General features: G+C 38.3%; 1 protein-coding gene across 7 annotated transcripts; it reads right to left on the bottom strand.

Moving 5' to 3' along the window:
* Positions 1-19955: 19955 nt before the first annotated feature.
* On the bottom strand, positions 19956-105867 carry LOC105464856 (regulator of microtubule dynamics 2). Of its 7 annotated transcripts, none has more exons than XM_071076540.1 (13): positions 105488-105867; positions 101185-101652; positions 97397-97442; positions 71499-71653; positions 60401-60575; positions 59294-59396; positions 54780-54840; positions 46541-46616; positions 45192-45269; positions 38843-38941; positions 32298-32351; positions 32125-32205; positions 24676-25038 (listed from the first exon to the last, which is right to left on the bottom strand). In XM_071076540.1, exons 2-13 carry the CDS (start codon positions 101634-101636, stop codon positions 24985-24987), a joined length of 1434 nt encoding a protein of 477 aa, XP_070932641.1. In that variant the 5' UTR covers positions 101637-101652; positions 105488-105867; the 3' UTR covers positions 24676-24984. The 7 variants fall into 7 exon arrangements, with proteins under 7 accessions (XP_024643469.1, XP_070932641.1, XP_070932640.1 ...); XM_071076539.1 differs by lacking the exon at positions 105488-105867 and adding an exon at positions 103590-103776; XM_024787701.2 differs by lacking the exons at positions 24676-25038; positions 71499-71653; positions 97397-97442; positions 101185-101652; positions 105488-105867 and adding exons at positions 19956-20163; positions 80237-81205; positions 82149-82630.
* Positions 105868-135495: the final 29628 nt, after the last annotated feature.

Genomic DNA, 135495 nt, shown 5'->3' with positions numbered 1-135495 from the left:
AAAACCATCTGACAAAATCCAACACCCATTCATGGTAAAAATTCTCAGCAAAAACTCTCAGTAAAAAGGAGGAATTTTCTCATCTTGATAAAGAAGATCTACAAAAGGCCTACAGTTAACATCATAGTTAATGGGAAGAAACTGGGTACTTTCTCCCCAAGATTGGGAACAAAGCATATATGTCTCCTCTCACCAGTCTTATTCAACACCATACTGGAAGTCCTACTTAGTACAATACATCCTAAATAAATAAATAAATAAATAAATACACAAATGAGGAAAGAAGAAATAAAACTGCCTTTGTAGATGACACTTCTGACTCAAATGCATCATGGACATAAATATAAAATTTGAAGCCACAAAACTCTAAAAGAAAACAGGAAAAACCAAGGAGGAAAAGATGCTAAGAAGTAGTGGGAGAGGAGGACAGGTAGTAGACACAGTGTGCATTTGTCAGACACTGTGCTGGGTACCTTAGTGTTTATTGTCTCATTTAATTCTTATAGCAAGGCCTGATCCTTGACATCCCGGGTCAGATGGTGAAACTGGAGAAGTCAGTCTATGTAGAAAACCCCCCAAAATGGACCCAAATCTCCTTCAACTAATAAACAATTATAGCAGGATACAAGGTTAATATACAAAAGTCAATTGCTTTCCTATATACTTGTAATAAACAATTGGAATTTGAAATTAAAAACACAATAGCATCCCAACAGCACAAAAATGAAATGCCTAGGTAAAAATCTAACAAAATATGTACACAATCTATATGTGCAAAAGTACAAAACTCTGATGAAAGAAATAAATCTAAATAAATGAAGAGATATCCCATGTTCATGGATTAAAAGACTCAATAGTGTTAAGATGTTAATTTTTCCTAACTTGACCTATAGATTTAATAAAATTCCAGTCCAAATCTAGGCAAACTATTTTTAGATAATGCCACTTTGATTCTAAAGTTTATATGGAAAGGCCAAAGACCCAGAATAGACAATACAATACTGAATAATGATGTTAAAAACTAAAATTACCTGACTTCAGGACTGTCTTAGTGTGTTTGGCTATTATAACAAAATACCTTAGACTAACTAGTATGTTTGTAAACAACATAAACTTATTGTGTACAGTTCTGGAGGCTGGGAAGTCCAAGATCAATGTACCAGCAGATTTGGTGTCTGGTGAGGACTTGCTCTGCTTTATAGATGGCACCTTCTTGTTGTGTCCTTACATGATGGAAGGGACAAGGGAGCTTGCTTTTATAAGGGCACTAATCCTATTCATGAGAGTAGAACCCTCATGACTTAATCACTCTCCAAAGGCCCCACTTCTTAATACTATCATTAAGTTCCAGCATGTGAATTTAAGGGGGATGCCAACATTCAGACCATAGCAAAAACTAACTAAACAGCTATAAAGTTATAAAGACAGCATGGTATTGATAAAAGAATAGACACATAAATCAATGGAAGAGGCAAGAAAGTTTAGAAATAGACACACAAATAGAGTCAACTGATCTTTGACAAATAGTAAAAGGCAATTCAATAAAGACCAGCCTTTTAACAAGTAGTACTGGAAAATTTGGATGTCCATATGAAAAATAATAATAATGATGAATCTAGACACAGGCCTTGACTCAAAATGCATCATGGACCTAAATGTAAAATTCAAAACTATACAACTTCTAGAAGAAAACAGGAGAAAACCAAAGAGAAGGAGATGCTAAAAAGTAGTAGGAAGGGGCAGGTAGGGTACACAGTATGCATTTGTCAGACACTGTCCTGGGTACCTTCGTGTTCATTGTTTCATCTAATCCTTATAGCACGGTCTGATTCTTGACATCCTGGGTCAGATGGTGGCACTGGAAAAGTTAGGTTCATGGGAGGGCAGGGCCAGCCTGGCACCATTCCCTGCTGTCCCTTCTGACCCCATGTGCACCTTCACTCCCTTCAGGGAGCCCATTTTACAGCCTCAGACACTGGGTGATTTTCTGGCAAGGGAGTGAAAGAAATCTTCCTTCTTCTGTTCCCAAACCTAATTTATCTCCAAGTGGAGTCAGGGCCTTCTACTTAATGACATGAGTGAAAAGGCAGAAAAACGACAAAATCAGGGTGAGGGTGAATGTTCCCATCAAAGCAGAAATGATATATCAGAACCTTTCATATTTTCCCAGAGAAGTAGGGGTTGTAGATAGCGGCAACGATGCTGCTTAAATAAAAGAAGGGTCAGCAACTTCTGAGCAATGGGAAAATGGAGTGCCTGGGAGTGCCCAAGAAAAACTGAAAGGACTGTGTGTTAGCTTCCATCCGAGGCTGATCTATGGACTTTGGGATCAGCCAGGTGTGAGTTAGAATCCCATTTCTGTGACTCACCGGTTGAGTGAAATTAGGCAAGTTCTTTATCCTCTCTGAGCCATAGTTTTCTCATTTGTAAAATAAGGACAATCCCAAATGACTAACTGATGTTAGGATAATCATATGGATTAGGATAATCCATATGATTATCATTAAAATTATATGAATATATAATCTTAATCCATGAACATTTAATCTGGTGTGTGTGTGCATAGCACCTGCCTTTCAAACTGTTGCTCAAAAAGTAGTATTTTCATTGTCACTTGCAAAGCTCAAATAAAAACTGAGCAGAAGGGAACTCCCTTCTCTGTTTGGCTACCAGGCGGTGTACCTCTAAGGGAACCACTAGCCTGGCCCTCTGAGTGCTGAAAGGGGCGAAACCTATCAGTGTACGGATGGGATAGGAGATGCCAAGAAACGACCCGGTGATCCTCCCCAGGATCAGGTCTGGCCAGCCCAAAGTGTCTCTGTCCTTACTAATGCCAGAACACTTGTCAGTCTCAACCCTGTGGGCTGTGAGAAGCACCCAGTGTAATCAACCCACCTTCCATTCTGATTCCAAAAGGCTTTTACTGGGTTCCTGCCATGTGGCGGGTTTTATTCTAGATGCTGTGAATAGAGGTTGATGATGCGTGGTTGGTTTGGCGCTAGCACAGCTCAGCAACATAAAAGAGTGCAAACCACGCCTTCAAAAGCTGAGGCTTTAGCTCCAGGCGCAGCTGGCTCGGCAGCGGGGGTTGCAGGCAGCGGTAACCGGGCCTGAACCGTGCTTGAGACAGTTCAGAGTTTCCCAGAAAACAGCTTGCTCAATACGGGGTATCAGTTTTCCTCCTGGCACTTTACCTCTTGTACCGAGATAACTGAATTAGTAACACAGAACTCAGCTTATTCTATTGTTGGGGAATCCCAGAAACACCCCAAGGGAGAGAAAGACAAAGTGGAGACTCGCAGTCGGCGTCCGCCCTCGCTTGACCACGTCCCCCTTGAGTCCGGGGGACGCTGCACTCCCTCCAGGAGAGGATGCTGCGTCTAAGTGTAAGAGCCTCCAGTGGAAAGTCCCTGAAGCCCTCCCCCGGGCTTGAGATTTTTGCTGGCTGAAATGGAGCCTGGAAGCTCTTTTCTGTGGTTTAGATGGGGAAGGAATGGGGGAAAGAAACGGTTCGGGAAAGGGGAGAATGGAGGTGAGAACAGGGAAGGAAGGTCGCAGGAGCCCCGGACGTCAGGCTTGCAAGCCAAGTAAGCACATACCAGGCCCCAGAGGCTTTTGCAGGCTACAGAACACCGAGTTTCGAGAGAATCACGTTTATCTTCTCTTAAAAATTCTCATTCTGAACGATCTGGATGTGACTCAGCTCACGCAGTCGCTAGCTGTGGCACCGTGTGAGCTACTCAACCTTAGGAAGCTTGCCTTTCATCATCAGTAAAATGGGCATCATGACCTTGTGGAGTGGATTAAAAGAGCCGAAGTGCATAAAGCTCACGCAGTATCTTTTATAAGCAGTTTGTGGGTTTCCTTCCTTGAATTTCTTTCAAGCTCCCAATAGCCAATGGGAAGCTGAACACACTTTCACACTAAAAAAGGGAATTCAGGGAAGTATCACCAGGTTCTGAACTATGTTTTAAGACTCAAGTCAAAAACCGAAACTGAGTCACCACCTAATATGTGTGCAGCACGTGTTAGGGGCAGTTTGCTATGTGATGACTTGAATGACAGCTTCTCTCTCCTGGGACTTTCATAAAATTCCTTTGGTGTTGCCACACACTTCTGGGATTCTCCACAGTGAGCCCATTGCTGAGCCTGTTTCTGCAGCTGTTTATGAAACAAGCAGAATCTAGGGGAATAGTCAGCAAGCCTTCACCAAGTTCTTTTATGTGGGCAGCTTTTGTGGTGCGGCCAGGGTATGAGGATAAAGAGCAACTTGGAAAAGTCTGGGGAGAATTTAAGTAGCTAGAAGAATCTCTGCCCTCAGGGAGGAAAGCTGAGAAATCGTTTCCATATTTATGTGTCAATTGCTTTGTGTCCATTTATTTGATCTTCCTTACAAAATTTTGCATAGTAGAAAATTTTATCCTCATTTTGCAGATGAGGAAACTGAAGCTTAGAGAGCTTAGGTCACTTACCCAAGTTCATCCAGGTCATAAAGTGTCAGGTCTGGATTTAAATCAGGTTAGGAGTCCAGTACCTTTTTCTTGTTTATATCATGCTGCCTTTCCCTAGAAGCCAAAATTTCTAGAAATGGACTGCAGTGACAAAGCAGCCCATTTTCCCATGCTCTTTGCTCTTGATCCCTACCTACTCTTTTCCCAGAAATAGACGATAAAGCCACCGGGATACCTGAGACAGCCTTGGTCATCTTTGTACCGTAGCCAGCACAGTGGATTTTTGCCTAGTTACCTTCCCATCCGATTTTAGAAGAAAGAACACTATACTTGCCAGCTCAGTACAGCATATCTCGTGCTCTGTTTTCTCCCCAGCAGGAACCCGAGGGTCTGTCTCTTTATGTGTTATCATCAGACTGGTAAAGAGTTACCTGTGTCAGCAAAGAAGAAAAGAGCTTTGATATGAGTTCAGCACGTAAGAAAGTCTTCACTGCTGTCATGCCCTGGCTTGAGCTCTGTCTTTCATCAGGTTCCCCATGACCCACCACTGCCTGCCAAGATGAATGTAAATGAAGCCGAAGTCTCACAGGGTAAATTCAGCTTCCCAAGACCTGCAGTTGGACAGGGTGGCAAGGAGATGATGATAATTCCATGGTTCCCAGCTTAATTTCTCTTGGGGAAGTGTATGTGGACTCTTGCTAGATCTACATAGTCCACATCATGCAGGACTCCTGTGAACATAAAAGGCAACAACAGTGATGTGAGTGCACGTTACAAACAAGGCTCAACTCAAAGCTAACAATTCTTCTTTATTAGGATACCACTGATCAGAGGTGCAAAGTGTACTCACATTTGTCATTTCACGTCATTCTTATGTAAATCCTGTAGCTGGGCACAGCAGGAAGAAGTATTTTCATCATGGGCACTTGGCTTGCTCGAGATTACACAGAGCCATGCCTCTGGTTTCCTGGTGCGGTGCTCCTGCAGGTGACGGATGCTCCTGGGTGACCTATCATGGATCTCTCTGAGATGAGATCTTCATGATTCTATATCATAGGCATCTCTTTATCTTCAAGTTGGGCAACATCAACAAGGTTCCCATGAGTATGTGCCCAGTGAGGCCATTCTGTTCCTCTCATCTTTTTATTTTTCTACTTGTCCTTGTTTTTCCTGAGATTTTATTTCCTTCCTAGCTGGCATACCTTTCCCTGCTGTAGTATTCAGACCTAAATAGTGTGTGCACCTATTACCTCTGCAGAGTAATTACTGTTTGGTACCATGGTAGAGTTACTGTGTCCAGATACAGTTGTGAATGCTTGGAATGTAACATTAGGAAAGACAGAATTATTGCTTGTAAGTGGATTTGTGGACATCATGGTGCTATGAGAAAACTGAGTTGAAGATGCTCCTGCATCTTGCTGGTTAAACTAGATATAAACCAGTTGCTTAATAATTCACAGCCTATCCCATCTGTTTCCCACCCTCCTTATCTTCCAGGGACTCATTTAGTGAATAACTCATTTTACATGCCCCTTTTATCATACACATTTTTATGTGTATTAGGATGTATTTATGGACTTTATATTCTATTTCACTGATTTGTCTATTTATTCATGATATTTCTTGGAGTATGATAGCCTTACGTATTTTTTCTTATCTGGTAGGTATTGTTGCCCCTCATTGCTTGACTTTTTTCAGTATTTTCACAATTACTCTTATTTGTTTGATTTTCCATTTGAACCTTAGAACATAAAAAGAATCTTGTTGGTATTTGTATTGGAATTATATCAAATTTGTAGGTTAATTGAAGGATATTGGATAATTTGAGGATGCTGTCTTCCTAATCAAAATGTAGTGTGTCTTTTTATTTGTTCAAACCCTTGGGGTTCCTTCAATTTCTGCTTGCCTATCAGACATGATTCTTATGTTTATTCCTAGATATTTGATCTTGTTTTATTGTTAGGGTAAATGAGGCATTACCTTCTAGTACACCTTCTAACTGGCTGTCATCTGTATTTGTCATGGCTATTGACTTCTATATATCAATTCTTTTACTGTTGAAGAACATTTTGTAGTTAGTTCTTTCAGGTTTTTCACACATGTGAGTTTATCTGCCAACATAAATGATACTTACCATACTCTGTTAATGTATTACTTTCAAATATTCTAATTTGTCTTTTCTAATTAGAGCTGGTATCTCTAGAATATTCAATAATAGTAGTGACAGTGTCATTTTTCCTGTCCTTACTTCAGCATAAATGCTTCTAAATACTTTGTTAGTAGGCATGATGATCTCAGATAAAAAGCTTTTTTTTTTTTTTAATAATAAAACAGTATTCCTTTATTTCTACTTCAGGAAATTTTAAAATCAAGAAAACATTCTTGCCCTTTAAAATATTTTATATTTGTATATGTTTTATGGTGAACATTTTAGTAGGATATTAATATGTATAATTTATAAATAAATAAATAGATATAAATATATTAGGGGATGCCAATTTTTAAAACTGATTCAAGCATAAAATAAAGTTTGGAGACCATGGGTTTAGAGGATTATAATAAATTTTTAAAATTAAAATATCATTGTTTACCACATAGAATTTAATCCTTTTTGATAATGCTGAAGATACTTTAGGATCTCTAATGCTTTAGGATCAGCATTAGGGATATTGTTTATCTTATCAGTTGGTTGAAGGTTGGTTAACTAAGGATAAGTCACTGGAAGTTCACTTGCTCGCCTCTGAAAAAGTCTGATCTTTATGGCCCTCTGAATGTCTTCCTCTATGCCAGACAGTTCCAATAAAACATCTGTAACTAGGCTCCCCTAGCCCTCCTGATCTCCCCATCATGCAGGAACCTAATATGTCCAAGATAGTGGTAGAGGGTGAGCCTATGTGGCCTGGGCCAAGCCTCTCTGGATCATCCTCACACAAGCTGAGTGTCATGGCTGAAGGAGTGTCTTCTTCTCAGCAGAAGTGGGGTAAGAGCTGATACATCTACAGGCAGAGCAGTCAAAGGGTGGGAAGAAACCTGACCTCCTAAAGACCCACTGCCTTGCCTCAGCACAGTGGTGACTTCCTGTCGAGGACACTGCTAGAAGTCTTTCTGAGTAGATGATTCTGAAAAGTAAAGAAACACTAATATTCTTTGTAGTTACAAAAAAAGGAAAAGCTAGCTGGAGGGATAAACATCAACAGATTCTTTTTATGGGATGTCTGGCTTTCTGCAAATTTTTACTGAACCAAGACATGTGTTCTTGGTAGATTAATACATGCAGTGCAAAAACTCAAAACAATATGCTAATATATTCCGTAAAGATAATTCCCAGGCTAACTGTGGTTTGTTTTGCATTGTCAACAAGAGCAGGAGGTTGGGGGAGGAATCTCATGAACTCCTGAACCTGGAAATTTTGGATTCCCATGAAATGACTGATCTGAAATCTAGATCTCAAATTCTTTCTCTCTCTTAATTATATAGTGAATATTGCAAATTCAATTCAACTTTAAAAGTATTTATTGAGCCCTATGAAAACACAGAAGCAATATCAGATGTAGTCTTTTAATCTATGTGGAAAATGAATATGTGTCCATATGGAGTAGATAACAATTCAAAAAATATAGAATTGGATAACAATGTAAGAAACATAGATGGTGTTGGCCGGGTGCGGTGGCTCAAGCCTGTAATCCCAGCACTTTGGGAGGCCGAGACGGGCGGATCACGAGGTCAGGAGATCAAGACCAGCCTGGCTAACACGGTGAAACCCCGTCTCTACCAAAAAAGACAAAAAACTAGCCGGGCGAGGTGGCGTGCGCCTGTAGTCCCAGCTACCCGGGAGGCTGAGGCAGGAGAATGGTGGGAACCCGGGAGGCGGAGCTTGCAGTGAGCTGAGATCCGGCCACTGCACTCCAGCCTGGGTGACAGAGCGAGACTCCGTCTCAAAAAAAAAAAAAAAAAAAAAAAAAAGAAACATAGATGGTGTTGTGAAAGGTCAGAGAACTCATGACTGATTGTTGGGATTTTATCACTAGGAGTTTCTTTAAGTACAGCAGAGCAAGAGAGGAAGAAAGACACAAGACTTTCATCCCTCTTCCATCAACAATGTTCTCAGACTACAGGCTCAATCTACAGGGGGTTTCTGAAGGTTGGTTTTGATGATCTCACCATGGAATGGGAAAGAAAGGAGAGCTACTTTTAACCAGTTTATGTACTGCCAGTGTTAATGCAAGAAAGAGAAAGTAAAAATCTGCTAGTAACTAACAAGGGTGCTTTTGGCTGCAGAATTATCAAATGTGGTGTCACTGAAGCCAAATGAGCACATGAAAGGATGCTTGACATCACTGGTCAGGGAAGTATGAATAAACCACAGTGAGATATTATTACATGTCTGTTAGAATGGCTAAAATTAAAGACTAAGACTGGCCATCACAAGTGTTGACGAGAACATGGAGCAACTGAAACTCTTTCACTGAGAATGTAAAATGGTACAGCAGTTTGGCAGTTTATTATAAAGCTAATGTATACTTACCATGTGACACAACAATGCCACTTTGGGGTTTTTATGTCCCTCTTCCCTCACCTTTGACCCAAAATAAAAACATGTCTGCCAAAAGAATTGTATGTGATTTTTTTTTTTTAATTTTTTGAGATGGAGTCTCGCTCTGTTGCCCAGGCAGGAGTGCAGTGGCGTGATCTTGGCTCACTGCAACCTCTGCCTCCTGGGTTCAAGCGATTCTCCCACCTCAGTTTCCTGAGTAGCTGGGATTACAAGCACCCACCATCATGCCTGGCTAGTATTTGTATTTTTGTAGAGATGGGGTTTCACCATGTTGGCCAGGCTGGTCTTGAACTCCTGACGTCAGGTGATCCGCCTCCCTCGGCCCACCAAAGTGCTGGGATTACAGGCATGAGCCACTGTGCCCAGCCTGTATGTGAATGCTCATTTCAACTTTATTCATGATGTCAAACTGTAAACAACCCCAAATAGGTGAATTTATAATCAAACTATGGCACATTCAAGCTATGCAATACTACTGAGCAACAAAATGGAATGAACTATTGATATATGCAATATCATAGATGAATCTCAGAAATGTTCACCAAATGAAGACGGACTTAAAAGAGTGCATGCTGTATGATTCCATTAATATGGTATTGTAAAAAAATTAATCTATAGTGACAGAAAGCAGATGTGTGGTTGCCTGAGGCTGGGGTGCAGGTAGGTGGGACAGCGAGTGGGAAGGAAGCCAAGGGAAGTTTTTGGAGTGATGTTCATGCTCTATATCTTGGTTGTGGTAGGGGTTACACTGGTGGGAAAATTTGTTAAAACCCATCGAACTGTACAATTAAAATTTGTGCATTTTACTGTATGTAATTTACACCTCAAAAAAGTTAATGTAAAAAGAAAATGAGGCACTCTTTCTATGAATGGGTTTTAGGGACAGGTAAACCAGTGAGAGAGAGAACATTCACTTTTGTTTTCTTTTTTAGAAGACTGAGGCTGAGTCACAGGCAGGGGCACTGTTGTGCACAATCTGCTTTGTTGCATGATTCTTTTGAGACCTGACTCAATTTATGGGCTCCTTCCTTGAGCAGAAAACTTAAGTTGGGGTCTCACTATTGTGTCCTGGGAGCGTTAGGTCACTACATTCCTCATGGGCTCCGGGCATCCCGAGGAAGCGTCTGCTCAGGAAGCATGCTTAGCCTTGAAACCGAGAAGGGAGGTCAAAAGAGGATGCGCAGCTATTGCTTCCGCACCTCCAGTAAGTTCTTTGCTGTGTAAAGAAGCCAGGTGTTGATAATAGTCATTAATGGCTGGGCGTGGTGGCTCACACCTGTAATCCCAGCACTTTGGGAGGCCGAGGCAGGCAGATCACGAGGTCAGGGGTTCGAGACCAGCCTGACCAACATGGTGAAACCCCATCTCTACTAAAAATACAAAAATTAGCCGGGGATAGTCACGTGCGCCTGTAATCCCAGCTACTCAGGAGGCTGAGGCAGGAGAATCGCTTGAACCCGGGAGGCAGAAGTTGTAGTGAGCAGAGATTGCACCCCTGCATTCCAGCCTGGGTGACAGACTGAGACTCTGTCTCAAAAAAAAAAAAAAAAAAAAAAAAAGTCGCTAATACTTAGTTGAGTGAGTGTAGGAAAATCCAGATGAACTTTCCTCTCACCCACAGATTTCTCTGGACAGTTCAGGGAGACAAATGGAAGAGTTCAAGTTTGGGGGAGGGGATTTGCAATGGTTAGGTAGATCATAGTCTCAACTACTTTATGAAATGTAAATTACAGTTCTGTAGAAGTGAAAATTCACATCATTACATCAAAATAAAAAAGGAAACAAAGCACTGGTCGGGGAGGCTGGGAGGTGGGAAAGGGACCTGTACTTTCAGCTACTTGGGAGGCTGAGGTGGGAGGATCACCTGAGCCAGGAGTTCAAGGCTGCAGTGAGCTATGATTGCATCTGTGAATGGCCACTGCACTCCAGCCTGGGCAACATGGCAAGAGCCCATGTCTAAAAAAACCAAAGTATGACTATGAGCAACCCTCGTGTGGAGAATTGGTTAGTATCCTATGCAAATAAGGGTTTCTTAAGTAGTACAGGGCACCTTACTAGGCCATTCCCATGAATTTATCTCATTTAGAAACCAAACTTCCTATCCAAGGCCCATCTTAAATTACTGTTTTCCTTTCCAATGAACCATTTTTTCTCCCTATGGCCAATTAAACAAATTTCAAGAAGTCTTTTTTTTTTTTTTTTTTTTTTTTTTTAGAAGTCTATCTTTTTTAGCTGCCCTAAGCACTTTTTAGAAAAATGAAAACAAAGGAAAAGGAAACAATCAAGAAGTCCCTAAGGACACTAAATTTTAAGTAATTTAAGGCATTGTATGGCTCTGAATGTGGTTATTTCCTTGCTGTGCAGGCTAGAGCTAGAAGTCAGTCACCTGGGCTTAGTTTTCACTATTGTAGGAACAAGGTGTGTGACCTTCGGCAAATCTAACCTCTGTACCACTTTTCTCCATGGTCAAATGATGGTGATATCATTTTCTTAACCTATCTTAGTGAGCAAAAAGGTTTCATTGAAATACTAGATGTGGTAACAGTTTGAAAAATTAAATGTTTAATAAAAATCCATGTAAAGCCAGCTTTTTACAATTAAAACTTTTAACATGTTATAAACATAATAAATGTGCTTTCACTGTATGGACTGGATCTCTAAAGCAATAAACATCATCAGTCATCTTTTACTTTTCCAATACTCTTAACAGGTTGTTAAGAATGATCCTCTGTGACTGCACTAAATCTTTTTTAAGTTTCATACTGAGGTGTTGCAGAAGTTACTTTATTATTAAAATGACAGACTGGGAACTGAAGCCTAGAAATGGGATAAGAATTATAATTTCAAGACAAAAGAAAGTAACTGGGTCACAGAAATGATACAATGATTAATCTTCGTATGTGGTCTGTACTCCATCCAATGAAGGGTGTAACAGTAAAAAATAAAGTAGAATGTACAGAGATCTGTAATGTTTTTGGGGGGAGTAAAAGAGTGTCATGAATTTGGTCTAAGGCTGGCACTGACATTGTCACAGACTCATTGTCTGATATGGCTTGGCTATGTCCCCACCCAAATCTCATCTGGAATTGCAGCTCCCATAATTCCCATGTGTTGCGGGAGGGACCTGGCGGGAGATAATTGAATCATGGGGGTGGTTTCCCCCATACTCTTCTCATGGTAGTGAATAAGTCTCATGAGATCTCATGGTTTTAAAGGGGAAACCCCTTTCGCTTGGCTCTCATTCTCTCTTGCCTGCCACCATATAAGGCGTGCCTTTTGCCTTCCACCTTCTGCCATGATTGTGAGGCCCCGCCAGCCATGTGGAACTGTGAGTCCATTAAACTTCTTTTTCTTTATAAATTACCTAGTATCACGTATGTCTTTATCAGCAGCATGAAAATGGACGAACACACTGTCTCTTGTGCCTGATCTGCTAGGCTTCCCCACTTCCTGCCCTCCCCTCCCCTCCACTCTCCCTGCTCCCTAGTCCTCCTCTCCCTCTTTCTCTACTCTCTCCTTGTCACATCAAAGCTGAGGGTAGAAATTACTTTTAGTTTTTTGTTTTTTAATGAAACTTAGGAACACGTGACATGTTTTTCTTCTACTTGAGTTGTTTAATTTGGTTTAACAAATGTTAATTGAGCACAGGCTGGCAGGCAGGAGATACAAAGGTAAATAATACAAGGTCCTTGTCCTCACCTTACTGAAGATCTTAGGGCAGGTCAAGCTAAATGAAGACACAAAAAAGTGCTCCATGGCTTTGAGGTGGGTGAGAGCACAGCTGGCCATGTGGATCAGAAGGTTTTGTGGCAAAACATCCATCCCTTGGGCCAGGCCTTGAGTGGGAAGGGAGATTTCCATGAGTGGGCATGGGGGAAGGTGGCCCCAAAGGTAGAATAAAAACCAAGCAAAGGGTAGAAGAGCCACAGGTGGGTTTTAAGCAGCACTCAATCCCGTGTGCCTGGAATGCAGACAGTGTGTGTGTGCAGTCGGGGGTGCTGGAGATCTGCTAGAAAGGCAGACTGGGTGGGAGCGTGGGGAACGCAAAAGGCCTGCTGAGAACTTCAGTCTTTATACTGTAGGCATTGTGGAAGAAGATGGGAAAATATTGCTGTTAGTCTGCTCTTACTCACAGGACTTTATTTGCATGGATATATGCCCACTCAGTCTCCTGTTCTTTGCTTCCCTGCCCCACATAAAAACCGCTGCAGCCTCAGGAAAGTGGTTTGAGAGAGCCATGGCAGATTTGGCTGTGAGGATGGTCAGGAGGCAGTTTCCAACCTCCACATCAGCTGGCTCTAGTTACAGATTGTTTCTGGGGGCCTGTATTAAGCTTCAGACCCTAACTTTGACCCCCAAGAAGAAGGATATAAAAAGGGGCTTGCTTGGATCCCTGCTCTGAGCCCACAATGACTAAGGCTCTTATTGGGACCCACCCACGACTGGAGGTGAGATGGGGGTAGGAACGGGAGGTGCAGAGGCTGGGCAGAGCTGGATCAGGGGCTGCAGCACAGCCATCTGCACCCAGCTCAATGGGCTCGAAGGGCTGAAGTTCTTGGAAGACTCACCCTGGGGAGAAGGGCTGCTGAGGAAGTTGCTGCATGCCATTACTCGCAACAAGTGAAGCTGAGAGGAGCTTTTCTAAATGATCCATAATAAGAAAGAAAAATGTCAATTAGTTGTGTTAGTGGAAAAACCAATATTTCATCCCCTATCCTTTCAATAGAAAATGACATTAAAAATCAATGCCATATGATGAAGCAAACAAAGAGTATGTAAAAGAAAGCATTCTAGATGTACCATGCAGTTAATAATAAAATGTTATTTTTCTGGATGTGATAATTGTGGTATTTGTCAGCTTTGAAAATTTTATAATTTGTCATGACGTCTTTTGCATTCTAAATAGTCACTCTCATACTTAATTTTGTGTTTGTAATTTTGTATTCTTTTTCTTAAGATTCTCCAAATTGTGTAAGCTTCAGGGTCCCTGAGATTTGGATTAGCCTCTGGATAGTCCCCATAATTTTAGCTCAATAAATGTTTGATTAATTACAATTGCAAAGTACACTGAGCTCCGAGGACTGAAGAACACAAGGGAAATAAAATGCATTTCAAACAAAGAGACAAAATAAATAAATGAATTAGTGGCTTGGCTGGGAAGTCACTATCGTTATAACTGGGATGTTTTAAAGATCAGGACAGTCAATGTTGGGCTCCAGATGAATTCCACAACCTACATGGTGGGGCCAGTCTGTCTGAGAGTGGCAGTCCAATTAGGGCTTAGCTATTAATGCCACAGTTATGTGACATTAACAATTTCCAATGGCATTTCCACATGCGATTTTCAGCAGATTATTTTCCCAATTAGATTTCCCAGTTTTAAATTAGGTGGGCTGTGTAAACATAAATTATTCAAGAAGGAGGAAAAGTATAATTTAACTCTCCCCATGCAATCTTATTTGCCAAAGCACAAGGTTACTATTGAAAAATGGACAAACAAAAATTGTCTCAGAGCTCTAACCAAAGTCTAGGTTATTTAATAAGTAATTCCATAGTACGAGTGTGTCAATTTGCTTTATCGAGTGGAAGCATTTGAAACATTATAAAAACTTGTTTAAAAAAGAAATGTAATACTTTCCAGTTTTTTTTAATCTATAAAATAATGGTTTATAGGACTGGAAAGTGTGGTGAGGAGCAGATTTTTAAAATATCACAATGCTACAAAGTTACAAGTTTCAAGAGTTACAACTTCTGGCTTTCAAAATCTGAAACAGGGACACAATATAAAAAGAATGGTTTTCAAGATATTGGACAGCAAGAAAGAAAGTACAGCCACCCCGAGAGATGGGTAACAAACAAGATGAACGTTCTAATTGTCTCAGCTTACTGCTTCAAGAGAGCATCCAGGCCCGTGTATGGAGCAGGAACACGAAAGGAGTCCTGAAGTCTCCTCGTGCTGAGGAGACACAGGGCTGAGGCTATGGAGAGACCAAAGCAGGTAGAGGGCTTGAAAGACACTTGATGTAATTCATCTTTAAAGAATACGCATGCTGTTTCAGTGTACATGGAATGTTTACCAAAATAGAACATATTCTGGGCCACAGAACAAGTCTCAACAAATCTGAACAGATTCAAGTCATCCAAACTGCTGACCATGATGGCATTAAATTAGAAATCAATTAAAGAAAGATACGGCCGGGCGCGGTGGCTCAAGCCTGTAATCCCAGCACTTTGGGAGGCCGAGACGGGTGGATCACAAGGTCAGGAGATCGAGACCATCCTGGCTAACACGGTGAAACCCCGTCTCTACTAAAAAAATACAAAAAAACTAGCCGGGCGAGGTGGCGGGCGCCTGTAGTCCCAGCTACTCGGGAGGCTGAGGCAGGAGAATGGCGTGAACCCGGGAGGCGGAGCTTGCAGTGAGCCGAGATCCCACCACTGCACTCCAGCCTGGGCGACAGAGCAAGACTCCGTCTCGAAAAAAAAAAAAAAAAGAAAGATACCTAAAAAAAAAAAAAAAAAAAAAAACCGGCTGGGAACTAAACAGACTTTTAAATAACCCATGAATGAAAGAAAAAAGTAAAATAGAAATTAGAAATTTTTTTTTTTATTGAATGAACATGAAAACATATCAAAATTTGTAGGATACTGCTAAGGTGGTACTTAGAAATTTATAGCACTAAATGCTTACAGTAGAAAGGAAGTGGACTAGGGATAGCATTAGGAGAAATACCTAATGTAGATGATGGGTTGATGGGTATAGCAAACCACCATGGCACATGTATACCTATGTAACAAACCTGCACATTCTGCACATGTATCCCAGAGCTTAAAGTATAATTTAACAAAAAAGAGAAAAGAAGTAAAGTCTTACATCAATGACTTCAGCTCCCACATTAAGATACTAGAAGCGTAAATAAAACCCTAAGTAAGGAGAAGGAAGAAAATGTTAAAGTTGAGAGTGGAAATCAATGAAATAGAAAATAGAAAAAGAGAAAAATCAATGAAACCAAAAGTTGTTTCTTTGAGAAGCTCAACAACATTGATAAACTTCCAGCCATTGGTTATAATGTTACCTGTAGGGTTTTTGTTGGAAGAAACATATACAAAACAGGAAATAGGGAAAACGAAAATTATGAATATTAAGAATGAAAGAGGTGGCATCACTACATATTTTATAGATAATAAAAGAATAAGGGAATATTATTAAATTTGTGCCAATACATTTGACAACTTAAATGAAATAGAAAAATAGACAAATTCTTTGAATGATACAAACTACCAAAGATCACTCCAGAAGAAAGATAATCTAAATAGCCCTGTATCTCTTAAAAGAATTGAAGTTGAAATTGTACTTGAAAACTTCCCCCAACAAAGAAAACTCCAAGTTCAGATGGGTTCATGAGTGAATTCCACTAAATATTTAAGGGAGAAACAATATCAATTCTACAAAAAGTTTTCAAGGAAAATGAAGATGGGGGGATACTTTTCAACTCATTCCCTGAAACCAGTATTACTCTGATACCAAAACCAGAAAAAGACTTTACAAGAAAACTACAAACCAATTTAAAATAAAATTTTAGCAAATCCACTGATACAATAAAAAGAAAACATGTTAGGACTAAGTTAATTTTATCCCAGGAATGCAAGGCTGTCTTAATATTTAAAAATTCAATCAAATATAATTCATCATATAAACTAAAACAGTAAAACCATATGATCATCTCAACGAACACAAGTTTGACAAAATTCAGTATTAATTCCATAAAAAAACTCAGCAAAATAAGAACAAAAGAGAGTTTCTCAACCAGAAAAAGGGTATCTACAAAAAAAACCTACAGGTAACATTATGATCAATGGCAAAAAATGGCATGCTTTCCCCTCAGATCAGAAATAAAATAAGAACGTTTGCCCTCTTATATTCAATGGTGTATTGAAAGTTCTAGTCTGTACAATAAGGCAAAAACAAAACAAAACCTTCAGATTAGAAAGAAGTAAAACTGTCTTTATTCACAACTAATATAATCACAGTTGTAGAAAATCTAATGGAATCTACAAAAAAGCTACCAGAAATAATAAGTGAGTTTAAAGAGGCTGCAACATGCAAGATCAGTTTACACTATTGAATTTCTATATACAATAAAAAATCAGAAATTGAAATTGAAAATATAATATATAATAGCATCAAAATATGAAATACTTAGGAATAAGTTTGACAAAAATGTGAAAGACCTGTACATTGAAAATTGCAAAATATTGCTGAAAGGAACTAAAGACCTAAATATATTAAGAGGTACACTATATTCATGGGTTGAAAGACTTAAAATTGATGTCAATTTAAATTGATCAATGTAATACCAATAAAAAAAATCACAGCCACTTTTTTCTTGATGGAAATTTAAAAAACTAATTCTAAAATTCATATGGAAATGCAAATAACCTAGAGCAGTCAAAACAAAACAAAAGCAAAGTTGGAGGAGTAACACTACCTGGTTTCAAATCTATAAAGCTACATTAATCAACATGGTGTGGTATTGGTGTTGAGATCAATAAATAGATCAATGGAACAAAATAGAAATTCCAGAAACAGACCCATGCATATATGGAAAGCTGATTTTGAGAAAGGTACAAAGCCAAGTCTATGGAGAAACAATAGTCTTTTCAACAGATTTGGAGGCAAAACTTCATTAGATATGTTATAGAGTATTAGATAGATGGCAAGTTTGTAAATGTAAATGCTGAAATAATTAGATATTCAAATCACAAATGAACTTCAAGCCACACTCCAGACTATATACAAAAACCAAAACATCTCAATTTAAATAATGGGCAAAATATTTGAAGAGATACTTCACCAAAGAAGATACACAAATGACAAATAAATGCATGAGAAAATGCTCAACATCATTTGTCATTAGAGAAATACAAATTAAAACCCCTATCAGATATAATACACGCCTAGTGCAGTAGCTAAAATTAAAAACACTGACCCTACCAAGTGTTGTTAAGAAAGTCAAGCAAGCGGAACTCTCAGGCACTGTTGGTGAGAATGTAAAATGGTAAAACCACTTTGGAAAACAGTTTGACTGTTTTTTATAACGGTAGATATAACATCTACCATACTTCCTACTTCTGGGTATTTTATCCAAGAGAAATGAAAGTATATGTACATTCAAAGACATTTATATGAATTTTCATAGATGATTTGTTTGTTATAATCAAATACTGGAAACAGGCCAAATGTCCTATCAATAGAGGAGTGGAGAAAAAACTATGGTATATTTCTGTTATAAAATACTACTCAGAAATGAAAAGAAATGAATTATCAGTACCTGTTACCACATAGATGAATCCTAAAATAATTATGCTGAGTGAAAGAAGTCAGACAAAAGGGTATATAACACATAGTTCTACTTAAATAAAATACTAGACAATGTAATCTATAATGACAGAAAGCAGATGAGTCGTTATTTGGAATGCGGGTACAGAGAGAGACGCAAGAGGGAAAGATTAGCAATGGGCATGAAGAAATATTTGAAGTGATGAAAATGTTTGTTACCTTAACTGTGGTGATGGTTTTGTGGGTGTACACATGTCAAAATTTATTAAATTATACACTTTAAATACATGCAGTTTTTTGTATGTCAATTGTATCTCAATATTTTTTAAAACTCAACCTTATGATTTGGCTTCAAGTATCTAAAGCAAAATATAGGTTGAGGGGCTTCAAAATCACAGTACTTCAAGTATTAACTTTACTTGGCTCTAAAATGTATCTTGTCTTTGTGAAATCAACTATTCTTGTTAATTTCCCAATCAACAGGCCACAGAGTCCATAACCAAAGCTTTCTCAACACACTCAGTTCAAGTAGATCAAGTCATTAAAAACAGGCTTCACTACCTTATCTTGTGGAGGAGGGGAAGGAAAAGGTGGGTATTTGAAAAAAATTTAAGATACAAAATACATAAATACATTGTTGGGAATTTATGATGCAAAACTAGAAAATGTCTATCAATATTCAAAATATGAGATTTTTCTTTACCTTTACTCCCTTTTTCTTCTTTCTTTACTGCCCTCTACTTTTTAAAATTCTTTTTTCCCTTTCCCTTGTTTCCTTTTTTACCTTCTGTCTTTCCACTCTTTCACTTCCCACAACTCAATTCTCCCATTTGCTGGCAGGATTGTACAGTGGCTGACCGCAGCATGGACTCTGGAGCAGTCCGCCCCAGTCCAAATCTTTTGCTCACGGGGTTAGACATGGTAATACCCTGTGCTTTAGCTCCCCTATCTTAAATGGGGTAATATCAAATGTTTCTTCCTCATAGGTTGCTGTGAGGTTCAAATGTGTTAATATAGGAAAAACACTTGGAATAGGTACTCACCAGGTAAGTGTTAGCATTTTACAGCCTCCATTCTACATCAGATACACTGGACTCCAATCAATTAGATATAAACAGTCCTGGACTCAAAGAAAGCAGAAGTGAGATTCCAAGGGCTGGAACTCAGTCCTGGCTTGGTCACTACAGTTGTCTGACCCCAACCCTGTTACTTACACATCAACGCTTAAACCATTTATTGGTAAAATGAGTTTAGTGTAAAAGCTAACCCCATTCAGCTTGTACCACTGCTTTTTGAAATTCAAAAGTCTAAAAATATTATCAAATGAAAAGCCTTTTGATAACTTTTAGGCACAAATGAGAAGTGGCATGGATTTTCATATTACAATGAAGGCCATTTGTTATTTAGTAAGAAAGATAACATCGCAATTACATGGACATCACTAAAATTTTAGTGGACCACTAAGTTACCTCTTTAATGTTTTATGAGAATTTGCAACATACAGTTTGATTCTTATCTTCTGAAATCAAACATATTCAAAGTTTGGGTCAGAACTCCCCCTTTCCAAAGTTGTACACGAAGTCTCTTGAGAAGTTAGCAGTTTGGGTACCTCATCTGTGAGCGGCAGGTGTACCATCAGCTTGGACTTCGTGATCCAGCAGGAACAATCCTCATTTCAGGAACACTCTGCAGCTATTCTGTCTTCTCTGAGGTCAAGCAGCATGAGTGGTGAGTGAAGTAACCATAGAAAACCAGAGTCCCCATGGCTCACTTTGCATGAAATTCCTTGGAGTAAGTGTAATATTCTACATATAATCCTGTCATTCAAGAAAATCACTCAGTTTTTAGAAAGTAGGGGTATTTAATATAGAAACCATTTTTACTTGGCCTCATTACAGATAACTTCTTTATTTTGGTTTGTTTCCTCATCTTTATCTACACAGTACCTTTTATATATCTGTTGTGAGTAACTAAGACTCGACTAACGAGTCGAAATAAGCCATGTTTAAGTACCAACTCTTTCCACTTGTTAAGAAAGGTCTTTGGCAAGTTATTTACTCCAAGCCTCAATTATGTCATTACCTATATGGAAAGACCACCACCTCCCTCATTGGATTGGATTGAGGATTAAATTGACAAAATAGGCCGGGCGCGGTGGCTTATGCCTGTGATCCCAGCACTTTGGGAGGCTGAGGCGGGCGGATCACAAGGTCAGGAGATCGAGACCACCCTGGCTAATACAGTGAAACCCCGTCTCTACTAAAAATACAAAAAATTAGCCGGGCGTGGTGGCGGACGCCTGTAGTCCCAGCTACTCAGGAGACTGAGGCAGGAGAATGGGGTGAACCCAGGAGGTGGAGGTTGCAGTGAGCCGAGATTGCGCCACTGCACTCCAGCCTGGGCGACAGAGCCAGACTTTGTCTCAAAATAAAATAAAATAAAATAAAATATAATAACTAAATAAATAAATTGACAAAATATCCTATGTATCCTCTATAGCAGGGGTCCCTAACCCTCGGGCCACAGGCTGGTAGTGGTACTGGTAACTGGCTTGTGGCCTGTTAAGAACTGGGCCTCACAGCAGGAGATGAGCAGTGGGCAAGTGAGCAAAGCTTCATCTGTATTTACAGCTGCCCGCCATTGCTCATATTACCACCTGAGCGCCTCCTCCTGTCAGATCAGTGGTGGTATTAGTAGGGCGAATCCTACTGTGAACTGTGCATGTGAGGGATGTACGTTGCACACTCCTTATGAGAATCAATGCCTGATAGGTCTGCCACTGTCTCCCATCACCCCCGGATGGGACCATCTAGTTGCAGGAAAACAAGTTCAGGGCTTCCACTGGTTCTACATTATGGCGGGTTGTATAATTATTTCATTATATATTACACTGTAATAATAATAGAAATAAAGTGCACACTAAATATAATGTACTTGAATCATTCCGAAACCATCCCCCTATCCCCGGGTCCAGGGAAAAATTGTCTTCCACGAAAATGGCCCCTGGTGCCAAAAAGGTTGGGGACCACTGCTCTATAGCACACCCTTCTAGGTTATCAGATTCTAGTCCTGTTCACGGTTTTTGAGCTATTTAGCAATTACTTCCAATGTTTTTAATTTTAAAAAATTATTTTTAAATAAAAAAAAAATTTTTTTGAAACAGAGTTTCACTCTGTCACCCAGAGTGTAGTGGAGAGTGGAGTGGAGGGGCGCAATTACAGCTCATCCCAGCCTTGACCTCCTGGGTTGAAGTAATCCTCCCACCTCAGCCACCCGAGTAGCTGTAAATACAGGCATGCACCACCACGCTCAGCTAATTTTTGTAGAGATGGGATTTCACCATGTTGCCCAGGCTTGTCTTGAACTCCTGAGCTCAACTGATCCTCCAGCCTCAGCCTCCCAAACATAATTTCTCTGATTATATATGGCTTTATAAGGAATACAGATATGACAGTATGACTCTGGAAGGGGGCATACAGCAGGGAGTTAATGCTCTTTTGAAGGGTTATTACCATAATGAGGAGGGGAATTCCCTCTGTTAATACCCATTTGTAGAAATGGCCACATGTGTCAGAAACTCCTAATTCTCTAAAGAGTGAATTATGAGTACTGCATTTCTATTGGGTCAAGCCTATATCCAGAAATAACTACGCTGATTACCCAGTCAATGGACATCAACTTGTCCATTGAAGACACATTATGAGAAACAAGAATTTTATTAAAATATAATAAATGAACACTGATTAGATCTTATGTCAGGTTCCAATTATGAGTCCTAAATCCCACTGTTACCCACCAGGAGTGTTTCTTGATAGTCCTCATAATTCATAAAGGAAGTGTTTGTACCACTCTGCCGGAATGAGTTGCTCCCACAAAACCTACAACATAGTTGATTCTATGTCATTTGCTCCTAGCTGGATTCACCTTTCTATACTTACATATTCCTTTAGCTGTTTAGAGAGCCAGAGGTATCCATAGCCTCTCAGCATATCCATGACAGAACCAGCAAGACTCTTGCCCTATCTAGCCATGAGTTTCAACATCAGACCAATTGTCAGAGGAAAGTGGGTGAGAACCAGCTGGACTGATTCAGTATCTTGATTGACCATTATAGAAGATGGGGCTAGGGGTTTGCTTAATTTACCTACTAACCAGAATGTCTACATCAGGGCTTTTTTTGAGTTTATAAATGTGTGTGTGTGTGTGTGTGCATGTGCGTGCACACCCATGTATTTGGGACAGTAAACAGAAAATCCAAGTTTTTACTCTGATTTCCAAGATTAGGCTGATTAAGAGGTAGCAGGGAATCTTTATAGCTCACTGCTAAGTTCAACCTAAAAAATCATTTTATTTATTATTAAAAACTGGGAAATATAGGAAATAAAATAAGCTTCACAGAAACATATACTACTACTATTTTAGTGTATTCCCTACCAGATGCTCTTCTGTGCTTATTTTTATACTGTTGAGATCCTATTGTTACCTGGTGGGGTGTGGGGACAGTCCTTGCTCCCAGAGCTCTCAAGATGGTGGCAGGCCACTTTCAAAATGGCGGCAGGCCACTTCCAAGATGGTGGCAAGCCTCGCGTTCTCTGACCTGGGGTTCTTGGCCTCACAGATTCCAAGGAATGGAATCTTGGGCTATGCAGTGAGTATTATAGCTCTATTAGAAGCCCTGGGTCATGGAACAGAACCATGGAACCCAGTGACTAGTGTTCAGCTCGATTAGGATGAACCCAGGCACTTAGCTGTGCAGGAACAATAGCAAGCCTTTAGCCCAATGGGGAGTGGCAATGGGTGCCTCACTGGATCAGCATAGCGGACACTCTGCTGGATCCGGAGGGACAGAAGTCAGCGGCGGGTCTGTGACGGCGGCAAACAGCAGTGGTGGACGGCGACCGAAAGCTCAGCTCGAGCGGTAACAAAGCACGGACCAGAAGAGTGCAGTTGCAAGATTTAATAGTGAAATAGAGTGAAAACAGAGCGCCATATAAGGGGAGGGGACCCAAAGGGGGTTGCCTGCTGGCTCGAAGGCCTGGGTTTATATCCTGATCCTTGTCCCTCCCGCTGTGCTCTCAGGCAATAGATGATTGCCTATTTCTTTACCTCCTGTTTTTGCCTAGTTAGCATTTTAGTGAGCTCTCTGATTGGTCGGGTGTGGGCTAAGTTGCAAGCCCCCTGTTTAAAGGTGGATACGGCCACCTTCCCAGCTAGGCTTAGGGATTCTTAGTCGGCCTAGGAAATCCAGCTAGTCCTGTCTCTCACTACGTATGTACTATTTTTGACTTATACTTGCACTTAAGATATTCTGTGCAGTTGCCTATATCATTTTTGTAATTTTTAATGTCAAAATGTTATTCAATTGTAGTTATATTTCAACGTGGCTGCTTTCTTACTGTTGGACATAGTGTTATGCTGTTATGAACATTTGTGAATCAGTCACTGCACTTTACTCTTTATGATTATTTCCATGACTAAAGATTTAATACTTTTCAAAAGCTGTCAATAAATTTTACCAAAGGTTTGTGCCAAAGTACTTTTAAAATTTCTTTTATATTTTCATATTTGATGTACCCAGGTGACAAAATACTCTCTCACTAACTGTGTATGAGAATGCTCCATCTCATAACAATACTGCCAGTGTTGAATGCTTCCTGAATGAAGAAAATAATCCTTGCTAATGTCAGGCCTCTGAGCCCAAACTAAGACATCGTATCCCCTGTGACCTGCATGTATACGTCCAGATGGCCTGAAGCAAGCAAAGAATCACAAAAGAAGTGAAAGTGGCTGTTTCCTGCCTTAACTGATGACATTTCACCACAAAAGAAGTGAAAATGGCCGGTCCCTGCCTTAACTGATGACATTACCTTGTGAAATTCCTTCTCCTGGCTCATCCTGGCTCAAAAGCTCCCCCACTGAGCACCTTGTGACCCCTACACTTGCCAGCCAGAGAACAATCCCCTTTGACTGTAATCTTCCATTACCTACCCAAATCTGATAAAACAGCCCCACCCACCCCTGCCTCCCTTCGCTGACTCTCTTTTCGGACTCAGCCCGCCTGTCCCCAGGTGAAATAAACAGCCTTGTTGCTCACACAAAGCCTGTTTGGTGGTCTCTTCACTCGGACGCAAATGAAATCTAGTTTGATGGTAAAAGAGTATTTTATTGTAATTTTATTCACATCTTTTGATCACCAGTTACAATACTACATCTGTTTGTTTTTTTCTCTTCTGCCAACAACTTGTTCATGTCCTTTGCTCAGTTTTCCATTTTTCATCCACATTAATGAAATTATTTTGTTTTATGAAGTCTCCATTGAAACAATAAAATACTCATGAAAATTCATTTTATTGGATTTAAATATTTAAAGAAATATTCTGAAGGCTGCAGTTTATTGATAAGAAAAATACAAAGCATACATGTTTATAGATTATGTATTGACATTATAGTATATAGATTCTCCAAATAACATAATTTTGTAGTGCTACTAGTGGAATGCATTCTGCAGAAACATGGCTTTACCTTCAAATCTGAGCACAATACCCTTACATCAAAAATGAAGAAAAGGATAATAAAACTTTGATTCGTTTAAATTTTGGTAGATCACGTCTGATTTGTTGAAGAGTAAATTCGGTTATTTACCTCTTCAAGGAAGTCATTATTTTTTGCATCTCTTTCTGTGCCTCTTTATCCTATAAAGAAAATACAAATACATAAGGAAATTTCATGCATTCATCTTGATACTCTAGTATGCTGAAATAGACTTACATTAACTTGAGGAGATTCCCCAACATGAGAACTTCAAGGTTCACGAAGGTACGTGCAATCACCAAATACTTTCCCTAATTCAGGTCACTGACAGTGTTTTATTATTATTTTTAATAATTTTCTTTTTTTTTATTTTAACAAGTTGCTTTTGTCTTAGTGAGTGTTTTATACAGCATTAATCCTCACATGTCCTGGAGTGTTGCTCTATGAGTAAAGGGTTTATCGTGTTTATTTCACTGAATTCCTTCTCCAGCATGAATTATCTAGTGTTTTCCCAACAGGTTTCTTCCTCCTGGAAAAAACTTGCCACTTTCTTTCCTGTTTTACTCTAAGTTTTTTCTGCATATCAAGGCTTGAGCTTTGCCTGAAGGGTGTAGGGTTTAGCCCTGTGGGAGCTCTCTGGTATCTAAAAGATGGCATCTTTCAGATAGATGGAAACTTGAGTGAGACCGCCTATAAAGGTTAGGGCTGAGGTTGAAGGCTCTTCCAAATGCTGTACATTTATAGGGTTTCTCTCCATGTGCATTGTCTCATTATAAGATGAGATCATTAAATGAAGACTTTCTCACATAGATCATATTCATATGGCTTCTCTCCAGTGTTAATTCACGGTGTTGTTTAAAGGATAAATGGTCACTGAAGGCATTTCCACACTGATTACAGACAGAGTTTCTCTCTTGAGTTCTCTGGTATGAATAAGTTAGCTCTCTGGATGAAGTGTTTCCTACATTCATTACATTTATGGAGTTTCCCTCCAGTGTGAGCTAACACACGTTGAGTCAATGTTGAGCTGTGATAACTTCCTCATACTCATTATATTCAAAGGGCTATTCTCCACTGTAACATCTCTGCCACTGAGGACATAACAGGCTGTTAAAGCCTTGCTCAAGTACCTTCATTTATTCATTTATTTTCCCACATATGAATCTGAAGCCGAGCATTCAGTATAGTCCCTAGTTAACATCTTCCACGTTAGTTACATTCATGTGGTGTATTACTCTCCTTTGCATACAGAAGTTTTCTCCTTTGTAGTAGGTCAGCTGCATAGCTATATGATTAATTTTAAGATTTTCATTATATTTCAAGCACTAAATATATTGGCTATATTTATGCAATTGTCCTCTTATAAGAACTCAGGTTATGGCTTAGGGCTCCGGTTATTCCTTTTCTCCCAGATTTGAACTATCCACACCTTTGAGCTGAGATAGCACACTTTCTCTAGTCTCAAATTAAAGTCATGTGATTGTGCTGCATTCCTAATTTGGCCCTCCCCAGGCCAATTCTGCTGTGGAGGAACACAGTTCACCCTTACAAATCTCAGTGTTGACATGTTGTTAGATCGCTCCTTCCCGTAGATATTCTACATGGAAGTTCTGTCTTTGTTTCTAAGACTTTACTGCCTGGATGCTGGTTTTGAGGATTTTCTCCAGAATCACATGTCTCTGCAGCTTCCTCTGAGATGGGTCTAGCAGGGTCTGCTCTTTCTGAGTAAAATCCAAAGCCATATCCTTAAAGGTCAACATTTCCTTTTTTTTTTTTTTTTTTTTGAGACGGAGTCTCTGTTGCCAGGCTGGAGTGTAGTGGTGCAATCTCGGCCCACTGCAACCTCCCCCTTTCGGGTTCAAGTGATTCCCCTGCCTCAGCCTCCTGAGTAGCTGGGGCTACAGGCACATGCCACCATGCCCAGCTAATTTTTGTATTTTTAGTAGAGACGGGGTTTCACCATGTTGGCCAGGATGGTCTCAATCTCTTGACCTCGTGATCTGCCCACCTCGGCCTCCCAAAGTGCTGGGATTACAGCCGTGAGCCACTGCGCCCAGCCAAGAGTCAACAGTTCCTATGGTTGCAATGTCAAGAACTCAGTCACCACCTGTCTTTCTCTGTAATCTCACCCAAGGGCCATCTGAGCACTAAGCTTCCCAGACAGAGGAAACTTGAGTGAGACCACGATGATACTGAGGTTGGGGTCACCACATTCTGGAGCTCAGAGCTTCTTTCTAACTTTCTAGAAAAAGCCAGGAACCTGTATTTTTAATGAGCCCTCTACTGTCCAAGCAAGTCTTAAATATTTAAACAACTGGGTTTAAATTCTAATTTCCTTAGATTATATATAGCAAAACCTCAGGATGACCTTTCCTGGCCTGTGGCCCAAGTTGTAGTACCAGTTTTATTTTCTCACAAATCTCTGTGCTTTTATTTCCAAAATACTCATCAAATTGTACTGCTATGACTTTTTCAGTGCCTGCCTTTCCCACTACACCACAGAATTCATGATGGCAGAGGTATCTGTTTTTTTCTCTTTGTATCCCAAGCCTCTAGCAGAGAACACCTCTATAATTGTAAAATAACTGAATAAAGATAATCTCCCTCTTTCACCCACACACACACATTCAAAAATATAGATTTATTTCATCTGATAGTGTTGGAAAAATATGGTTTAGAAAACTACATCAATGCTCTCTGTTAAAGACTTTGGATAAATAAGAGACTTATTTACATTGAATTGTCATTATTCTCCTAGCATTTGGGTAATGATTATCACACACCAACTTCATGAGACTGGGTACTGGTTAAGAACAGCTAGTCCCAAACTGATGCTGTATCATCAATTATTTCAAGAAAATAAATAAAAGGGTTCTAAGAATCTTCTTTAGAGTATTTTTAAGATCAATTTAAATAACACAACCAAGACCATTATATATATTGCAAAATCTTAAGAAAAATACATTTTAAATGCAAATGACAAGAAGGTAAGAGTCAAAACAGTAGAAATATGGGGTTGTAAACAGACTTTCTACAAATCATGAAAATGTCCGTTTAGAGAGTGGGAAAAGTCTGTCTATACTATCTATACTATAATAGCCTTATTAATTTTTTTTTTTTTTTTTGAGATGGAGTTTCACTCTTGTTGCCCTGGCTGGAGCGCAATGGCACGATCTCGGCTTACCACAACCTCCGCCTCCCAGGTTCAAGCGATTCTCCTGCCTCAGCCTCCCTAGTAGCTGGGATTATAGGCATGTGCTACCACGCCCAGCTAATTTTGTAATTTTTTTAGTAGAGATGGGGTTTCTCCATGTTGGTCAGGCTGGTCTCAAACTCCCAACCTCAGGTGATCCACCCGCCTCAGCCTCCCAAAGTGCTGGGATTACAGGCGTAAGCCACCGCACCTGGCTGTCTTATTAATTTTTTAGAAAGTACTAGGAATAATTCTCCAGGCATGGATAGCACAAATGAGTTAATTTACAAGAAATAAGTTTCAACAGGAAAGAAATGGGCAAACAAGAATTTCTAGCAAATAAGACAATATTACAGGATTTTGGCAAGTGACTCATTTATTACCCTGAGTAGCATTTCTAAAACAGGAAGGCAGAGTGAATGGATACAAATTCTGTTTTATAAACCTATCCAGAAAACCAATGTCTTAATTCAGATAATCAAATACGATATCGTAACTCAGAAAGAACATTTAAAGCAGAATTAGGATTTTGTTACTAAGAGCAGTTACCAATGAGAATTGTGCTTCTCAACTCATAAAACAGGTTAGAAATACAGCTCAGAACTTAAATCAACAGGCCATTTCAAAGACAACTATACCACTTGCTAAATATAAAGAGCTCTTAACTTTTAGCACTCCCAGAGTGCACTTCTTTTTGTGGTTGGTTTCTGGTAACATTGGATTTACTAGTCTATGAGTCTGTTGGTCTTAGAAAGGTGATTAATGCCATTTCAAAATGTTTCAGCAATTTTAAAATATGGGGTTTTCTTTACCAGCTTAGCACATCTCTTATCATAAAACAAAATTATTACATAATGCTTTTTATATTTGAGCTTTCTCAGTAGGCTCCAAGTTGATGAACTTCAATACTGCCTCCAGGCAAACAATTTTCAGGTTGCCAGTGAAGTCATTATTTCATTCAGCAATCATTCTCACACTGTCTCAGACACATAAATCCCTTTTTTAAAAAAAGAAATGTTTCTCAGGATCTGAGATTACTTTCCTAGGGTCAAGAAAAGTCCACATGAATAATAAAAATACCATCGTTCCAAATTCTGGGAATGTAAAGCTGCTTACACCTATGAATCTGGGCTCTAGAGACCAAATGACTGACACTCCCAATATCAAGTAGCAGTGTGATGAGCTGAGAGTTCCCTAACAGGGGACAAAAGACAGGTCCACAAATGACTACAATGCAAGGAAGAAGCTATAAATGCCACAAGAAAGAAACAAGCATGTTATGAAATTTCACAAGAGAGAGCAAACTGATGGCTAGGTTGTCTTCTTGTAACTAGTGGCATTGCTAGACATTTTGGAAATGAATAAACTTGGTTAGCAAAATCACTAATGGGGTACATTTCAATCTGAAAAAACTTTATAGAGATGGAGGGGTATTACACATAACTCACTTCATACTATTTTCTCATTGAAAAAGAAATGGAAATATTCCTTACATACCTTACTACTTGGAAAAAAATTGCTAAGAATACAAATGGAGACATCACTGAGGGAAAAAAAATGCAATGTGAGAAATATTTGTTCAAACTATTTTGCTTATTACAGAAATACTTCCAATGTCTAGCCTTCTTACATTCATTATGCATCTTCTTTATTATTACTATTGACACTACTATTTTTATTTGTATGATATTAATGTCTTGGTTCTTTCTATGAACACTTACCGAGTGCTTATGATATGCTAGGCAGTATATTCAGGATTAGGGGTGTAGTGATGAATGACACAAACCTGGTTGTTACTCTCATGGAACAATCACATTAATAATGACATAATAACTGTGTGAAATGATAGTAAGGAGAAGCATAGGGGGCTTTCTTGCCAGCAGGTGTCAAGAAAGTCTTTCCTGAAGAAACAGCATTCATGGTGAGGCCTGGAGGACAGGATGGAATAAAGCTAGTGAAAGGAGCAGAGGGTGGGTAGGAGTGTTTCAGGAAGTGGGAACAGTATGTTCTTTTTTTTTTTTTTTTTTTTTGAGACAGAGTCTGGCTCTGTCACCCAGGCTGGAGTGCAGTGGCGCGATCTCGGCTCACTGCAAGCTCCGCCTCCCGGGTTTACGCCATTCTCCTGCCTCAGCCTCCCGAGTAGCTGGGACTACAGGCGCCCGCCACCTCGCCCGGCTAGTTTTTTGTATTTTTTAGTAGAGACGGGGTTTCACCGTGTTAGCCAGGATGGTCTCGATCTCCTGACCTCGTGATCCGCCCGTCTCGGCCTCCCAAAGTGCTGGGATTACAGGCTTGAGCCACCGCGCCCGGCCGGGAACAGTATGTTCTAAGGGTGAAGGGCAGGTTGGGCGGTGGAGGGAAGAACGGGGAACATATGAAGCTTGAGAGACTGTTAGGAGCTGGATCAGAGCCTTGAAGGACATGCTGAAAATTCTGACCCCTATCTTAACAGCAAAGGGAAGTGACATGTTGACGTTTACACTTAATCTGTTGCTTGGGCTGCTACTGGGAGTCAAGAGTGGCCTGGCGGGAGGCAAGGAAGCTGGGAGGCTGGCACACACCAGCTGTGGTCCGGGGAAAGTGGGCACATTCCTTTTGCTCCAGGCAAACAGAGCTTTGCTTTCTTTTGTGCCTCTGTTCAGGACGTGCAATGTACTTGTCCACAACTCCATATTATATAGATCTTTCAAAGTCTGCCTCTGATGCCACCTGGCCTCTTCTAGGTGAAAATAATTTCTCCCTTTTCAAAATTTCCATAACTGAGGATTTGTACTTCTCTTAGTACCTCATGCTTTCTGCTTTGAGCTACAGTTATTTGGACACACACCATATGTTCCCTTCTAGGCTATAGCCTCCTAGGAGGCAACAGGCATGTCTTATTTGTTTATAGTTCAGATCACAATAAATATTGGAACCTGTACTGCTCCAACACAGAAAAAGAGGAGGTGTTTTTTTTTTTTTTTTTTTTTTCTGAGGCATTTCTTTTCTGTTATGATTTAGAGGATGATAATGTTTGGTGGTATGAGAAGAGGAGGAAAATATATACCTATTTTTTTTGTTGTTGTTCCCACACCACCAGTCAACAGCTCATAGGAGCAGACTGAGTTGTTAAGTCTGTGGAATGCTTGAAACTTACAGCATACCCAGAATCCTGAATTACTGAATAAAAGGGCAAGAGACAGGGCAATAGTTTTTTTCATTAATGGCCAGTGTCCAAAAACCAAAAACATGTTATTACGTATTTTTCATCTTTGTCATGGCCTTGGATAGCCATAACTGCTGTGAGTTGGGCACCGAGGATGGCAACCCATGGTCACTCCCCTTGCTGTAGGCTGGGCCACCTGTCTAGCTTGTTTGTTGCCTATATAGTTAATCCTCAGCTCCCCAGAATTATGCTGCGCCACCTCCTTCCCACTGAAGGAATTATGCTTGCTTCACTCCCTGCTGTCTTATATCTAACAAGCATCAGGATGCTTTAACCGCTAGGGCCTCCTGGTGACAGGTTATCTTACAGAGATACAGCAAATTTTAAAACTTCATAGTACATGTAAAATCCAAGTCAAAGGTTTTAGTATGAAAGAAAACTCCATCATAGAAGGAGAGAATAGAAGGGTGGCTGTCAGGGGCTGGGAGGGTGGGAGAAATAAGGAGATATTGGTCTAGGGTACACAGTTTCAGTTATGCAGGATGAATAGGTTCTGGAGATTTAAAGGACAGCAATGTGACTATAGTTAATAATACTATATTGTATATTTGAAATTTGCTAAGACAGTGGATCTCCAATGTTCTCAACAACAAAAAAAGTAACTATGTGAGGTGATGAATGTGTTAATTAGCTTGATTGTGGTAGTCATTTCATAACATATATGTCTATCAAAACATCATGCTGTATATATATAGTTTTTATTTGTCAATTATACTTCAATAAAGCTAGAACAAAAATAAATACATAAAATTGAATAGAGAAAACTACAAACGTATCTAAGGAAGTTATTCATATTTTGAGCTTGAATAGTACTAATAAGACAACAGCACTGTCACTTTCTGGACTTACCTCTTTGGTAACAGTAGGAAGCAATAATGCCAAATTACAGAACTTCAAAGCATTCTGGTTTTCCTCAAGATCAGCATAACACTGGAAATGAGAAATAACCAATATTAAACATAATCATGTTTTTATGTGACGGGTTCAAAGTGATCTTAAAGCAGAACAGTGGTCTTCATTACCTTTGCTAAGTACATGTAATTGGGATTAGAATAACCAGGGCATAGTTCTTCAGCCTGATTTGAGAGAAAAACAGGAGAGAATAAGAGGGCAATATTAAAATAACAATAACCACAAATGAAGAAAATACATTTAAATAAATAAAATATTATGAACCAAACTGCCGTAAGAATTTAGGTTGGTTGTTTCACATTTGAATCACTTGATCAGTTTAAGTATCTTTTGAGTGGAAACATAGCCTTTGCATTTAGCCATTAAAATAAAATTGATTATTACCATGGTCATAAAGCTTACAAAGCAATGAGATACTTTATGGTTTTGAGGTTTCTTTACATAATAATTTTCCTCAGTCTTCTTTCTCTATTCTTTTCAAGAACAAACAACTGGTGATATTCCTAGGACTCCATCCATCCATCCATCCATCCATCCATCCATCCATCCATCCATCCATTGGATCTTGCTCTGTCGCCCAGGCTGGAGTGCAGTGGTGCGATCTCAGCTTACTGCAACCTCCATCTCCTAGGTTCAGGTGATTCTCCTGCCTCAGCCTCCCGAGTAGCTGGGATTATAGGCACCTGCCACCATGCCTGGCTAATTTTTGTATTTTTAATAGAGATGGGGTTTCACCATGTTGGCCAGGCTTGTCTCAAACTCCTGACCTCAGGTGATCCATCCCCCTTGACCTCCCAAAGTGCTGGGATTACAGGCATGAGCCACCACTCCTGGCCTCACTATCTATTTAGAAAATGAGAGTAGAGCATGACTGGTACCCCATGGCAAGCATCTTCCACTAGATTAATATTTGATTTCTTATGATTTCAACATATTCCACAGGAGTTAAATAATATCTGAAGTCCATCAAATCATGGACTTTTAAAGGAAAGACAGATCCTTGAAATAACCAATCCAGGTAGTAGACATGAGTGGGTATTATAAAGGTACTTTTCTATTATCTACTAATCTATGTACCAGTTCCTTTATCTCTGGGAAATAAGAATTATTTCAGGTATGGTATTGTTATCAGACAGCCCTTCTTAGAACCTAGGTCAGTCTTGTTATGTACCAGTTCCTTTACTTTATCTCTGGGAAACAAGAATTCTTTCAGGTGTGGGATTGTTACTAGACAGCTCTTCTTAGAACCTAAGTCAGTCTTGCTTCAGAGTCAGCTTTCGCTCTTTTGAAGGCCCAGGCAAGCAAGCTTACAACCTGGAGTCTCCACCCTAGAGCGGGGTAGAACACAAGAGAAGAGGATGCTTTTAAATATTTACAAAAATATCCTTGTTTCACAAGATACGAACAATCCAGACATTTCCAAAGTTAAAAAGTGAAAATTTCTCCTTCCTAGTTTTATTCTCAACTTCAATCTCATGCCCCAGGGGTAACCACTATCAGCAGTTTGACATGCATCCTACCAGACTCTGCCAAGTATAGGCAAATAAAAAAACAGATATTTGGCTTTTGAAAATGAAACAAAATGGAACCATTTTACATATATGTATAATTTACATATATATAATTCTTGTCAATTATACCTCAGTAAAGCTAGAAAAATACAAATAAATACATAAAACTGAATAAATGTGCACATTGATAGAAAATCTACATATTGGCCCTAGACTTTTTTCCCCATATTACAAACACATTTTCATGTTAGCATAGATACACTTCATCATTTTTAAGAGCTGTATTTCATATTCTGCATGAATCATAATGAAAGGAAGCATTTCCCATTGGACATCTTGATTTATTCTCCATTTTCATTATCGCTACTAATAATCAATGAACATACTTTTTCTCATATGTTTGTGTATATGTGTGTTTATGCCTATAAGGGAGATTCCCAGAAGTTGAATAGCTGAATCAAAATAATATATATATATTTTAAAGAGATACTAATGAAGATAAATCCAAATCAGGGTGCTGAGGAGTGGTCCAACACCTTACGAGGGCACATCCCTTTTAAAAGACATTTTATTCTGCACAGAATCCAAAAGAGAAGGTTCTAGAAGGAGGAGGACAAAAATCTCCTAGGGTAGGGAGCCAGACTCGGTATAAAACTTTAAAATCAGGTAACTTAACAGTGTCTGGGCATGGAATGAAACCTGCTGGAGAGACAGCAAAGCTACCAACAGATTAAAGGAAGTTGTCAATTTCAATCAAGCCAGAGCCTTGACCATCCTATAGTGCCATCCACGGATTCTGGTTCTTCTGCTTCTCTCTTGTCTAATCATCTCCATTTCAAGGCTTCTAGTTTGGTAAGAGAATTTCTTGAGCCATTCTAATAAGAGGGACTTAAGACTGAACTTTATTCAATTATACCTTCTTCTATGCCCGGTAGTTGCCTCAGCTCTGTCCGAATCCCATATTGGGGACAACTTGCCCCAATGTATGCATGTAAAGAGCTTATTTCTTTAGTATTGGCATTCTAATTCTGCATATATACCTTAACACCTATGTTTAGTAAACTAAAGTGATTATAAATAAGAACACCTCTTTTTGTTCTCATGGTTTGAAAAACTGAAGCCCAACAGAACACAGACAGGCAACTAACAACACTGAATTCCTAAGGTAAAACAGATTCTGACCTTTCATAAAAGGCCTTGGATGAATTACAAGGAGCGTAGCATTACTCAAATGCTAATGTTTCAATGTAATGTTCCAATGATGAGGCAGTTTCTAAAGAGGCCCTTAGAACACTCTTTATCATAACACCTGGCAAAGAATATTACACATATTTAATTTGTCTTGGCGATCCAAGTTCCTTGAAGACAGGAACTATGTTGGTCATTTCTGTGTTCCCAGTATTTGATGCCATGTTTGGCACTAGTTATGTGCTTAATAAACACTGTTGAATAAATTAGCTCTTCTTTAAAACATCTTATAAGCTCAAGCAGCAGCCTTATACCATATCAGGACACAGCTGAGAGTTCTGCAGCTGGGGAAGCCACTAGTACAGACTCAGGGATCATATGATTGCAAACAGTAAGTGCAATCAGGGTAGCCTGTCTCCCAACATTGCCACACCTGTCATTTACCACACACACCCATCCTCTGATCCAGTGGTTTCCAGCCATGCCATCAGCTGCCATTGGAATCAATAGCTTTATGATCTTTAAAAACACTGATCAAGATTTAAAAGCACATACCATATGACCCAACAATTCCACCCCTAGGTGCTCACCCAAGAGAAATAAAATATGTTCACACCAAACTTGCATTTGAATGTTCACAGAAGCTTTATTGAAAATAGCATCAAACTAGAAACAACTCAAATGTCTATCGGTAAGTTAACACATAAACAAATTATGGTATAACCATATAATGGAATATTACTCAGCAATGAAAAGGAGCTGCTGATACACTCAATAAAATGAATGAATCTCAAAACAGTATGCTGAGTAAAACAAACCAGATATACACAAAATTACATGTTGTGTGATTCAATTTATATTAAATTTTAGAATGGGCAAAACTAATTTACAGTGATAGAAAGCAGATCAGTGGTTGCCTGGGGCAGGAGATGGGGGAAATTGACAGCAAAGGGACAAAGATAACTCTCTAGGATAATGAAAACGCTATCTTGAAATGGTGGTGGTTACAGTGGTGGTTACATAGGTATATAAGTTTGTCAAACTTCACTGAACTGTACACCTAAAATGGGTACAATTTATTGCTTATAAACTATACTTCAAGATACCCAGAGGTTCTGAAACAATGAGTCTGGGTCATGGCCTGGGCTGCCATTTTGTAAGGTGCCCCAGATGACTGCAATGCACAGCCAAGGTTGAGAACCACTGCCCTAGGGAATCATGGCAGCATTTTGGATGAGGTGGGAAGCATGCTCTAGTTTGAAAGAATTTCCCCAGGGGATTCACAGACGATTCATTTCTACAGGTGTCCAACCCACCTTCCTAGATGCTTTGAGGCTGTGGAGGGCCAATCTTCCCCTTCTATAATAGCAAAACAGTAGTAGCTAACATTGATTTTTAGAAAGAACATTTAACATGTTAGACCCTGGGCCAAGAATATAAAATACATTATTTTTGTAACCATCACAAAAACTGTACAAAGTAGGTATTATTATGGCCATTTCACGGATGAAGAATTTGAGAGTGGGAGAACTAAGGAAATGTGTCCAGGTCATTCAGATAGGAAAGGCTCAGGTCTCAACTTCACTCATCTAACTCTAAACTCAGAGTTCTCAACCTCTACGGGACCCAGCTGGATGGTTCTAGAGATACATTCCTGGCCCCTGTGAATGCTCTTTGGAGGGATGAATTCGGGGCAGGAGTCCTACAGTCTGGGTCCTAACAACACGGCCTGCTGTGTTGTAGGACCTAGGGGGTTGCAGACTCTCCTGGATGTGGGAGCCAGGGTCTGTGCTGTTTCCCTTTCCTCTCCTCCACCTCCCAGATTTCTTAGTTCCACCACAGCCTTAGCCTCAGCACTCCAGACCCCTCAGTCCCCTCAGCTGTTCTAGTAAATATGGCAAGAAGCATTCCCGATGCCTCTTCTCTTTCCTTTGACAAACAACATGGAATGCATTTTGAGACTAAAGTCTAAGTAATGACCTAATGCGGGGCTCCCCAAGATGGTTTGCTGAAGTGTTTAAATTTTAATGAAATTAAAATTCTGTGAGTTTTTGCTGAGGACTACTGGGTGCTAGGCACACTCTAAGCAATTTACTTGTAGGAATGTAGATAATCCTTACAACACCACTGTGAGGTAAGTACTATTATCTCCATGTTATTGATTAAACTAAGAGAGATATTAAGCAATTTGCCCAGTGTTAATCAGCTGGTAAGTGGTAGAGCTGAGATTTAACCAGGTAGTCTGTTTCCAAAATTTGCATTCTTTACCTCAACATTATTGTGCTACTTATCCACTTTTGATTTTATCTGTGTATTATTTCAGGCACATTAGCATCTCAAGAACTTTTCTACAGTGTTCTGAAAACCTGCTCCTCAATTACAACTTTGATATTATGAGGAAATGAGTTTTGAGTACAGATAATATTTTTGCTAGTTAACGTGGCATCTTTTATATAAATATTTTATCTTAAATAGATCATAATCTACATTCTTATACAATTTAAAATGAGGGAACTAATTTTCAGTGGTAGGAAAAAGGTGAAGACATGGGAGTGATACAGTCTTAGCCTTCACTCATATTTAAACCAAATCTTTGATTGCCATTGTGTGAAATGGAACAAATTAAGTTCCTGAGGTCTTGACTCCCTTTTTATAAAACAAAAAAAGGGATAAATTACATAAAAAACAAGAAATGTACAGCCCTTTTCTTTTTTCTTTTTTGAACTCTTTTCTACTGGGCTTGTGCTTGATTTCAGGACACTTACTTTTTCACTTGAGGCAGCCACTGGCCATTGGGGGTGACAGATAGAAAGTGAGAAGAAACCTACTCACCATCTTAGACTACATGATCTACAAATTCCCTCTCAGTTCTACAAAACTGATCCCTGAGGTACAGCACAAATATTAGCATGCACAAGACTTTTATTATTATTATTATTATTATTGAGATAAGGTCATGCTCTTTTGCTCAGGCTGGAGTGCAGTGGTGCGACCATGGCTCACTGCAGCCTTGAACTACTGGGCTCAAGTGATCCTCCTGCCTCAGCCTCCTGAGTAGCTGGGACTGTAGTTATGCCACCATGCCCAGAAAATTTTTTTACTTTTTGTAGAGCTGGGGTGTTGCTATGTTGCCCAGGCTGATCTCAAACTCCTGACCTCAAGCAAACTTCCTACCTCAGCCTCCCAAAGTGTTGGGATTACAGAAGTGAGTCACCGCATGCAGCCTTGTCTGCATTTTTATAAACTTGAAGTAGGTAGGTTGGGAAGGAAAACACATTTAGTAACTATAAAATTTTGAAGTTGGTTCCAGAGAAAGGTAAAGGGATTACTACCCCAACAGGAAGTTGATTATATGGGTGGCTATATTATACATTTACATGTGTGCTCACACACACATATATTACTGCTTAGAGTTGTACAGTACAGCGATTATACATTTTAAGACAGGATTGAGAATACTGATTTGGTCTGATATCCCAAGAATCTTCCAGAGAAATGTCTGCAACTTTAGGAGGTAGCTTTTAAAATAACTCCTCCTTTTGGCACTTTTATTTCTTTAAGATTAAACTGGTTCTGTGTTAGGCTAATCAGGAGTACTGGGACTAAGTCTAACCATCAGGGCGTGACTGTTTCTGCATATGCTCACATGACTCAGAGAGCTGTTCTCGGACTTAGTAGTAAGGGCTGTCATACCTAAACCTTCATTTAAGCTGCTGAGTTATTTTTAAAAAGTAGTTTGTAATTCCTAGAACCTAGGGCATAACTAGCTGTTCTAAGGAGTTTAGACTTAAAACATATTAATAACTTGCATTATGAGGGGCTTAAAACAGAACATGCCAAAACTAGGATTCAAACTGAGGCTCTACATGGAGAAAAGATTTCCTTGACAATGGTAGCAGGGATTGGTGCAGAGGGTAATCAGTCTGACACTAAAATAATGAATAGACAAAATGTACCTTAAGGAAATTGTGTAAAGCTTCTTGCACAGTTGAAGATGGTATCTTTCCAAACAGAGTAGCAGCCATTTTTTTCTCAATCCAGCTCAGTTTTGAGACCTGCAAATACACAACAATATCACTCTTAGAAAGTTGTTCACCTTTTGAATGGATTCTCTCTCCCCAGTTAGATGTGTGTGTGTTATATGTATATACATGTGTGTGTGTACATAGATATAACATATACAAATGTAAATATATATCCATAAATAATATATATTAGAGCTACCACCCTCATGGCATTAATGTTAATATTTTACCTTCCTTTTTCACAATTCTAAGGTACCATGGGGTCCAAAAGCACTGGTTTCAAAACCAACTTGAAATACTTTTGATAAGAAGATTTATGTCGAATCAGAGGAAAAAGGGATGGGGTGGGAAATAATGCCGATCCTGTTTGTTCATCTGATTCTGGATTCTGAGGCAACTATGGTGTATTTCTTCGTACAGCACATAGGGGCTACAAGACTGCCTTTGCTCTCCTTCTGCCTACTCCATGCTGCCAACTGGCCTCCTGACCCAGAAGTAGCATCTCAGAAATATAAATAGAATAGGGATTCTCAAGCCAGAAGGAGTGGGGAATGGGGACCCACCATACATATTTTACAATCCTGAAGATTTTTTAAAGAATCAATAAACACCAAAACGAAATTTCATATTACCATTGATTTTTCGCTTTCTTCTAAAAAGTTTTCCTTTTTCTCCAAATATAAATATTAGATGTTCATTCTAAAAGATTAAGCTGGCTCAAAAATGAAACTTGAGGGTATTGACCCTGTTGATGCTCTGTCCAAACCCATAAAGTATCTTCCTTCTCAGTCCCATCATCTAGATACCTCGGTAGCCAATATCCCTTTTTTTTTTTTTTTTTTGACAATGTCTCACCTCGTTGCTCAGGTTGGAGTGCAGTGGTATGATAATGGCTCACTGCAGCCTCGACCTCCTGGGCTCAACAATCCTCCCACCTCAGCCTCCTGAGTAGTTGGGAATACAGGTGTGCATCACATGCCCAATTAATTTTTTAAAATTTTTTGTAGAGACAGGGTCTTCCTATATTGTCCAGGCTGGTCTTGAACTCCTGGGCTCAAGAGATCCTCTCGCCTCAGCCTCTCAAACTGCTAGGATTACAGGCATAAGCCACCTCACCCAGTTCATTATCCTTTAATTAAAAAATTATTTCCTTATTTTTTGACATAATTTTTCATATTGATATGCTTATTTTTGCTTTGCTTTGAACTTTGTAAAAAGTAATATACTGCTTATTTCCTGTATGACTTACTTTTTCACTTAATGGTATGGTTCTAAGATTTCATCCAGGATAATGACTATGACTGAAGTTCAGTCATTTAAATAACGGAAATATTTCATCATTTCAACAGACATCAGCAATGTTTTTATCCACTCTTTTGTCAATGGACATTTGGGTCTTTTTCATTTTTTTGCTCTTAAGACCAAGGCTGCCATAGCCATTCTTGCACATGCCTTCTGGAGCACATTTGTGAGGCTCTGTGGGTAGGCATGATCACATGGCAGGCAAATATTCAAATTTAAAAGACACTACTCAATGGTTCCCAAGGTAGTCATGCTGATTTATGTTTCCACAGCAATGTAAAAATTCCTGCTGCTCCATATCCTTGCAACACCTCATACTGAGATTTTAAAATTTTTATAAAATGAGTAGGAATCAAATGGCATCTACTTGGGGTTTTTATTATCATTTTCTATAACTTTGTTTTTTAAATTTTTTAGTTTAATTGCATTATGGTCAGAAAAACTGCATGACATCAATTCTTTGAAATACATTAAGATTTGTTTCCCGGCCTCATATATGGTCCATTTTAGTACACATTCTGCATATGCTTGAAAAGATGTCCATTCTCCAATGGTTAGCCACATGGCTTCATAATTATTAGATCAGGCTTGTTAAATGTGAGGCATGTTTTACAAACTAATACTTTTATGTTTTCTTGTTCCATTAATTACCTAAAGGGGTGGGTGAAACTACCAGTATATGGTTGAGCTGTACATTTATCCTTATAATTTGGTCAATTTTTATTTTATAGTTCTGAGGCTGTCATTAGAAGCACACTAGTTTATAAATACTTTCCTTGTGAACTAAACTTTCTATATAGTTATGCTCTTTATCTCTAGATATACTTTTGCCTTAAAATGTATGTGTGTGTGTGTAGCAGTAGTAGTAGTAGTAGTAGTAGCAGTAGTCATCCCCTCTTCTTCATGGAGTATATTCCAGGACCCCCAACAGAAGCCTGAAACCATATATATATATATATGGTTTAGTTTGATTATTATTTATTTGCTTACTATTTGATATAACTTTTCTACATGTTTACTATCTATGTTTATCGGTCATTATGTATTTTTTAAATTGGCTTTATTGAGGTATAATCTACATAAAATCTCCTCCATTAGAAGTGTACAGTTCTATGAGTTTTGATAAATGCATACGATCCTGTAACTGCCACAACAATCAATATATACTACATTTTCATCATCCTAAAAAGTTCTCTCATACCCCTTTGCTGTCAATCTCCTTAACCTGCTCCTAGCCCTAGACAAATACTGATCTGACTATAATTCGCCTTTTCTAGAGTTTCATATCAATGCAATTAGGTAGTCTTTTGTGAGCTTTCTTGGCATAACACTTTGAAGAGTCATGCATGTTGCTATGCTGCTAAAGTTGCTATGAAAATTTATATGCTAGTCTTTGTGTGAGCATATATTTTCATTTCTCTTGGTGAATACTTAGGAATTGATCATATATTCATTATTCACATATTCCCATTGAAACATGTGAGTTTCAATTGCTTTATATCCTTGCTGGTACTTGCTATTGCCATCTTTTAAATTTTAGCCCCTTTAAAAAGTGAATATATAGCAAGCAGTCTTTCTCTGTGGTTTTAATTTGCATTTTTCTAATGACTACTGATGACCAATATCTTTTCATATGCTTGCTTACCACTCACAGACTTTCTTTTGTGAAGTAATTGAAATGTGATCTGGAAAACAGTCAAACATATGTGGAAATACTTCTAGTTTTCATCTTTTCGATTTAATTTTATGGCTATAATAGGTGTTAGACAAAATGCTGTAATTAGCATAGGTAACGTTATAAAGACTGCCTGACATCCTGGAGTAAGAGAAAAGCTGTCAAGTCCTTTTGAAAGTTCTAGCTTGTCCTGTTACATGGCCATAACAAACAGTTTATTTTCAAAAAGCAGGACTGAATTTTGCTTATGCTGTTCATCTATCCCCTGCCAATTCCTCTTATTTTAAAAAACACATTATATGTAGATATTTAATATTCTGTATCCCATATTTCCAAAATCTGAAGTCCTTTTAGGTCCACTGCTGGTTTTTTGTTTTGTTTTGTTTTCTGCTGTCATTGTTGTTCGTTTGTTTCCTTGTATAGTCTATAATTTTTGACTGTGAACTCATCGTTGTTGGGATACTTTCTGTGAAAGTTTTACAAAGTCTGTCTAAAGGTACCTTCTTCTACAGAGGATTGGCATGTGCTTTTGCCATTTCTCTATGGCATGAAGATCAGAGTCCATTTTGAATAAAAATTTCTTTCTTGGGCTTTTAAGCCTAGACAGGTAATGCACATTGAAGTTCCAGAAACTTGTGAGGTTGGTAAATGGCTTTTAAATCTTAGGAGCATTTCCTCTTTTCAGCTCTATCTTCCCAATTGTTACAGCTGAAAATGAATTTTCACTGCTAATAAGCTTCTGCTGAATAAATTTCATTTAAGTTCATCTTTTCCGCCCCCCGGCCATTGTACTTTTTGAGTCCTGTATATTTGTGGCAGTCTTTAAGCGGCTCTCTGCTCTGCTCAGGTCTGTAGTCCCCCAAACCCAACAAAGGTCTGCAGACTAAGCTTTAGGTTACCAACCTTGGTAAACGCCCCTGACTATGAGGTGGTTTCAAGTTGGTTTACCAGTCCTTGGAACTGGTATTCTTGCTTTGTTTCTGGCCTTTGGCTGTTTTATTTTATTTATTTATTTTTCTGTAGGTTCTTATTTTATTTTTATTTTATTTTATTTATTTTTTTTCTGTAGGTTCTTTCACTGACCTGATTAGAAATAGACATACACACTTCAAGCTAACACACACTTTAAGATATTGTGTGTCCAGAAAATTTTGAGTTCTCTATTCTGCATATGCTGGAAACATTCTTTACACATTTGCTCATACGTGCTTTATTACCTTGGCGGAAGCTGATTCCCCCTGATGGAAAGAGTTCCAACTTCCTCTCCCACAATTCATATTCATTACCTATACTTATAATTTGTAGGCAGTAGAGCTTACTAGTTAAGAGCAAAGACTTTAGAAGCAAACTGCCTGGGCCAGGTGCAGTGGTTCATGCCTGTAATCTTAGCACTTTGGGAGGCCAAGGCGGGTGGATCATTTGAGGCCAGGAGTGTGAGACCAGCCTGGCCAACATGGCGAAACTCCATCTCTACTAAAAATACAAAAAAAGACTACCCGGGCATGGTGGCACACACCTGTAATCCCAGCTACTCGGGAGGCTGAGGCAAGAGAATCACTTGAATCCAGTAGGTGGAGGCTGCAGTGAGCCGAGATCATGCCACTGCACTCCAGCCTGGGTGACAGAGCAAGACGTGGTCTCAAAAAAGAAAAAAAAAGAAAAAAAGAAAAGAAAAAGAGAAACAAACTGCCTGTGTTTGAATCCTGTTCTACTTATTATCTACTGCTTATTAGCTGAGTGACTCTGGGCAAATTATTGACCTTATTAATCTTATAGGGTTTTTGAAAAAGTGAGTGAGCTACAATATATAAAATGTTTACAGTCACATAAAATGCTTACAAGAGCCATGTACATGTTAGCCATTATTACTACTGCTTTTCATATTCTTTGATTTTTGTACTTTTTCTCTAGTTTTAGTGAATCAATCATTTAAACAACAAATTCTTGTAGAAGCAGCTTATTTTAAGTGCCAAAAAACTGAACAAGATGCTGAAAGAAAATTATCAAAAAGTGTAAAATGTGGACTCTTTCCTTGAAGAAATAACTCTTTGAGATAACTCTGGATCAACAGAAAATAAACAGTAAGTAAAACATGTGAGTTGTTGGGAGGTAATACAACCTTAGCAAATTAGTAGTGTACTCAACAGTACAATATTTCACAGCATGAAGGCATCATTGTGTATTTTACAGCATTGAGTAGATTATAAAATTTTGAGTGTCATTCTATTATTAGACTTTGCCGTCTTACAACTAGGAAAAAATGAGAAAAACAGATATACCTTTACTCCTTTTTCCTTAACAAAATGTAAGTTTTCTTTGTATGTAACACAATATAAAGAGCATAAATTTTGGAATTAAATTTGAATTTCAATGCTGCCTCTTTCATTGACCAGTTAAATGGACTTTGGGAAGGTTCTTAACATCATGAAGACTCAGATTTTTAATCTTTAAAACTGGTATAATAACAACTGCTTCATAGCAGTGCTTTAAGGATGAAATGCAACAAGAAATATAAAGGACAGAATGCATATTTGGCATAGAGCAGGCGTTCAATAAAAGCAAACTTCTTTCTTCACCTCTAATTCTCTTTCAGCTGCAGTGAAGAAGTTATCTCTTTGCCTACCCTAATTTTATCATTCAAAAATGGCATTGTCCTTTCACAATAATTTTTTTCACATATTCTTAAGATACATTTTCACATTCTGTAATTTTCTATAAACTAATAGTGTCATTTAAGACATGGACCAACTGCTTTTATTTAAGCTATATATGTCGCGTAACCCTTCCAAATTAAGTTCCTTAAAAGCAAGGAGTGTTTTATTCATCTCTGGCCAGTTAGTTAGCACATAATTTGTGCTCAGTATACACTACTGGATGAAAAAAAGTCCTCCTACAGAACCGTGAGTAGTGACCTAGACACAGGGCATGTGTGTGGATGGTTGATCCCAAACTGAGATATCTACAAAGGGAGGGAATGTGACTACTGCAAAAAGAAATGAAAGAGCACGAAAGAAAAAGGTCACATATATATAAAACATGGCATATAACATACAAATATATATAAATTACAAGTTTATAGATTATAAAATACCTAGATTATAGATTTTAAAATTATAATGTATAAATTATAAATTCACATACAATTTTAACATATGTATTATACATTAAAATAAAATTTATATTGCTATTATAATTCTCCCTAAAGTAGGCACTGGGTAAAAATAAAACAATAAGTCATTGAAAATTTATCCTATAATCATACTACATTCAAATAAAGTTTATAAATAAAGGCATTCAACTTACAGTATAACAGTATCTTCCTTTGAGGTAATATAGAAAGGGTTCCTCTGGTAAAAGTTTGATTGCTATATCTAGATGTTCCTGAAAGAAGCATCCAAAGGAAAATCATCTCCCAAGTTTCAGATATTGTTGAATGGAACTACACCACAGCCTCGTAACTCAAAAGTGGTTTTAAAATGTTGTCTCAGTCCTCGCCATCTCTATCATTAATACAATGAAATCTTATGAATAATTAAATTACCAAAATGATTGCTTACAACCAGAACCGGAACTGTGACTAGGATTTAATAAAGCTATGTGTAATTTAAAGCCAAAATACTGTTATAAAATTAGAAAACACCAAAGTCATATGTTTGCCTACCTATGACTTAACTAGTGAATAGTTACTGATTCTGAGGTGAGCTTACAAATATCAAATGACATGGAATAGGGGATAATGACAGAAAAAAATAGAAGAGTTAGATGGGAGAGAAATCTAATCCTTTGGCATTATCAAATGGTTATAGGGAGCTAGAAAATAGGGAAGAAATGTTTACTCATTTCTGTAATTATTGACATTGAGGGTTATGTATTGAGCTATGGAGGCAAATAATACATTATGTGTGTGTGTGGATTACTTACTTTATTTGTCTATCATGGCAAATTTAAATCCTAGATTGGATCCTACTTTTCCGCCACCAAATCAATATGCAGAGATTGTTAACTACTTAGTGCTGGTCACACTCATGCTGTTATTGAGCTTATGACCAAAAGACTTTTTTTTTTTTTTTGAGACAGAGTCTCATTCTGTTGCCCAGGCTGGAATGCAGTGGCATGATCACGGCTCACTACAACCTCCGCCTCCTTGGTTCAAGCAATTCTCCTGCCTCAGCCTCCCAAGTAGTTGGGAATACAGGTGCCCACCACCACACCTGGCTAATTTTTGTATTTTTAGTAGAGATGGGGTTTCACCATGTTGGCCAGGCTGGTCTCGAACTCCTGGCCTCAAGTGATCCACCCGCCTCAGCCTCCCAAAGTGCTGCAATTACAGGTGTGAGCCACTGCACCCACTGGCTAATTCTTAATCTTTGAAAAGGTAATACTCATCTACTCTGTGACTTCTTTCAGAATCTGAACTAATAATAATCTTTAATCACCCAAATAATTCTTTTTGTCATAGCACTATTTAAAGAGTATCATATTTCATTTTCTGATGTTTAAACAAAAAAGCAAATTCCCAGAGCTTAATCTGTTGAATAATCTGGTTTATGTCTGTTGATGGAACATATGGCTACATTAAAACATTTTTATTATTAATAAATACCCTTCCATAAGTCTGGATCTGAAAAGAAATATGAAAAAAAAAGAAATACCTTGAAGAGGTGTCCATAGTTGATTTTGTTTTGTAAACCCTCAAACTCAGATACATAGCCACACAAAACTGCATACCTGAAAAGGATAAAAACAGTGGCCACTGTGTAAATTTTCAATAAAATGCTACCAAAACATAACATTAAAAGAAACTCTAAAACATTCATTCATATTTAACAAGAGTATTCATATAAGGGCCCTAACAATAATAAACACTTGACATTAACATGAGGCTAGTTTTCTCACCTATAACTGGGGATACTAACAATATTTATATGTATATTGTGAGGGTAAAATAAGCTAAAACAGGTAATGTGATTAGAACAGTGCCCAGGACATAGGGAGTTTCAATAAAAGCTACCTGCCACTATCATCATCATCAATATTAAAGTCATGAAGAAATTCTCAGAAAAAGTCTAATCATTTTAAGTATTAAATTAGAAAAAATATAGTCAACAGATTTATAACATTAAAAACAGTTAAAGTCAACTTAAAAAATTCATTCCCTCTTTTAAAAAACTTAAAATTTCATGAGCTCCTTTAATATGAATATGCAAATAAATACCATGATTAAACCAAAATCAAAGGTAATTTTAAAATATGCTTTTTCAAAAGATTTCCCCTTCTCCTTCAACCCTTCCTGGAAACACTGCATTACTAGAATAGTGCATCCCATCGGTCATTTGTTTTCACTGGGAATACAAAATTTACACAAATAATTATTTGACTTTAAGTTGCGTGCAATATTTGTTCTGCAATTTGCTTATTTACTGGAAAAATTGAGGATACGTTGCTTTTCACATTCGGAGTGTTTCTATCTGTACAAAAATCTTTGAAGTATTTCAGAGTGTTTTTGTCTAAGGTAAAATATCCATTTACTTAAATATTTCAAGAGTAGGTATTAATTTTTACTTGCATTATCATAATAACTAAGATGAAAAATATAACTTCAGATGTTATTTATCTCAGTCATTTCTGTGAATACACATAACTTCCAAGTACAAAAAAAGTGAACAATTTTAATTTGGAACAGTAAGACCATTCCCAGACACAAATCCATACCACCTATGCACAACCAATAAAATGGCCACTTTTCAGTTATGACCTTTTTGATCTCTGTTTTCAGTTTCTGTATAATCAGCAGAATCTGCTATAGTAGAAGCAAGGAGGAAGACCATACCAACCTATTAAAAACAACCTCAGAACTTAACTAGATTAGGATACACTACTACTCACAAATTCTAAAATCAGACTGAATTTCATGTACCTCTCTAGGTCCACAATAAATCTTTCCAGAGATTTCAAATTCAAGAAAAGCAGATTGACAAAAAATGACTCTCAAACTGTTTTATAAAAACTATTATTGTTGCCTCAGGCCTATGTTCTTTTATTTAAAAAATTAATAAACTACGTTTTAGAGCACTTTTAGGTTCACAGCAAAACTGAGCAGAAAGTACAGAGGATTCCCATATATCTCCTATCCTAGCCCCCACAACTTCCCCCACTATTATTTATTTATTTAGAGACAAAGTCACGCTCTGTTACCCAGTCTGGAGTGCAGTGGTACGATCTTGGCTCACTGCAACCTCTGCCTCCCAGGTTCAAGCGATTTTCATGCCTTAGCTTCCCAAGTAGCTGGGACTACAGGCATGTGCCACCATGCCTGGATAATTTTTGTATTTTTAGTAGAGATGGGATTTCACCATGTTGACCAGGCTGGTCTCAAACTCCTGACCTCAGGTGATCTGAGGTGATCTGCCCACCTCGGCCTCCCAAAGTGCTGAGATTACAGGCATGAGCCACCATGCCTGGCCAACTTCCCCCACTATTAACATCCCACCTGACAGTGGTACATTTGTTAAAACTGATGAACCTACACTGACACGTCAATATCATCCAAAGTCCATAGTTTACAGTATGGTTTGTACTTGGTGTTTGATATTCTACAGGTTTTGACAAATGTATAATGATATGTGTATACTGTTGTAATGTATTACATAGAAGTTTTACTTCCTGTGAAAATCCTCTGTTTTCTGCTTATTCATCCCTCCCTCCCCGCAACCCCTGGCAACCACTGATCCGTTTACTGTCTCCATAGTTTGGTCTTTTCTAGAATGTCATATAGTTGGAACCATATAGTATATTGCCATTTCAGATTGCCTTCTTTTACTTAGTAATATGTATTTAAGCTTCCTCCATGTCTTTTCATGGCCTTGATAGCTCATTTCTACTTAGCCCCGAATAATATTTCATTGAATGGATATACATAGTTTTATTCATTCGCCTGCTGAATATTTGTTAAGCATTTCTCATAGAGATCTTGTACATACTTTGTTCATTTTCATCTATGTATTTCAATATTTTTGGTGCTCATGTAAATAGTAATATGTTTTTAATTTCAAACTCCACTTCTTCATTGCTGGTATAGAGAAAACTGATTGACTTTTGTACATTAACCTTGAATCCAGCAACCTTGTTATAATTGCTTAATTCCAAGATATTTAAAAAAAATTTTTTTTACAAAGACAATCATGTCATTTGGAAATAATTTTATTTCTTCCCTCCCAATCTGCATACCTTTTATTTCCTTTTCTTGTTATATAGCATTAGCTAGAACTTTCAGTATAATGTTGAAAAGCAGTGGTGAGAGGGACCATCCTTGCCTTGCTCCTGATCTTAGTTTCTTAATGGTTGGAAAGCAAGTTTCTCACCATGAAGCATAATGTTAGCTGTATGTTTCCTGTAAATGTTGCTTTTTTTATCAAGTTGAGGAAATTCCATTCTATTCCTAGTTTGCTGAGAGTTTCTCTCTTTGCATTATGAATGACTGTTAGATTTTGTCCAATGCTTTTTCTGCATCTGTTAAAATAATCATGTGATTTTTTCTGCTTTGGTGTGTTAATGTGATGGATTATAGTAATTGATTTTCAAATGTTGAACTGGCCTTGCATACCAGGAATAAATCTCACTTGGTTATGTAATTCTTTTTACATATTGTTGGATTCAAACTGCTAATATTTTATTGAAGATTTTTGCTTCTATGTTCAGGAGAGATACTGGTCTACTACAGTTTCCTTCTAGTGTCTGATGTTGGTATTAGGGTAATGCTACACTCAAACAATGAGTTAGGAAGTGTACCCTCTACTTCTATCTTATGTAATTGGTATAATTTTCTCCTTAAATATTTGGTAGAATTTACCAATGACCCCGTCTGATCCTGATGCTTTCTGTTTTGGAAAGTTATTAATTATTTATTCCATTTCTTCAACAGAAGTAGGACTATTCAAATTGTTTATTCACTGTGTTATTTTGAAACGGTCTCTGCCATTCTGTTCAATCATTCCTCCCAACGAGTTCCAATTTGGGTAACAATTCTAATCCTTCCAAATTCAACACAACTACCTCCCCAGACTCTCTCTTTTTGTCATGGGCATTATCCTTTTCCAAATTATCTGGACTTAAAACTTTAGGCCACTTTCTATTTAAATATACTTTTAGAATAGCTTTGAATTTACAAAAAAATTCTCATAGTACAATTTCTTTATATGCCACACCTAGTTTTCCCTATTGTTAACATCTTACCTTACTACAGTTCATTTGTCAAAACTGTACCAACATTGATATACAATATTGATACAAAATTGTCACAATGAACCAATATTAATACACTATTAACTAAAATCTATACTTTATTCAAATTTCTATATTTCCCTATTATCCTTAGTCATTTTTGATACCTTTCTCTCCATCCTTCCTTTCATATTTATTTCTATTAAATCATAACTTGTTAGGTATCTTTTTCAACATGTTAAAATCTTTTGAGTTACCGTTGTCATCCATCATATACCCTGTTACTCCTAATTTTGTGTTCTCTGTAACTTTTATAAGCATACTTTCTATCTCTTCCCCCATCAACAAAATTACTGAACACACTGGGGACCAAGATACAGATCTGGCCCTAGAATCACCCCCAGACTGACACTGATCTGTTGAATAACCAAGCCTCAAACTGTTCAGTCAGTATGGGTCAGCTGACTCAAAGCTGGACCACATTTCTACTTGTCCAAAGAATGTTATGAGTGAACTTGCCTCAGTGCTTTACTTCAATCCAGGTATACTGGATCGATTTCCCTAGTCTACTAGCAAAAAAAAAAAAAAAAAATTAATTAATTAAATAAATAAATAACAGAATCATTTCACCTTTTTAGAAAAATCTATGTTGGTTCTCTTTCAACATACACACTTATCTAGAGATGCACAAAACAACCCATCTAACTCTTTGTGCTGGAATGAAAGGCATAGATGCTATGTTCACTGGTCTATAGTGGTAGAATCTATCTTCTGCTATTTTCTGCAAATCAGAACTACTTATGCACATCTCTAGGCTTTTATTTTGCTCTCTCAACATATTCTCTCCAAGTTACTCTGAGTCAAGGGAAAAAAAACTCCATGATTTATAAATACAATTATATGAAATATGTAATTTTCCTTTTTAAATAATCTGCCCTTAGAGTTACATTTTTCATATTTTTTTGGAATCTGCCTCTTTAAAGTTTAAAATATTATCTATCTTTTTATGTATCATAAATTCAAAGGTACCTGGTCACTTTCTCCCAAAGGGTCATTACTCCTTTACTTTCAATCAATTCTACCTATGTTTGTGTGTGTATATGATTTTTAAATACTGTTCATTTAAAATACATAATTTTATGTTTTATTTCTCAAATACACAGGCTGATGGAAATTCTGAAGAAAGTTAATTCACAACACGGTATATTACCTCCATCTAGAGGTCATTCTAACTACACACATTTTGACAAGAACACTGTATTTTCCTTTGCATTGATAGTGAATATATCCTTAATCATTGACTATCATACTGTTTCAACAATTACTAAAACAACTCCATGAATTTCCCTGCAGTATTTCTGATTCAGCACCAATGCCGTTTATACTATGAAAAAGCAGAGGCAGCATACTGTTAACAGAAAAATGACTAGGCATAGAAGAATACAAAACTGGGTTCTAGTTTCTGTTTTTCCACTTATTGTATGGCTCTGATTACTACTCAACACACTCACGCGTGCACGCACACATACACACAGTACCTTGCTTACCCCATCTATAAAGTGAAAACAAGCTGTTCTGTGAATCACATGTTCTAAGACATGCGGATATAATTTGCAAACAGTAGAGCACAACCAATATGTAAGACATTACTTATAATTAAGGTCAGGTTTATTTGGCCAACAAACTGCAAATCCATTGGTCACTTTATTCTCATTCTCTTGATTCCAGAAGTATTAAATATTTTTTGTCAGTACAACAAAAACAACTGAATCTTATAGAAAGCATATACAGCCCTAAAGTTACAAAGCCATTTCACTTAGGAAAAGATAGAGATAAAACTAAGTCACAAAAATGATCTGTATTTTTCAATCATTTCCAAATGATATTAACCCTTTATGAAACTAATTCTTAAAGATTACATCTTTTGTTTCAAACTGAAGGTTTATAAACCATCATATAATGCTGTAAACCACGGTCTGCAAACTCTTGCAGTAGGGCCAGATAGTAAACATTTTAGACTTTGGGGCCAGTCTTTTGCAATTACTCTGCCGCTGTGCAAAAATGCCTATGTGTGGCTGTGATCCAATAAAACTTTATTTACAAAAACAGGCAGTCGATTTCATCTGCAGGCCATAGTTTGTCATTCATGCTGAATGAATGAGAAAACGTCTTATTAACATACTAATAAATTCAGTCTTAATTCAGTTTTAACATAATTAAAGAGAGTCCAGCAGAATAAGATTTCAACATTTTATTATAATTAATTATAAAATCAGACCACCTAAATTTCACCCATTGCTTCTCAAGCCAAAGTTTAAATTTCTTTTTTCATCACCTCAAATATCTACTATTTAAGGAGGACTTTTGCATTCAGTAGGATATAGTATAAGAATTACGATTAAATTGACATTTAAAGTTCTTAAACCTTAATCAACTGATTAGATTTTAATTTTTTAAATTCAAAACTGATACTGAATAAGAAATTAGGTGAAACACAACTGGATCACTACTCTGTGTTTTGATAAGATTTAATATTGGGGTTAAATGCTATGATTATAAACAAGGCATTTGGTTCTCAACAAAAAGTAAAAGAAGATGAACAAAGGAGATGTAACCAGATTAGCGGAAGACAGACTGGGAAAACCAGAGTTCAGCATAATTTATGTTCACAAGATACATTTCAAGGTACTTAATGAAGCCCTCAGAGAAAATTCAACATTGTTCCTCTATAAAAATTTGGAAACCCACACTGATAAATAACCTCAAATTGAGGATTTACACCAAATGCACATTTTTAATGTGATTCTTCGTGGGTACAGATGCATGTAGGAGAGAAGGAAGAGGACAGAGGATGGGAAAGGAAGAGCAATAGAGGAGGGGGAGAAAGAAGAGAAGGAAGAGGAGGGGAGGGAATAGAGGGGCCGGAGGTAAGAGACAGGAAGAGGAGGGGAGGGAACAGAGGGGCGGGAGGTAAGAGACAGGAAGAGGAGGGGAGGAGGAGGAGTTGAGAGTTAAAAGTAGGACTTCAATGTTCTTTCTGCATCCTAATTAGGCTAACCAGTTCCCAAATACCTCCGTTATCAAAGGAGATGAAGAGAGACAGTAGGGCTTGATCACCACAAATTTATTACAGTTACTACTAAAAGTAGAAGAACGAAAGTGCTTTAACATATATGTTAATCTACTAGTGTTATTATGTAAATTAGATTATATAGGTAAACCTGGCTAATATAATAGCCAAGACCCTCTGTTCTAGGGAAATGATCTTAAAAGTCTGTACCAAATTGTTACCTGGAAAATTACCTTTTTCCCTAGAATTTTGGCAGAGGCATCAAGAATACAAAACAATACTTTATCTATTAGGTACTCCAATCCCTAAAGCAAGATTCTCTATTACTCATCCGTGACATACTAAGAAATTATTCCCAGGTTTTGCCAGATTTAGCCCTTCACTCTTCTCCAGGCTACATAAGAGAAGGCAAAGAATTCACCGGAGGGAGGAAGAGACTGGGAGTGAGGATTTCTCCAGGGTTAGGGTGCTGTGGGTTCCACCTTCCACCCTCTCATGACAGAGGGCAGGGGCTAGGCTTGCATGTCATCTAAAACTATGGGAGGGCAGCATCAAAAAATCTATTCATATTTTGGCATGTGTCCCTTTGAGTTTGGACAAATAAAATGTTACCGGATTCCTCCCCAAGGAATTTGAAGTGAGAGTCTGTGAGTGGAGCTCCCCCTGCTGGTGGCAGGTGAAAAAACAGGTCTACTTTGAGAAAATGGTTTGTACTTCAGATTTTGGTGGGAAAAAAATGAGTCTTCTGTGGGACAACTGTGGACCTGTGGAAAGGGAGCCATTTTAAGAGAGATTTTGCCTAAGAGTGCCCCTACATCATATGGATGGGAAATAAAGTAATCGCAAAGAAGGGTGGATTTCTGGAAACTTAGGGCTGAAGAAAGCGTCATACATTTATTATTGTATCTTCCCACTATCTGGGGCACCTGTATTGCTGGAGAGAAAAAGAAACCAAGGAACTATAAATGTAAAAATGCAACTACAAGTAAAATTAAGAATAATAATTAAAAACAATATATTCCTTCTTGTGTTTTATAATTTATAATTTATATTTATAAAATAATGTTTACATAAACATACAAAGGGTCCAAACACAACATAAGAATGATTTTTTTTTTTGCTCTAAGAATATTTACCTATATGAATCTAACTAATTAGATTCTCTTTGTTTGAACTTTTTATATCATAAATGGCTTTTCCTTGATCTGTGGAATTTGTATATTACGACGCATCAATGCATAAGAAATGGTTGACGTGCTTTTCTACATTTCATTTAGAAACATGCTAACATTTTAGCATTTGTGTTCAAACAAAATGTTATGCTGAACTAGATTTAATTATAACATATCATCTTCAAAGCCAGTAGACTTCGTAGATTCATTCAAGAATTTTTTAATGTTTCCCTTAAATATATTTAAAAGATGCATAATAACAATATGTGAATAAACAGAATAAGAACAGTTACTGTGCTATTATATACATTTTTCAGTGACTGTGACTGACAGATTAAACATATGGGTCAATAATATTTTGAAAAATCCATTTAATTTATAAAGAGGCAGGTTAGAATTTAAAAGACTGCATAAAACCTATATACTTACCACAGATGACAATGTCCATTCATGGGTGCTCTATTAATAGCCCTTTCACTTAAAGTTCTTCCTGAAAGATAAGAGTACTTATACTTAGTACCTTCGTGTGAGTTGGTAGGAGGTGGATTATTGAATTAGCTCAATGGTTCACAAAGTATGGTCCCAAGACCAGAAGCATCAGCATCACGTGGCAACTTTGAGAACTTTTCAGCCACATTGGAGATCTACTCCATCACACACTGTGGGGTTGGGGCCCAGTAATCTGTGGTTTAATGAGCCTCCAATGATTCTGATGTATGCTAAGGTCTGACACACACTAGACTAAGCAACTTAACCAAGTGCAAGAAACATCATTTAATTATTGCTTACAAAGCGCAATAGAAATTTTTTGTATTCCATTCAAACAACATTTACTGAGTACCTACTATGTGCCGTACTGTGTCTGGGAATAAAATGTCAAATAAGACAGAGTCCTTGACCTCCAAGGGCTCACTGTTCTGTATGCTGCAGGTATATAAACAAATAAGTTACATGCAAAAATAAAAAAGTAAGAGCAAGATGAAAAAGAGGGCACAGCAGAGTGGGTAACTAACTCTGCCTGAAGGAGTAAGGGAAGGAGTCAGGGAAGCCTGAGAAGTTCTTGCCTAATCATTCACAATAATGAACAGGTTCAGTGACATAAATAATTCCCCCAAATTATTTTACTTAGTTTTAGAGTAATTTTTAACAATGTAATAATTAATTTGGGGCTGGGCGTGGTGGTTCACGCCTGTAATCCTAGCACTTTGGGAGGCCAAGGCAGGTGGATCACCTGAGGTCAGGAGTTCGAGACCAGTCTGGCCAACATGGCGAAACCCTGTCTCTACTAAAAACACAAAAATCAGCTGGGTGTGGTGGTGCAAGCCTGTAATCCCAGTTACTCAGGAGGTTGAGGCAGGAGAATCGCTTGATCCCAGGAGGCAGAGGTTGCAGTGAGCTGAGATCACACCATTGCACTCCAGCCTGGAGGACAGAGCAAGACTCCATCTCAATAATAATAATAATAATAATAATAATAAATAATAATAATAATAATCTGGATACAGGTTTGTTTATGGCTTGGAAAATCAAAATACCTGCAATAAAACAGAACTGTATTCTGAGAATCTTTCTCAAAAGGGGCCATTTTGTTTTATAACTTCTTTTCTCCCTGATCCATTATTATTATTATTATCTTGAAGAGACTATCCAAGGATATGCAAAATGCCTTTCTAAATAAGTGGCCGAGATAATCTTTATAAATACAAATATTTTATTCTGAAACCACGGTTCTATTTGTTAATTTGTTAAGGTGCCATTCTACAGCACTATCCATTAAGAGAAATAGTCCGTGTAGAAATCTATATAAATTTGAAAGAATTAAAAAGTGAAGTGTTTTAATAATAATTAACTGCATTGTGAACAAATATTAAAGAAATTAGCAATTTTAAATGGTTAAAAACATGCTTTTGAATATAAAAAACATTAAAAACTAAATCAATTTTTCAGCTACATTACCAAATGAATAAAACTTTCAGCGTACTAGAAGCCTGAAATAGAGGTGATTCCATCACTCCAAGAATATAAAAAGAAGCTGGGTAGTATACAAACTAGATTCATAGCCTCGCTTATGTAGTCAGGACAAAAGTAAAGCTATTTCCTTTAGATAACTGTATTTTGTCATCTTTATGATGCATTCATATCGATTACTTAATTAGGAAAATTAGAATAATATTTCTTTAAATATAAGATTAATATCATAATACTTCAGAAACATACTGCATAATGATATACTCACTTTGAGTTTTATCAAAGAATTTTGTACTCTCCAGTGATCAAATCTTTCCTAAGCATAACAACCTTAATCATGCTATTATGAGAAGAAATCTCCTGCACTTCTTCCTCCCTCATGCTGAATCCCTACGTTCTTCCACGGCTGGTCTGAGCCCCTGCCTTGCTCTCAGCTCCAATGTACTTGGCTATTACCATTACTAAGCACTTACTCCTTATACACTGAATATAATTGGCTGTCCCTTTATTATCTTTTCCATAGAGTAAGTTCCTTAGTGTTGTGCAGCCTTCATCATATTTATGCCTCTCTTTCTCTCCCTCCTCCCCTTCCCTCCACCCTTCATTTTCACACTGTTCCTTGACAAAATAATTTTGAATATTTATTAAATGGATAAATTAAAGGAATTTTTTAACTTTTATTTCAATATCTGAATGAACACATCTAAGGCTTTTTCTACTCCTTTTTCTTCGGCACTATAAACTCTTCTCTCTTTTTTTTAGATATATTCTATTTCAATCCTATGCTTCATTTTTGCCCCTGAATTCCCTTCAACCTATTTCTTTACGAATTTCACCACCTAAGACATTAACTCAGTTAAACTCCCATTCCATTTAAGAATAGAGATCCAGAGCGATTTTACCTATGGGAAACTGTAACTTCCATAAGAAAGACTTCCCTGCATCAACCTCCATCCTCTGCCATCATATTCTCCTTTCTGCTACATGTGCTCGCAAACAACCTGTTCCCTATCTATCTATCTATCTATCTATCTATCTATCTATCTATGACAGGGTCTTGCTCTGTTACCCACGCTGGAGTGCAGTGGTGAGATCATGGCTCACTGTGGCCTTGATCTCTTGGACTCAACTGATCCTCCCACCTCAGTTGTGTGTTGTTTTTAGTAGAGACAAGGTCTCCCTATGTTGCCCAGGCTGGTCTCAGACTCCTGAGCTCAAGCTATCTGCCCCTCTTGGCCTCCCAAAGTGCTGGGATTACAGGCATGAGCCACTGCATCCAGCCTCTGCACTCTTCTTTAATAAGAGCTTATTTCCATTCGTTTTTGTATATGTATGATTATTTGAATAGTGCTGCCTCCCCTACAAAGCCATAAGCTCCCCTGTAGTCTGAAAACATGTCTATTTTGCTATCCTATTCCTACCTTAGCACATAATACCCAGGGTAGGGCAGGTACTTATGAAAAAAATGTATCTAATATTGATGAATGTTGGAATAGTTTACATAGATACACTTTGATTTTCTCAGTAGATATGAAAATAAATCCCCTTGTTCTCCCTGGTTAAGTTTTTATTCACATTGAAATTAATACATCTCTTCTCTAGAATTCTGTTTTGTATATGGTCTGCAAACTGGATTGCTACAGAAAAACTCTACAAAGCTGATGATGAATATGCAAACAAGAGGGGGAAACCCTCTCATCCTCCTCCCACTGGGGGAAACTAAAGCACAAAGGTCATTTAGCAAATGAATCTCCAAGTGGAAAAATATAATTACAAGGAGTTTAGTAAAACTTTCTACTTGGAAATAAAAATTACAGAGAACTAGCCTGGGTAGAAATCTTTCTTGCTGTGTCTTCCTCTGGCTATCTTTTCTAGAAGAAAAGCCTGGAAAAGAGAAGCCTTCGGAATAAATAAAGAATTCAAAGGATTTTGATGTCAAAGTACTATACTGACATTCAGAGAGATGGCAGGTAGGGGCTTTTGCAAGAACACATTTTGACATTGAGTAAGAGTCAAGGTGAGGCATAAAAATAACAATTTGACATTCTGTCTATTTAGTTGTTGTGATGAAAAATTTTAAAAATACACAAAAAAGTACAGATGACAGAATAATGAACCACCATGTAATCATCGTTCAGCTCAATTATCAAACAGAGTTTTTAACAAGGTTAATCTTGTTTCATCAAGATACATTTGGAAAAACAGTAAAGTCTGCAAGTTTATTCTTTGTGATCCCTGGAGTTCTACATTATAGAAGTAAGATGTGTTACTTTAACTGTGGTTGACAATTGCTGAAGACACTTGTCCTCTGCCTGTTGTTGCTCAAACACTGCCACTACATTTCTTGTCTTTCTATGTTTTATGAAGTTAAAAGATGAAATTTAAGTTTTTTCGGTTACCTATTCTAATATACTCAAATATTTCTGAAGGACATATACTTTAGTCCTAAAATGCCTTTCTGTTCTGAGACTGCACATTTTTTAGTACCATAATATATTAAAATAGATTAAACATATTGGTTTTAGCTAAGATAATTTAGCTTTAATTAAAATTCACTAGTGGTTTACTATAGATCTTTTGTTTACTATACTTTAAGTTCTGGGATACATGTGCAGAACATGCAGGTTTGTTACATAGGGATACACGTGCCATGGTGGTTTTCTGCACCCATCAACCCTACATCTACATTAGGTATTTCTCCTAATGCAATCCTTCCCCTAGCTTCCCACATCCCAAGAGGCCCTGCTATGTGATGTTCCCCTCCCTGTGTCAATGTGTTCTCATTGTTCAACTGCCACTTATGAGTGAGAACATGCAGTGTTTGGTTTTCTGTTCTTGTGTTAGTTTGCTAAGAGTGATGGTTTCCAGCTTCATCCATGTCCCTGCAAAGGACATGAACTCATCCTTTTTTATGGCTGCATGATTTACTATAGATCTTAATTGCTAGTTGAGAATAATCTTTACAAAATGCTTACCAATATTAGCATAATGTTTCTTTTCTTGTGTGTTTGTAGATAGTTCATACATGTCTCCATAAGCACGAGCAAATCGCCACATAAACTCTATTTCATCTCTAAACTGAAAAAAAAAGATGGAGTTGCATGTTAAATTAACTTGGTAACTTGTCTATTCTATTCTTGTTTTCTACTGCAATTTTGAAAAAACTTAGGCAGCTAAACTGGTATTTATAGATTATTGAATCTATGTATATGCATATTTCAGTGTGAAACATTTTTAATCCAAATACTCATGGCTAAGAAATATGACCTAATGTAGTGTTACATTTGGATCTTAAAACCAATTAATATTATCCAGACACTAGCTCCATCTATGCAGAGGAGAGATTTGATAGGCACCAAAATCTAGAAATTCTTCCTGAGCTGTCGTATTCTTTTCTTCTTTTCCTTTCCAAGTTATCTATTATCAATATAATGAGCATCTCAGTTAATATCTGTAAGTTGAAAATGCATATACTCAAAAGAGCAGTCAGTTTTTTTACTTAAATTACCTAAATATAATCCTGGAGATCTATCAGGTTTTAGATAATGTGTTTAGAGTTGCTAAATCCTCAGAGAAATAGAGATTTATTTCTCCATGGGACACTGCAAACTCTTTTAATTTTAATTTTAATTTTTTTTTTAGTGGTGGTGGTGAGAGCTCTGGACAGGCTTTTCTTATTCAGACCCAACATTAAACACTGCAAAATTAACAAATGACCATTGGTAGAAATAGCTTTAAATACCCATAGCTGTCTCAAAATATTTGTTAAATATATAAATTAGTAAAAAAAATAAAATAAAATAAAGGTAAATCTGCATAATTATAGCTCTGGTTCTCATTTTTATGACCTTAGAGTCTAATAAACTTTTACATTTACTTTTATAAATTAAAAAAAAATTTTAGTCATTTTAAATAAAAAATAACATAAATTTAAAACAATTTTAGTCATTTTATAGAGAAATTTTACATCATTTAGCTTGTGGGAAGGAACCATGATACAATTATTGTAGTCATAACTGAATGAGATGGCGGATTAAATAAAAAAATGAAACTATACGAAGTGCTATTGTCATGTCTCTTACCTTTTCTTTGTGGTCACAAAGTAGTTCAAAACTCTCCGACTTGCCAGACTCGCTCATACGTAAATGATCTACCTTCTGAAGAAGGACATCTAAATTTAATTCCTCTACATGTGTGTTAAATGCCTTAGGGACTGGGAAACTCTGTTCTTCTGTGTCAGTATTAGCTGTAATATACCTAAAATCGCAGAAATAATCATCAACTCCTTTGAAAGTTATGTATAACAGCCAGAGCAATCCTTTTAAAATGCAAGTCAAATCATGCCCCTCTTATGCTTGAAACTCTGCAGTGGCACCCACTCTCACTCAGAAAAAGTTCTAGTCCTAACAGAAGTCTACAAGTCCCTGCGCAATTTGCCCTCGATCCCATTACCTCTTTTCTCTCATTTTCTACCACTCTTCTCACTCATTCAAATCCACACAGGTCACCTAGCTGTTCCTTCAATATCCTAAGCATGTGCCTACCTCGGAACCTCCACTTGCCTTTCCCTCTAATGAAATGCTGTTCCCTTAGACAGCCACATAACTCACTCCTTCACGTCTCTGCTCCAATTTCATTTTCTCAATGTGGCCCATCCAGACCACTCTAATACCGCAATCCCCATATTCCCTTCATCTCTAAACTCCCTTATCATGCTTTTTCTTTTCCCCCATAGCATGTATTACCTTCTAACACACTGTGTAATTTACTAATTTACTACATGTGCTGTTTGTCAGTATCCTCCCCAGTAGAATGCAAGCTCCCTGAAGGGTAGATTCATTAATTGATGTATCAAGTGCCTAGAACAGCACTGTTCACTGAATGTTGCTGAATGGATGATATAGAGTTGTAGGAACTCAGCAGGCACTCAAAACTGTGAGTATGTAAACTCACACAAACACATATTTATAGTTCAAGATGATGTTCTAAATTTAAATTTTAACTTGGCTTTTAAAAACTAATACTATTACCCATATTTCATTTTTGCCAGCAAACAATGCAAACAACTTTTTTTTATTAATTCAGACTCTGTTCTAAAAAGGTTTTAAGGAGGTATACAAGGATATATAACATATAAGAGAATAAATTAGAAGTAGTGAAAAAAGAGAAAGGCCAAATGTGAATGAAGTCAATATGAAACACACACAAATTTTAGATAGCTATATCTTTGCTACAAAGGACACAAATGTTCTTCATTTTCTAGCAGGCAATGCAGTTTCACAACTTGCAGCTCCCATTAGATAGAAACAAACAAAAATACTGACAAAGCAAGTTCTTAAATTTCTTTCATATGCCTTATAAAGAAGACGCTGTATGAACTGATCTCCCACTTCTTCAATAACATTCTTTACTAATGGAAACTCTACTCTTCCAATTGCTCAAACCAAAAAACTTGGAATCATCCTTGATGCTTCTTTTTTCTTTCTCTTAAGCAATACCCAGTCTGTTAGCAAATCCTGTTGGTTCTATCTTCAAAATACATCCAGAATCTAGCCACTTCTCCCCACCTCTCCCCACTACCACCTTAGTCTAAGCTTCCATTATCTCATGTGGATTACTGCAATGACACCTTATCACACCTATTTGCTTTAATCCTTGACCCTTATATTCTATTCTCAACACAGTAGTAAGAATAACTCAGATCATGTCACTCCTTTGCTCAAAACCCTCCAACAGATGCCCAAGTCAGAGTGAAAACCTAAGCCCTTTCAGTGGTCTACAAGACCTAACATAATCTGGTCCAAAACCTCTGGCCTTATCTTCTATCACTTTCCTGCTTGCTCACAGCATTCCAGAAACTCTAATTCTTGATATTCCTTGAACATATCAGTCATGTTCCTGCTTTAAACCCTTTGTATTTTCTTTTTCTTCTGGCTGGTATGTTCTCCAGATATTCATATAGTTTACTTCTTTGCATATTTCATATCTTTGTTCAAATGTAATCTTATTATTGCAGATGTTATGATTATTTATATAAAAACAAAAAATCTATAAATTATGATTAATAGGAGAGTTTACCAAATTGGCTGAATATAAGATTAACTTATGAAAGTCAGTTTAATTTCTACATATCAGCAAAAAACTACAAACATAATCACATAAAACATTCCATTTGCAATGACCTCAGAGAATATCAAATGGCTAGGAATAAATCTAACAAAAGACATATGAAAATTTGATGGAGAAAATTATAAAAGCATATTAAAAGATGTTTATAAAATGACCTAAATTCATGGAGAAATATATCATGTTCATGGTTTAGAAGACCTAATATCATAAATATGTGAATTATTTCCAGGTTAATCTATAGATTCAGTGCAATTCAAACTTTATAAGCCTAATAGGAATTTTCATAGAATTAAATAAGATGATTCTAAAAGTTATATGAAAAAGCAAAGAGCCCAGGACAGCCAAAGCACTCTTAAAGAAAGGGAACAAGGGGAGAAAACTTACCCCACCAGATATTAGGACCTACTATGAAGCTATAATAATTAAAGACAGTGTGGTATTGGTACAGGAATAGATGAGTGAATGATGAAACAGAACAGAGCCTAGAAACAGACCCACACGTATACGAAAATGTGGTACATGGGAGAGTTGGCATGTAAGATTAGTAGGAAATTCTGGCATTCAGCTGGGAAAAATGGTTATTTCTATGGAAAAAGATGAAACTGAAACTCTACCTTGTATTTTTAAAAAACATAACTCTGGATAGTATAAGAAAATATTATATATTTTAAAAATCTAGTACAAAATACAGATGAATATATTTTAGTCCTTGGGGTAAGACATATGAAATAGACATTATGGATCATCTATTCAGAATTAAGGGTCGAGAAATAAATTCTTAAAATTATAATCAGTTTATTTTGATAAGAGTGCCAAGACAATTTAGTAGAGGAAACAATACTCTTCAACAAATAGTGCTAGAACAAATGGATAAGCAAATGCAAAAAATGAACTCTCACTTCCTATCATATATAAAAATTAACTCAAAATGTATCAAACCTAAGTGTAAGAGCTAGAACTATAAAATGTTTGACAACATTTCATATGTATACGTTTTCGTTCTCATAAGAAAACACAGGAGCAAATATTTGTGATCTTGGATTAGGCAATGGTTTCTTAGACATGACATCACAAGCACACGTGACCAAAAAAATGTATAAATTGGACTTTATCAAAATGAAAAACTTAGGTGCTTCAAAAGACACCATTAAAAAAGTGAAAAGATAACCCACAGAATAGAAGAAAATACATTATGAATCATGTATCTGATAAGAGACTTGTATACAAAATATATATAAAACAATTCAACAATAAAAAGACAAATAATTCAATTTAAAAATGGGCAACTCTGCAAATAAATTAAAAACCACCAAATTAAATAATTTAAAAGATGGACCTTTATGGTAAAAAATAATATATAGCTTTTATAAAGGTACAAAGCTATTATCTTTATGTTATTCTTTATAAGAATAAAAACTCAAATGTTGCTATAGCTATTAAATGAATTACATCAGAATTATGTATCTACTCCAACTTGCTATCTCTTGCTCTCATTCTGTCTCTCCCATGCACACACAGAATAGTTTTATTGTGAAATCTGCCATATATCCAAAAAATTAGGCTTATTCAAATTCTTCTAAAGAATTACTAAAGATGGAATGCCCCTCAGGTTTATTTTAGCAAACTAATATAACTCACACAAAAACCAAACATGAATATTACAAAAAATAAAAATTATAGGCCAATCTTACACACAAACATAAATGCAAAAATCCTCAATAAAATATCAATCGAGCAATTGTAACAAACATAAAATTATGTATCACAGCCAAATTGAGATTATACTAGAAATTACAAGCACCATTTGACATTAGACAATTTCTCCGGCGCAACAGATAAGACCTATCTGATCATTTCAGTCATTACCAAAAAAATTTTTTTTCCAATAAATTCCAACACCACTTCAGGACAAAAGAAATACCAAAACCTTAAACAAGAAATAGAGGGGAGCCAGGTGTGGTATATATATTCCCAGCACTTCAGGAGGCAGGAACATCACTTGAGCCCAGGAGTCCAAAACCAGCCAGGGCAAAATGGCAAAACACTGTCTCTTCAAAAAATAAAAAAATTAGCTGGGTTCAGTGGCCCACACCTGTAGTCCCAACTACTCAGGAGGGCGAGGTGAGAGGATTGCTTGAGCATAGAAAGTCGAAGCTGCAGTAATCTATGATTGTGCCATTGCACTCCAGCCTGGGAGAGCAAGAAACTGTTGAAAAGGGAAAGGGAAAGGAAACGGGAAAGGGAAAGGAAGGAAAGAAAGAGAAAGCAAGGAAGTAAGCAGGAGAGAAAAAAAAAAAAAGAAAGAAAGAAAACATAGGAAGGAAGGGAGGGAGGGAGGAGACTTTCAAACCTGAAAAAGGCTATGAACTAAAAACAGTAATACATTTCACACTTAATTATGAAACATTAGAAGCAGTCTCTTCAAAATCAAGAATAGAAAAAGATGTCCAATATTGCTTTTCTATTCGACATTGTACTGGAGGTCTTCTTGGAACAATATTAAAAGAAAAGCAAAAAATTATAATAATTGGAAAGAAGAAACAATCTTATTTTTTGAAGATTATTCAATAGAGGACCTAACAAAATTTACATATAGGTAATTAGAACTAATTAAGATTTATAATCAATCTTCCAAAATCAATTGTGTTCTTATACTCTATAAAACAAGAAAACAAAATTTTATAAAAATATAGCATTTATAATAGTAGGAAAAATATAAGATACCTATGGAAAAAATTCACAGAAGTTTTAAAATGAGTTTTCTGGAGAAAATTACAAAATAATATCTGAGAACATTAAAGAATACCTAAGTAAATGGAAAACAATATATTCTTGGATAGGAAAATTTAATTAAAACAATTTCATAAGGCTCCACATTAATGAATACTTTTAATGCAATTCTAAGAAAAATTCCAATGGAATTTTCTATGGAACAGACCTGACCCTAAAATTAATATGGAAAGGCAAGTGCAAGAAGAGCCAAGACAAGTTTGAAGAAACAATATCAGGACTGCAGTATAAAAGATAAAGCTAAAGAAATTGGGTCACTGTGGTATTGGCATAGCACCAGGCAAACTGGGCAACAAAACAAAAGAGAACATGTAGGCTAGTCTCTTCCCACATTTAAAAAAAAAACCAGCTGTGGGAAAATTGGTTTCCTACTTTGAACGGGGATCTTCTATTTAAAACTGGGTATTTCTCAGAAAATTATGATAAAGTTCTGAAAGAGAATTTTAAAAATAGGACATATCCATGCATCATTGGGAAAATTTGACTGTATTTATTAACTTTGGGTTAGAAATTAGATTTGTGGTACCCACCCCTCCTCCCAAAAGCATTTCATAGATTATCTGATGTCAAACCTAGAATTTTCTAATAGCCTTTCAGCAGGTCTAGAGAAGTTCATCTTAAGATGTCAAATTTGTTTACAAACATTTGTTCTACATATACTTTTCTGGTCCTTTCTTCTGCTCTAAATTTTCATAAAAACCATGCCTATCCCTTCAACTCTGCATGATCAACTGTTTATTTCAATAGCAACAACAGCATCTCTGAAAGCATAGTTGCATTATTTAGGGAGAAAATGACATTATTTACTGTGAAAATAAAAGTGTATTTACAGAAGTACATCAGGAATGAGTTACATTGAAAGAGGTCCTCATTTCCCCATGAAAACACCAAGTAAACAATAACAGACTTTCTCTTTTTTTTGAGACAGAGTCTCGCTTTGTCACCGAGGCTACAGTGCAGTGGCGTGATCACGGCTCGCTGCTGCCTACGCCTGCGGGTTCAAGCGATTCTTCTGCCTCAGCCTCCTGAGTAGCTGGGATTACAGGTGCCTGCCACTGTGCCCAGCTAATTTTTTGTATTTTTAGTAGAGACCAGGTTTCACCATGTTGGCTAGGCTGGTCTCGAATGCCTGACCTCAAGTGACCTGCCCACCTCGTCCTCCCAAAGTGCTGGGATTACAGGCATGAGCCACTGCCCGGCCTTGAGGCACTGCACCTAGCCTAACAACAGACTTTCTGAAGTATCTTTGTGGGAGACCTAGAAACTATCACATATAACATGTCCTGAAATTTTATGTCATCTAGAGCTTTGGTAAGTATGAGGGGACTTCAAAAAGTTCATGGAAAAAAGGAATTAAAAGATAAAAATATAATACATAAACTTTATTTCTCAGCACATAATTCATTAAGGTCAAGACAATTTTGTAAGTGAAGATATCAGCCATTTAGTCCATCTCTAAAGAACTGAGGGTCCTGGAAATTGAACCATATCAATGTTGTCTTTTGTACATTATTAACTGAAGAAAAATTGGTGCTTTAAAGAAACTTTTTTTTTAAGATTAGGAAACAAAAGTTGAAAAGAGTCAAATCCAATGAGGACTCTAAGGTGCAAGCCTAATGATTTCCCACCGAAAGAAACTCTTGAAAAATTGCCCTTGTTTGATGAGAGGAATGAGCAGGAGTATCGTCATGGTGGAGAATACTCTGATGACGCTTTTCCCAGAATTTTCCTACTAAAGCTTTGACTAACTTTCTCAAAACACTTTCATAATAAGTAGATGTCATCATTCTTTGGTCTTCCAGAAAGTCAACAAGCAAAATACCTTGAGCATCTAAAAATCTGTTGCCATGACATTGCTCTTCACCATTCTGCTTTTGCTTTGACTGGACCACTTTCACCTCTTGGTAGCCATTGCTTTGATTGTACTTTGTCTTCAGGATTGGACTGGGAAGGCCATGTTTCATCTCCTGTTATGATTCCTTAAAGAAATGCTTCAAGATCTTCATCGCACTTGTTAAAATTTCTCTTGAAAGCTCTGTTCTTGTCTGCAGCTGATCTGATGCAACAGTTTTAGCACCCATTCAATGGAAAGTTTGTTTAATTTTTTAGTCAGAATAGTATAAAGAGAACCAATAGAGATGTCTATAGTACTAGCTATTATTTCTGCTGTTAATCATTGGTTTTCTTCAATTAGAGGACACAAACAAAATTAATTTTTTCCTTGCAAATTGATGTGGATGTGCCTCTGTGGGCTACATCACTTCATCCCTTCTTAAAATGAGTTCTCCATTTGGCTTATTTCTTTTGGGCACTGTCCCCATAAACTTTTTGTAAAGCATCAATGATTTCACCATTCTTCCACCCAAGCTTCACCATAAATTTGATGTTTGTTCTTACTTCAATTTTAGTAGAACGCATGTTGCTCTGATAGGGGCTCTTTTCAAACTAATGTTTTATCCTTCTTAGTGTCTCAAACTAGATCCTTTTCAAATATATTATGGTGAGTTAGCATAAGCTTATTTTGGTGCAAAAAACTGTGAAACAAGTGTGTAGCTTTTTCATAATATTCATTTTCCATGGACTTTTTGAAGACCCCTCATATGATAACTGAACTAAAAATTTACTGGAAGGGACCAACAGAAGACTGAAACAGGTAAAAAACAAACAACCAGGCAAACTTTAAGACAAGTCATTTGAAAATATTAGTTCTGAGGAAAAAAAAGAATAAAAAATGAAAAATAAAAGTAAATAGAGCCTAAAGGACTTATGAGGCCTCATGAAGCAGACATATACACATATTGTAGGGGTTCCAGAAGGAGGAGAGAGAGAAAGTGGCAGTAAGCTAATTTGAAGAAACAATGGCCAAAGCCCAAATCTAGGCAACACAATGAAATACAAATGCAAGAACTTTCTTTTCTTTTCTTTTCTTTTTTTTGAGACACAGTCTCGCTCTGTTGCCCAGGCTGGAGCGCAGTGGCATGGTATCGGCTCACTGCAAGCTCTGCCTCCAGGGTTCATGCCATTCTCCTGCCTCAGCCTCCCGAGTAGCTGGGACTACAGGTGCCCGCCACCACGCCCAGCTAATCTTTGTATTTTTAGTAGAGACGGGGTTTCACCATGTAAGCCAGGATGGTCTCGATCTGACCTCCTGATCCACCTGCCTCGGCCTCCAAAAGTGCTGGGATTACAGGAGTGAGCCACTGCACCCGGCCACAAATGCAATAACTTAACAAACTCCAAGTGGGATAAACCCAAAGAGTTCCACACCAAGAACATCATAGTTGAAGTACTAAATGCTAAAGACAAAAAGAATCTCAAGAGCAGCAAAAGAAAAGCAACTCATTACATTTAAGGATTCCTCAATAAAATTATCAGTAGATTTCTCAGCAGAAACCTTGCAGGCCAGAAGGCAGTGGGATGATATATTTAAAGTGCTGAAAGAAAAGAGAAACCTGTCAACTGAGATTTCTATAAACAGCAAAACTGTCCTTTAAAAATGAGGGAGAAATTAAAATATTTCTAAATAAAAGCTGAGGAAGTTCATTATCACTAGAATTTCTCTACAATAAATGCTAAAAGGAGTCCTTCAAGTTGAAACAAAAAGGACCTTAGACAGTAACTTGAACCATACACAAATATAATATTATCTGGTAAAGGTAAAGACATGGGCAAATACAAAAACCAGAATTATTGTAAGATGGTTCATGACTCCACTTTTTATTCTTTTACAGGATCTAAACAGAAAAGCATAAAGTAATTATGAATCTATATTAATGATTATACAACATAAAGATCTAATTTGTAATATCAACAAAATATATGAGTGGTGGAGTTGGAAAGGAGTAGAATTTTTGTATGCAATTAAAGTTAAGTTGGTATGAATTTAAAATATGTTGTTATAACTTTAGGATGCTATGAATAATCCCCATGGCAACCACAAAAAATATTTATAGAATATATGTTAAAAAAACAAAAAAACAAAAAAACTAAACGCAAAGAGAGGCAACAAGGGAGAAAAACAAGGGACCAAAAAAATCTATGGCACATACAAAACCATAACAAAATGAAACAATAAGTCCTTTCCTATCTGTAATGACTTCAAATATAAATGGGATTAAATTCCTCAATCAAAAGATATATTGGCAGAATGGATTTTTAAAATTGGGATTTAACTATATGCTGTCTAAAAGAGACTAATTTTTGATGAAAAACACACATGTTGAATGTGAAAGGACAGAAAAAGATGTTTCATGAAAATAGTAAACAAGAGAGTGGGAGTGGCTATACTATTAGAAAAAACAGACTTTAAGTCAAAAATTGTACAAGAGACAAAGAAAGGCATGACATAATAAAAGAGCCAATTCACCAAGAAGATATAACAATAACACTAAATGCACTCAACATCATACTTCCTAAATATGTGAAGCAAACACTGACAGAATTGAAGAAATAGATAGCAACACAATAATAGTAAAAGTAAAATAATAATACCATAGTAATACCATTACTTTAATAATAAAGTAATAGTAAATGAATTCAATGACCCAATTTTAATAAAGGATATAACAACCAGGCAGATGATTAGTAAGGAAATAGAGGACTTAAACATCACTATAGACCTATAAACCTGCAGGACCTAACAACATATATAGACAATGCCACCCAATAATAACAGAATACACATTCTTCTCAAATGCATGTGGAATATTCTCCAAGTAGATAATATATTAGGCCATGAAATAAGTCTTAGTTAATTTACAAATATAGAAATTATACAAAGCATATTTTCTGGATCACAATAAAAATGAAACTAGAAATCAGAAGAAAAACTGGAAAATCCATAAATATGTGAGAATTAAAAAACATAATTTTAAACAACCAATAGACCAAAGATACAATCACAAGGCAAATAAGAAAACATCTTGCGTCAAATGAAAATGAAAACATAACACACCAAAAACTTATGGGATGTAGCAAAAGAGGTGAGAGGAGGAAAATTTATACCTGGAAATGCTTATATTAAAAGAAGGAAGATTTTTGTATAATGGACTCAACCAAAGAAACTCACGTGTATGAAGTCAAATTAATAAATCCAAGGGTATAGTAACAGAAGCATCTGGAGAAGCTCAGGCTTAACTGCCAACTATTAACCACAGATCAACGGTTTTAAAAATGTTTCATGGAGCCCTAGATTTGAAAAAAGATGCTTCCACGGTTCCAAGCAAGATGGCTGAATAGGAACACCTCCAGTCTGCAGCTCCCAGCGAGACCAACACAGAAGGCAGGTGATTTCTGCATTTCCACCTGAGGTAACCAGTTCATCTCATTGGGACTGGTTAGACAGTGGGTGCAGCCCACAGACGGTGAGCTGAAGAGAGTGGGGCGTTGCCTCACCCGGGCAGCACAAGGAGTTGGGGAACTCCCTCCCCCAGCCAAGGGAAGCCATGAGGGACTGTGCCATGAGCAACGGTGCTATCCAGTCCGGATGCTATGCTTTTCCTATGGTTTTTGCAACCCGCAGACCAGGAGATTCCCTCGGGTGCTTACACCACCAGGGCCCTGGGTTTCAAGCACAAAACTGGGCAGCCATTTGAGCAGACACTGAGGCAGCTGCAGAAGTTTTTTTTTTTTTTCATACCCCAGTCGTACCTGGGGTGTGAACCCCAGAAAGACATAACTGTTCACTCCCCTGGGAAGGGGGCCAAAGCCAGGGAGTCAGGTGTTCTTGCTCAGGGGATCCCACCCCCATGGAGCCCAGCAAGCTAAGATCCACTGGCTGGAAATACCCACTGCCAGCACAGCAGTCTGAAGTCTACCTGGGACATTTGAGCTTGGTGGGGGAGGGGCATCTGCCACTACTGAGGCTTGAGCCCCAGTTTTCCCCAGACAGTGTAAACAAAGCTACCAAGAAGTTCAGACTGGGCGGAGCCCGGGGCAGTGCAGCAAAGCCACTGTAGTCAGACTGCCTCTCTAGATTCCTTCCCTCTGGGTGGGAAATCTCTGAAAGAAAGGTAGCAGCCCCAGTCAGGGGCTTATAGATAAAACTCCTATCACCTTGGGACAGAGCACCTGGGGAAAGTGGGGGCTGTGGGCACAGCTTCAGCAGACTTAAACGTTCCTGCCGGCTGGCTCTGAAGACAGCAGCAGATCTCCCACCACAGCACTCGAGCTCTGCTAAGGAAGAGATTGCCTCCTCAAGTAAGTCCCTGACCCTGGTGCCTCCTAACGAGAAGATATCTCCCAGCAGAGATTGACAGATACCTCATACAGGAGAGCTCGTCAGCATCTGGCAGGTGCCTCTCTGGGACAAAGCTTCCAGAGGAAGGAGCAGGCAGCAATCTTTGCTGTTCTGCAGCCTCTGCTGGTGATATCCCAGCAAAGTGTCTGGAGTGGACCTCCAGCAAACTCCAGCAGATCTGCAGAAGAGGGAGCTGACTGTTAGAAGGAAAACCAACAAACAGAAAGCAAAAACATCAAAATCAGCAAAAAAGACACCCATGCAAAACCCATCCTAAGGCCCTCATCATCAAAGATCATGATAAATCTACGAAGATGAGGAAGAACCAGTGCAAAAATGCTGAAAATTCCAAAATCCGGAATGCCTCTTCTCCTCCAAAGGATCACAACTCCTTGCCAGCAAGGGAACAAAGCTGGATGGAGAATGACTTTGACGAATTGACAAAAGTAGGCTTCAGAAGGTGGGTAATAACAAACTTCTCCGAGCTAAAGGAGCATGTCCTAACCCAATGCAAGGAAGCTAAGAACCTTGATAAAAGACTAGAGGAATTGCTAACTAGAATAACCAGTTTAGGGAAGAACATAAATGACCTGATGGAGTTGAAAAACACAGCACAAAAACTTCATGAAGCATACACAAGTATAATAACCAAATCAATCAAGCAGAAGAAAGGACATCAGATATTGCAAATTAACTTAATGAAATAAAGCGTAAAGACAAGATTAGAGAAAAAAGAATGCAAAGGAACAAACAAATCTTCCAAGAAACATGGGACTATGTGAAAAGACAAAACCTATGTTTGATTGGTGTACCTGAAAGTGATGGGGAGAATGGAACCAAGTTGGAAAACATTCTTCAGGATATTATCCAGAACTCCCCCAACATAGCAAGACAGGCCAACACTAAAATTTGGAAAATACAGAGAACACCACAAAGATACTCCTTGAGAAGAGCAACCCCAAGAAACATAATCATTTGATTCACCAAGCTTGAAACAAACAAAAAATGTTAAAGGCAGCCAGAGAGAAAGGTCAGGTTACCAACAAAGGGAAGCCCATCAGACTAACAGGAGATCTCTCTGCAGAAACTCTACAAGCAAGAAGAGAGTGGCGGCTAATATTCAACATTCTTAAAAAAAAAATTTTCAACCCAGAATTTCATATTGAGCCAAACTAAGCTTCATAAGTGAAGGAGAAATAAAATCCTTCACAGACAAGCAAATGATGAGGGATTTGGTAACCATCAGGCCTGCCTTACAAGAGTTCCTGAAGGAAGCACTAAATATGGAAAGGAAAAACCACTACCAGCCACTGCAAAAACATACCAAAATACACAGACCAACGACACAATGAAGAAACTGCATCAACTAATGTGCAAAATAACCAGCTGGAATCATGATGACAGGATCAAATTCACACATAACAATATTAACCTTAAATGTAAATGGGCTAAGTGCCCCAATTAAAAGACACATATTAACCTTAAATGTAAATGGACTAAATTCCCCAATTAAAAGACACATATTAACTTTAAATATAAATGGACTAAATTCCCTAATTAAAAGACACAGACTGGCAAATTGGATAAAGAATCAAGACCCATTGGTGTGCAGTATTCAGGAGACCCATATCATGTGCAAAGATACGCATAGGCTCAAAATAACGGGATGGAGGAATATTTATCAAGCAAATGTAAAGAAAAAAAACAAAGAAAGAAAGAAGCAGGGGTTGCAATCCTAGTCTCTGATAAAACAGACTTTAAACCAAAAAAATAAAAAAATCAAGGTCATTACATAACGGTAAGGGGATTAGTGCAACAAGAAGAGCTAACTATTCTAAATATATATGCACCCAGTACAGGAGCACCCAGATTCATAAAGCAAGTTCTTAGAGAACTACAAAGAGACTTACATTCCCATACATTAACAGTGGGAGACTTTAAAACCCCACTGTCAATATTAGATAGATCAATGAGACAGAAAATTAACAAGGATATTCAGGACTTTAATTCAGCTCTGGATCAAGAGGACCTAATAGACATCTACAGAAATCTCCACCCCAAATCAAAAGAAAATACATTCTTCTCAGCACCACATAGCATTTATTCAAATACTGACCATATAATTGGAAGTAAAACACTAATCAGCAAATGTAAAAGAACAGAAATCACAACAAACAGTCTCTCAGACCACATTGCAATCAAATTAGAACTCAAGATTAAGAAATTCACTCAAAACTGCACAACTACATGGAAATGGAAAAACGTGCTCCTGAATGACTACTGGGTAAATAACAAAATTAAGGCAGAAATAAATAAGTTCTTTGAAATCAATAAGAACAAAGATAAAACATACCAGAATCTCTGGGACACAGCTAAAGCAGTGATTAGAGGGAAATTTATAGCACTAAAGGCCCACAAGAGAAAGTGGGAAATATCTAAAATTGATACCTTAACATCACAATTAAAAGAACTAGAGCAGCAATAGCGAGTAAATTCAAAACCTAGCACAAGATGAGAAATATCTAAGATCAGAGCAGAACTGAAGGAGATACAGACACGAAAAACCCTTCAAAAAACATCAATGAATCCAGGAGTTGGTTTTCTGAGAAGATCAACAAAACAGACTGCTAGCAAGACTAACAAAGAAGAAAAGAGAGAAGAATCAAATAGACACAATAAAACATGATAAAAGGGATATTACCACTGATCCCACAGAAATACAAACTACCATCAGAGAATACTATAAACACCTCTATGCAAATAAACTAGAAAATCTACAAGAAATGGATAAATTCCTGGACACACACACCCTCCCAAGACTAAACCAGGAAGAAGTCAAATCCCTGAATAGACCAATAACAAGTTCTGAAATTGAGGCAGTAATTAATAGCCTACCAACCATAAAAAGCCCGGGTCCAGACGGATTCACAGCCGAATTCTACCAGAGGTACAAAGAGGAGCTGGTACCATTCCTTCTGAAACTATTCCAAACAACAGAAAAAGAGGGACTCCTCCCTAACTCATTTTATGAGGCCAGCATCATCCTGATACCAAAACCTGGCAGAGACACAACAAAAAAAGAAAATTTCAGTTCCAATATCCCTGAGGAAGATCGATGCAAAAATCCTCAATAAAATACTGGCAAACCGAATCCAGCAACACATCAAATAGCTATCCACCACAATCAAGTCAGCTTCATCCCAAGGATGCGAGGCTGGTTCAACATATGAAAACCAATAAACATAATCCATCACATAAACAGAACCTATGACAAATGAGAACCTATGAGATAATCTATTGATTATCTCAATAGATGCAGAAAAGGCTTTTGACAAAATTAAACACGACTTCATGCTAAAATCATTCAATAAACTAGGAATTGATGGAACATATCTGAAAATAATATACTGAATAGGCAGAAGCTGGAAGCATTCCCTTTGAAACCCAGCACAAGACAAGGATACCCTCTCTTAACCCAGCACAAGACAAGGATGCCCTCTCTTACCACTGCCATTCAACACAGTACTGGAAGTTCCGGTCAGGGCAATCAGGCAAGATAAATAAATAAAGGGTATTTAGATACAAAGAGAGGAAGTCAAATTGTCTCTGTTTGCAGATATCATAACTGTATATATAGAAAACCCTATCATCTCAGCTCCAAAACTCCTTAAGCTGATAAGCAACTTCAGCAAAGTCTCAGGATAAAAAATCACACGCATTCCTACAAACCAAAAATCACACGCATTCCTATAAACCAATAATAGAGAGCCAAATCATAAGTGAACTCCCATTCACATTTGCTACAAAGAGAATAAAAGGCCTAGGAATACAACTTAGAGGGGATGTGACGGACTTTTTCAAGAAGAGCTACAAACCACTTCTCAAGGAAATAAGAGAGTACACAAACAAATGGAAGAATATTCCATGCTCATGGATAGGAAGAATCAATATTGTGAAAATGGCCATACTTCTCAAAATAATTTATAGATTCAATGCTATTCCCATCAAGCTACCATTGACTTTCTTCACAGAATTAGAAAAAACTACTTTAAATTTCATATGGAACCAAAAAAGAGCCCATATAGTCAAGACAATCCTAAACAAAAAGAACAAAGCTGGAGGCATCACACTACCTGACTTCAAACTATACTACAAGGCTACAGTAACCAAAACAGCATGGTACTGGTACCAAAACAGATATATAGACCAATGGAATAGAACAGAGGCCTCAGAAATAACACCACACACCTACAACCATCTGATCTTTGACAAACCTGACAAAAACAAGCAATGGGGAAAGGATTCCCTTTTTAATAAATGGTGTTGGGAAAACTGGCTAGCCATCCATATGCAGAAAACTGAAAATGGACCCCTTCCTTACATCTTATACAAAAATCAACTCAAGAAGGATCAAAGACTTAAATGTAAGACCTAAAGCCATAAAAACCCTAGAAGGAAACCTAGGCAATACCATTCAGCACATAGGCATGGGCAAAGACTTCATGACTAAAACACCAAAAGCAATTGCAACAAAAGCCAAGATAGACAAACTGGATCTAATTAAACTAAAGAACTTCTGCACATTAAAAGAAACTATTATCAGAGTGAACAGGTAACCTACAGAGTGGGAGAAAATTTCTGCAATCTATCCATCTGACAAAGGGCTAATATCAAGAATCTACAAGGAACTTAAATTTACAAGAAAAAACCAAACAACCCTATCAAAAAGTGGGTGAAGAATATGAACAGACACTTCTTAAAAGAAGACATTTATGCGGCCAACAAACATATGAAAAAAAGCTCATCATCACTGGTCGTTAGAGAAATGCAAATCAAAACCACAATGAGATACCATCTCATGCCAGTTAGAATGGTGATAATTAAAATGTCAGGAAACAACAGATGCTGGAGAGGATATGGAGAAATAGGAACACTTTTACACTGTTGGTGGGAGTGTAAATTAGTTTAACCCTTGTGGAAGACAGTGTGGCAATTTCTCAAGGATCTAGAAACAGAAATATCATTTGACCCAGCAATCCCATTAATGGGTATATACCCAAAGGATTATAAAGCATTCTACTATACAGATATATGCATAGGTAGATATGTGCCATGGTGGTTTGCTGCACCCATCAACCCGTCATCTATGTTAGGTATTTGCAGGGACATGGGTGAAGCTGGAAACCATCATTCTCAGCAAACTAACACAGGAACAGAAAATCAAACACTGCATGTTCTCACTCGTAAGTGAGAGTTGAACAATGAGAACACATGGACACAGGGAGGGGAACATCACACACTGGGGGCTGTCAGGGGGTGGGGAACAAGGGGAGGGTTACCATTAGGACAAATACCTCCATCAGATCTCGTGAGACTTATTATCATGAGAATTGCACACAAAAGATTGCCCCCCATGATTTAATTACCTCCCCCTGGGTACCTCCCACAACATGTGGGAATTCTGGACATACAATTCAAGTTGAGATTTGGGTGGGGACACAGTCAAACCATATCAATACAACATAAACAAAATGAAGGGAAAAACAACCCATGATCATCTCCATTGATGCAGAAGAAGCATTTGACAAAATTTATCACCTTTTTATGATAAAAGCACTCAACAAACTAGGAATAAAAATTAACTGCTTCAATATATTAAAGGCCATATGTGAAAAGTCCACAGCTGACATCATAGTCAATGGTGAAAAGCTGAAAGCTTTCTTATTAAGATTAGAAACAAGACAAGGGTGTTCTTTATCACTTCTAGTCAACATAGTACTAAAAGTCCTAGCCAGTGCAACTAGGCAAGATGATGAAATAAAAGGCATCCAAATTAGAGAGAAACAAAGTTATCCTCTGATCACAGACAACACAATCTTATAGGTAGAAAAACCCTAAATATTTCACACACATACACAAAATAAGAATTAATAAAATTCAGCAAAGTTGCAGGATAGAAAATCAACACACAAAAATCAGGCGTTTTTCTATGTATTAACAATGAGCTACCTGGAAAGAATTATAAAAATACTTTCACTTATAATTGCATCAAAAGTATACAATACTTAGAAATAAACTTAACTGAGATGCAAAACCTGTACACTGAAAACTACAAAACACTGCTGAAAGAATTTAAATAAGATACAAATAGAAAGACATCCCATGTTTGTGGATTTGAAAGTTTATAATGTTAAGATGTCAATCCTACCCAAAATGATCTACAGATGCAATGCAATCCCTCTGAAAATCCCAATATTTTTTGTAGAAATAGAAACATCTATCCTGAAATTCATTTGGAATTCCAAGACACCCCAAATGGCCAAAATAATCTTGAAAAATAAAAACAAAGTTGGAGGTCTCACACCTCCTGATTTTCAAACTTACTACAAAGCTACAGTAACCAAACAGTGTGGTACAGTGTGGTGTAAAGACAGATGTATAGGCTAGTGAAAGAAAATGGAAAGCCCAGAAGTCAACTACACATATATGATCACATGACTTTTGACAAAGGTTCCAAGACCATTCAATGGAGAAAGGGTAATCTCTTCAACAAACGGTGTTGAGAAAACTGGATATTCACAAATAAAAGAATGAAGTAAGACCATTACTTAATATCACACACAAAAATTAACTCAAAATGCATCAAAGACCTAAATGTAAAACCTAAAGCTATAAAACTCTTAAAACATAACGCAACAGTGGATTTGGCAATGATTTATTGATTATGGCACTAAAAGCATAGTCAATAAAAGAAAAAATTGATAAATTAGACTACCTCAAAATCTAAAACTTCTATGAATCAAAGGACATAATCAACAAAAAGGCAACCCACACATCGGGAGAAAATATTTGCAAATTATATCTTTTTTAAAGTGTTAATATCCAAAATATATAAAGAACTCCTACAAATCAACAACAAAATAAAACCTGATTAAAAAAAAATGGTCAAGAGACTTGAATTGGCATTTCTCCAAAGAATATATACAAATAGGCAGCAGTCACACAAAAAGATGTTCAATGTCACTAATCATTAGGGATATTCAAATAAAAACTCACAATGAGATGCCACCTCATACCCATTAGGATGGCTACTATAACAAAACAAAACAAAATAATAAGTGTTGGCAAGGTAGTAGAGAAACTGGAATCCTTCTACATTCTTGGTGCAAATGTAAAATGGTGCAGCCACTATGGAAAACAATATGGTAGTTCCTCAAAAAATTAAAATATAATTACCATATGATCCAATAATTCCACTTCTGGATATATACTCAAAAGAATCGAAAGCAAGGTTTCGAACAGATAGTTGCATGCACATGTTCATAGACAGTGCATTATTCACAATAGTTAAACATGGAAGCGCCCCAAATTGTCCACTGATGGATAAAGGATATGCAATTTGTGATATATATATATAGTGGAATATTATTCAGCCTTAAAAAGGAAGGACATTCTGACATATGCTAAAACACGGATGAACCTTGAGGACATTATACACTATGCTAAGCGAAATAAGCTGGTCACAAAATACCATATGATTCCCCTTATATAAGGTACTTGGAGTAGCCAAAATCATATATATAAAGTAGAGTGGTGGTTGACAAGGGCTAGGGAGAGAGCGGAGTAGAGAGTTCTTATCTAATGGGTGGAGAGTTTCAGTTTTGCAAGATGAAAAGAGTTGTGGAAACGGATGGTGGTGATGGCTGTACAACAATGTGAATGTACTTAATGTCACTGAAACACACATTTTAAAATGGTTAAGATGGTAAATTTTGTATTTATCACAATTTTTAAAAATTAAAATCAAAAGACCATTTTTTAAGACACATGCTAAGAAGAAGAGAAAACCACAAAAGTAAAAATAACATCTAAGCCCCATGATACAAATTTGGGGGATATTTTATTAGGATAATTAGAAATAATGCAAATTCCTTTCCTCTATAAAATCTGAACTTAAATGTTTTCAATTGCTTACACACAGTTTCATTCATTAGCTACTTTGATAAATGCTTTATAATAGTCTTTGTTCAATACGACGGTAAAAAAATGAAAAACATTCATTTTTAAAAATAAAATTTTGGGAGACTAATATACATACTTTTTCCTGATTTCAGAATTCCTTGAATGCCCAGATTTGCACAGACATGAATGTGTATTAAAATTACTTAGTTAAAATATCTGGTTACGAAATATTCTACATATTCTGCTAAACATTTTTAACTTCTAATTTGATTCTTGTGTTAATAAAAACATCATCTGTCAGTGGAACATCGGGCACGAGAAATATAGCTAGCAAGGCTGATATATATGAAAATGTGTGTACTGATGAATATAACTCTAGAGATTATGTAAGAATACTGTTTCTAACGATTAGAGTATGATAAAAGGGGATACTAAACTCTCAAAGAATGTATTACTTTTAGAAGGTCCATACACCAAGGCTTGATGTTATTTTTAGACCACAAAAGTATTACAACAGTCACTCAGAAATCTGAGATTAGCCCATCTTTAAGCAGTAAATCTGAAAAAAACTTGAAACAAAATCATCTTTGACTTCCATACTCCAATAACATCAATAAACTAACTTTCAAAAGTACAGCAATTAAATTTATACTGCAATGTAGGAATCTTTTTCAGAAAATGCAGTGAAGCTTGGTGAGGAAAGGGGAGTTATGAGAAATGAATTCTACAGACTATGAAAGTGACTGGTGGGAAAACTATTTGAGGTGCCCTTCTAAGACAGGGTAAAGTCTGAGGTGACCTTATTTTAGGAATTTCAATAGGCGAAGATCTGTCTTCATCTTGAAACAAGACAGCAAAGTCTTCATCTTCAGATGGGCCTGAAGTTACTTCATTTTGAAATGGGATAAAGCAACCAGAATTTTTATAAGATGAAGAAAATCCAGCTTTATGGAGGAATGGGAAAGTTCCACTTTGAGAGGGATGCTGTTGAATCGTGATTGCAGAACGATCTGTGCTGTAACTTTCAGTAGCAGGATGCAGGAAATCTTTTAAATCTTTACATAATTGGCCCCTTTGTTGAATATCAGTGGCAATTCCATTTTGTTGATCGGGAGAGGAAACATCATTTGCAAGAGAAAAGAAGGATGATGTGCTTTGTTGATAGGAGGCTGTATCAATAGTGTTCCCAAAGGCTGGAGAAGTAGTGTTTGTTTCAAAATTCTTAAAATTTTTAGTGTTATATTCAGGAGCAGAGATGGTTATATGTTTTTTAGCATCAGTATTATTTGAGGTTTTAGAAAAGATTTCGATTTCTTTTAGATTAAACACATTCTGGCCACTTGCTTGAGGATCAAAAAAATTGGCACTCTTGTAATAGGAAACTATACTTAGTTTACGGGATGAGAAACGTCTCCTGCAGGACATAAAGCTACCAAAATGGTCTGAGGAAGATTTTAAATCAGTGAAGCTTGTGTCTTCTTCAGAATCAAAGTTAGCTCTACTTTGTTGACGGTATGAGGAAGCATTTCTGTTTTGAAATCCAACAAATAGAGAACATCTTCTTTCAGAGAAAGATGGACTTGATAGAGATAATAACCTTCTACTTGCTTTGGCTGAATTGACTTTACGTGTTATAGGGGAATAAGACGTTTTATGACCAAGAGATATATTTGGTTGTGAAATAGAAGAGGCTCCACGATGCTGGGCGTCTGTAGTAACTTGATCTTCTGGAGAACATCGCTGGAAGCTCTGGTCCTCTTTACAGCAGCTAGAGTGAGAAAAGGGTCAAATGAGGAAAAAAAAATAGGGAGCAGAGTGGAGACCTGCCAAGCCTCCTGAAGGATAATATCCACATTTTGGTGTCTACCAGCTGGTACTGTTTCCATACCAAGACAGAAACAACAGGGAATAAGAATAGGGGAGCTGAAGTTAATGGTCACACAGATGTACTCAAAAGAATACACGAGTCTAAAAGCTTATTTCTGCCTACATAGTACCTACCCACTCTATTAAACCTTGGGAAGAGAAGTTGATAAAATCAGGGAAGCAGGCAGAAAGATCAGGGGAAGCATATGCCAGGATACCAGAACAAAAAGATTCCCAAAGGAAAAGACAGAACTGGTTTTAAAAATAATAAACCAGGCCGGGCTCAGTGGCTCAGGGCTCTAATCCTAGCACTTTGGGAGGCTGAGGCGGGTGGATCACAAGGTCAGGAGATCGAGACCATCCTGGCTAACACAGTGAAACACCGTCTCTACTAAAAATATTAAAAAATTGGCCAGGCGTGGTGGTGGGCGCCTGTAGTCCCAGCTACTCGGGAGGCTGAGGCGGGAGAATGGCGTCAACCCAGAAGTCGGAGGTTGCAGTGAGCCGAGATCGCACCACTGCACTCCAGCCTGGGTGACAAGTGAGACTCCTTCTCAAAAAAAAAAAAAAAAAAAAGTAATAAACCACAATATCTGTTTGAGACTACTAAACTACTGTATTTAAAGGAGTTAAGGAGAATAAACTTATATTCTGTTGACTAATTGTATTTTAAAATATTAACCATGGATGAAGCAGAATCTCTCTGGGGATAATGATTCAAGTAAATATCCGGACAGTCCAGGATATCCAGTTATTATGGGAAACTAAAGGAAGCACTAAAGGTTGGTTTATGAAAATTTTCAATGTTCCTTTAGCATATGCTGAAGTTTTTTTCTAAGGCTTACCTTAAGCATTTTCCCATTTTGAATTTAATCCAAAGTAAGTCTCTCCCCTCCCTTCTAGGCCATCATCTTTAAGCCATAAAATGCCCTGTGTAGGTGGAACAGGTCAGAAGACTGAATGCTCAAGCTGCATATGGAGTTAACATGGTAACAACACAGAATGTGATGACAGCTGACTCTAGAATCTCATTACATCAGTTTATATTAGAACTGTTCTGTAGCTCAGCTTTCTCAGAAGTTGGAATTCACATGGCTGTGGAATGTGTTTCTACCTTCACTGTTCAAGGAGTTATCCAACAAATCCAGGGGTGGGAAAACAGCTGGATGAGGACAATAACATATATGACACCTGCACAATCCTTTACCTTGGACCATCTCTCTCACCAGCTGCCTTCTACATCCCTGTCCTACTAACTCCTTCTTCTTTCACTTGAACATTCTTTACCCCAGATTTTTGCATCCTTCAGTGATACGGAAAAGCAACTGTTAGAGACTTTGGCCTAAAGATACATTGAGAAGGGAAAAAAAAGTTTAATAAGTAGCACATGTCCTTGCCCCCAAAATTAAACAAGCCTCATCCACCTTAGCAGTAAAGTATGCCATCTGACTGCTTGGGCCATTTGTACAGATTACGGGGATATGCTGTGCCACTATTACTCCTCAGAACAACTGATACTCACCTAAAGGCAAGGTTAACAGAGTTATTAGAAAAGAAACACTATCCTTTCTTATCCAAACCAATTTGGGTTACTGTCCCCATAACAGGTATATGTGTATTTGTATAACTACCTATGACATGAAACACCCCCTCAAATACTTTCATTTACTGTGCAATCTCCTGATCCTAAATACTACTACTGCCTCTAGCCTTTGCTCCCTTCCTAACACCCTACTCAGAAAACCCTTGAACAAATTCCTTTTAAGAGACCCAAAGCTCTCTCTAATGTTCAACATACGATGATCGGATTTGTAATTTGATTTTAGTTTACATACAAACTAATAAATTAATCTCTTACTGTTTCATGGATGCCGGCAGAAGACATGAGATTCCTGGGTTAGAGACAGAAGACTTACGTTACTTACAGCACAGCAAAGCAGCATGATCACCAGCACATTTATATTGGTTTTCCTGGGTCCCACATTGCCACAGGGGCAATGCAGAGGGCCCAAGGACACTTGCATTCACAGTGGATTGTGTTACAGGAAAGAAGGCTGAGCTTAAATGATCTACCACTTCTACAGTAAGTAGTAAGCAAACCTGCTAAACCTGCTCTTGGTCCTGAAGGGAAACAGTAACTCATTCTTCAGGGTTGCTCACCACAACCCTGAAAAATGGCCCACATAAAGAATGACCAGGGCCTTACATGCGTGGCTCATGTAGCAAGATGTCTGGGAGCACCAGAAGCCCAAGGAGGACTGTCTGTCTCTGTAGCAATCTATTAAATTTTCCCTCGCTTGTGAGATTACTGTCTTTTGTTCCTAAGCCACACTAAGGTCTGATTGCCATTTTCCGAAAGGATCTCTTCTGCACATTGCAAGAACAGAATATGTAATGCTTATAAAGTTTCTATAAGAAATTTTTCTTTGAAAAATTGGGCCAGCTTGTTGTTTAACACTCCCACCAATGGCCTCTAAAAGAAGCATCTGCTCACTGAGCTACCCCAAAGGAAATAATTATTTGTAACTAAATCTCAACATTGTTAATCACTGCTGCTCAGTGGAGGTAATAAAGAGGTCAGATCACTCCCCCGACCCTATTCAAGCAAATCTATGATTATCCAGACACAAAAAAAAGGTGTTTGGGTGTGGTGCATTTGGAGGATGAGGAAGAAGATCTAGATCTGCTCAGACATCAGAAAAGAAATATCATACCAGTACAGGTAATATCTAGAAGCTGTTTAATATTGTTCTACATGAAGAACTTACCTAACCCTCTAAATGTCTGCAAATTGCCTCCTTTTGGCTTATTTTTAAGAGAACCAAAATTAGACTTAGCCCAAAAGCAAATAGTAACCCCTTATAATGACAAGCATCTAAAACATGTTCATCCTTCAATTCATTCCCAATTCTCTTTATTATCAATTCCATGACCCCAGGTACCTTCTGCTTTTATCATGCCCTATGGCCACCCAACCCTCCTCCTTTTCTACAACAGCCACTCTATTCTCACCAAGGTCAATATTCCATCATTATACTCACTATGCCCAATGAACCTTTTGTTTATCTCTAACCACTCATTAAAATTACCACTCATTAAAATGAAAAGTTCATCATGATTGCTCAGGTGGATATTAGAAAATCTTTTAGAATAAAGCTTCTCAAATGTTAGGGTGTGTAAGAGTCATCCACAGAGCTTGTTAAAATGCAGATTCCTGAGCACTGCTCCCAGACATTCTGATTCGCTAGGTCGGAGGTATGTCCTGAGAATGTGCATTTCCCACACTCCCACAGGCAAGATGGGATGCTGATGTTGCTGGTCCACAGACCACAGTTTGAGTAGCTCTGTTCCAGAACATATGGGTCACTGACGACCCCCAGAGTCAAGGCAGAAGCATCTTTGGAGGTACCTCATAGCAGCTGCCTATCTAAGCTGGAGTCTAGAAAAGACAGTGAACAATATCAGGGCTGAATGTCCCCCTCCTGGAACCTAGATGACAAGTCTCTTCAGAGAATCTATATTACACATGGGGAGAAGTTGGAGGCACAAGGGAAGAGCCCTGACTGGGACTGAAACCTTAACACAAAGAACAAGCCCCAAACTAAAAATTGAATTAACTTGAATTGACCAATGTAAGTTTTTCCACATTATTCAAAACAAATATTGTGAAGTACTCTGAATTCAGCTATTGAAAAATGTACATCTGTAGCTGATCTGAGTGTAGTATTATTCTTCAATAATAATAATACAAACTATTCAATTCATTACATTAATTTAGTTGTTTTTATAAATAGTTTATCAAATGTGCCTGATTGTGGACAGTAACAGTAATGTTCATTTTTAAATTAGCACCAGGTAAACTTTTGTATTTCCTTCCACTACAACATTACACTCTATCCACATAAGTTCCCTGTTTGTAGTTGGTTACCAAGATGACACAGCTGTCTGTATGTGACTTGCGAGGCAGAAAAAGTATGGCTTTTTTATGAATATAGCACAAATATTGGTTATTTCTATTTTATAGAAATTCTACTTTCAGAATTTTCTCATCCATATATTATTTTCTTTTGAGAGAAAGAAGGTTATTAAAATTCACTGAATAACTCAGAAACAGAAAGTCAAATACCACATATTCTCATTCATAAGAGGGAACTAAATAACGTGTACACATGGACATTGAGCATGGAATAACAGACAGCAGACACTTCTAAAGGTGGGAGGGTGGGAGGAGGTAAGGGATGAGAAATTACCTAACGGGTACAATGTACACTATTTGGGTGATAGTTACACTAAAAGCTCATACTTTGCAAAACAGCCATGTAACAGAACTGTATTTTTATTCTCTAAATCTACAAAAATCAAAATTAAAAAAATAATTTCAAAAAATAAAATAAATTCACTAGACAGTAGTTACTAAAAGCATTCTAGTCAAGAATATAGAACACGACACAATCAAGGGTTTGAAATGATGCAAAAACAAGCTGGAAGTAGTTTTGAAACAATGAAAACAAAAAGTATGTATTCTAGGCCAACAAGTACATCTGCATTCTAGCAACATTAGACAATTTGTTTTCTTCTCTATACTCTCCACATCCTCCGCCTTTTGCCTCTCTATCAAGCTCACCCTAAAAATCCCCAAATCTGAATCAACTCAACCACCAGGGTTCTTACTCTCATATATGAAATGGCAATAACTATTGAAAACCAGAATCAACCAACAGTGAAGACTGGTACGTAGTCTTGAATCTCAAGTGGGGAAACCACCTCCTGGGTAATCCTTATGAAAGTTTCTAGTTAATTCCCTCTTCTACTCTCCACACCTGCTCTTCCAAACTTTCTTCCTTCACGTGTTCATTCATCATTAATGCAAATACTTCATGATAATTTATCATGTGCTGGATGATAAACTGTGCTAAGCACTGGGAACACCACAGTAAACACATTAGTGCAGATTCTTAAGGAGGTCAAAGTCCTAAGACATGGAAACTGATAGAGGACAGGAGAGGGATAGTATAGGGAAGAGAAAAATAAAGCATCTCACTCTTCTTCCTCAAATGTGTCAGTGTCCATTCACCTCCACCCTAGCAGATGGCCTACAGTCCACCCTCCCTGAAAAAACTAAAGTTATAAGGCAGGAACTCTTTCAACTTCCAACCCCTACACCCACAAAGGTATCTACTTTCTTTCTTATTTTATTTTATTTTTTTTTTTGAGACGGAATCTCGCTCTGTTGCCCAGGCTGGAGTGCAGTGGTGCGATCTTGGCGCACTGCAACCTCCACCTCCCAGGCTCACACCATTCTCCTGCCTCAGCCTCCCAAGCAGCTGGGACCACAAGTGTCCACCATCACGCCCGGCTAATTTTTTTGTATTTTTAGTAGAGACAGGGTTTCACCGTGTTCGCCAGGATGGTCTTGATCTCCTGACCTCATGATCTGCCCACCTCGGCCTCCCAAAGTGCTGGGATTACAGGCGTGAGCCACCGCGCCCAGCCAAGGTATCTACCTTCTATTTCATAGAGTCAGAAACACCATCAATTGTAAGAAAGAAAAAAAAGTTGCCAATAAAATTATGATTCAGTTCTATAATGCTATTAATTGACGGTAAGAAACGTCTCCATTTACGAGACTTAAAATGTTAAAAATGTTCATCTTAGAATTAATGAAATACAGTAGGTTGAATCCACCTGTTCCTTCTTAGTCAGGTTAGGCTTAAAAAGGTATTCAAATGGAATTGAGGTGAGTTTCATACATGGGTATTCACCTTGAGAGGTGAAGTCTGAATTCAGCAGGTATTTCACATACACCTTCACCTTATCCCCCTTCCCTTTATCCCCTAGGATACTGTTTTTAGAGCATTCTGACACTGTGTACTTTCTTAAGTGGGGATGAGTAAGGCAAGAGGCAGTGCAGCAGAGTGGTAAAAGTGTACAGACTCTATCCCTTACCAGTGAGTTGCCTAATCTTTCCCAGACTCCACTGCCTTGTGTCTAAAACTTCAGAGTTAATGTGTATATTATATGAGATAATGAATATAAGACATTTAGGATAGGATGTGGAAAAAATTATTGATGGAGTTGACTTCCATTTTCTTCTGTAATATCTGTGTAGTCACAGAACTGGGGTCTTTTTCCCCCCTTATATAACATGTAGAATTATTTTGTATATATTGTATCGATTGTACTAAGCATTAGAGACTTGTAGAAATCTAAGTATTACTCTTGGTGTCAAGGTATTGGGGTACCCAGATTCATTTGTAGATGTGCTGGTACAGTGGATGGATGTTGGACACTTCAAGTTTTGAAGAAGGCACAGGAAGATCACTAGATGAGGCTTCTGAAGATAAATGTGTCCAAATTGGAATCCATGGCCAATAGCATATAAGCTCTAAGAGTGCAAGGGCTTTGTTACCACTGTACTCATCTACAAGTGTGTAGCTCATAGTGGCTGCTCAGAAAACATTTGTTTTAGAAATGAATGAATCTGCAAATGTGTTCTTTCCATCTTTCTTAAGAATCTATTGGTTATTATATTTATAGATTTAATGGCAACAGGGACATTGATTAGGAAGATGACAAAATGTAGAGAAGAGCTTAACCTTTTCCAAGCTAGTACTTACTCCTTTACTAGGGGCAGCAATGCTACTTTATATTGTCAGTTTCCATGTTACCAGATACTATCTTGAGCTTAATAAAGCTTCCCTAGAGTCGGCAAGTGACACTATTCTTTCTTCGACAGGTTATCCCAATACCTAAGGTGTACTGCTGCTAAAAAGGTCAGGTGACACTTTGTTTCATAGGTTATTTCCTTTGTTTTATTTTTGATATTTTTTTAAAAGGCCCTCTTCCTGCATCTTTACTCTTGCCCTCTGTATTGGCTTCTTCCCTGTGGCCCATAAATATGCTCAAGTATCTTTCAGGTGAAAACACAAAATACATGTTCTCTGAACCTGATACCCCTTCTTAATTACACATCCTCCTTTCATCTAAAGTCAAGTTCCTTGAAATAAGCGTCCACCCTTCTGGTGTCCACATCTTTACCTCTCTTTCATTTGTCCAGGCCTAGATCAGGTTTCTGTACTTATCACTATCCACCAACTTCTCCTGCAAAGCTTCTCAATAAGTGACCTCCTAAGTCTCAAATCCAGCAAACACAGTTCAGTCCCTATTTTACTTGACCAAACACATTAGAAGTGAAAGGCTACTGTTAAATGTATTTTTCTAGTTCAGAGGTTGGCAAACTACACCCTGTGGGCCTAATCTACCAGCCCTCTATTTTTGTAAATAAAGTTTTATTGGAATGCAGCCATACCCATACTGCCTATGGCTGCTTTCACACTACAATGGCAGAGTTTTGAGATGGAGGCTGTGTGGTCCTCAGAGCCTAAAATTCTTTTTTTTTTTTTTAAGATTGGCTGTTTTTTTAAATTGTGTTTTCAATGAGAAACATCATCTGTTTACAAAATAACTCTTGAAAAATCCAAGGAGTACAGATACTATAAAACTAAAGCAAACTCCAGTTATGAGACACTACATACATCATGAAAAAACAACAGCCTCATCTCCAGGTTATGAAAACTAAAACTAAAAAGTCACTACATAGAAAAGGTCCAAGTTTTCAGCTTGGCAGAACTTGGGTGGTGCAGTTACACAAAACGTTTAATAAACAGAATTGTTTTCCCCTATGTGTAAACAAAATGACAAGACTAAACCTGTGCCTGGCAATTTCAATTTAACTCTGAAGCTACACATAATACACAGACACCTTATACACTTCACCTGTTGGCATGACCATATGACCATCTTTTTTTCTTAGTTGGTAGCGGGAAGGGCAAGGTGACTGTGCAGAGCAAAGATATGGGGAGTAGAAATATTGTATACTAGACATTATAAAGTCATGGTGAAAAGAAAACCTCAATTAATGCATAGCCTAAGGGGGAAAAGACTACACTCCAACTTCGCAAAGTTAATTTAGAAGGATAGAGGAAGAGTTTAACTGCAGTTTAACATGAAAAATGCATATATAATAGAATGGAGCGCAATGAAGGATTCGTGAAATATACAGCCTAAAATTCTTACAGAAAAAGTTTGCCAACTCCTGTTCCAGTACATTTAATACATCTGATCATTTCCTTCTAATTATAAAACAATTCATTTTAAAAAAGATTTTAGATATAGTGCAAAGCAACTTTATTATCTCAACTTTCATTAGCATCTAAAACAACATGAGACATGCATTATTAACCACATTTTAAGATAAATAAATTGAGGTTTGGAGAAGTGAAGTTACACGGCTAGTTAAAGGCTGAACCAGGATTCTTGCTTGGGTCAGAATGATTCTAAAACCTGTGACTTTTTACCACTATTCTGGAAATCTTGCCCTCTCTTGGTTTCTGTGACAACTTTGTCCTCTGGTTCCCTGCTCACTGCTTTGACCAGTCATCCGTCTTCTTTTGCAGGCTTATCCACCTCTATCCACTCCTTCAGTACTGGTTCCAGAAAGCTCTGTACTCCATTCTCTTCTCTCTTCCCATGCTACACATTGTGCTTGAGCAATGGCATCCGTTCCCACAGCATCCAGCTTCTTATAAAAGCTTCTTATGAAAGCTGGTATATACCCACTATACTAGTGGGATCCCCAAAATGTGAACAACTTTCCAGGGAGAAATGCTGCACTCAGCCTTTAGCAGTTCCTTTCATGGGTGGCACGTGGATGGCTGGCTGCTCATGCTGGCAGTGGCTTCAATCTCCTAGCAAGTCCTGCCCAGGAAGGTCTAGCATCTGGCTGCAGAATGGAAAGGTGCTTCGCACTTATTGCTTTTTTCTTGGCCTTTAGGGTTCTAGTTAATAGAACCCTAAAAGACCAAAAGCATCACTCTTAAACATCTTGCTAGATATTCTTTTAAAAAATCTGTTTTACTTGTGAGACTTTGCTTTGTTCCTGCTAGATCTCCAGGGTCCAGACAGCATCTGTCACAGAGTAGACACTCACACTGAATGAATGTGGGGACTTCAATTGTTAATGTTAACTTTTCTTTTTTTTAAAAGAAATTCATAGAAGAGGACTAAATGGCAAATGAATGAAGAAAAGTTCGATCTTACTGGTGTTCAGGGAAATACAAATTGAAAAATAATTAGTTACGATTTCATCTTCATCAGGTTGGCTAAAATTAAAAAGTCTGACAATATAAAAATTTGTATGGGAAGATAAGAATTCTCATATACTGCTCACAGGATAGTAACTTGGTATACTTTACGGAATAATTTAGTAATATATAATAATAACATAGTCTATTATATAGACTTCAAATGTATACTTTCAAGAAATTCTTCCACATATGCCTAAGGAACTATGAAGGAAGGTGTTCAATAAAGAATTGCTTACAAGAGCAAACACATGAGGATTCCCGGGTAAGATGGCCAAATAGACACAGCTCTGGTCTGCAGCATCCAGCGAGACCAATGCTGAAGGTGGGCGATTTCTGCATTTCCAACTGAGGTACCTGGTGCATCTCACTGGGACAGGTTAGACAGTGGGTGCAGCCTATGGAGGGTGAGGTGAAGCTGGGTGGGGTTTCGCCTCACCCGGGAAGTGCAAGGGGCCAGAGAACTCCCTCCCCTAGCCAAGGGGAGCTGTGAGGGACTTGCCGTGAGGGACAGAGATATCCGGCCCAGATACTACACTTTTCCCATGGTCTTCACAACCCACAGACGAGGAGATTCCCTCCAGTACCTGCGCCACAAGGGCCCAGGGTTTCAAGCACAAAACTGAGTGACTGTTTGGGAAGATACCAAGCTAGCTGCAGGATTTTTTATTTTTTTTTGTACCCCAGTGCCACCTGGAACACCAGTGAGACAGAACCATTCACTCCCCTGGAAAGGGGGCTGAAGCCAGGGAGCCAAATGGCCTAGCTCAGCGGATCCCACCCCCACAGAGTCCAGCAAGCTAAGATCCACTGGCTGGAAACTCTCGCTGACAGCACAGCAGTCTGAAGTCGACCTGGGATGCCCCAGCATGGTGGGGGAAGGGGTGTCCACCTTACTGAGGCTTGAGTAGGCAGTTTTCCCCACATGGTGTAAACAAAGCCACCAGGAAGTTCAGACTGAGTAGAGCCCACTGCAGCACTGCAAAGCAGCTGTAGCCAGATTGCCTTTCTAGATTCCTCCTCTCTGGGCAGGGCATCTCCGAAAGAAAGGCAGTAGCCTCAGTCTGCCGCTTACACATAAAACTCCCATTTCCCTGAGACAGAGCACCTGGGGGAAGGGGCCGCTGTGGGCGCAGCTTCAGCAGACTTAAATATTCCTGCCTGCCAGGTCTAAAGAGAGCAGTGGATCTCCCAGCACAGTGCTCAAATTCTGCTAAGGGACAGGCTGCCTCCTCAAGTAGGTCCCTGATCCCTGTGCCTCCTGACTGGGAGACACCTCCCAGCAGGGGTCAACAGACATCTCACACAGGAGAGCTCCAGTTGGCATCTGGCAGCTGCCCCTCTGGGACGAAGCTTCTAGAGGAAGGAGCAGGCAGCAATCTTTGCTGTTCTGCAGCCTCCACTGGTGATACCCAGGCAAACAGGGTCTGGAGTGGACTCCCAGCAAACTCCAACAGAGCTGCAGAAGAGGGGCCTAACTGTTAGAAGGCAAATTAACAAACAGAAAGCAATAGCATCAACATCAACAAAAAGGAAGACCACGCAAAAACTCCATCAGAAGGTCACCAACAACAAAGAACAAAGGTAAATAAATACACAAAGATGAGGAAAACCGGTGCCAAAAGGCTGAAAATTCCAAAAAACAGAATGCCTCTTCTCCTCCTAAGGATCACAACTCCTCGCCAGCAAGAGAACAAAACTGGACAGAGAATGAGTCTGATGAATTGACAGAAGTAGGCTTCAGATGGTGGGTAATAACAAACTCCTCTGAGCTAAAGGAACAAGCTCCAACCCAATGCAAGGAAACCTTGATAAAAGGTTAGAGAAATTGCTAACAAGAATAACAAGTTTAGAGAAGAACATAAATGACCATGCATGACCTGATGGAGCTGAAAAACATAGCACAAGAACTTCATGAAGCATACACAAGTATCAAAAGCCAAACTGATCAACCGGAAGAAAGGATATAAGAGATTGAAGATCAACTTAATGAAATAAAGCGTGAAGATAATAATAGAGAAAAAAAGAATGAAAAGGAATGAACAAAGCCTCCAAGAAATATGAGACTATGTGAAAAGACCAAACCTACACTCAGGTGTACCTGAAAGTGACAGGGAAAATGGAACCAAGTTGGAAAACACACTTCAGGATACTATCCAGGAGAACTTCCCCAACATAGCAAGACAGGCCAACATTCAAATTCAGGAAATATGGAGAACACCACAAAGATATTCCTGAAGAAGAGAAACCCCAAAACACATAATTGTCAGATTCACCATGGTTGAAATGAAGGAAAAAATATTAAGGACAGCCAGAGAGAAAGGTCGAGGTACCCACAAAGGGAAGCCCACCAGACTAACAGGAGATCTCTCTGCAGAAACTCTACAAGCCAGAAGAGAGTGGGGGTCAATATTTAACATTCTTAAAGAAAAGAATTTTCAACCCAGAACTTCATATCGAGCCAAATTAAGCTTCATAAGTGAAGGAGAAATAAAATCCTTTATAGACAAGCAAATGCTGAGGGATTTTGTCACCATCAAGCCTCCCTTACAAGAGCTTCTGAAGGAAGCACTACATATGGAAAGGAAAAACCAGTACCAGAAATGGCAAAAACACACTAAAATGTAAAGACCATCCACACTATGAAGAAACTGCATCAACTAATGGGCATCAACTTATGATGCCAGCTAGCATCATAAGGACAGGATCAAATTCACACATAACAATATTAACCTTAAATGTAAATGGGCTAAATGCCCCAATCAAAAGACACAGACTGGAAACTGGATAAAGAGTCAAGACCCATTGGTGTGCTGTATTCAGGAGACCCATCTCACATGCAAAGACACTCATAGGCTCAAAATAAAGGGATGGAAGATTTATAAAGCAAATAGAAAGCAAATAAAGCAGGGTTTACAGTACCAGTCTCTGATAAAACAGACTTTAAACCAAAATACATCAAAAAAGACAAAGAAGGGCACTACATAATGGTCAAGGGATCAATTCAACAAGAAGAGCTCACTATCCTAAATATATATGCACCCAATACAAAAGCACCACAATTTCTTAGAGACATACAAAGAGACTTAGACTCCCACACAATAACAGTGGCAGAATTTAACACCCCACTGTCAATATTAGACAGATCAATGAGACAGAAAATTAACAAGGATATTCAGGACTTGAACTCAGCTCTGAACGAAGTGGACCTAATAGACATCTACAGAACTCTCCACCCCAAATCAACAGAATATACATTCTACTCAGTGCCATATAGCACTTATTCTAAAATCAACCACATAATTGGAAGTAAAAGACTCCTCAGCAAATGCAAAAGAATGGAAACCATACCAAACAGTCTCTCAGACCACAGTGCAATCAAATTAGAACTCAAGGTTAAGAAACTCACTCAGAACTACACAACTACATGGAAATGGAAAAATGTGCTCCTGAATGACTATTGGGTAAATAACAAAATTAAGGCAGAAATAAATAAGTTCTTTGAAACCAATGAGAACAAAAATGCAACGTACCAGAATCTCTGGGACACAACTAAAGCCGTGTTTAGAGTGAAATTTATAGCACTAAAGGCTCACAGGAGAAAGCAGGAAAGATCTAAAATTGACACCCTAACATCACAATTAAAAGAATTAGAGCAGCAAGAGCAAACAAACTCAAAACCCAGCAGAAGATGAGAAATAACTAAGATTAGAGCAGAACTGAAGGAGATAGAGATCAAAAAAATCTTCAAAAAATCAGTGAATCCAGGAGCTGGTGTTTTGAAAAGATTAAGAAATAGATAGACCACTAGCCAGATTAATAAAGAAGAAAAAAGAGAAGAATCAAATAGACACCATAAAAAGTGATAAAGGGGAGACCACCATTGATTCCACAGAAATACAAACTACCATCAGAGAATACTATAAACACCTCTATGCAAATAAACTAGAAAATCCACAAGAAATGGATAAATTCCTGGACACACACCCTCCCAAGACTAAACCAGGAAGAAGTCAAATCCCTGAATAGACCAATAACAAGTTCTGAAATTGAGGCAGTAATTAATAGCCTACCAACCATAAAAAGCCCAGGTTCAGATAGATTCACAGCTGAATTCTACCAGAGGCACAAAGTGGAGCTGGTACCATTCCTTCTGAAACTATTCCAAACAAGAGAAAAAGAGGGACTCCTCCCTAACTCATTTTATGAGGCCAGCATCATCCTGATACCAAAACCTGGCAGAGACACAACAAGAAAAAAAGAAAATTTCAGGCCAATATCCCTGAGGAAGATTGATGCAAAAATCCTCAATAAAATACTGGCAAACCGAATCCAGAAGCACATCAAAAAGCTTATCCACCATGATCAAGTTGCCTTCATCCCTGGGATGCAAGGCTGTTCAACCTACACAAATCAGTAAACATAATCCATCACATAAACAGAACCAACAACAAAAACCACACGATTATCTCAATAGAGACAGAAAAGGCCTTCAATAAAATTCAACACCCCCTCATGCTAAAAACACTCAATAAACTAGGTATTGATGGAACATATCTGAAAATAATAAAAGCTATTTATGACAAAACCACAGCCAATATCATACTGAATGGGCAAAAGCTACAAGCATTTCCTTTGAAAACTGGCACAAGACAAGGATGCCCTCTCTCACCACTCCTATTCAACATAGCACTGGAAGTTCTGGCCAGAGGAATCAGGAAAGAGAAAGAAATAAAGTTATTCAAATATGAAGAGAGGAAGTCAAATTATCTCTGTTTGCAGATGACATGATTGTATATTTAGAAAACCTCATTGTCTCAGCCCCAAATCTCCTTAAGCTGATAAGCAACTTCAGCAAAGTCTCAGCATACAAAATCATTGTGCAAAAATCCCAAGCATTCCTATAAACCAACAACAGAGAGTCAAATAACAAGCAAGCTCCAATTCATAGTTACTACAAATGGAATAAAATACCTAGGAATCCAACTTTCAAGGGATGTGAAGGACCTCTTCAAGAATTACAAACTACTGTTCAAAGAAATAAGAGAGGACACAAACAAATGGGAAAACATTCCATGTTCATGGATAGGAAGAATCAATATCGTGAAAATGGCCACACTCCTCAAAGTAATTTACAGATTCAATGCTATTCCCATCAAGCTACCATTGACTTTCTTCACAGAATTACAAAAAAACTACTTTAAATTTCACATAGAACCAAAAAGGAGCCTGTATAGCCAAGATGATCCTAAGCAAAAAGAGCCAAGCTGAAGGCCTCACGCTACCTGACTTCAAAGTATACTACAGTAACCAAAACAGCACGGTACTGGTACCAAAACAGATATATAGACCAATGGAATAGAACAGAGGCTTGAGAAGTAACAGCACATATCTACAACCATCTGATCTTTGACAGACCTGACAAAAACAGCAATGGGGAAAAGATTCCCTATTTAATAAACGGTGTTGGGAAAACTGGCTGGCCATCCATATGCAAAAATCTGAAACTGGACCCCTTCCTTACACCTTATACAAAAATTAACTCAAGATGGATTGGATTAAAGACTTAAGTGTAAGACCTAAAAACCATAAAAACCCTAGAAGAAAACCTAGGCAATACCATTCAGGACATAGGCATGGGCAAAGATTTCATGACTAAAACATCAAAAGCAATTGCAACAAAAGCCAAAATTGACAAATGGGATCTAATTAAACTAAAGAGCTCCTGCACAGCAAAAGAAAGTATCATCAGAGTGAACAGGCACCCTACAGAATGGGAGAAAATTTTTGCAATCTATCTGTCTGACAAAGGGCTAATATTAAGTATCTACAAGGAACTTAAACAAATTTACAAGAAAAAAGCAAACAACCCCATCAAAAAGTGGGCAAAGGATATAAACAGACACTTTTCAAAAGAAGACATTTATGTGGCCAACAAATATATGAAAAAAAGCTCATCATCACTGTTCATCAGAGAAGTGCAAATCAAAACCACAATGAGATATCATCTCACACCAGTTAGAATGGTGATCATTAAAATGTCAGGAAACAACAGATGTGGAGAAATAGAAACACTTTTACACTGTTGGTGGGAGTATAAATTAGTTTAACCATTTTGGAAGACAGTGTGGCAAGTCCTGAAGAATCTAGAACTAGAAATACCATTTGACCCAGCAATCCCATTACTGGGTATATACCCAAAGGATTATAAAGCATTTTACTATAAAGACACATGCACACATATGTTTATTGCAGCACTATTCACAATAGCAAAGACTTGGAACCAACCGAAATGCCCATCAATGATAGACTGGATAAAGAAAATGTGGCATATATACACTACAGAAAACTATGCAGCCATAAAAAAGAATGAGTTCATGTCCTTTGCAGGGACACGGATGAAGCTGGAAACCATCATTCTCAGCAAACTAACACAGGAACAGAAAACCAAACACCACATGTTCTCACTCCTAAGTGGGAGTTGAACAATGAGAACACATGGACACAGGGAGGGGAACATCACACACCAGGGCCTGTTAGCAGGTGGGGAGTATGGGGAGGGGTAGCAGCATTTAGGACAAATACCTAACATAGATGACGGGTTGATGGGTGCAGCAAACCAACATGGCACATGTCTACCTATGTAACAAACCTGCACATTCTGCACATGTATCCCAGAACTTAATAAAAAAGGAGCAAAAACATGATGACCTAAACATCCATCAACAGGGAAATAAACTAAGGTATATTCATTCAAAGGAATGCAGCATAGCAGTTAAAAAGAATGAAATAGTTTTATGCATATACATATCGATATAAAAAAACAAAAAAAATTATTGCAAAGCATGTTACAAAACGTGTGTGCCATATAATGACATGTATGTAAATTTTAAGGAAAAAACCATTTATGTCTTGTTTATATAAAAGCACATATGCAGGAGAAACATTACCACTTTCAAAGGAAGAATGCACACCAACTTCAAGATGATAATTTCCCTGAGAGAAAGGAGAGTGGGTACTTCAATTACATATGTGATGTTTCATTTTTTAAAAGATCAGAAGTAGAAAATAACTTTGTTTTGCAAATTTAGACAACCATAATAGCAAGGCATATAAATCACCACACAATGAGCTTCTGAATCTCTGTTTATCTCCATGCTTTTAACAACTGAAGTTCCACATTAAAACTGACTTGACAGGAGCAAATAATGGTAAGAGTAAAAACACAAATGAACAAAAAGCACTCTATATTTTTGGTTCATGAAAGTGAAAGTTAAGAGTTTCAAATAAAACCTCAAAAACGTGTGTCTGTGGTCTTACTTTCATCATCATTCTCTATTATTTATGAAGTAATATTATCTAAGGTAATACATACTATGCCTGCTACTATGGTATTCTGGGAGTGGATTTGTGGGGTTTTGTTTTCTTTTCGAATAATCAGTACTGTTTCTGTTGATACTATATGAGGGTATCATATGAACCTGACACTAAATGAAAAAACGTAGGGCAAGAAAAAAAGAAAAAAGACCCATATAGTCACTATACAACCCTGAGTCTAATTTTGAAACTCATCTATTCTTCCTAAAGCTCACAGTGAACTGAAAGAATAATGAATTTGTTACTTTCAACTGGAATAAAAGTTAACTTTTTAAAAAGATGTTTCTAAAGCCTCATATAATATTGTAATTCAAATAATAGTTTTAGACCCATAGAGTGATAAAGCAACATAAGTCAAATATGACAAAGAGAGGTAGGAAGCTTAAAAAATAAAATGAACTGAAAAGTTTTCAGAAATCACTCAAATTTAAATGAAAACATCATCGTGAACTAGAGACCTTAAGAGTATATTTTTTACCATGTCCTCAAAGGGACCCAACCAGCCTCTGATACCATCCTCCCTAAACATAGTACTCCCCCATATACCCAGCTTTTGGGGTCGAATACTATTCTCATCGAAAGAAACTGATGCTGCCACAGCAGTAGCTGATTCTGTCTTGGAGTGACAAAAAAATTAAAAAAAAAAAAAATAAGTAAAAACATGTGATTACCAAGAAGCAAAGATGCTTTCCAAAATGTTAACACTAGTGCTAAAAAGGACACAGACACAAACTTAACAGACCCCTCTGAGGGCCACCTTATGAGAATTTGAGCATTGTTCATCACCACCATACCTAGCAGAAAATCAGCTGAGCCCCAGAAAAGGCATAAATGCATAGGTCCATAATAATACTTGTGTACTAAGAGGCAGCACACAAGAGATTCTAACGGTTACAGAAAATATGTTCAACTGATCTACCCAAATTTCATGAGTCCTCCACTCAAGTTTTTGTCAACAACTAAGGACAGAATTAGATATCTTTCCTTTCTTATGTGAAACAAATAGTATCAGAAAATTGTGGCTGATATCCATTTTTTGAAAAGAAGTAAAAATCTTCAGGTACCTATTGTAAAAGAGAAATGTTACATATGGAACATGTAACTGTCACTTAATGTTTTAATTTTTGCTGTCAAGGACACTTGTGTAGGAAGAGCACATCCCACCTTAAAAGTGGGAAAGAGGGTATGACTCTATCTCCCCATGGCCAGTCTTCAGTCCCACAGGAGATTATAAAAAGACAGGCAATCTCTTTACACAAATATACTTTACAAAAACCTTGTTTTTTAAAAATATTTTATTTATTTAAAGTTAGTTTCTACATGCTTATTTAGAAAAATTTCACATCTAAATTTTTTTAATCTTATTCCTTTCTCAAAAGAATCCAAACTGTTTGTCTGCTTGTTTTGTTTACTTTTCTAAAGGAGAGCTAAACAGGAAAAAGCTTCTCCCCTTCTTTACTGAGTGCCATTTTCTGTAATATAGTCCAAGGCACTGGGGATGTACTGCATCTACTCTAGTGTTTTATTGCTAACAAAGGCACCTAGGATCAAGCAAGAGGAGGGAATGTCTCTCCTGACATCAGTCTTAAAGTTTCGTCATGTCTAGTTTTTTCAACTAGCTGTACATTACTGTCATTCATAAATTTCACAAATCCTTCTTGAACCCACATAAAAAATCTGTGCCTACACCATTACTTCCATTACTTGAAATTAAGTCCCATAATTATCTTCTTTATACTTGTCCTAAATGAATCCTAAACTTACCAAAGTTTGCCTCTTTTTCTAGAATTTTAGAACTTCTTGAATAAGCCTATGCTCAACTTAACCCGTGTCTTTTTAGATCGAAGGCCATTCACCCTTTTGGTCTACACTCCTTTAGCATAACTGGATTTTTCCTCTCAGTCTAGTGGATCTCCTCTGGTTAGTCCCTAGTTCCATTAGGTCTTTTCTAAGATGCAATTGCCAAAACTGCACACAGGACACACGATGAGGAAATACCACAGATTTACGTACAGGTAGGATAACCATCTGGTTTGTCTTTGATAACTCTCAATGACGCTCAATGCTATGTTGGGATTTTTGTTATTATTAGAGTACTAACCTGCTGTTTTCTACATCCATAATAAATAAGTACTAGGTCTCTTTTCTGAGTTACAGTTTCAAATGATTTAAGATTATTTTAGATTCCTTCTGAATAGTTCCCTTCCCTATTTTAAAACCAGTCAACAACTCTTTGTTGCTGTTCAAGAACACAAATTTTTTAGCTATCATTTGTGGCTCTGCCCTATTTGAAAACTATTGAGAGTCATTGTTCTAGTTCACTTACAAAGAGGCTAAACAATTCCAGTCCTAGCACTGATGTCAAAGACCTGATCAACTATTTACATTTTTTAATCTATGAAATTATGCTTTTATCCCTAGCACCTCCCTCTAGATCCTTTGTTTCCTCCTTCCAGATCCCTTCTCCCAATTCCATGGTAATTTAGCAGATCATTCATTCATTCAAGAAATCTTTACTGGCATCTACTCTGTGCTAGGCACAGAAATAATGTGTTAGGACTACAACAATGAAAACACAAGGTCACTGCCCTCAAGAATTTCAGGCTGTATCATATTCACTAGGGCTCCTTTTTTTACCTGCCTATTTTATTCCTCAAAAACACTAGTCAGGCACAATTTCTTTATTCACACATTACTTGCTTTTCCCTAAAAGAATATTTGTTGATGTTTCTGGTGTTAGAATTCAATGGATTAACCCATGCAAAAACGAGACAGAATCACCTATATATTCTCAAGTCTTTTTTGACCTGCATTACAATTCAGTAGCCAGTAGCCCAGATGGCTATTTAAATTTAAATTAATTACAATTAAATACAATTACAACTTCAATGAAATAAAAGAAAACTTCAGTTCCTCAGTTGCATTAGCCACAATTCAAGTGCTTTGTGGCCACAGGGGGCTAGTGGCTACCATATTGGGCAGCACAGACTTGGACCATTTCCATCACTGCAGAAAGTTCTTTTGAACAGGAGTGGCTAGAGAATTCTCACATAAGGAGTCACACAGTGGCCACATTAAAACAATAGGTTATACACTTTGGCAAATAATTACTGCCTTCCTCAATATTCACATAATACCACCTGCTACAAGTTATTTATATTCCTTTGGTCAGTATGGTCTACACTAGCTTAAATACTGACTACTGAATATGACTTTAATTATAATCTAAGTCAAAATATCACTCCTTTTCACTTTATGTGAGCAGCAGAATACATGACTGGAATCCATAATGAAAATACCTAAATAATAGTAATAATGATAATAATCAATTCAACATGAGAAATATCTTAAAGAAACTTACCCTCCTTCACTTTCTGCTTCCTCTGAACTATTACTTGTTGCTGAACTTTGAATTGTAGGGAGTCTTCTTTTTCTTGCTCTGTGCTGAGGGCTTACCTTATGAACAGTTATTTTCCCTCCAAGTTCATCTTGTATATATTCCTCCAGCTTTGGAACAGTTTCTTTAAGAAATCTGATTTCCTCTTTGAGTTCTTCCATATTTGTCAGTAATTCGTTTAACTTCTCCAGTATCTGAAGTTGCCTTTCTTGAAAGATCATTGTTGTTCCTTGGTCATTATGTACTTCATCTTGCAAAGTTATTGAATTAAATGTATTATCCAGAGAAAGAAATTTAGGTAACTTCATTGTTTTCTCTGGTTTACGGACCTTGTGGTACCACAAGAGCAGCAAGCTGATTCCAGCAGTGCCCACCACGATGCCAAATATCAGCTCTTTGTTTGTGGAATGAGGCATTTCTTGGTTTTTGTTTCTAAAATTAAAAACATAAATGTAAATGACTGTTTATGTATTTGTCCAAGACAAAAATATAGGTGCTTTTTCAATCAACAAAAGCCAAGTTTACATCACAAAAATCACTCTATGCCTATCACAGGGCTTATAAAAAGTAGGACAATTGCCCAAAGGATGGGAAAGGACAAATGGAAGTATACTGTTGTAAGAATCTTAGATTACAATGAAGAATTATCATATTAAGTTAAAGATGCAAAACCACTAAAAAGCAAACCACTAAAACAACCACTAAAAAGTAAAAAAAAAAAATCCAAGGTGATACATAATAAGCCAATAATAGAGATAAAAATAGAACACTAAAGATACTCACTTGGTCCAAAAGAAGGCAGGAGAAGGAGAAAAAAGAACAGATGGGCAAATAGAAAACAAATAGAAGAGAAATTATGCCATTATTAAGTGGGCAAATGGTGCCAAAAGATCAAGAAATAACAGTTTTTGTTTGCAAACAGAAAAGACCCCATAAAAAGAAAAGAAAAAGTGATGAAGTAGACATACAGAAAACTGCATAGCAATCAACTTGAGAAGGCAAAGGAGGTGGACTCTACTGTACAAGTACAGGAGTTGACCTTTGATGGGAACATAAACCATTCATTCATAGTCATAAAAGGCAGATTATGTGAGCAGAGATTTAGGTAGGTGGGTAGATGCAGTGCTGGGAGGTTATGCAAGCTCTCTTTGATGGCTTTATTGTTCTAAGTGAGATAGGAAGCAAAGTAAATAGCTGGGAGTGAGAATTGGGGAAGAAATATCAGTAAGATGAAAATTCTGAATTAGGTTGTATACCCGAAATTCACCATCCTTGGCTATATATCCTATGATTCCACATATTCTATCAAGCATTGTTTCTTACACTTTAAATGGCCAACTAAATGTAATGTTTCAAATGCTTCCTTGGTGGTCTAATGGTTAGGATTTCTGGGCTCGCAAATGCCCTATGGAAGAGGGTCTGAGAGAACAAGCAGCCATAATCTATTTCTGAAAAACCTGCTTAAAAGAATGTCTTTGGATTCCTATTTTACTGGATTATATGCCTGGAACACAGAAAGTATCCTGTTTGGATGCTCTACACTTCATTACAGGGCTAAGTGTCAATGAGAAGGACTGACTTTAAAATAATCTTCCAGAAATTACCTCAGGTGTTAGTAAACATTATATCCAAGAGATTTAAGAATCCCTTATTTTAAACCAAAGATTCCAGAGAAAGCCTTGGTACTTAATCTGGCCTGCTTTACCTCACAGAAATTTGCCTGGAATTAACTTGAAAAATTTTTTTCACCTAATTGGTAAAACTGGAAACTGTAAGTCTAACCATCTGCCCACTCCCAGCTCATCCAGGAGACATGCCAGCAGCAGATTCCAATCAATTTGTAACTTCAGCTGAAATTGTAGCTAATTATTGCTAGATGTGTAAATGTATTCCTACAAAAAAAATTATATCATGAAACTAAATTATCTTGAAAGCTTATTGCAAAAAGATAAGAAAAATCACTCTATGCCTATTAATTACAATTGCCTTCCAGCTAATAATCACACATCAAGTTTAATCATCTTTATTTTTGTCAATAGAATTATTAAGGCAGGATGTCCATTCGCTGATATAGAGGTCTATTAAAGGGAATCTTCCTATCGTGTTTGCTTTCTTTTGCCCATATCTTGGACTTTTACATTAATATAGCCTAGTTTGAAAATATTTTCATTTAATAAGCAAATAAGCAGAAGTAAAAATCTATCTAGGAAGGAGAACTTATTCTTGCGACAGGACCAGGTTTCAGCAGTCATATTTTGGTTGGCCCTTTCTTTAGGAACTGCACCAATTCCAAATCATGTCTTCCATGCAGGACCTATTCTTATTTTGCAGATAAGTGAACTGAGGCACACAGGTGTCAAGTCACTTACCCAGTGATCATCCAATTAGGAAGTGAAAACTGTCACCTTTCTTAACTCTTGACACCCTGTTCTTAACTCTTGGATGCACCCACAACATGTGGGAGATTTGGAAAGCATCAACAAGGAGGTGGGAAGGAGAGTGTTGACTTAGCAAAGATGCTCAGAGCTGAAATATTATTTCAGAACCACGAAAATTAACTAGAAAAAAATAGAATCAATGGAGCGGATATGTTTTAAACAAACACAATTAAAGACTAATAGTTCAAGCTATGTTTGAGTTTTATAAGAGTATAAAACAAATGTGCTTCCACACAGATAATTTGAAAAATGACACATTAAAAATAATGTACAAAATACATCAGAATACTTGCTTGCCTTCAGAATAATTTCAAAGGTTGTATGAAGTCATTTACATAGCTTTTTTTTTTTTTTTTTTGAGAGTCTCGCTCTGTCACCTAGGCTGGAGTGCAGTGGTACAATCACTGCTCACTGTAGCCTTGACCGCTTGGGCTCAAGTAATCCTCCTGCCTCAGCCTCCCTAGTAGCTAGGACCACAAGCATGGGCAACCACGCCCGGCTAATTTTTACATTATTTGTAGAGAGTGAGTCTCCCTTTGTTGCTAGACTGGTCTCGAACTCCCGGGCCCAAGCAATCCTGCCTGCACCTCTCAAAGTGCTGAGATAAGCAGCATGGACCACCACCTCCAGCCTTGTTAGCTTTCATACTTCTATGTTAATAGTATGCACTTGTAGTATAAAAATATAGTAATTAAAAACTTTACCAAACGGATTTTAGAACTCTAATATTTTAATAATCAGATGCAAAGTATTATGTTACACTGCAATTTGTAAGGTGCTAGTAAATAACAATGGAAAATGACATTTTAATATAGATTATGGCACTTAATGTGTAAAATTAATTAAAGGTTAACAGAGATGAGAATCAAGTATTCTAAAATGGCATCAAAATGTTGACTCTAGAGTATGAAATGTTTTCCGAAGAAATGTCTGAAGAAACATTTCATTTCCATGTTCTAGTTTTAATTTTTAGATGTAGAAATTATGATTTACTAAATTAATTATAATGCTTTCACCATAAATCTAGCATATATATTCATTTACTTCATCAGCAGACTCATAAAATGCATAACTAATAAACTCCGGGAAGTTATGAAAAATTTTGCAAGGATAAAGATACATTACAAAAAAGCCCAAGGTTTAAGTTTCCTAAGAGAATTGCACTGAGACTTGAACTAGTGATCAGATTTCCTACAGTGTCCCGGAAAACCTGGTACTTTCAAAGTGAATTCTATTGTTCATTTCATCAGGTTTTCATGGTTTTTTTTTTGTATTTTATAATTTATTTTAAATTCAGGGCTCCCAGGTGTTTGGCTTATTCCCCAATGTTGGCAGCACTGATAATCTGGCCTTCGTTTTTGCGTGAAATAGGCACAGACCAAGTCTGAGAGCAAAGAAACCCCACACAAAAACAAAATGCTTGCGCAAGGCTGAAAGGTTAAGATCCAAGATGCCGAAGCGACAGCCCAGCAAGTGTCTCTGGTGAAATTCTTTGCGGTTTGCAGGGACCAGCCAGGCCGAGGCACCAAACTGCCTGTTCCCCACGCACCCCACAAGGGGCAGCGTGCGAGGAAACACCGGCGACCTCCGGGGCTAGGGCTTCCGTGGCGCAGGGTCAGCGAGGGATACACCCGGGTAGCCACTACGGTCCGCAGCTCCAGCCCCGGGAACGCAGAGCAGCCCTCACTGGCAGACTCAAACTTCGGCAGGGACACACCGACCCGGAAGTGCAGTCGTCCCCACCGCAAGTACTTCCGCTTCCCTCCGTAAGTACCCGGCCCGGTCCGCCCCCACCGGCTGAGCCGCCCCCTCCCAGACTGCGCACGCACCTGTGTTCAGTGCTCCGAACTTTCAGCGGTCGGAGAGCGGAGACTAGGACCTGCTGGCGGGCAGTGGCGGGCGGACAGTAGTCCCGGAGTCCGCGGGTCCTAAGGTCCCGCGCTGCGGCCGTCGCGTCCTGACCCAGATAGCGGAGGCGCCGGGGGAGGAGCCCGCGGCCGCTCGGCCCGCCGCTCCTGCCCCCTCTCGCGGTGGGTTCAACTCTACCGGGACCGGCGCTGGGTGCACCTTTTGCAGAATAAAATTGCACACCGCTGGGCGCTTGGCTCGCGCCGGACAGTGTGTCTCGGCCGTCGCCTCCCTTCGAAGCCAGTCGGGCCCTTTTCCGCCGCCTGGACTCTGGGCCTCCGCGCTAGCCCCAGCGGGTTCCCTTTCGCGTAGCTGCCACTCCGCACGCCCACCCCCAGCTCGCTTCGTTCCGGCTCCCAAATCCACTCCCTCTCCCCTAGATTAACCCTTTTTCTGTGCCGTTTCTAGGCACAACCTTGCACTTTACTCCGCACGACTGAGTCAAAGGCAGACGCCTTGCACTAATTACTGATATCCGCAGCCCCGTGTTCATAGCTTTAACTCACATTTTCTTTTAATGAGAATTTGCCAGCCTCTTCCTTCTCCCCGCCAGAGTTGCCTTTAGATGAAATCCCCTATTTTTTCAGATGCCTGACATTTAAGGTTTTACCCAGCTTTTTGTGGTTTGTATAATGAAACTCACTCTACTAAATACACCCTTAAAAACTGGGCCGGGCGCAGTGGGTCACACCTGTAATCCCAGCACTTTGGGAGGCTGAGGCAGGCGGATCACCTGAGGTCAGGAGTTCGAGACCAGCATGGCCAACATGGCGAAACCCCTATCTCTACTAAGAATACAAAAAATTAGCCGGGCGTGATGGTGGACGCCTGTAATCGCAGCTACTCGGGAGACTGAGGCAGGAGAATCTTGAACCCGGAGGCGGAGGTTGCAGTGAGGCGAGATCGTGCCACTGCACTCCAGCCTGGGTGATAGAGCGTTCCCCCCCCCAAAAAAAAAAGCAGTACATACACCCCTTCTGTACTGTCCTCACCTTGAGTATTACTGCCTTAAGCCTAGGTTTGCATAACAATCTCTAAACTTCCCACCAATATATTGAGCAGAATTAAAAATGGGTACACTCTTTCTTAAAACAGCAACAACAGACAACACCCATAAAGCTATGAAGAATCCAGAAGGCTTCTTTTGCAATCCATATGCTACTGCTTACGGATAGGGATTCAGGGATTCTATAGGCTCTTTAAAATGCTTTCTTGAGCTTCAAGCAAGCCGCATTGAAGAATAAGTAAGCCTGGCCATGGTCATTTTATTAAAAGTAATTTGTAGCCTGGCGCAGTGGCTCACGACTGTAATCCCAGCACTTTGAGAGGCCGAGGCGGATGGATCACTTGAGGCCAGGAGTTCGTGACCAGTCTGGCCAATATGATGAAACACCATCTCTACTAAAAATAGAAAAATTAGCCGGGTGTGGTGGCACACTTCTGTAGTCCCAGCGGCTCGGGAGGTTAAGGCATGAGAATCGCTTGAACCTCAGAGGCAGAAGTTGCAGTGAGCTGAGATCGGGCCACTGCTCAACAGCCTGGGACAGAATGAGACTCTGTCTCAAAAAACAACAACAAAAAAACCTAAGTTGTGTTTGGGAAAAGAGCAGACTAATCTTTAATCTCTCAGATTCGAAACTAGTAAGATACAAACCCACTTCCACTCCTATTTATTATGGTTTGCAGCAACCTTGCGATGTAATACTAGCTTCATTTCACTAGAATACAATATGATATAAACCGATCATGCAAAAAAAATTTCTCTTTTAGCAAGATTTAGATACCAAAGAAACTTGACTGTCTCTTCACTAATACTTAAAAGGAGCTTTTTAGTATTTAAAACAAAATTTAAGCTTTTCCAGGAGCCCACTGATTTTTCACTGCTGCATCCCCAGCACATAACACGGAAGAGGCTTGCAATACAAATGTGACGTCTGGACTGTGACCAAGGCCTTACCAGTCGATTCCAAGAGGAAGATGGCAGCTGATACTGACTTGATCTTCAAGTTCAGGACATAGACTGTGTCACACTTGCTCCTTTCCAATACCTTTGTTTCTATTCCTTGACCAGTAAAAATTATCTGAAAGGTAGAAACTCAGGGACAGTGACAACCATTGACCTTGGCAAAGCTGAAACTAAATAGCAAAGACAGGCACCATCTTTACCAGGTACTGTTGCAGGGATGACATTAAAAAGAAGAAATGATTCCCCTCACCACTACTAGGAACGTTCAGTCTGAAAGGAATAGCTGAAGGAAAAACTAGAACACACTAAGAATCTCAGAGTTACTGTTATTCATCAGAACCAGTACAGCATTGCAATCATTTGGGAGGAGTGGGTACAGACCCTTCACGATTTGCCCCAACCTACTTTTCCAGCTTTTCTCCACGACTTCCACCAGACATCATTCTACACTTCAGCTCTAGCTAAGCTAGATCGTCTCCTCCACAAGCTATATCCTTTCTATCCTGTTCCTTGTGCCTGGAATGTCCTGCTGCTTGCCACCCATCCAAAACCAATTCATCCACTTCAACCTCTTTCCCTTGAGAAGGTATACACTCTCTCCTTCCCCATAAGGAGTATTCATCCATGCCCCATCAAAACTTAAGGAAGGACCAGGAGTTTAAATGAATACAAAACACCTCCCTGCTAGCTTACAGCAGACCTCTGTCATGTACGCTATATAATTACTGCTTGCCAGTGACTGTGTTTGTGAGGCTGTGAACATCTTCAAGGATCGTAGCATTTATCTTTGTATCTTGAGAACTTGGCATGGTACACACCCTCTATATGAGATAACTATTTGAAAAAAAATATTTGAAAGTAATATGTACATGTGAGGGAAAAGCATGAGGAAATGTATAGTCCTTCATTATAGTAATTTGAGACAGGTGTGTCTTTTTTTTTTTTTTTTTTTTTTTTTTTTTTTTTTTAGGTTTTATTTGAGTGGTTTTATTTCCAGGAAGCAACTGAATGGCAAAGTTCGTTTTAACCCTGTAACAGTTACCAATATGCTATATAACTGTTCAGTGTTCTAGTTCCTTGTTGTTAAGTATTTCCAAATTTATTAAACTTACACTCTGAATTTCTTTATTTGTAAACTGAGGGCTGAGCTGCAGATATAATTAGCACCATATACAATCCCCAACCCCCACTTCAAAACAGCAGAATCAACGTTCTTCATTTCCAGGCTGGTTTTAAGGAAGTATTTTAAGGAAGGGGTTAAGGAAATATTTTACTGCAAATAGCTGGGGAAAAAATTTTAAAATTAAGAACACCCTAACCATTAAGAGAGGGAGAAGTGCACAGGCAAAGAGCAGGAGCGGAGGAAGAAGTCTGCCAGGTGTAACTGAAGCTGCAAGTTCCCCGAATCATTTGTAAATGAGGAGGAGCAAAGGGCAGCAGCAACAGCAACAGCAAGACCATTTATTGAGTCTTCTACACAGTTTTCAAGCTTCGTTCTTCGTATGAATTATCTTATTCCATTTTCCCAACAATCTAATGAAGTAAATAACATACAGGTGAGGAAACCAAGCCTTCAAGAGGTGAAGAAACTTGTCCCAGGCCATGTAGTCAGTTTTAGAGACAATAATCAAACTTAGCTTTGTCTGAGAGCCTTTTCTCTTAACCTAGCCCAGCTTGGACCCCCAGACCCTGCCTTTGATAGAACACTTGAAGGGGCTCTTCATAGCACCATTTACAAGAACATCATAGCCCTTTTAATGTGATATTACATCGTTTGTATCCCCCACTTCAGTTATTTAGGGTTCAGCTTTCACTGCTTCCATTAGAGAAGAAACTGAATTCTCAAAACTGATCATTTACCCCACTGGGAGTTTTCTGCAGTTTACCACAACCTCTAATCCACAGAGTATAAAATTATTTTGTCTTCATGATATTCAGGTTAGGCTAGGAATGGAATTTGGGGAAAATAGGAATATAGTACTATGTCTGATGTAGTTTTTAAAAAAATTAGGCAGTCTCTAGAACACAGGAAAATTACAAAAAAACATTTCTGAAAAGAAACTAACTTGGACTTTCTAAGGGAAAAATGTTTTCTCTGAAAAAAGCATTAGGATAAACTTATTAAATATTTCCATAGACTGATTAGTGCAACAAATTATTAATCACTTAAATCCAATAAAATGGTTGGCCTAATGGGTGAACAAATTAAAAATGATATTTTAAAAAGATATGTATGAAAGAAAAATTAACAAGAATATTTATGTTATACTACTTAGCAGTTCAATGTTGAATCAATTTATTAAAAATATACATAACTCATTAGGATATAGATTTCTTATTAGAAAGTTTCTATTTCATTAGAAACATTAAGTTTTTGTTCCATGAAAAAAGTCATTTTCAGAAAGGCATGTACTAACCTTGCTCAGTGGTTTTCAGCAGTATTTCAGTGACGATTCAAGAAAAGAATGACGTTTCTTTAGAAATTATGGAAGATTTTTTAAGTCTCATTCCTCCACTAATTTTCCATGGCCTTTGCAAATAAAGCACAGCCTTGGATACAATCTAAAGTGGAACTTGACAGATTCAGAGGAAAGAGTGGTTTTGCCCCTCCCTCTGCGTTCTTTCTTCATCCTGGGAGACGATGTTCAGGGACACTCTTGACAATATATACATCAACTTCACAAGCTAAGGTCAGTTTCACTGGGGCTAATTAAAAACAAAGGTGAATGTTCATCATCATCAGACAAAATGTTGTTAACATGTGTACAAAAAGTTAAAATAACTGGATGTGCCTAATTACATATCGTAATTGGAAAAAATATTTCATTTTGGATTTGGGTGGTAAGTCAATTTTAGACAATATTCTGCTGGGAAAAATTGGGGTTAGCAGTTTTCCAGACTTACTGTCTTCAGACTATACCAAGAAAAGTGATTTTCCCTTTAGGAGCAGATCCTTTTCAAGAAATTGTTCAGTAGACAGAGCCCCTGGGTATACAAATAAATAAATAGAATCTACTCTCATATATTGCAATAGAGATACATTAATTAACCAACCATTGTTAGAACTTTTTGAATTTTATAAAAATTATACTTCTATCATTATTAAGACACATATTTGGACTCCCAGAGAAGACAGTCTAGAAAAAGTTGAAAACTGAAACACTACTGTAGTGATTTTAGAAGAAAGCCTGACTAAAGAGAGTAACGAACCCATGTGTATTGTGATCCAAAATAATTTTAATTGGATTGTTTGGAACATGGGACATATCATGAAAATTATGCTAGAAATGGTGGTTAATTTCTGTGAGAAACCCATAAAACCCTTTATACCCTATGTGATAACATACGGTATGGTTTGGCACTGACTTCAGATTTAGACCTGCTGATGTCAGGAAATCATTTATCTGTTGCTATGGCCTTGGCTGCTTCCGCTTACAAAACAAAAAACTGAACTTGTCCCTGCCAACTGCTGCAGCTGATAACTGTCCAATGTCAAATGATCAGAAAATCCCCACCCTCCAGCTCTGACCTCCACTTACCAGCTAGTGCAAAAAGAATCCTTCCTACCACCAGCCACAGGCTCTGCCAGGCTTCCAGCAAAAAGAGAATGACCCATTCCACCACAGCACTCTTTGACTTTCTCACACGAGGCAAAGCAACCCTTAAGAAACAACTTCTTTAAAGAAATAACAACAACAACAAAAAAAAGACAATTCCGACAGTAATAACTTCACATTTATTTCTCCTAGTATCATAAACCCCCCATTTCTCAAACAAAAGGGTGCTGAGAGGAACCTTTCTTTGAGACATAATGAGCAGCCAGTCACTCATTGTACAAGAAGCATAACTCAAGGAGTATGTGTATTTAATAAATGAAAGACTGTTAATAAACTAATTTGAATAATTCAGATATTTACCTACAGAAATGCACTAAGATTACAGAGTGACATTACAAAAGCTCAAAATATTTTCATAAAATATTAAACAGTGAGAATCCACATTAGACATCGAGGCACTTTGGGTATTTTCCTTCGCTAAATCTGTGCGATTATGAGATGCGGTCGTAAATAGGTAGCATTATTTTCTCCCCTTTTAAAGAAGTAGAAACTGTAAAGATCTTTCATCAAGATAATACATTGTTAACATGGCTTAGGTGAAAGCTTCAAAGGCATCTAACATCCAAATGAAAAATAAAAACTTCAGTTGATTCAAACACTTTAAAATACTTCGGTACCACCAATTATCCTTCCTAAAAGAAACTTCCACTAACCCTGGCTCCCCTCTCAGGCTAGCACTTCCTTATTTAACAACCTCCACTAGGAAATACCTGCAGTGTCCTCTCACAGGCTTCACTTCCTGACTTCTGTCCCATATACCAACCTACTGCAGAAACCATCAAAACTTCTCTTTCCTAGGAGGGCAAAGGTCTCCTGGTTTCTCTTTTGATGTCTTTGGAACAGGGTTTCTCAACTTCAGTACTATTGATTTTTTGGACAGAGAATTCTTTGTTGTAGGGAGAATTCTACATTGTAGGATGTTTAGCAACGTCTCTGGCCTCTGCCAACTAATTTATGTTAACATGTAATTTCACGGCATCTAAGCCCTTAATTAACACTAAACAGCACAAACACAGGTACGTTCTTCTAGAGATTTAAAAAATGCTTCTATAGGCTTGTTAGGCAATGCCCCGGTATTGAAAGACTATCCTGTGAGATCTTAATCTCTAGATTTTGAATAATTTTTCTTAAAAGCATGGGCCATGTCTTAGTCATTTTTCTACCCTTAGTACATAATATTCAGTAATGCATATCTTGAATGAATGGATTTATGGATAAGTAAAAATATCCAGATATCTGAATTCTTCACTTTTAACCAGAAGTTTTGGGAAGTTTTCTGTATGTGATCAGCCTATGTGATTGCTAGTTCTTTTTTTTAAAATTGGCTAATGCCGAGTAAGATAGCTTACAGAGGAGAAAGACCTCTGTAAGTTTGGTTGGGAGCATGGAATTGTAGAGAAACTGAGAAAGGAGAAATGAAGTTTCCAAAAATACTTGGAAACTTTTTACTTTACCTTGGAGACCTAAATTTTGTCTAAAGATATTTCTGTTTTTCAAATTAGCTCTTCTTGTCAGAATTTACTATCTAATGTTTTGCATTATTTCTAAGTATGCGTATGCCTTAAAATGTTTGTGTCACTGGTTTTGTTTTGCAAGGCCTATTAAATCTCTTATGCAGTATTCATAATTAAGATTGCAGAATGAAAGATGGAGGGGTTATGTGCATATAAACTGACTGAATTATTGTCCATCAATCTGTCAGAGATGTTTGAACAAGAGTGACTCCATCTTGAATAGGGGCTGGGTAAAATAAGGCTGAGACCTACTGGGCTGGATTCCCAGGAGTTTAGGCATTCTTACTCACAGGATGAGATAGGAGGTCACCACAAGATACAAGTCACAAAGACCTTGCTGACAAAACAAGTTGCGGTAAAGAAGCCAACCAAAACCCACCAAAACCAAGATGGTGATGAGAGTGACCTCTGATAGTCCTCCCTGCTCATTATATGCTAATTATAATGCAATAGCATGTTAAAAGACACTCCCACCAGTGCCATGGCAGTTTACAAATGTCATGGTAATGTCAGGAAGTTACCCTATATGGTCTAAAAAGGGGAGGAACCCTCTGTTCTGAGAATTGCCCACCTCCTCCCCAGAAAACTTATGAATAATCCACCCCTTGTTTAGCATATAATCAAGAAATAATTATAAGTATCCTTGGTGGAGCAACCCCACTGCTCTGCCTATAGAGTACCCATTCTTTATTCCTTTACTTTCCCAATAAACTTGCTTGCACTGTATGGACTTATCTGGAATTCTTTCTTGTGCACAATCCAAGAACCTCTCTTGAGGTCTGGATCCAGACCCCTTTCTAGTAACAAATTCATTCATTCAAGATATGCAGATTCTCTGACCACCAAACCTTTGGATTCTTAGTCTGAGATGGGGCCCAGGAAATTTCAGTTTAAAAGAGTATTCTGAGTTGATGTTGCAAGGACCATCCTTTGGAAAACGTTGCATGTAGCAGTATAGATGATCTTCTGATTTCTAAAGAGCAAATGAGATGAGGCAGCATCATTCTTGAGGAACCACTGTTGAAATCTGTTCTTCGTTTACTCATTCACTCATTTTTGGTGTTTTATGCAAAACAAAGTTCAAAAACCATGTTGAAAGCATCCAAATGAAATTGTGGTTTTGGAACTTTATTAGCCATTCTTGCAACTTTTCCTGCCAAAGAGAGGGAGAGCAGTAAGAAAAGAGATTCATTTTAGCATGATAGGAAACTGTCCCTGCTTTTCTCAGACCTCTTTGAGTAAGAGCATTCTTGGCTCTGGGTCCTGTTTGACATCTCTAAGAGCTCACATGTTCTAGCAAGACTTGGTAGCCTGCATGAGGCCATGATTATGAGCAACTCATACTCTTAAAAACTTGGCCAACAGGTTTATTGTTATAATCCAGATTAATCATTTGTGTCACAATTTTTCTGTACTTGCCAAATTCCTTTTTCCCCAGAAGTTAGTTCTCAGGATGTGTATGTCCAGAGGACATAATCAAAGGTTTGATACATGAAGTATGAGAATGCTTTCTGCCTCCTCTATCAGACATAACAATTGCATTCATGAGGCACTTGCAGTGCTCACAGTGCTTTCATGTGCTTGTGCTTGTCACCTCAACCTCTGAGGTAGGCAGAGCACATATTTTCATTCCCATTTTGCAGAGAAGGAAAGAGAATCTCAGTGGTTATGTAATGTGTGACTTGTCCGGGTCACACACTGCATTGAAGCTCAGAGCTCTTCGCTTACGATTTTCTCATCCTCCCTGCGCAAGCCTAGTTGCTAGTGTGTATTTCCAGTGCTCGAGATGGCAAGATTAGGTTTACACAGTGAATGCACAAAAAGGTAAGAAAGTGCTAGTGCTAATTAATTTTTGATGTGCAAAAAAACACGTTTTGAGTTTCTCCATGTACATCATTTAGAAGAAAATAAAAATATTAATGAATAAAAATGATACCCCTTATTAATAAATGACTAACAAAACAACTAATTACTTGTAGAGATGCTGAGTTCTTTTGAAATATATTCCAAGTTTTGACCTTAAACAAACACTGATAAAGCACTTTCATTATCTTCACTTGGCATTGATTTCAGGTTTCAGATTATTTCCAGTGGTTTTCTAGAAAACGCAGTGTATTCACCTCTTTGCTGTCATGTTCTGTAGTGTGTTTGCAAATTCACAAACTTGGAATTAGAACCTAAGGAGGTCACTTAGATTTTCAAAGACCTTCGTATGACATCTGAAGTATTTCTAGTGTTCTACAAATAAAGTGAGAGGCCTTGTAGGATGTGGCTGTGCTTGTGACCTTTGTTAGTACAACTTGGAAGAAAACCTACCACACTTGTACCCAGGTAGAATAAACATTTACACTTTCAAATGACAGCTTAAAATAACTGGCAAGGAAAATTTGAGTTTGCAAGTTCAAAGCCCTTGAGCAATTGGAAATTTACTTTTCTTTTTTTTTTTTTTTTTTTTTTTTTTTGAGACGGAGTCCCGCGCTGTGTCACCCAGGCTGGAGTGCAGTGGCGCGATCTCGGCTCACTGCAAGCTCCGCCTCCCAGGTTCACGCCATTCTCCTGCCTCAGCCTCCGAGTAGCTGGAACTACAGGCGCCCGCCACCTCGCCCGGCTAGTTTTTTGTATTTTTAGTAGAGACGGGGTTTCACCATGTTAGCCAGGATGGTCTCGATCTCCTGACCTCGTGATCCACCCGCCTCGGCCTCCCAAAGTGCTGGGATTACAGGCTTGAGCCACCGCGCCCGGCCTGGAAATTTACTTTTCAAAATATAGTGTCGATTTCGAATAATTGTTGTCACAAAAAGTCAGAGCCTCTTGAAGCATATCTCAAACATAAAAGAATAATAAAATTTGGCAGCTTTTGAACTTACACCATAACCAGTTAAAATAAGATAGGTCCACATTAGTTCTAGGAATCACTGAGAAACCATACTTAAGATTTCAATTCAAAGGGAACAGGCTCTTTGTACTTGTTGTTTATCCAGAACACTAGGACATGGTTTTAGGCACTTTTTAGACTGACTTTCTGAGATCATCTACTAGTAGATCATTGAAGTAAATCACATGGGGAATGATTATTGAGAATTGTAGTAGAAAAAAAGAAAAGCATGGAGATTGAAAATCTAGTTGGAGATGGGAGTCACAAAAAATAGTACAGAGGCTGTCCATCCTTGTCTATAGGTATGTTTATAGTATCTAAATAACTGTGATAAGTGAGTCGTTTATTTGTTCTGCCATTGTACTATGCAAAACCCATCTAGGTTGGGCATGGTGGCTCACGCCTGTAATCCCAGCACTTTGGGAGGCCGAGGCAGGTGTATCACGAGGTCAGGAGTTCAAGACCAGCCTGGCCAAGATGATGAAACCCCATCTCTACTAAAAATACAAAAATTAGCTGGGTATGGTGGTGGGCACCTGTAATCCTAGCTACTCGGGAGGCTGAGGCAGAGAATTGCTTGAACCTAGGAGGCAGAGGTTGCAGTGAGCCAAGATCACGCCACTGCACTCCAGCCTGGGCCACAGGCAGACTCCATCTCAAAAAATAAAATAAAATAAAATTTTTAAAAAGCCATCTAAAAACACTGCAAACAGGGTGTCAGAGAAACCTGTATCAGAAGCAGAACTAGAATTGGAGACAAGTCACTGAAGGGATCTTACTGAAAGGATGGTACTGAGCAGTTAGAGGAAAAGAGAGTAGGGATCCTGAACCCCCAGAAAGAGCAAAGATGCTAAAGGAGATCATTCTTGTTTTTCCTGGGATTGATGATGCGGCCCTTAGCTGAAAACAAGAACTGCTAAATAACCAGCCTGGAAGTTGCACCACCTACTTCCCTATGGCCTTGTGGAGAGGTGTCATCTCAGCAACTGCCAGCAGCCCCTTCCCTGATAACACACACTCCAACTTGGTTCTCAGGTCTGTGTGGCAAGAAATAACCCCCTAGAAGAGGGCAGTGCTTGTAAAAAAGAAGAAGCTAGGTGCCCCCTTCTACCTGTGGGGCTTGTGAAGAGTTGGGTGTTTGCCCAGAGAATTGCTTATAGTGCAAGAAAGAAGGGGATCTGTCCTCTTCATCTCCTGTTGGAGGCCTGGAGAGTCAGGGCTCTCTCTCCTGCCACTAGGCATTGCAGTCTAGGAAGTGCCCTGGGGAGAATGGCAAGTAGTGTGACCAGATGGAGAGAGTAATGTTCCCAGGAAATACTGAAGATAGATCTTATCAGTACCCACACTCACTAGGGTGGTAGATGTGACTGAGGGCTGCAGAAATGCTGGGGGGCCATTATAGGGAGCAGGGGAAGGGCATGTGCAGTCACACAAAGGTGGCATTTTGCCTTCCCGTGGGTGGTAATTGAGAAGGTGCACTCAAATTTTGAAAGAGATTGCCATTGCTTAGGAGTGCTGTTTTGGATATGTCCACACCATCAGGGCCACTTGTACGCTCCACCTGTCCATACCCAGGGTACAAGGATTCCATGAATTAGATCAGCTGTGCTGACTAAGAGAAAGGTGACAGGACCTGAATGCCCCCCGCCCCCGACGACTTCCATCCCCAACTCTTCAGGTTGAGGGGAGCATCGCAACTAACCAGAAAGAGGGCACCCAGCATGCCCTGGGCAGCCACCTGAGGAACTGTCTCTTCTCCTTCTCTTCCTACCTGTACTGATAGCAGAGGAGCAGGAAAAGGAGAAGGTGAAGACAGTGAAGTTGGAGAGGAGTGATGGAGAATATGCCTAACCTGATCTAGAGCAAGGGGAGAGAGCTGCTGAACTGGAGAGTGAGATGCTGACTGGGCTACATTTCCATACAAAGACTTACGGAGTCAGGATGACACATGGTCAAGGCAACCCACCATGCAGTAGGAAAAGGGAATTTGATAGAGCATAATTGACAGCAGTTTGGAGAAATAAATTCATTCCATGTGTTTATTAGGGTTCTCTAAAGGGACAGAACTAATAGGATATATGTATACATGAAGAGGAGTTTATTAGGAGAACTGACTCACATGATCACAAGGTGAAGTCCCACGATAGGCTGTCTACAAGCTGAGGAGCAAAGAAGCCAGTCTGAGTCCCAAAATCTGAAAAGTAGGGAGGATGACGGTGCAGCCTTCAGTCTGTGGCCAAAGGCCTGAGAGCCCCTGGCACATCACTGGTGTTAAGTCCAAGAGTCCAAAAGCTGAAGAACTTGGAGTCTGATGTTCGAGGGCAGGAAGCATCCAGCATGGGAGAAAGATGAAGGCCAGAAGACTCAGCAAGTCTTTTTTCCACCTTCTTCTGCCTGCTTTATTCTAGCTGTGCTGGCAGCTGATTAGCTGAGAGCCCCTGGCAAATCACTGGTGTTAAACCCAAGAGTCCAAATCTGAAGAACTTGGAGTCTGATATTCGAGGGCAGGAAGCATCCAGCATGGGAGAAAGATGAAGGCCAGAAGACTCAGCAAGTCAAGTATTTCCACCTTCTTCTGCCTGCTTTATTCTAGCCACGCTGGTAGCTGATTAGATGGTGCCCACCCAGACTGAGGGTGGGTCTGCCTCTCCCAGTCCACTGACTCAAATGTTAATTTCCTTTGGTAACACCCTTACAGACACACCCCACACAATACTTTGTATCCTTCAATCCAATCAACCTGACACTCAATATTAACCATCACAGTGTTACATATGTACAAATAAACTGACTTTAGAGAAATCTATTTCTGAAATATTTAGAGTTCAGCATAAGAAATTCTATAAGTTCACCATAAAAACTTGACTCAGTTCCCTGTTAAAATCCAGTTGTCTGGGTTTTCATTGCATAGGACTAGTGCTATTCTTCTGTATAGGAAGAAGGAATGGATTCACTTGACTCTTCCAAGCTTAATATGTAATTCAGTAGCAATTAGTTACCTTAATGACTTTCAGAAACTCCAATGCTAATATTACACCCAAAGGAAAGATGGAAAAAATTATCTCCTTGTCAGCATTCTCTGGGAACTGTTACTTGAATCAAATAGGTCCCTGGAGGAATGGCCAAATTAAATTATTTTCACAGCATAATAGCATTCATGAGCAAGCTCTGGGATTGCTTGCACTTCTAATCAAGAAGAATTCCGTTACTGAAAATTTAAAACCTGCCATATTTGCTTATCATAACTTAAAGATACTTTTATCGATTAAAGAATTCAACATTTAGATTTTAAAACAAACAGAAGTCCATTAATTAAAGAGATAAAGCGCCCTGTCCTTTTCACTCCATCCTGCTTTCTAGAGGTAAACATTGTTAAGATTTTGAGTATACAATATTTTCTCATATGAATGCAAATTTCTATGATGTGTAAACACGCGTGTATGTTATACATACTGTTTAAACCATATAATGTTCTGCAATTTTTTTCACTTAATGACTGGTTCATTTTGATAACTATTTCATTGTGAGAATATACCATAATTTTTAACTAGCCTCTGAATTAATAGACCTCTAAGTTATTTCCACCATTGGCTAGTAAAAACAATGACTCATTGCAAGTACATTATAAGAAAGAAAATATAAAATCAGTCCCTGTCATCCAGGAACAGATCTGACATAGTAGGCCTCAATGTTATTATAAACTAATGTGATGCTCATAGCTAATCCATACTGTTTTCATAGAACATCCAATTCTGACAAGGATGCTGTGCAATACAAAATGCCAAACACCTGCCTCTCTCGATAAATGAGTGACTGCTAATTCTTTACTAGTCACAGCTTTATCCTAGCTCTTGCCTGCCTTCCCTATAGATAAGATTTATTGAGATACCCAATTATCGAATTGCTTCCTTTCTGACGGTATCAAGAGTGTTCTGTGGAACCTCTCTAAAACTATCCAACTAAAACCCCAATTCTATAATCTGTTCATTCTCATGTCATCTTACTCAGACAACCCACAATCAGCTACAGGTGTGTCCCTGGTGGTCTTTACTGGAGGGTATTAACAATTTAGTTCTCTAAATATGTAGGTAACGTTTTTAGAACTGGAATTCCTGAGTCAAAGAGATCAGTGTTTAAAATCGTGATAGATATTGCCTAATTGCCCTCCACATATTGCACAATTTTTAAATGCTCACCAACAATTTTTCTATTGGTTGCTAGCCTTTTCATACAGTTATGTAAAGTTTTCTTTATCATGATGATAACGATTGCAATGAACTAGACACTTTGCTAAGTGATTTCCATGTAACAGACAATCTCTTATTAATGCTCATAACAAACCTGTGATATAAGTACTATTCCCATTTTAGAGATGAGAAAACTGAGGTGGTTAGATGCTATGCAGTTGCCCAAGGTCACTTGGCCAGGAAGTGCTAGAGCTGGAATTTGTCCTGTCTAACCCCAGAGTCCCTGCTTGTATCCACTGTACCGTGGGGCCTCATTACAGTAATAGAAAATGTGCTGGGTCTACATGAAAAAAAAGTTAAAGCCATATTGAGAAACATAAAGGAAGGCTGAAATGAATGAAAAGCCATACTATATTCTTGGACACAAAGATTCCCCATTTTAAAGATGCTATGTTTCCTTATATAATTCCATACATTTTCAACCAAAACCATTTCATTTTGGTGTACTTGACAAAATAATTTTAATGTTTAACTGGAAGAAGAAAATGTAACAATAACCAGGAAAAGTCTGAAAATTAATAATGAATTTGAACTAGCTCTCCGAAGTACTAAAATTTACTGGAACCAGTGCAAATATTAAAATTTACTAGAACCAGTGCAAGGATAGTGTAATTAAAGGAAGAGACTAGAGCCCAATAATAGACCCAGATGTAGATGACATTAGAAACCAATGGAAAATAGAGGAACTACTCAGGACATAGCAAAGGTATAACTGACTAGCCTCATACAAAAAATTATAGACGGATGCCTACTCCACTACATCAAAAGATTTAGCCATAAAATATTAAGCCATATAACTAGAAAAAAATTTGTTAAAGCTTTAATCAAAGAGCAGGAAGATTTTTCTAATAATGGCATGAAACACATTAGCCATAAAGAAAAATGTGATGGCCGGGCACGGTGGCTCATGCCTGTAATCCCAGCACTTTGGGAGGCCCAGGTGGGCAGATCACTTGAGGTCGGGAGTTCAAGACCAGCTTGACCAACATGGAGAACCTGTCTCTACTAAAAATACAAAATTAGCCAGGCGTGGTGGTGCATGCCTGTAATCCCAGCTACTCAGGAGGCTAAGGCAGGAGAATTGCTTGAACCCAGGAGGCGGAGGTTGTGGTGAGCCAAGATTGCGCCATTACACTCTAGCCTGGGTGACAGAGCGAGACTCCATCTCAAAAAAAAAAAAAAAGAAAAAGAAAAATGTGACACATTTGACTAAAAAAATTTAAAAGTGGAAAATAACAGGAACAAAGTGAAAAATGTTTCTAAAACATACTAGAGGAAATATTTCTCACATTTTCACACTTTGTGATATTTATTGTAATTTTTATGATTGATAAAGGACATGTGGCTCATTGTAAAAATAAATACAATTATTAAGAAGATAAAAATTGCTACCAAAAAGTAAAAATAATTAATATTTGGGTACCCAGCCTTCTAGACATTTTTTTCTGTGCTCACATATGTCATATGAATAAAATGTATAATGTCTATGGGGATAATATGTATAACGTAAATGTCTATATTTTTAATAGGCTCATACAACATAATCAACCACTTTTTGATTCTTCAACAATATATTGTGACCATTTGTTCTTTTCATGCATATACAAAGATATGGTTCTCAGAGAGCAGTCTCCAGGCCAGCAGCGTGAGAAACTGTGGGTAGCCTGGGCAACATGACGAAACCCCATCTCTACAAAAAATACAAAAATTGGCCAACTGTAATGGCAAGTGCTTATGGTCCCGGCTACTGAGGAGGCTGAGGTGGGCAGATGGATTAAGCCCTGGAGGTCAAGGCTGCAGTGAGCTAGGACCACACCACTGCACTTGCACCACTGCACTCCAGCCTGAGTGACAGAATAAGAGTCTCAAAAAAAAAAAAAAAAAAAAAAAAAAAAGAATAAAAGAATAAAAGAAGTTGTGAGAAATGCACCTCCTTAAGGCCCGTGGCAGATCTGTTGAGTCAAACATTTCTGAGTTTTCACGAACATTTCTCAGATTTCACAATCTGAGTTTCACAAATTTCCCTGTAATTTTGGTGATGCTCACTTATGGCATCTCTTTTTACCACGTAGTATTTATTTGGTTGTATGGTTTTACCATAATTTATGTAACCAACTCCCATTGTTGATTTTTTTTGCTGTTACAAATAATGCTGCAACAAACATTCTTTTTTTGTAAAGTCTTTATTCAGATGTAGTTCATACGCCATATAATTCACCCATTTAAAGTATACAATCCAATGGTTTTTAGTATATTCAAAGCAGCTATCACTACAATCTAATTTTACAGCATTTTTTATTTACCCCATAAAGAAACCCTATGCTCATTAGCAGTCCCTCCCCATTCCTCTCATTCCCAGTACCTAGTAACCACTAAACTATTTTCTGATTCTCATAGATTTGCCTATTCTGGACATAACATGTAAATGGAATCATACAATACATGCTCTTTTGTGTCTGACTTCTTTCACTTAGTGTTGTATTTCAAGATCCACCCATGTTGTGGTATGTATCAGTAATTTATTTTTAAAAATAATTTTTTAGGCCGGGCATGGTGGCTCACACCAGTAATGCCAGCACTTTGGGAGGCAGGCAGATCACTTGAGATTGGGAATTCAAGACTAGCCTGGCTAACATGGTGAAACCCTGTCTCTACTCAAAATACAAAAAGTAACTGGTCATAGTGGCTCACGCTTGTAGTCCCAGCTACTCGGGAGGATGAGGCAGGAGAATCTCTTGAGCCTGGGAGGCGGAGGTTGCAGTGAGCCGAGATTGAGCCACTGCACTCCAGCCTGGGGGTTGGGGCAAGGCTCAGTCTCAAAGAAAATAATAATAATAATAATTTTTTATTTTGTGAGTACATAGTAGGTGTATATATTTATGGGGAACATGAGATCTTTTGATCCAGGCATGCAATGCATAATAATCACATCATGGAAAGTAGGCTATCCATCCCCTCAAGCATTTCTGTTTTATGTTACAAATAATCCAGTTATATTCTTTTAGTTATTTTAAAATGTACAATTAAATTATTATTGACTATAGACATTCCATTTTCCTATCAAATAATAGGCTTTATTCATTCATTCTAACTAGTTTTTGGACCCATTAACCATCTCCACCTCTTCCCCACCCCCAACAACTCTTCCCAGCCTTTGGTTATGACTCTTCTATTATTGATCTCCATGAGATCAATTTAAAAATTTTTTAGATCCCACAAATAAGTGAGAATATGCAATGTTTGTCTTTCTGTGCCTTCTATGTTAAGTGAAATCACTTAACATAATGTCAGTATTTCATTTTTTAAATTACCAAATAATATTCCATTGTATGAATATACTACATTTTATTTAGCCATTCAGCAGTTCATGGATATTTGGGTTGTCTCCACTTTTTGGTTCTCATGAATAGTGTCTCTATGAATATTCATTTCTGTGTTGATGAACAAGTTTTTGTGTGCATCTATGTTTTCCTTTCCAAGCACTCTTTAAAAAAAAAGTTTTGAGGTTTAAATGACATGCCATAAAATTCAGTCATTTTAAGTGTATAATGCAATAATTTTTACTAAATTTACAGAGTTATGTAATCATCAAGACAATTTTCAACAAGCATTCTTGTCCATGCATTTTTTCACTCTTGAGAAGATATTTTAAATTAAGTTAAAAGTTATCACTATCCCCATCAGGACAATCTAAGCCTCAATATTTGCCCTGCCTGAGACTGGAGGTAGTTGAGATCAGAAAACAGAGATTTTGGAAAGGCCATAAAGTAATGCAAGGATCTAACTAATTAATTGGGTAATTTTCTGGATTCCAAAATGTAAAACACTCCACTCCTATCTTCTGGGACATTCTCCTTTAATTACTTAACACATTGTCATTTGAAATTCAGCTTTGCTTGTCTGGTCTCAGCTGCTCAGCTGTCAGAAGATTAATTATGCTTTTTTGTTGTTGTTCAGTGAACTGTAGAGGGAAAAAGAAAGTATGGCAACTTTAGTGAGAAAAAAACCTAACGTGGAGCTGAAATAGTCATTATCGATGTATCATAGTCCAAAACTTCTTTTTTTTTTGAGACTGTCGCCCAAGCTGGGGTACAGTGGAGTGGTCTTGGCTCACTGCAACCTCCACCTCCCAGGTTCAAGTGATTCTCCTGCCTCAGCCTCCCGAGTAGCTGGGACTACGGGCGTGTGCCACCATGCCTGGCTAATTTTTTGTATTTTTAGTAGAGACGGGGTTTCGCTGTGTTGGTCAGGATGGTCTCAATCTCCTGACCTGTGATCCTCCCGCCTTGGTCTCCCAAATTGCTCAGATTACAGGCATGAGCCACCGTGCCCGGCCATCCAAACCTTTTTTAACTGTTAGTGTCACAATGTAGTCAGTGTTGCCATCTCCAAATTGTCAACCCCACTTCCGGCTATCTCCAGAGATGACCAAGGAAATCCTGCCTCCAGGACATTCCAGGCAAATCACACCTGGAATGCTATGAACCCTGGCCCCCAATATCTGTGTGTTCCTGTTTGAGGGCTGGAACAGACTACATGTAAGCTGCATGGACTCCTTTTGCCCTGAGAAGTACACTGAAAAACTCTCTGACTTTGGTTTCCTCCTGGTCTTCTAAGGATGGTTGCATTTATTTATTTATTGAGACAAAGTTTCGCTCTTCTTGCCCAGAGTGCAATGGCACGATCTCGGCTCACTGCAACTTCCACATGCTGGGTACAAGTGATTCCCCTGCCTCAGGCTCCCGAATGTCTGGGGTTACAGGCGTGTGCCACTGCCCGGCTATTTTTTTTTTTTTTTTTTTGATTTTTAGTGGAGATGGGGTTTCACCATGTTGGCCAGGGCTGGTCTTGAACCCCTGACCTCAGTCAGGTGATCTGCCCACCTCAGCCTCCCAAAGTGCTGGAATGACAGGCATGAGCCACCTTGCCTGGCTGGTTGCTTTTATTTATTATTATCTTTTACAACATTTAATTTTGAACTCCAGCAAAATTGTTAAATAAATACAAAGATTGTATACCAAAGAAAGACATCACACATTTGATATTTTGGGACTATTAAAGATCCACCTTATAAAAATACCATCAAATTGTTCCCAGCTTACCAAGTTAGCTAGGTTTGTTTTTAGTTTACTAGTCTCCCTTTCTGCATCCTTCTTCTTACTCCAATACTCCCAACCCATTGAAAGCCCTCCAGAAAAGATACGACAGATCCTCTCTAGCCATCCTCTCAGGCCATCCTTTGGCCTTAATCCGCCCTTTGCATTCCCTCCATCCCTGCCCTGGCCTTCCATTTGTCACTTGTCTACTTCTCCATTTTCCTCCCCACAATGAGAGAAGCTCTCAAGAATATGCACTATGTCTGCTGTATTCTTAGCTCTTATTACTGAGTCTGGTACATGGTATCTACTGAATAATTCACTGTTAAAAAATGAATGAATGATGAAGTAAGAGTAAAATTAGACCATTTCTAGAGGAATTTGCATTTTAATGTCTCTGACTATGGGTTTTTAACTTCAATAAGCCCTAAGCTGTGGTTCTCAACCCAGTGACTACTTTTCCCTCCCATGGGACATTGGCAATTTCTGGAGACATTTTTGGTTGTCACGACAGGGGAGGAGCTACTAACACCTAGTAGGGAGAGGTCAGTGATATGGCTAAACATCTTTCAATGCCCAGGACAGCTCCCCAGAGCAAAGAATTATCCAGCCCAAAATGTCTATATTGCCAAATTTGAGAAACTATGTCCTAGAAAAATTTTAGGGACAGGAGGGGTATCATAGCCCCTGAAATCATATCATTTGGGCACTTATTTTTAAGTAGTCCTTACGTCTGCAGACAAATACTACTGAATGCTGTTCATGGAAATGCCTCCCTGATTTCTTTGTGAAGATTTTATATAAATATATTCCATAGGCGTGTCTTTTTGGATCTTGGATGAGTAAAAGAAGAAAGGGTATGGCTGTGTCCCTTAAAAGATTTTGTGGCAAGTCTGAACTGGGACTATTTTTAACCTACGCTGTATCCAAGTGTCCACTGAGCACCTACTATGTGCCTGGCGTTATTCTGGGGTCTGGAATTACAGCACTGAGCAGGACACATGAGGTCTCTGTTTTCAGGGCAATGTCACTCTTGTGGGGGTGGATGCAATAAACAAACCGGTGACTCTAAAACATGTTGGCAAAGCTAAGGGCTATAGTAAAATAAAATGGGAAAATATGGTAAAGGGGCAAGTTTAGATTGGATGATCAGAGAAAACCTCATGGAAAGGAGATCTCTAAGCTGAGATCCGCACGCCATAGGAAGATCTAAGTGAAGAACAATAGCAAAGGGAACAGGCAGGGCAAAGGCGCTGTGGTGGGAGGAGCTTGATGTGCTAGATGAACGAGAAGGCCTGTCTGTGTAGCTTCACTATTATGGTGGAGGGCAAGTGGTGCAGGATGGGGCTGGAGGTGTAGTCAGGGACCACATGACAGAGACCAGATAAGCAGTATGGATTTCATTCCAAGTACAATATGGACCTGGGGAATGCAAGGACCTGATTTTTATTTGTAAAGGATCATCCAAGATGTTCTGTGAGAATGGAGTAGAAGAAACAAGTAGGGCAGAGTCCGGGGGGAGCCCATGGTATTCACTGGGAGATGCTGTTTGTTGGATATGGTCATATTCCATGCTGATGAGTCCCAACAGGAGAGTGTTTTCTAGCGGCAGAAGTGGTGTGTTTGTGAAATCACATAAGACACTTTCCGGTGTTGGGGCACAGAAAATGATACCCCCAAACGTGGCACTTTGGTATGTTGAGTACTTTGAATTATAAAAGACAATAAAATTTCTGGACCCTCTAAATGTATTATGCCAAGGGGGAAGTTTAGCCCTGGAAACTCAGTCATCATAGCATGTTTGCTTCTTTTGCTTCTTGAGTATAGATTAACTCTCTTCCTCATTGCTCTTGTTCTGTAATTGACTAGGAGAGACCAGAGATCAGACCTCCTCTTCCAATCACTGGTCTTTGTTACAGATTAATTGCCTCCTTTATTGTCCTGTGTCTAACTCAGACCAGATGGTACAAAAGACCCTATGACTGTTATATCCTCAGTGTGGAATGTTAAATATACCTTTTTCAAAAGGAAAAGACCACCTCAACTAATTGAATCATTGTAACTGTGCATTAACCCTTATATAGAAAGATGTTGAAATTCTGTTGTGCTCCTCTAGGCTTTTTCTGTGTAAATGATCCTAAACTTCTTCACTTCTGAACACTGACTTCCATTGGTGGTCATTTTCAAACTTTTGCACTTGAATAAACTCTGTTTAAACTACATTCTGAACTTTATGATTACTTTAGATTGACAGAGTTAAAGAAAATTGTAAGACCTCAGAACCATAGTCTCTCTCTGACCTTTCCCTACCACCCTTTCTCTCTGATCCTTTTTTTTTTTGAGATAGAGTCTTGTCCTGTCGCCCAGGCTGGAGTGCAGTGGCACACTCTCGGCTCACTGCAACCTTGCCACCAGGCTTCAAACAATTCTGCTGCCTTAGCCTCCCAAATAGCTGAAACTACAGGTGCCCACCACCATGGCCAGCTAATTTTTCAGTAGAGACGGGGTTTCACCATGTAGGCAGGGCTGGTCTTGAACTCCTGACCTCAGGTGATCTGCCCACCTCAGCCTCCCAAAGTGCTGGGATTATAGGTGTGGGCCACCGCAGCTGGCCTCTCTGATCCTCTTTCTTTCCCAAAACACTAGGAGGGACTGTCTCTGGAATTTCCTTATCTGAATATGAAACCTTCTTTCCAAAAGAAATGCAGTTGTCTTAAGACCCCTTCCCTAGGGATCTCATCAAATAACCAGGAAAGACCAATCACTGGAGGCCCAGCACAGTGGCTCAGGCCTGTAATCTCAGCACTTTGGGAGGCCGAGGTGGGCAGATCACTTGAGGTCAGGAGTTCGAGACCAGCCTGGCCAACATGACAAAACCCTGTCTCTACTAAAAATACAAAAATTAGCTGGGCGTGGTGGTGGGCACCTGTAGTCCCAGCTACTTGGGATGCTGAGGTACGAGAATCACTTGACCCTGGAAGGCAGAGGTTGCAGTGAACTGAGATCACACCAATGTACTCCAGCCTGGGTGACAGAGTGAGACTCTATCAGAAGCAAACAAACAAAAAAAACCCATATATACATATGGGTTAAATATATATATATATATATATATGGTTTAAAAAAAAAATATATATATATATATAAAATTGGAGAAGTGAAGAGACTGGGGGTCTTCACCACACCCAGGCTTTTCATCTCTTCTTCTGAGGGCAATTCTCAGAGATTGCCTGGAGGACTTTATCTGCATAATAAGACAACCTTTGTTCATTGTAAAGTTCTGCTCCTCACCTGCCTATCTCCTCCCACAGAGCTCAGGGGAACTTTGTCCCAGGCCATTATTCTTTGGGATCATTTATTTTCCCTGAAAATAATTTACTCCTACATCCCCTATCTCCCCATCTCCTATGAAGAAGGGTATATAAGTATCTGGACCTCACTGGTTTATTGTGTAATCACACTCCTGTGATTTTCCTTCATGCACATTCAATATATTTGTATCCCTTTTTCTCCTGTTAATCTGCCTTTTGTCAGTTCATTTTCAGCAAAACTGCAGTGAGCAGAGAGGAAGCTTTCCTTCTGCTCCTACACTGGAGACTTACAGAAATACTTGGGGTATCCTAATTTTGGGGGGATTGAGATCCTGTATTAGCAACTGAAGATAAGAAACCATCAAATGAGTATGTTAACGCAATGTTACTGCTACCCACAATTTAGGGAGTCTTGGTAAAATGTGGGTTATATATAAGCTAATATTTCGAGTCAACAGACCTTCTCCATTGCCCATGTGGACTTTCTAGTTCTACCAGAGTCTTAAAATTCAGATAGTAATGGGATGTGCTTTCCCTAGCCTATGGAACTTGCTGCTTTCTAAGTTCAATAGCTAGAATACTTATTCCACCTCCGAATTCTGTATATGCAGAACATTTCACTGGTGAAAGTCACATGCTCACCATTAGCAGCTGTAAATCTCTAGGCAAAGGATGATGATACTAGGATGAAGCATTTATCTAAGAGGAATTATATATCTAAGGTTGATGGTAAAGAATGTATTTGATAATTTTGTGGGTTTGGCCATGTGCTCTAAATGTAATGAGCCTGACGATTTTTGCCTGAAGGAGAAGGTATAAAAATATTAATGGATCAGTTCAGAACTCTTCCAATTACAAGTATCAACAGCAAGATAGTCTAACACTAGTTTTTAAAAAGAGGCAAGTGGTTGCTGGCATTGATTCTTCAATTCATGATGCCATCAAAAGCCAGACTCTATCTTTCAGTTGTATTAGTCTCAGCTTTGGCTTTTTGTCCTAGTGCTTTTCTTGCTTAAGGCAGAAAGAAGGGAGAGAAAGACATGGTGCTAATTGTCAGGAAAGAAAAGCTATCTCAGAAACCCCCCATGAGACTTATCCTTTCAACTCATTGGCCAGAAATAGAACACATGACCTTTCCCAGCTGCAAGAGAGCTGGAAACCAGGTACCTGGCTTTCTGACCTCAAAAGTAGGAGAATGAAAGAGAGAAGGAGATTGGGAATGGTTTTGGGTTAATTTGCCAACAGAATCTGCCACACCGACTGAGAGAGTTGGAGGGAATGTGTAGCCAAGACCAGATGTAGAACTCTGAAATACACAACAGTGGATGTAAAGCACATGGGTTATATATACATGGGACAATGTTGTCTTCAATCTCTCTGTAATCTTTCTACATACTGTCTTATATAGTGCTTCATGCTATATATACTATAACACATTAGCATAACTACAGTAAGAGATATCTTGCACTGAAGAATTTTAAAGCAATATTATTGTCTATTCAATCACAGTATCCTAATTTTTAGGTTCAAGTTAATACTCAATTTTCATATATTATGGAGTCTAAGAATATCTTAACAGTAACTGCCAATTGCTGGCATATTCAGGCAAGATTTTTTTAAAATATAAATTCTCATGTATTCTGTGGTTTGTATAAAAGCCTGTGGTTTGAGATGCCTTCAGCATGGCATGGTTGGAGGAGTGGAAAGAGAAAGAGAACAGGAGAAAATAGCAACCAGGTGGGGAAGCTCTTTTGAAAGAAGAGAATTCTCTGGAATATTGTCTTGAGGGTGTTATGGAAGGTAGACACAATAAAACTGTAAGGAAAGAAAGTAGGCCTGGGAGAGTATGATTTAAAAAAAAAAAAAAAAAGGAAGGAAAAATGTTTACATCTAGAAAGTGAAAGCATTGTGAGTGTACTGCTTGTATATCCCCTACCCAACTTCATTTGTTAGGTAATGTGATGGGTTTAGGAGGTGAGGCCTTTGGTAATTGATTAGATTATGAGGGTGGAGCCCTCATGATTGGTATTAGTGTCCTTATAAAAGAGACCTGGAGAGCTTGCCTCCCCTTCTGCCATATAAGGTTACAGTAAAAAGACAGCAGTCTGTGAATCAGGAAGTAGGCCCTTACCAGACATCAAATCTGCTGTTGATACAGAATGGCTGGGCTCCCAGCTATACCCCACCCTCAAGCCTAGAACCTCAGCCCTAACTGAAAACAGCTGACCCCATTTTTCCACCCAAATGTTGTTGTTTTGGCCTGCCAGACCCTATCCTCTGCCCATAAAAAGACTTTAGCTGGCAGAGTAACACAAGCAGCTGATGCAAGCGGTTGGGGATGCAAGCAGCTGAGCGCTGGGGATACCAGCTGCTGAATGTCAGGGATACAAGTGGCTGAGTGTTGGAGACTATGTATAGATGCGTCTAATTTCAGATGGTGTGGATTCAGGGGAAGATCACCTTCTTCCCACACCATCCCCTTTCTAACTCCCATCCCACTGAGAGCCATCACCCAATAAAATCCTCTGCATACACTACCCTTCAATTTGTTTGTGTGACCTGATACTTCTTGGATGCCAGACAAGAACCCAGGTGCCCACAGGGCAGGGGCTTGGATGCTGTTGTGGGGCCCACACAGAGCCTACTCCCGCCAGAGGAGTGACCGGCCAGTTCCAGTGTTCGTTCCCTCCTCTTCCTGCACTCGCTTGCTGGCGCGCTCCCTCTCGCATGAGGAACGGCCAGTGGTGGGCTGAGTGAAACAAGTCACTCCAGTTCCCACTCACAAAGGGGGTCAAGGAAACTATCCCATCTCACTGGCACCTTGATTTTGGACTTTCCAGCCTTCAGAACTGTGAGAGATAACTGTTTGTTGTTTAAGGCATCCAGCTATGATATTTTTGTTATGGCAGTCTGTATTAGTCCATTTTCACACTGCCAATAAAGACATACCCAAGACTGAGCAATTTACAGAAGAAAGAGGTTTAATGGACTTACAGTTTCACATGGCTGGAGAGGCCTCACAATCATGGCAGAAGGCAAGGAGGAACAAGTCACATCTTATGTAGATGGCAGCAGGCAAAGAGAGAGCTTGTGTAGGGACACTCTGCCTTATAAAGCCATCAGATCTTGTGAGCCATATTCACTATCACGAGAACAGCACAGGCTTTCCTGACACCATGATTCAATTACCTCCCACCAGGCCTCTCCCACAACATGTGGGAATTTAAGATGAAATTTGGGTGAGGACACAGCCAAACCATATCACAGCCTCAACAGACTAAGGCAGAGATTATTACAAGTAAACACAAATTTGTTGAATAATTGTGATGAATGTCTAATCATACTATCTGAATTCTCATTTGCCAGATTCCTCCTGTCCAATATTTCCAAATCCAGTGGAATCACAGAAGGAAGATAAGAACCCAAATGAAAACATTTTTCTTCTGGCCGGGCTAGCGTCTGTAATCCCAGCACTTCGGGAGGCTGAGGCAGGTGAATTACCTGAGGTCAGGCATTCAAGACCAGCTTAGCAAACATGGTGAAACCCTATCTCTACTAAAAATGCAAAAATTATCCAGGCCTAGTGGTGTGCGCCTGTTATCCCAGCTACTCAGGAGGCTGAGGCAGGGGAATTGCTTAAACCCAGGAGGCAGAGGCTGCAGTAAGCCAAGACAATGCCACTGTACCCCAGCCTGGGCAATAGAGCGAGACTCTGTCTCAAAAAAACAAACAACAAAACAACAATTTTCTTCCATTTTAACAAGTTTGGGGAATTAGTGATCCTTTACTGTGAGTTGTTACTGTATTGGTTGGATGCTTCTGTCTCCAAGTAACAGAAAATCAATTGGAAGTGGCTTAAACACTTTTAGTGTTTATTATCTCAAATCACAAAAAGTCTAAAGGCTGGATTGATCCAGCATCACAACATTGTCATTAGGAACTCAGACTCTTTCTATATTCCATGTTCCTACCCACAGCTGGTTAGCTTTCATCCTAGGCCTGTATCCTCATGTTTGCAAAGTGGCTACCAAAGCTCCAGAAATCATGCCCTCACACTTTCTTCTAAAGGCAGAGGGAAGAAGGGAACTCTCCTCATACATCTTTCTTTTTATTTATGAGGAAAGTTTCTACACACTTTGCTTATGTCTCGGTGGCTGTAACTGGTCATACCTGTGCTGTAGCTGAAAGGCAGCTGTTTCAGGAAAGAAATAACTGTCATTTCCAACTCTGTTGTGGGAGACAACTTTTGTCAAACAGCCACAAAGGGAGAAAAATGATTATTGTGCAGGGAACCTTGTGGGCGAGAAAACAAAATTGCTCCATTAAGATTTGGTAGCTTCCCTTAGATATTTCAATAAAAGCGAGCCAGATTTCTAAACCAAATTTCATATCAGAATGGTTTAGGCCCAGATATTTCCTGTCTGTCTCCTGAGAGTAATTCTAGTGTCTTAACGGATTCCAGGGCATAGGATACCGATCATGAGCCTGAGTTAGCTCTTCTGCTGCATGCCTTTCCACTTTAAGGAGGAATGTCTGTATTAAAAAGAAGACTGTGTTTCAGTAACATATTATGCCACCAGAAACTTCATTAACCGGGGCTTAAATAATATAGGAGGTTAAGAAAGGCAGTTGATGTATGCTGGCTCCAAGAATTTGTTAAATTAACCAAAAAACACTCCTGAGATTCTTGTGATAGTGGAGAGGGTTTATGTGGTACATTGAGGAGGTGACTCCATCAGTACTTTGGCAGGAAAGAAATCAGTGAGTAGAAAGCGGGGATGGACAGAAGGTATAGACTTCCTGAATTGCCCTGTGCCTGGAGGACATGGCGGACTCCACATATCAGGCGTCATTGATAGGTTCCTCTCGGTCTTAAATGCTTCTGGGAATAAGCCTCCAATACCCAACTAGACCAGCCCCATCTCTCATAAGATAGATTTGAAATGAATGCTTCTGGATTTAAACATGCCATAAGGACTATGTCAGATCTACTTTTAGGGCTATTTTGGGTTATAGTTTAAGTTTTCTCCTTTTCAATCCACCCTTCCCCCCAATCATCAGGAAATATTACTGGAACTTAAAATGTCTTGACACAAGACTTTTCAATCTATACCTATAAATAAATGGGTTAAACTGAATTTCCAAGAGAAATAATAGGTGAACATATTTATTCACACTAGGTTGCAAACACTCCGGTAATAAGTATATGCTAACAGATGAATGCAACAGCTCTTTTCTTTTACTGAATTATATAAACATAGCTCCAAAGCTCAGTGGCACCAAGCATACATTTTTATTCACTTTCCATTGAGAGATCTGTGGCTGACCTCAGCAAGGACGGGGTAGGTCTGATGATGGGATGAGACGCAGCACAAATTTCCTTATATAGCAAAAGGATAGAATCTTGAGTGGTGATGGGACCCTCTTCCAGTTTAATGATAAAAAACTAGTGACTCTGAACTTCTAACTCCTTGAACCTAGAGGGAAGAGTCCCTTAATTCAAGCAGATTAAGCTATGGTGACCCTTGGACTTTGTATTTACTTTTTGTGCCTTAGGACGACAAAGAAACAGAGCAGAATCATCGGGTGTTCCCAGGGCATTTAATAGGATAAACATACTGAACAGACAAGAAACTGCACTGAAGTGTCAGTCATCCTTGGAATTGCAACTTACCTTCAGCAAAACAGCATCAAGTATTATTCAATTAATGCAGTTAACTTGAATTATATTGGCATTGTTTATATTTATTTGATATTTTTTCATGTATAATTATAAAGGGACATTAAACATAAGCATTTTGTACCAAGTTTATGTTTAAGAAACATAATAGAAATAAGTCAACATAAGGATTCTGTTTATTTTTCTGTAAAACATGTCCATGTATGACTTAAATGTGAGAATCTCTGACCTCTGACTAGAGCATTACATATTAGGAATATTGGTCCATTCTACTATATGCTCTACTGTAGAGCAGGGCCCCCCAACCCTCAGGCCATAGACCAGTAGTGGTCCCTGGCCTATTAGGAATGGGGCCGCAGCAAGTGATCTATTACCACCTAAGCTCCGCCTCATTTCAGATCAGCAGTGGCATTCAGTTCTCTGAGAAGCGCGAACCCTATTGTGAACTGTGCATTTGAGGGATGTAGGTTGCATGCTCCTTACAATAATCTAATCCTTGATGATCTGAGGTGGAACAATTTCATCCTGAAACCATCCCCCACCCCTGGTGGTAGAAAAATTGCCTTCCATGAAAATGATCCCTGGTGCCAAAAGGTTGGGGACTGCTGCTGTAGAGGAAGAAAAATAATTTTTTCCTCAGTTTTTGTAAGTTCTTAGTTAGAACAAACTCCTATAACAAAAGACAGGTAAATAAAAGAAAAACAGAAGTTTATTAACATGTATGTTTCATATGTATACGGGAGATGCCCAGGGAATGAGTAGTTCTCAAAGAGGTGGCTCTGAATTTCAGCTTACATGGCACCTTCCACAAAGAAAAATAAAATTTTAAAGAAGTGACAACACAAGAAAAAAAAAAAGGACTGTGAGTCTCTAGAGGCAGCAAATGGGGAGAAATAAATGGCAGAGAAAGGCGACTTAGTAAGGCTTGTTAATGCAGCTTCCTCTGGTGCCATCTCCAAGCCGGTAAGGGTCCAAAGTTGTCTTCAGTGGTTAACTCTTGTCCTCCCTGGTAGAGAGGGTGAGGCAGGCTACATCTGTCTTGGAAAATCCATGTCCTACTTTTAGGCAAATAGATGGAGGGCAGAGCGATTTCTTGCATCTGCTTCTTTGTAATTGCCTTCAGCTCAAAACAATCTGGAGGCCAAAGCGGCATGCTTCTGGGTGGCGATTTCTGGTCTCTCACAACACTAAAAAAAAAAAAACCCTTGTTTTGTCAAAGCTAAATTATTCTAGTATGCTTCTGGATTAGATTTGCTGTAAGAGATGCTGACAACTGCCTTAGCTTTGTTGGTGCGGGGTGGGGGGGGCAATAAATATTTTATAGACGTTTACTAACATCCCTCAATAAAACAAAACATGGCTAGTATAGCAGGTAAGCCTTTCACAGTCACAAAATTGCAATATGCAGAAATGTCACTTTCTTTCTATATTCATCCATAAGTGTGCTTCATGGTAGAACTCTTAATTCTGGCCAGCAATACAGTGGAAGAAATTAAAATGGCCAATTCAAAGTAACTAAGTTACTTGCAGATTTTTATTTATTTATTTATTTATTTTTAAGACAGAATCTTGCTCTGTCACCCAGGCTAGAGTGGCACCATTTTGGCTCATTGCAGCCTCCGC

Source organism: Macaca nemestrina, chromosome 13 (assembly GCF_043159975.1).
Source record: "Macaca nemestrina isolate mMacNem1 chromosome 13, mMacNem.hap1, whole genome shotgun sequence".
NCBI classification, from domain to species: domain Eukaryota; kingdom Metazoa; phylum Chordata; class Mammalia; order Primates; family Cercopithecidae; genus Macaca; species Macaca nemestrina.
The sequence above is the reverse complement of the archived record's forward strand: the minus strand, read 5'-3'. Positions and strand labels throughout refer to the sequence as shown.

What these genes read in the sequence shown, in the direction of transcription:
- LOC105464856 (XM_011712957.2), bottom strand. An exon ending in GAAACATTATGCTAATATTG is followed by an intron (nt 54,841 to 59,293) that starts GTAAGCATTTTG and finishes CTTATCTTTCAG; the next exon opens with GAAGAACTTTAAGTGAAAGG. An exon ending in TTCCTACTGTTACCAAAGAG is followed by an intron (nt 25,039 to 32,124) that starts GTAAGTCCAGAA and finishes TTTTCTTTATAG; the next exon opens with GATAAAGAGGCACAGAAAGA.